Source organism: Dermacentor andersoni, chromosome 10 (genome assembly GCF_023375885.2).
Source record: "Dermacentor andersoni chromosome 10, qqDerAnde1_hic_scaffold, whole genome shotgun sequence".
In the NCBI taxonomy this organism is placed as follows: domain Eukaryota; kingdom Metazoa; phylum Arthropoda; class Arachnida; order Ixodida; family Ixodidae; genus Dermacentor; species Dermacentor andersoni.
Window position 1 is genome coordinate 101,794,143 of NC_092823.1, and position 144,179 is coordinate 101,938,321.

Consider the following 144,179-nt stretch of genomic DNA (forward strand, 5'->3'; position numbering starts at 1 on the left):
GAAGATCGTCCGCAATCAATTCTACTCAATAATAAACGATTACGTGCTTGAGCTGTAGAAGAAAAAAAAAAGCAGCGGAGCCGTCGTGACGCATACCAGCTAGTATTCAAAACGCGCGCGCACAAAACCGAAAGTGTGGTTCAGGTATTAACGCCGACGGCTTGGTGCGCTGCAGTCCATTGGGCCGCTGGGCTCTATGGGAGTGTCCGCTCTTGTTGTATTTCTCTATGGCTTTTCTTCGAAGCTCTGCCAGGGACTAGATGTCTGTGAGCTCGACTCTCTATTACTGTTTTGCAGCGCAACAGTTTCGAAAAATTTGTACGCAGTGCCTAAAGCATTCAGTACTTAAGCGAGCAGAAGGAGAACATGGTCCTAGCCTTTGGAGCGGCACGGGGCGACAAGAGGAAAGCTGCCAAGGTAAACTCTCAGTTGTATGAACGTCGGTTTATAGAATATTTCAGAATAGTAAACTTTTTAAAAATCCCCGACAGTTTTCTTATAGATTCTACGCAAAAATGTGTCACTTAAACGAATTTTGGAACAGTCAATATTTCAGAATCACGAACTCGCTCAGAGGACCAAGGCTTATTTCTGCGATCAGAACCGATGCCCGCCCTCAACAAACCGCCGCTCGAGCGGCAATGTAACGTCGCTGCCGCTACAGCGCCCCTGGGGCAAAGCAGCGGCGCGGAAAACGAACAACAACGAGGCATGGCCACGCCCGCACAAAACGAGCAAGCATGTAATCTCGGAGGCCATGAACAAAGTAACATTGCTGGCACTTACAACGCCGCAAGTGCAACGCGGCGGTCTGTTACACCATAAACCACGTCGTGTGTGTTTTTTTCCGACCGACTAGTCGTGGCGCGGTGGTCGTCTCTTTCTTTCGAAGAAGAGGCAAAGAAGAGGAAGAAGAGGCAACTGCCGAGCCAGTTTCAAGCCCTATAACTCTAGCTGAGGTTGTAGGGTACATTGGAAAGTTGAGAGCCTTTGTGTCTCAACAGCAAGCTGTGCCAGAAGTGTACAAAAACATTGACTCTTTGGACAGTTTTGCTACTTCCTGTGCTTTAAATGTACAAGTGCAGAAGAAGATTACAGATTTTTTTCTAAGTGAGAAAGGCAGCGTTCTAACTGTTGTGAACCTTGTACTTGTTGATATGTACAAATTCCATTTCACACATTTCTTACGCTATGGATGCCATGTCTTTTGCTCCATGAATTGCACTTCAAGCTTTTTACTCTGTATGCCATGTTTTATGTTGGTCTAGTGAATATTCAGTTTAGTGACCTTTCAATTAAGCGAACTATTTCCTTCGGCCCCTTGAAGTTCACTCAAGTGAGAGTTCACTGTATACCGAAATTAGCAATGTGGGGCACACCTAGCGCGAGCACAATTATGAGGAGTTACTTGACGCTAAAAGAAACGGTGGCTTCAAGAAGACGTGACACAGAAAGGGGGCCATCAGTGAACAGGCTGAAGGAGGCATTTTGGCTTTCATTACTGCTAACCCTCATTACCGCGTGCGTGATGTGAGCGGTGATGTCGGCATTTCAAAGTCTTCAGTGTAAAGAGTTCTTAAGGAGGCTCCAGCTGTATCACCTCCAACTGCATCGAAAGCTGCAAAGAAGAGACTTTGATTGGCAGCTCGATTTCTCAAATTGGATCCTTGTGAACAGTGACGAAATACCGGATTTTGTTGACAAAGCGCTTTGGACAGATGAGGCAACCTTCTCCAGAAATGCTAAAGTCTACATCCATTATGCGCATTACTGGAGCGATACGAACCCGCATGGTCATTCAGTGTGTGGTGCCGTGTCTTTGACAAAAGAACAATTGGCCCCATATTTTTTGACCACATGCTCACTGCTCAGCGCTACGTGAACGACATCTTGGAAGGCCAAGTCGAAGAATCTCGTTGGAAGGGTCTGGGTTGGGCAATTTTTGTGGACCTCCACAACTTTCCTTTTAACGCCTGAATGTTTCAAGCTATAATTAAAATGATAAATAATTTATCTCGGCTAATCACTCAAAAAAAGACGAGAAAAAATGGTACTGTAAGTTTAGATAAACGCTAACAGCATCCACGCAGTTTCTGTTCCGAATAACCCATAGGTTTTTTTTCAAAATCTTGTTCAAATTTAGCTGGGACACCCTGTATATATATATTTGTTGCGCTAGACATAACTCCGAGACAGTCGGCGCCACCAGCACCTAAGAAGCGACGGGATTCTCTAGACCACTCCAAAAACAAAGCGCGCATCACGGCTCCTGAAAGGGCCCTGTGAGCTAACGGCCCCCTTAACATACAGCATAACACTCTTTCAGAATGGATACGCAAAGTGAACAGTAGAATGGAAGCGGTCTTCTTCACAAAGCTGAAGACATTAAAGAACTCTTATGCACACTTAATCCGAATGGGTTGTGTGCTCAGGAAACAAATTTTCTCCGGCCATATGCCATTTTTCGCAATTATCATGACGAGGCCAACGCCTCATGTGGCGGTGATGCCATTGTCGTTGACAAGAGTGTTGCTTGCCAACACTTGCCGCAAGAGACGTCCGGGAAGGCAGTTGTAGTGACACCAATTATTTTTAATAAATCGGCTACCTTCTGTTCCATCTACCCATCTCCGAGCTATTGCTTGAGCAGAACAGAATTCTATGGTCTTGTGGACCGGCTTCCCAAACCATTTGTTGCCGTTTGCGACTTTAATGCTCTTAACTGTCTGTGCGGAGACTGCCTTAGTGATTCGAGCGGTTGAATGATAGAAAGCTTTTTATTACATCTGGTGTGTGCTTATTTAATAGGAAAGAGCCGATCGCTGTAACATTGCACGTAATTCATATTCATCGGTATAACTAGCGCTTGAATCTTTCTTGCTTCATGCTGCCCTAGAATGGAACGTAATAAGAAAATTCATTATAATGGAACCAGCTCCTGATGATTCTAAACTCACTTAGGGAACACGACAATCATCCGCATGCTCCTTGCTGGAAATTTGGATCGGCTAAATTGCAAGCGTTTTGAAGAATCTACTTACTTATCGCCAGATTTCATATGCGATTTGACCAAATCGCACCCCAGCACACTTTACCGCTTTTATTATTGAAGCGGCAGCAAAGTTCATCCAGAAAACAAGTGGCCAGACATGTAAGAAATGTGTTCATTGGTGGATTGAATATTATAGAGATCCACGAAAGAGAAAAAATCAGGTAGGTATGGGGCAGACTGCGCTGATATCCAACGGCGGAAAATCTACATTTAAATGTAGGAAGTCACAAGGACGTCGCACAAGACAACAGGCTACGAAAGCAAGCTTGGAGAGGTTTCTGTCAGGCATCAGCCAGGAGGCTAAAGTATGGAATGTGCTAAGAAGGCTAAAGGGGCAGCAACTCAACCCACTCCATTTAGTTGATGGCTAAGGGAATAACTTGGAAGACCAGGCTTAAGCCCTTGTGATACCACTTCGAGAGTGTATCAAGCTATATACAGTACTTGGAACCCCTCCTTAAATACAAGGAGGTATCGTAATTACGCCACTAGGCCGTAAATGCCGACCGAATCAACCGTAAAGCTATCCTTTCCTTATTACCGAGCTGCGAGTTGTCTTGAGAGCCTGTAGGAGCTCTGCACTGGGCGCTGACAAAATCATGTATGACATGATTAAACACCTATACACCGACGCACACGACACAAGATATGACATGACCTCTTCTCAAACGTTTGTGGCCAGCTTGCTGGGGGAGCGGCTGGCGGCATGGGCAAATTGTCGATGCAGTTCTTTCACTGAGTCGGCATTCCCCAAATCTCTCGGTCTAGGCCTGGCCACCGAAACAATGATCGCGCAATGGACTTCATCGGCGAAGACCGTTGGTGGGTTTCATGCAGCAGGTGCCGCAATCGTTTTCGCGCACCGGCAGGTATGTCCACTTGATTGCCCCAATAAATTAGCCCATGTGCCAGGGACAACTCAAGTTGACATTCAAAAAATACCGCCAGGCACGGCTCAAGGCCTTTCGAGCTTCTAGGCCAACCATGTGGCACGTAATGCTTGACGCGATCTAGTTTCGAGTCGACGGCTGTAAGGTCCTTCAGCACTCGTGTCGTGACTGTACCTTCCTCCAGATTTTTCAAAGAAAAAACGTACTCTTGCGGATCTTGGGGCTTCATACTGGGACCGGGTGACTGCAGCGAAAGCCTGCTGAGGGCGTCCGAGTTCAGCAGTTGGCTTCCAGGAGTGTACAAAAGTTTGTAACGATATCCTCCGAGATAGAGTGCCAACGCTGAATGGGGCCTGCAGCCATAGAGGGTGTCGAGCGGTCGGGCCTTAGCAATCCGAGGAGAGGCTGGTGGTCTGTAACCAAGGTGAATTCACGGCCCAACAGATAGTCTCGGAATCTAGTGACCCCAAAAACTAGTGCCAGCGCCTCAGGCTCCAGCTGTGAGTAATTCCGTTCGCCTTTGTGAGAGTAATTGAACGGAATCCGATCGGTCTGTGGAAGTCGCCTACTGTGTGAAACAGTACTTCACCAGTGCCGTGGGGGGAAGCGTCGCACTCCAGCTTCAGCTCCTTTAACGGGTCATAATGGGCAAGCGCTTAGGTATCCTTGAAACACTGTTTGGCCTTAACGAACGCAGTTTCATGGGGCTGGTTCCACTGCCATCGTGCATTCTTTACTAGTAACTGATACAACGGGGACAACACGGTTGACATGTTCTGCAATAACCTTGAATAAAATGTTAGTATTCCGACAAACGAACGCAACTCGCTCATGTTACGAAGGCTCGGTGATTTCATAATAGCTTCCGCGTTCTTTTCCGTCGGGTGAAGACCGAGACGATCGATACGGCTTCCCAGATAAGTAACCGAGAGCTGGCTGAAATTACATCTGTCGTATCGCAGCTTTACGCCGCGCTCTCGAAATCGCTGCAACACTGTTTTCAGACGAGCACCTTTGTCTGCCGCCTTTTTAGACACAAGCACATCATCTAAGTATGCCTGAACTCCAGGCAGGCCCGCTAGAATGGTATCCATCGTCCTTTGAAATATAGCAGGAGCAGAGGAACGGCAACCTGTTCTAACAGAAGAGCCCTTGGTGCATATTAATGGCGCACAGCTTGCGTGAAGCTTCGTCTAGTGGCACCTGGTTGTGGGCATCTTTCAGGTCGAGTCTGCTAAAAACTTCACCACCTCTTAACGACGCGAACATGTCTTCAAAAACCGGAATGGGATACTGCTCAAGTGCACAAGCATGATTCAGGGTGGCCTTGAAAAGCCCGCAAATCCGGACTGTGCCATCTTTTTTAAGCACTGGTACAACGGGTTCGCCCAGTCCAATTATTTTATGGGCGATATTATGTCCAGCGACACTAGCCGATCCAACTCGTTTGCCACTTTGTCGCGCAGCGCGTATGGAAGCAGTCTCGCCTTGCAGAAGTTGTTAACCGCATCGTCCTTCAGCACCAAGCTGGTGGGGGGTCCCTTCATTAGGCCCAATTCCTCCGAGAAGACATCCTCGTAGGTACTGCGTAAGGCATTGATGTGGCTGATGGCTTCTCCCGTCACCGGCACTTCTCTTTTACTGACTTGCAGTACCGGAAGTCCAGCCGTACCCAGCAGGGTTAACATGTCTCGCCCGCACAGGCATGGTCCGGTGCAGTCAAGTATTATGAGCGTGCATTCAATTGACACACCTTGGTGCCGAACAGCTAGCTGAAGCTCGCCAAACACAGGCAGCCTTCCAGCGTAGCACAACAGATTCAGATGTGAAGGTTTCACATTTGGCCAGTGTTTGCGATGGTTATCGAAAACCTGTCGCGCTATGACACATACTGGTGATCCTGTGTCCACATCCATTGCCAATTCTACACCGCCCCAATTGAATGTGCGGCGAATTGGCGGCTCGAGACACTTCGTTCGCGCCACAGCTAAGTCCAGATATGAGCATTTTCATAGCAATCTTCCAATGTGGTTTCTTGCACTGTTAATGTTTGACCGTGAGGCGCAAGTGCAGCAGGCCCGGGTTGCTTGTCGTGGCGATTGGGACACATTTTTGCAAGATGTCCACTTGGACCACAGTGATAACAAGCGCGCATTGGCCCAGCTGCAGCTATTAGCTTCATGTTTCAAGCTTCCACATCTACCGCGTTTCCGACACGTTGGATTTTCGGCGCTTTCTCTCCGCGTTGGCCGCCACCGCGCTTGCATTTGCAATAGTGGTGTTACTTCTGATGAAATTTTTTGCGCATCGTTTTCCGCGGCTTCGGCAGCTGTTGCTGTCACTTCGGCTTCTTCTAACGTTAGCTCTTTCTTTGCCAGGAGTTCTTTCCGTACTGCGCTTGAGCGTACACCACAGACAATCCTATTTCGGATCATTCTGCCGAGGTAACTGCCCAAGTTGCAGTTGTCGCCGATGCGGCGGACCTCGACGAGGAAAGCCTGAATAGATTCGTCTTCCAGTTGGCCATGACTGAAGAATTTCTACCTCTCCTAAATTTTGTTCCATTTAGGGTCATAGTATTCATTCAAGGCTTTGATAACATCGTCATTACCCAAAGAGCTTGGCGCGCGCGGAGCCACTCTTCCAGAAAGGATTTGAATAGTCAGCATGCTCAGTGCAGCTACAAGAAGTGCTGTCTTTCTATTTGACTCAGCGATGCTATTTGCTTCGAAATACGTCTACACTTTGATCAAGTATGGCTTCCATTTATCTGTGCGTTTGTCAAAGCTCGGGAGCATATGGAAGACCGTGGAAGTTGCTGGCATGACGGTCTTCAGGGCTGCAGTGTCTGCCTTGACGGCGTGTGCGTCGTTTTGACTCGACGTTACTAACAGAACCACAGCCTATAGGCCACAGCAGGAACGGAACGTACGTACACGCATGGGAACGAGAGAGGTAAAAAGCAGCGTTTATTGTCAACAGTAGGGTGGTTATATAGTAGTCCAACAGAAAGAGGGGATGGAAAGGGTACATAGCGAGTTAGAAAGAAAACTTCACATTTGCACAGTGTGTAGCCCACACTATGACACAGCGGCGGATACAACAGTAGTGATCCACCAAAGGGAAAAAATAAGGTAAGGGGCAGACTGCGCTGATGTTCAACGGTGGAAACTCTCATTACATTTAAATATACGAAGTCAAAAGGACGGCGCATGAGACGACAGGCTACGAGAGCAAGCTCAGAGCAGTTTCTCTCAGGCATCAGCCAGGAGGCTAAAGTTTGGAATGAGCTTAGAAGGCTGAAGGGACAGCAAATCAACCTATCGTCTTTTGTCGATCACCAAGGAAATAACTTGGAACACAAGACCGCAGCCCTTGTCATACACTTCGAGCGTGTTTCAAGCTCGATACAGTACTTGGAACCACTCCTTAAACACAAGCAGGTAACAGAAGTTACGCCACTAGACGGTAAATGCCGACCGAATCAACTGTAAGGCTATACGTTTTCATATTACCGAGCTGCCAGTTGTCTTGTGAGCCTGTAGGAGTTCTGCACTGGGCGCTGACAAAATCATGTTTCACATGATTAAACATTTATACACCGACACACACGACACCAAGGCACTTAACTGTATTTGGGCTGCCGGATACCTTCCATTCTCACGGAAAGAAGATATCGTACTCGCGCTCCTGAAACAGGGTAAAGAGCTATTCGATGTTTCAGATTGCCGTCTAATATTACTCCTAAGTTGCTTACGCCAACTGTTCAAGAGAATAATTTATCGTTGTCTTTTACTTTTCCTTGAATTGAACAAAATACTTGACCCTTATGAGTGCGGTATCAAAGAGGAGCGGTTGACTACTCACCATCTTGTGAGCATTTATGCCAACATTCGCAACGCTTTTTGCCCAAACAGTTCTTTCTTTTTGTGTTTATCGTAATGGGAAAGGCACATGACACCACTTGGCGATGTGCCATATTACAAGAGTTCCCAGAAATTGGTGTTAGAGGCAATATGCCTAATGTAATTGGAAGCCACATGTCACATTGTATATATCGTCTTAGAGTTAGCAATGCTCGATCTAGGCCATTTATACAAGCAACTGGAGTACCGCAAGGTGTGGTATTAAGCCGTACTCATTTTATTGTGGAAGTGAATTTCTTGCGCTCATCTATGCCGCAGAGTATGTTTTGTTCGGTGTACGTAGATGGCGTGAAGTTTGGATTCAAGTCATGCAACCTTGCAATCTGTGAGCACCATGTTAAGTTTCGTTTCAATAATGTGTGTAAACATGCAGAAGAAAATGGCTTTAAGCGGAATCCTCTTTGAAGCTCATGTGCGTTTGCACACAAAAAAGAGGCTTATTTACAGAGCCAACTTTAGAAATGCACAGACAGCACATAACAGTTACCACACAACACCCATTTTTGTACATATTATTCGACTTGAAACTAACCTTCATTCCGCTCATAAAGCAGCTCAAGAGAAGCGTCTAAAACGAGATGACCATAAAATTTTATCACATGCAACATCGGACACCGACAGGAAGTGCTTCATGAACCTGCACAAAAGTCCCATACCTACGCACTTAGACTATGGGGCCATAGCATATGAATCTGCCAGTGCAAGCGTCTTGAAGATGTTTAACTCTGTTCACCATTTAGGTATCCGCTTGACCACCGGTGTCTTCAGGACAAGTCCAGTACAGAGTGTGTACGTAGGATCTAATGAATGGCCACTCGGATATTCAAATGTTACATAATTTTCTGAAAGTACATGCCAACAATGCACATCCATCTTATTAAGCCATAAAGGATATGACCAGTGCCACACCGCTCCACAACCAACCTACAGTGAGAAAGCCCTTCTCTCTGCGCGTTAGGAACCTTAGTGACGAAATGAGTATCTCATTCCTCGAACATCACCTAACGGCTACAATCACATCATTGTCAACTGGCATGGGCAGCACATAGATTGTGACTTATCTTTTGTAGAAGTTACAAAGTGTGCCCCCGACACACACACATAAGAATGCAAGCGTGGTGAAATCTTTATCGCAGCTACAGAAACATAAGAATCCTGTAATTACAGAGCTTTACTCAGCTATATGCAAAGCTTATATATCTCAACGTTTCATAATTTCTTGGCTTCCTAGACATACCGGCATTGAAGGCAATATTCTGGCAGAGAAACTGGCTACATCAATAGGATCAAATGCTGATAGTCTTTCCATCTCTCTCCTTCAAAAAGATTTGAAACCATTCCTACGCAAAAACGACAGCTGTTTCTGGCAACGCTTGTGGGACACAAAACACTCAAACGAGCTTCATTGAATAAAGCCACATAAAGGAAGTTGGCAAGCTCTTGCAACAGAAACATGACGAACAGAGGTCACGTTATGTAGACTTCGAATAGGCCACATGTATATCACATACTCTCATCTCTGAACAAAAAGGGGTCCTCTTGTCTTTGTGAAACGGGGCGAGACGCTAACTGTGCTGCACGTTTTTCTTGAATGTCACAAAGCAGAAGAGCAAAAATAAAAGTACATTCTTTTAGTACCATCATCATCATCGTCTGCCTGGTTACGCCCACTGCAGGGTAAAGGCCTCTCCCATACTTCTCCAACTACCCCGGTCATTTACAGGTGGCCATGTTGTCCCTGCAAACTTTTTAATCTCACCCTCCCATCCAACTTTCTGCGGTCCCCTGCTACGCTTCCCTTCCCTTGAAATCTAGTTCGTAACCCTTAATGAGCATCGGTTATCTTCCCTCCTCATAACATGTCCCGCCCATGCCCATTTCTTTGTCTTGATTTCAACTAAGGTGTCATAAACTCGCGTTTGTTTCCTCACCCAACCTGCTCTTTTGTTATCCTTTAACGTTACACCTGTCATTCCTTCCCTACCTCGTTGCGTCGTCCTCAATTTAAGTAGAACCCTATTCGTAAGCCTCCAGCTTTCTGCCCCATACGTGAGTACTGGAAGACAGAGCTGTTATACACTTTTCTCTTGAGGGATAATGGCAACCTGCTGTTCATGATCTGAGAATGCCTGCCAACCGCACCCCCGCCCATTCTTATTCTTCTGATTATTTCAGTCTCATGATCCGGATCTGCGGTCACTAGCTGTCCTAAGTAGATGTATTCCCTTACCATTTCCAGTGCCTCGCTACCTAGCCCAAACCGCTGTTCTCTTCCGAGACTGTTAAACATTACTTTAGTTTTCTTCAGAATAATTTTGAGACCCACATTTCTACTTTGCCTCTCCAGATCAGTGAGCGTGCATTGCAATTGGTCCCCTGAGTTACTAAGCAAGGCAATATAATCAGCGAATCGGAAGTTACTAAGGTGTTCTCCATTAACTTTTATCCGCAATTCTTCCCATCCTGGTCTTTGAATACCTCCTGTAAACACGCTGTGAATACCATAGGAGAAATCATATCTCACTGCCAGACGGTGCTCTTTATTGGGATTTTGTTGCTTTCTTTATGGAGGACTACGGTGGGTGTGGAGCCGCTATAGGTATTTTTCGGTATTTTTACATACGGCTCGTCTACACCCTGATTCCGTAATGCCTCCATGACTGCTGAAGTTTCGATTGAATCAAACGCTTTCTCGTAATCAATGAAAGCTATATGTAAGGGTTGGTTAAATTCCACACATTTCTCTATCACCTGATTAATAGTGTGAGTATGGTCTATAGTTGAGTAGCCTTTAAGGAATCCTGCCTGGTATTTGGTTGACAGAAATCTAAGGTGTTCCTGCTATTTGCGATTACCTTAGTAAATACTTTGTAGGCAACGGACAGTAAGCTGATCGGTCTATAATTTTTCAAGTCTTTGGCGTCCTTCTTATGGATTAGGATTATGCTAGCGTTCTTCCAAGATTCCGGTACGCTCGATGTCATGAGGCATTGCGTACAGAGGGCGGCAAGTTTTTCTAGAACAATCTGTCCACCATCAATCAACAAATATGCTGTTACCTGATACTCTCCAGCTGCCTTGCCCCTTTGCATAGCTCCCAAGGCTTTCCTTACTTCTTCCGGCGTTTATTGTGGGATTTCAAATTCCTCTAAACTATTCCCTCTTTCATTATCGTCGTGGGTGTCACTGGTACTGTACAAATCTCTATAGAACTCCTCAGCCACTTGAACTATCTCATCAATAATAGTAATGTTATTGCCGGCATTGTCTCTTAACGCACACATCTGATTCTTGGCTATTCCTAGTTTCTTCTTCACTGCTTTTAGGCTTCCTCCGTTCGTCAGAGCATGTTCAATTCTATCCATATTGTACTTGCTTATGCCAGATACCTTACGCTTGTTGATTAACTTGGAAAGTTCTGCGAGTTCTATTCTAGCTGTAGGGTTAGAGGCTTTTATAAATTGGCGTTTCTTGATCAGACCTTTCGTCTCCAGGGATAGCTTACTGGCACCCTGTCTAACGGAGTTACCGTCGAATTCTATTGCACACTCCAATGATGCCCATAAGATTGTCGTTCATATCTTCAACAGTAAGGTCCTCTTCCTGAGTTAAGGCCGAATACCTGTTCTGTAGCTTGATCCTGAATTCCTCTATTTTCCCTATTACCGCTAACTCATTGTTCGGCTTCTTATGTACCAGTTTCTTCCGTTCCTTCCTCAAGTCTAGGCTAATTCGAGTTCTTACCATCCTATGATCACTGCAGCGCACCTTGCCTAGTACGTCCACATCTTGTATGATGCCAGGGTTAGCGCAGAGTATGAAGTCTATTTCGTTCTCTGTCTCGCCATTCGGGCTCTTCCACGTCCACTTTCGGCTATCCTGCTTGCGGAAGAAGGCATTGATTATCCGCATATTATTCTGTTCTGTATTATTTTTTAGTATATAGACAATGTATTCCATTAAACGCGGCATTTTTACTTTCTTGGCAAAGAACCTCTCTTTAACATAACATCAGTATTAGACTTTTAAATGATGCCCGTTAACTAGATATTATACACCCGAGCGTTCCGTAGCACAGCCTCTGAATAGAGGCTTATGCTTCGATATTAACGTCTACAGAACACGATTCCAGGCTCTTGCGCACGAGGTTCCTGGTGAGGCAGTAGTTCTGCTTTGAAATTATCATTCAATGTTTTAAGTTTGTTTGTCGTTTATATACACAGGACACCTAAATATGGCCATTCTCACAGTTTAATTGCGAATACATGTTTATGAATTTATGCAGCGAATATTTATAGGCCTCTATACAGCAACGATACATCTACTTAATGATATTCATCCGTCGATCACTCAACGCCATTTCTTGGGGCTCTTTCACCATACCTGGCCATTGTGCCATTAAACACTATACATCGTTAATACATATTTGTTCATATCTGACAAGCAAGAAAACATTTCCAGCTAGAGTTAAAACACATCCTAGAAAGGCAACGTGTCTCGTCATCGTATCACACTTTTTGCACGCAAAACCACACAAAGTACGCATATTGTGCAAGTGCTGGTGAAATATAGCTTCTATAATATGGGTGCTGTATTGACTAGGAATTTGGTCTAAGCGGAAGAAGCAAGTGCTCTACGATGCGTGGGCTCAAAAGATGCTTCATTAAGGACTAACGTTAAAGTTCTCACTGCACATTAGCATAAACAGTTCATGGTGACCATGGTGCCTGTGTTCACTATAAAAAGCAACAGCTCATGATTGGTTAGGTGCTTACATACATTTAACAATCCACAGCTTTAACAGCTTACATTTAACAGCACGCGAATGCAAGGGTGCAAATACAAACCACAATGATTCTGTATTTTAAATGCTGACAGGAAGCAGTCAGATATTCATGTCTTCCCTTTTATTTTTTACACCTGATTTTAGAAGTATGCCTTCCTTTTAGGTTCAAGAAAGGGGAAGCATTATGGTAAGAGGATCCCATGTTTAAGAAGTCATTATCGTTTACGTACATGCTCACGAAACCAGTTTATTAGAACCGTTCCTGCCTCCCCAAGCGATAGCAAGAAGCAATTAAGGCCTTTAGCTGTACACACCGTGGTGCACACATTGCGTCTTAGAAGCCGGAAAGTGACTTGGAAATGAAAATTATTTTTAAAAAGTAAAATTGTGGTTTCTTCTGTGAAATAGTCATATGATAGCTTCTGGCAGGTATCTGATATTTTGATTAGGGTGACTCAATCTACTTGTCAACCAAGTATGCTAGTGGAGGTAGAGATGCGTTCAATTCAAAGAACTCAGATCATCTGAGTAGAACACTTGTGCATCAATTGGTGGATGTAAACATATAGCGTTAAGCAAAAGCCCCTTAGTTTCATGGCTTCTGAAGACAGAGTTCTATAAGGCAAAATAAAATGAAAGCATTTTGGCACATGGTAAACTTATGGACTTAAGATAGAGTGCACAGTGAGGCGATGTATTAATCTTCCCAGACACATATGTACTTACTTGTTTTGAGACGAAGATTCTGTGAAGTGCGGTAATTTTTCTTACTTTAGCGCATGTGAACCACTTCAGTAGGAAAAAAGCTTTGGTTTCAGGTTGTTGGTTCATTGTGCAAGTATATGCATAGTCGCAGGCAAAATCCACTTGCATGGAAGGAATATCTGAAACAGGATGGTGCCATTGTCACTTTATGTTTTGCTTCTTACTAAATTTATGTTTCACTTCTTTATTTGTCTTTTTCATGCACTTCCCGGCCTGTACTTATGCTCATGTCACCTTTGATGCGTCATATTCATCAGATCTGAGTTTTGGTTCACATCTGAAGCCATGCTATTCTTTGTTCAATTGCATATTCAACGAGTCACAATAATTGTTCATGTAATTATGCAAGCTGCTCCTCAGAAGTATAGCATTCTTACCGTAATGGGAATGAAAAGCTACCATATATCACAAGAAATTTGATGCGCAAGATTTTAATGCCAACGCTCCTTGCAGTTTTATGCTCATTTGCTACGCACTAGATGATATTCTAAGTTTAATTTTATTTATTTGTGAGAAAGTGCAATGGCTGAATCCCAACAGCACCAGGAATCGACTTTCGTGAGGAGACTGAGCAAATAGGAAATATGATACGCCTCTGTACCGCTTTGAGACTGCGCCGGATATTGTTGCAGAACCACAAGACACAATTTGAAACAATGGGGTGCAGCCCATACATGAATAACTTTATGTGAAATATAAGCAAAGCTAGCTAGACCGCGGCCTCACATGAGAATATACAACACATTTCTAAATGCGCTGTACTCTCAGTCAGGAACATCCATACGCTGTACAGGACGTTATCAAATGAGCTGTTGTCCTAGAATACGACACACAAAAAGCTTTCTTCCATATTTTACATTACCAGCCCCGTGCTTAGCAGCTCATCTGTTACCCACCGTGGTTGCTCAGTGGCTATGGTGTTAGGCTGCTGAGCACGAGGTCGCGGGATCGAATCCCGGCCACGGCGGCCGCATTTCGATGGGGGCGAAATGCGAAAACACCCGTGTACTTAGATTTAGGTGCACGTTAAAGAACCCCAGGTGGTCGAAATTTCCGGAGTCTCCCACTACGGCGTGCCTCACAATCAGAAAGTGGTTTTGGCACGTAAAACCCCATAATTTAATTTTAGCTCATCTGTTAACGTCTTCCATACAAGTGCACACGTATTGTGCCAGAAATGCATTTGCTGGCCAATAATGTGGCGCATATTTCTCTTCGATGATAGTGTCAATACTTTTCTGAGTTCGCACACGATTGTTCTATGTTTAACTTTCCATTGTATACTTTATTTTGAAAAGAAGGAGCAAATTGAAATCGAAGGATATTTCTACACTGTAATACTGATGAAACTTTAGAGAATATACTTATGTTGCATTGCAAGATGTGTTCTAATTTTCATGGGCATCATTGTAATCTGATTTTATGTGTTTGTAAGTATGTTTGTCAAATTATTATTAAGTTTGTCTTGTGACTGATTAATGAAGATTTTCACCTTTTAAGAGTGAAAATGTTTCATTTGAGTAACTCGGCGACTACAGATTACATCCCACTCACCAAGCATAAGTGAACGAGCTGCTTATAAAAGAATCAAATATTCCCCACATGTAAGTGTTGCTAATCCCTTCTAATGTGACCATAGATCTACATCGTGCTTTCACATTATTGGGAAGAGTACTAGCACTGTTTTGAAGGAGTACAAGCACTCTGTTTGGAGGAGTAGAAACACTCAGCTTGGAGGAGTAGAAGTATTCGGTTTGGAGGAGTAGAAGCACTTGTTGTGGGGGAGTACTATTACCTCTGTGGGGAGGGCATTGGCACTCTCCCGAAAGGTACTAGTACTCCACTGCGATGGAGTAACAGAACTCTGTCAGGGGGAGTTGTCCTACTCACTTTCAAAGAGGGTCGAGCTGCTTCGAAAAGCGAGTGAAATATGGGACAAGCAGGTACTCCCTCAAAGAGAGTACCCAGAAATCTCTGTATTTAGAATGTATGAAACGCAGCGCTTCATTTTTGCTAGGGCTAAGAGGATGGCGTTTGTGACAGGGTCACTAGTGAAAAACTGAAAACTCGTATGAGGTGATTCTCTAGCAACAAGATCCAATGAATTCATTGCTTTCATATGCATTCATGTGTCTGCCAACATCTGGTGAAGCTCCTCTCGCGGCTTTCACTCGATAGCCTTCAGATGAAAAGTGCTAATTGTAACGAATGCGAGGAACTGCTCACGTTTCTTGAAAAGCTGCTCCGATCTGTATTGTAATTTAATATAATACAGGAGAATATTAACCCGTATAACTACTCTTAACGTGTTACAATAAGAAAAATCACAAGACTTGGGCCACGTAATAACAAACAAATAAATAAATGTGTTTATCTTCGAAAAACTTCTGTCTATATCAAAGAAGTTAGACTGCTCTAAGCAAAGAACACTGTACACAGAAATAGAACCACCTGGGAATTTTCAGAGGTTATGTGCCCTAAAACCTGACCATCCATAGATATCCACTTCTATGTATGGGAGCATTACCAGCGGCATTTCCTCGTTTCACTACGTTGGCTAGCTGTGGGGTGATTAAGGCGACATGACGCTATTTTACTACGCTTCAACATCTTGTTCTCCTGTGAAAACTCCGCAAAGAGGGTTTAAGAAACTGCCCAATCGAAACAGGTTGGATACGTGGCGCATACCATGAGACTGTGCGATGCGCTAGCGACCAGCCGCGTTCGGCGGGTAGGCAGTGCTCATGGCTGACGGTTTGTTTACATGTGTGAAGAGGCGTTCCGTGACGGCTTTTCATCAATTTGTTTCCGGTTGTTTCTTCCAGAAAGTGTAATGGGCGTGCCTGAAGCTCAATATACCTCAGCTTCATATACGTTAGCTGTGATCAGTTTGCTGACAATGATGAATGCAAAAGCACACATTTTCAATTGCGCAAAAAGGCTTACCTTGAAGCTGCTCGTTGACTCGTGATGTTGGCTCAGGGGCTTCTGTTGCATGACCTTACCTTATGTTCCTCAGTACGCGAAATGCGACTTTTATGCCCTTGTGAGTATATGCTGATAATGTCCGGTGTAATGTTTGAAAAGACCACGTAGCGATGGCATAAAAAGCCATTGCTCGAGCGACGACGTCCGTCCTAGGCGCAGATGAATTACATAATCAAGGTTCGATGCTGCGCGGTGTTGAGATTGGGAAAGACCGAGTCCAAGCAACTGTGTTTATCTTTATGGATATCCCCGCCCAAGAAAAATGGAAGGACATAAGTATGCGCACTGTAAATAAAACTTCTTACTGAGCGATGTGAATCGAATTGTTATCGCGCACTTCTGTTTTGATCATGTCGTTGCTTCCGATATTGCATTAACACTATGCTCTATTACAGACACTGATTTAGAAGCATGCCTGTTGGCTCCGACTATGAGGATTCGTTCTAGAAATCCGTGATGTAGCTTCTTTTCACAACCTGGAGACATTGCTTGGACGCTGAGCAAGAGTGCGGTCTAAAAAATGTAAGGCTACGCAGTTTTCGATAGTTTGGCGTCTGCAGCGTGTCATGCTCGCACGTAATAAATTCTTGCTGCGCTATAACTATTTCGCACAAAGTTAAGTTTGCCATGAAGCACACTCACATTTTTCATTCTTACGGTAACTAACGCACTAGTTTGTGCTTGCGAACGCCCGCCGTGTGCTTAGTAGCTTCAGCACTCACAAAATGGAATGCTAATTGTGAAAAATTATGCCAACAACTTTTTTTCTAACTGTTCTGAATTTTTAATTTATGTTGATTGAGGCCTCCTGTTAATTTCAATGCGGCAAATATCACATTAGCGAGAACGTTAGTCGTTATTCTAAAAACTGCACAGCTGCTCAATAGGCGCTTTCGACGCGCACAGTATCGTGGCTGTATATACTGGCAGCGTTGCTTCATGTGTGTCGAGTGTGCGCCTGGTGTCTTTCAAAGTTCCGCAGTGGACGCTTCTTACATGTTTATCTATGCCATGGTTTATGTGCTTTCATTAAATTCTTCCGTTGAATTTACGCGGTCGTGTGTTTATATTTCCAAATTTGACCAGTAGCCTCTGCATATGAAAATCCTCACGCGAACTGACGCGATACCTTCTTTTATACTGCCGTTGCACCTCGAAAAAGCTCCGTCTTGTGGAAAGTAAAAAAAAATATAACACGGAAAAAAAAACTCGCATGGTTCCACGCAAATGTTCCACTCGCACGGAGTGAAAATTGTACAACGATCATACAAATTTACAAACTGCAACCGGTGTGTCGCTAGAGGACAAGCATCATACTCCCACATGGCAGTTATTCCCGTTGATAACGAATAATTGAGCAACAGCTCTTATCACTTATGAATGCCGTTTATGAACGCTTCCAGGAGAGATGGAGGCAAACTTCTTATACGAGAAAAGCTCAGGTTTGGCATCTCGAAGAGAAGTGCACAATCTGCAAGTCTGCCTTCCTTAGGTGTTCCAGGCATAACTGCAGCATGTCGATTACGGGAAAGAGGCAACCGGTGTGCATGGTTTCATCCTTCTGGACTGCACTTCCCGCAGAATTTCACTTCTAAAAGCGGCGTTACCTGTCGGAGCTTGTTTCATCGTAAATGCAACTCGTTAGATAATTCGTTAGCTAAAATGCAAATGAATTATAGGAGGCTCTACTGAGTAAACAATGTAAGCTGTGGATTACAAAAATAACAATAACGTGATTGATTACAAGTTGTTTTCAAACTAAATACTACATTTGCTGTAAAAAATATGCCATCTTGCTTTCGACCAACAGTTCTGAGCATTAGGTTGCACAATGTTCAAGTATACTTAAACATGGTAAACCTGAGAGTGCTGAAGTTTTGCATCAAATTTTAATTCCATAACATGCACGAATAACCTATGCGCAGAGGAATCTGAGTGCATAAAGAGGTGAGATCAACGGGTGTCTGGTCTAAGCTACACTTATCTTTAGGTAATAGGAAAAATTTGCATCTATGTGATAAATAATAACATACTAGCTTCTTCTTCAGATTCCTACTTTGCAGAGTGCGTATGTTTTGTACATATCCCGCTGCAGTACAGCCCTTATTTCTTAACTATACCATGACCACTGGCTTTTTAGTCATTCTGCACGAGTACACATTGTCAGGGGAACAAGGACTTCTCAATGCACGTCTCCACAGTTAAGATACACGTTGGCAACTGTGTATTCCACCAAGTGCCTCACAAGCTGGAGAAACATTTCTCGACCTCCTGTGGCTCGGAGGGGAATGCAAAAGTGCGCATTCCTTCCTTACTGTAATTGCGACCGTCCTGCTTGCGACAACTGCAGCTACAAGAGGACTGTCAAGCGTTACTTCTCTGGAGGTCCTCGTGACGGTGAGGTAACAAAATTGCTCTAGATTGTGCTTGGCAGGCTATAGCTATTGTTCTCTGGTGGAGGAGCGAGTCCTAGGACACCATCTTGCATAGACTGTGTTCGACACATTATGCTTTGAATGCAATGCTGCAAAATAAGGGACATGGGGATCGAGCGACCGACTTTGAAAGTTGGAGCGAATTGGATCACGTTTATGTGCAGATTTTTTTATCTCTTTTATGACTTTTTCCTTCTATACTTTGTTATTTTCGTTTACCCCGTTCACCAGCACAGGGTAGCCAACCGCTACGTACACTAGCTAACCTGCCAGTCATCGTCGCTTTTTTTCTTCCTCCTATCCCATAGTTGATAAGCGCACTTATTTGAGGAAGACATATGGAAACGAACACGTGATGATTCTCTTGAATGTGAGATAATGCTGAAGACGAAGTAAATAAGTTCAGGACCGGAAAATGTGCTGTATTTTGCCGAATTTTCCTCTGGTTTCGCACATGCCAATCTCCAGCTGAAGCAACGAAAAAGGGCACTGTAGCATAAATGTGGTACGAAACGCCTCATTTTTATTATTAACATAACATGCCATCAAAGCTATTAAATCATTCCAGAAATTGCAAATAGGCCTTTCTGCATTGTGTTGGCTTACTCTTCAATTAGCCATGCAGAGGGCAACTTAGAAGCGAGACGTCCGTCATTTGCTTTCGGGCGCCATAGGTTCTTCATTCTTTGATTTGCCTGCAAATACAAAAAGATCATTCGTAAGTAGCTCTGTGACCTGACAGATTAGTGCAACGGAGAAGTCAGTAAAATGTTTTTTGACGCTCAGCCAGACAAATGCACACTTCAAATCTTGAAGCATAAGAGATCCCAAAAAGCAATACTAGATTTTTCAGCTGACGTCATAGTGACGTCAAAGTCGTCCCTATGACCTTAAAGTGACGTTAAAGTTTATGACAACAAAGTGACGTCATAAGGCGCGCAGTTCTGATCCGAATTTAGCGCGCTCGTTTGTGCGTGCGTGCCTGACCATAAGCCTAACTTTAGTACGCTTTATAATGTAGAACATTTATTTTACTCCAAGGCAGCACACTTGTTTGATCGACTACATAAGTTAGGGCAATACTAGCTAAGAAACGTGTTCTTTGCCAAACAGATTACATGGTGCATAGTGCTAAGAGTGCAAATTAATTTGTGTGTTTGTTCTAGTGCATGCGCCAGAACCCCGGTTGCTTGTAATACAAGTGCAAAGAGCGCATAGGAAAACTCGTGCCATGTCAACGTATACATATACAGATGAAAAATCAGGCCAACCCGAGCTATTGTGTATTAGCTGGCTGCGTATATGAGTGATGCGTTTAAAGTGGCCAATGGGTCATTGCGAATGCGAAACTTCGATGGCTAATCCCTCACACACTACTAGATGTCGGCTTTAACGGCGACCATGAAATAGATCCAATCTATCTACAGAAAGGATGGCATGCACGAAACATGAAGGAGGAGGAGGAGGAAAGAACTTTATTGGGTCCTGAGGAACCCCTTCCCACCCACTCTTGGTTTAGTGGTCGGCAGGGGTCGCGGGCCGCACCCACGTTGGGACGGGAAGCCCGTGAGCCTCCGCCCTTTCGTGAGCCCTCTGGACTGCCCGAAGCTGGGTCTGGTGGTCGTCGCTTCGCAGGGCGTCCATCCGGTCTTCATCTTTGCTGAACACGGTGCCGCTTAACGCGGAGCATTGCCAAAGCATGTGCGATAGCGGGCAGTACGATTCGCCGCAATCCGGACATTGCGGCTCTACGTCCGGTGAATAAAGGCTCATTCTGCCTCTCGAGGGGAACGACCTTGTTTGCAGCATTCTGAATATAGATGACTGTGGTCTAGTACGTTTAGCGTGGGGGAGCGGGAAGGTCCTCCTCGACAGCTGATAATGTGTAGTTAGTTCGTTGAAGGTGAGCAGCGGGTCTCGGTGCTCCCCTCCCTCCCCGCCACTTCGCTCGCCACGATCGTCGCGGTGCGTGAGTCCTCGCGCGCGTCCGTGTGCCAGCTCGTTGGCGTTGGGAAAGTCGGGGTGCACGTCGGCCCCCATGTGGGCTGGAAACCATTTGAGGATGTGATGACCCGCGGCTCCCTCACTGCCGAGGACGGCCGCTGCTTTCCGCGATATCGAGCCCGAGGCGAATGCTCTGGCCGCCGATCGCGAATCTGTGTATACGTATGGACGTTCGGGGTCCCTCATTGCCATGGCTATTGCCACCTGTTCGGCCACCTCGGACGTTACCCCCTTGACCGATGCTGCGTTGATGATCGTACCATCCCAGCGTATCGAGACGGCCGCGTACCGGTCGCTGCGCCCGTACTGGGCCGCGTCTACAAATGCCGCCAGTCCCGGACAGCTGGCGGTCGATTTCAGCAGTGCTCGGGCCCTCGCCTTTCGGCGCCCCTCGTTGAATTGCGGGTGGACGTTTCTCGGAAGCGGTTCTACCTTGAAAGTGCCCCTGACCGCCGCGCTGAGCGCGACGCTGCGTGCGTTGCACTCTGCCTCGGCATTTATACCTGCTTCTTCTAGGATGCGTCTGCCGGCCCTGGTGGTCGACAGCCGCACGACCTGTGCCTTGGTCTGTGCTTCGATGATTTCTGCTAGCGTATTGTGGACCCCTAGCCGATCGAGCCGCTCCGTGCTTGTACTGATCGGAAGACCTAGAACCCTCTTGATGCTCTTGCGCATCAGTGTGTCTATCTTGGCCGCGTCTCTCTTGGTCCATTTTAGCGCCGAGGCTACGTAATTTACGTGACTCATGAGGAAGGCGTGGTAAAGTCTGATGAGATTGCTCTCGCTGAGCCCTCCCCTGCGGTTGGTCACCCTGAGGATCAGCCGGAGCATGTTCTCCGTTTTGGACGTGAGTCTCATGACCGTTTGCGTGTTACCGCCTTTAGCCTCAATTAGCAGCCCCAAGATTCTTATAGTGTCCACTCTGGGGATCGGCTGGCCGTCACTCGTGCGTAATTTGATTGGTATTTGATCGATCGGCGTCAAATTCCTCATGCCTTGTTTCGAGGGCCTGTAGAGCAACAGTTCCGATTTGCTGGGTGACAGACGGAGTCCCGTTTCCTTCAGGTACTCTTCCGTTGTGTCCAGCGCCTCTTGGAGAGCCCGCTCGACTTCTGCGTCGGACCCTCCCGGGCACCACACCGTAATATCGTCTGCGTACAGGGCGTGATTGACGTTGGTCACTCTCGTCAGCCGGTCCGAGAGCCCTTTCAATGCTAGATTGAATAATAGCGGGGAGAGCACCGCCCCTTGTGGGGTGCCCTTCGCGCCCAGCGTGTAACAATCGGACGTGGCCTGTCCTATTTTGATCGTGGCTTTCCTGTCTCTGAGGAAGGAGCCTATCTAAGAGTGGAATTTCCGGCCGAGCCCCATCACCGAGATCGTTTCCATTAGAAATCTGTGTTTCACCGTGTCGAACGCTTTCGTTAGGTCCAGGGCCAGTATGCCCCTGGTGTCTCTGGTTATGCCGTCGATTATGTGCTTTTTGAGTTGTAACATTACGTCCTGTGTGGAGAGGCCCGGTCTGAAGCCCACCATGTTATGTGGGAAGAGGCCCTCTCTCTCTATGTACCGCGATACTCGGTTATGTATGGCATGTTCCGCCGTCTTGCCTACGCACGAAGTCAGCGATATTGGCCGCATGTTCTCCGCCGCAAGTGGTTTACCGGGTTTCGGTATTAGTATGACCGAAGCCTCTTTCCAGGCCTCTGGTACTTGTCCCGTTTCCCACGCTCTGTTTATTTCTTCGGTGAGCTTGTCGACCGACTTTCCGTCTAGGTTTCTTAACAGTTTATTCGAGACCCCATCAGGGCCCGTCGCGGAGCGTCCGTTGAGGCCTTGTAAGGCATCCCAAATTTCCGATTCCGTGAAGGGCGCGTCGAGTTCTTCGACCTCTGTGCCGGCGTATTGTGGATAGTCGCCATCGCCTGACGGGCCCAGTGGTAGATACGTCTCGGCCAGCTCCTTTAGGAACTCGCTCTCCGTTTTGCCCTGCTCCTTTTGTTTGTGTAAAATCCTATCAATTGCCAATCTCTGATTGCCTTTGGATTGCTTGTCGTCTAACAGTTTCTTTAGGAGGTTCCATTTGCGCCCGGTTCTCATTTGTCCGTCTACCGACGCGCACACCTCGTTCCACTGTTGCTTGGAAAGCTCGATCGAGTGCGCTTCGATTTCCCGGTTTAGTGCCGCTACTTTCTTTCGCAGTCTGCGATTTAGTCTTTGCGTTTTCCACCTGGCCGTGATGGAATTCTTTGCCTCTAATAGGTGTGCCAATCTCGCGTCCATCCTTTCCACGTTCAGTTCAGTTTGGACAACCCTCGTCGCGGTGCCAACGTCCTCTTTGAGCCTTCTAAAAAGGCTGTCTAGGTCCGCATATTCGCTTTTGTCTTCCTTCCTTATTTTGCGGAAGGCGTCCCAGTCGGTGACCTTAAATTCTCTCGGTGGTGCCGCCTTGACGGGGATCGTCACTGCCAGTATGCAGTGGTCGCTGCCGAGGTTCTCGTGCAGGTTGCGCCACTCGGCCCCTCGCACGTTCTTGACGAAGGTCAGGTCGGGCGTCGTGTCCCGCGCCACCGACGTGCCTAGTCGAGTTGGATAGCGGGGGTCGGTCACCAGCTCTAGCGAGCACATAGTGACTGCCTCCAATAGCCGTTCTCCCTTAGGCATTGGCCTTGCATAACCCCAGGCTCCGTGGGGCGCGTTAAAATCTCCTGCCACTATTAGCGGGGCCCCCCTGGCCATTGAGGCCGCCTTCATTATTATCGACGTGAACGATTGTTTGCGGTCAGACGGCGGGCTGTACACGTTCACTACGAATACGCTGTTTTTCAGCCAACTGTTCGGTATGATTTCGATCGCGGTTACCTCCGCTTTCGCGTTGCCTAATTTGAAATCTCGTTCCTGGAAAGAGCATTTGTTCGCGACAAGCGTTGCCACTCCGCGCTTACCCTGTTCGAATTTCGACGAGGCGACCCGGTAGCCGGGCAAGGTCACCTCGCTACCCAAAGTTTCTTGTAAGATTATGACGTGCGGTTTGTCCGCCTGTGAGGCAACGAACTGTAGCAGCGGAGCCTTGCGCTTTTTGATGCTAGCGCAATTCCACTGCCACACGACCAGCTCTCTAGTTGGATTGTTCGCCATGATTGATACATTGGATTTGTTTAGCACCTGCAGGCGCCATGTGTGCTTCGATGCGCGTCACTCTTGCCGCGAGCGCTACTATGCTTTCCGCTAGTTGCTGGACCATTAGCTGCAAAGAGCTAATCGACTGCTTAATTCCCAATAGGATGCTGCTGGACTCGTGTTCCGCCAGGTTTCCCTCCTCCGTCAGGGGAGGGGCCCTGCGTTTGACCGAGCGAACAGACTGCTCCCCTTGCGGGGTCGGTGTACTTTGCGCCACCTGCTGCTGCTGTTCGGCTGGCTGAGAAGTGGAACCTTGTTCCCGAAACGATTCGCAATCCGCCCTCATTTTCTTGATCTCCTCTTTGAGGCGCGCGTTTTCTTCCGCTAGCTGAGCTATTCTAGGGTCTTCCTTGTTATGCTTTGGCAATGCTACCTGCGTTACCTTTGATTGTGATTTCGGTTGCGGCTTTGGCCTGGCCCGGTCCGCCCAGGTCGGCCCCTCTTGAATGCGCACTTGGGAGCGGGAGCGCCCCCTGGAGAGGGAACGGCCTCTCGATCGGCTGCGCTGTCGTAGTGTCGGCGTTGTCGAACGTCCCCTTCTGGGGGCGCTTGTCACGCTGGAATCGCGTGATCTACCTTCCACCTGTTGCGGCTGGCTTTGCAGCCGCGATTTCTTGGCATTTCTGCGTCGGCGCCTCCTGCGCCGCACGACGTAAGGGATTTGGTATCGTTGCTTGCACTTGTTGTCCGCCGTCGGGTGTTGGCCCCCGCAAAGGGCGCACTTGGGCGAGCACTGGTGGTCTTCAGCCGGGTCGTTGACTTCGCAGCCGCGGCACCTTTTCTTGTGAGGATTTGGACACACGTCGACTCTGTGGCCCAAGTCACCGCACCCGTAGCACACGTCGTTTTGCCGCTTGTATAGCGTGCAGCGTATTAGGCTTACGCCACACATGATATAGTTCCGCACTTTCATGCCGTCGAAGAGCACTACCACCGTCGAGGTGTTTTTGATCCGCTTGGCTTCCAAGGCCTTGGGATTTCTTTGGTTGACGATCATGGCCTGAAGCTGGGCCTCGTTGATTTCGGGGTCCACTCCTCTGATGACCCCCTTGCACGTGTTGTCCGGCGCCGCAATGTATGCGGCCACATTGTATGCGCCTTCTCTTAGGTGAAGCTTGTGAATTCCGGCGTATGCGTTGGCGTTCTTCTCAGTCGGCGTGGACACGACGAGAATGTTCTGGGTTGCGTTCGGACAAACGATGTCTTCCTCGGTCTCGTTCGGCGGGAGCGAGGCCGCCATTGCTAGTGCTTGCGCCAGGCGAATCTGATTCACTTTTTTCACGTCGAGGCCGTCTCTCGGCCTCACTATGATGCGAATGTGGTCCCTCGGTAGCCGGGGGAGCCTCGATGCGGCGACGAGGCGCTTGATCGCGCTCTGCGGGCCAGCCGTGCGGCGGCCGCCCTTCGTCTCTGCTCGTCCCTCGTTGCCTCGGTCCGGAACGGTCGGTCCCGGTTTGGCCTTCTTGTTTCTACCCATGGCCGTCGCCCAGCCTGGGCGATTCGCTTCTTCTTGGGAGATGTCCTCTCCCTCTACGACGGTCTCCATAGCGGGCATCCTGCCGCGCACACGTACGAGCGAGGCCTGGGCCTGCTCGCTCCTCGACCCCGGCGATGGGCCTAGTCGGGTAGGGCTAGCTGAGCCGCAGCGTGGTTTGAACTAAAACGTCTCGGAAATTGAAAGGAGTTCACTGACCGGAAGGGCCCTGTTTTTTTTTTCTGTCAATGTCGTGAAATTCATGTACTCTATTTGTGTTCTTTTCACACCAAATACACTTGAACACAATAATGGTGTCATGAACAGACATCGCCACCTTAAGTACTTCTGGACAACGTCTCGCAATGTGAGGCTGTAGTCTACTGATATTCACATCGCACAAAGCGCAAGGGGCCCCGCCCCCACAGCTCGCGACCTCGGCACAATTGCGCTTCGTTTTTTCCAGGGCATAGTCTGCCCGGCAATTAGATGAAGCCTAAAGCTAGATGAGGTGAGCTAGCGGCTGCTATCGTCATGCAAATACTCGCCATTCATCTGGGCTTGCCTAACGATCTTATAAATTTTTTACAAATAAACAGAATTTTGAAAGCGGCTAATGATGTTGCGCGGCCATTTAGAGAAAGTTCTCTATAAACTGTTTCACTATACATCGAAAGATATTTATGCATCAATTTGTCCGCAATGGATTTATTACAGAAAGGTGAAAATTGGCTGATCAGAAAGTTCTCATTTGAGGTTCGTACAGTAAATGTTGTAGCGCTTCTTGTTTGTTTGTTTGTGCGCTTTTGTTAATGCGGCTATCGCTTTGCGGGAAAGAGGCAGTATATCTGGCCGTATTATTGCCACGTAACGGCCGTCACTGGTAACAATAAAATTTTGATTTTGCCAAAAATTATAATTTCCCAAGCTGCTTCGACAGCCTTGGCACCTAATCATGCAATTTATTAAAACGCGCTTCAAAAGCGGCTCTCAAGCTCACTAAGCTCCTCGATACTGTTCTTCCTGTTCACAAAGAAAAAAGGACACTCAGTGAGACAAGACTGGTAAAGATGCTCGCGCATCAACGTACCAAAGCCGGATTTCATCTTCTCGAGCACCTCTCGGATTAAATCAGTCAATTCAGCCGTATCTGTAAGTAAAAGGAATTTATCGGGAAATTCTGTTGATGAGTGGGAATTTATTTGTGTATTCTTTAGCGAGCAAGCGCCAAAAGCTCGCTTCCTTATATTGTAAACACATAGAGTGCATACAAAATCTCATGCCAATTCAGCGCAAAAATCTATAAAAAAAAATTCAAAGCAGTGCGAGCTTTCATTCACCACCTGACTCTCTTTACATGAGCAACACAGAGACAGCTGGCCAATCTGCGAGCCTAATCACACACACACTACTCACATTGGTTTTTACGGCGACAACGAAACGTGTACGGTTCCTGTAGAGACAGCATGGCATGCACGAAACATGAGCTATGCTCTTTGATGTTGCCAAACCTAAGAAATTAAGTTGCTCTAACCGTACGTTTTTCACACCAAACGCGCTTGAACGAAACAATTTGGTCCAGAACTCCGATAGCCGTTGTACCTACTTCTACGTCTGATATTATGAGGCTTCTTTCCTTAAATATGACACCGCACAGAGCGCACAGGGCCCGTGCTCCTCGTCACATCCGCACAAACGTGTTGCTGATTTTCTTGCCCACAATCTGTCCGCGAACGTGTTGTAGTCAAAGGCTAGACTAGCTGAGCCAATTTTGCCCTGCTCTACGATCTTAGAATTTTTTTTTTATTGCGACAGAAATTATATGGACATTCCACGAGCATTTCTACCTTCGGCGTCAGCGTCGCTGTGAGGGTCCGCAAAGGTGCGAGGGTGATAAAAATCATGTAGACTCCACGCACTGTGGGAATCGATGTGCGAAGCATTTTGTGCAGTTTGTTTTAACTGACAATAATTAGCGGTGTTGTTGACAGCAAAAGCCTAATTTATTCAACGTTTAGTCAGAGACAAGAGTGGCGAGTTGATCTTAAACTTTAACTTGCGTGCAAAACTGCTGTTTGTCTTCGCAGTACGCAGAACGTACAGGGAGAGGTGTTTGCTTGAGACATTGTTGTGCGAAATATTTCATAACACATGAGAGGGTTGACCATTGTCATTGCCTCACATGGCACATCACATCGCGGCAGAAAAATTTAACTTGAATTGAATTAAAAGGCTGAAGGTGCCAAAACCACGAACGGATTATGAGACACGCCGTAGTGATGGAATCTGCATTAATTTTGACACCGTGATTATATTTAACGTGTCCCAAATTTTAAATGCTCGTCCATTTTCTATGTCGCTCCCGTCGAATTGCGGCTGCCGCGATCGGGGTCAAATTCGCGACTTCTAGCAATGCCATAGCCGCAAAGCTACCGTGGCGGGCACAGAAGTGCTGATATGAAGGTCGACCGTTTCTGTAGCGTCGCCTGGACCCGGTGGTGCGCTTTAAATGCGACTCTGTTTCTGCGCGCCTTGCGTAATTTGTCTGCTTCACATATTCGCATGGTCTTCATGCTTTAGAAATATCAGGAACGTACTGTACCGTACCTTGAATTTACACTTGTCCAGTTTCCCCGCAACCGCTGTCGTATATAAGTAGGGCTTTTATGACTTCTCACGTCACATCCCCTCCCCTGCCCCTTGTATGGGAACTGCCTCTTCTCCTCCCCCCTTCCTGCAGTTCTATGTCCCTTCTGGACTCGCATGTAATAGAAAGCGAAGCGCTGCACTTTCTGCAATGCTTTTTTTTGGGGGGTGGGGTGTCAGGTATAATTACAGCTGTCAAGAGCCTAATGTGGAGACGCCCAGGAAGCTCCAGAAAGCATTGTGCACATTCGACGCAGTGGGGTCCCAACAAATTTCTCGCGTCGCCTTTCCTTTCTGACTCGCTTCTGTCACGTATACACATGCTCTGAAACACCACCCGACGCCGTGTGCCAGACAGCAGGAGCAGCAGCAGCAGGAGGAGGAAAGTCGAAGGAAGAGGCAAAGAAAGCTTCGCTTGAAAATCGTCGCAGCGCACCATATGCTGTATGTGCGAGTAAAAGTGTACAAAAGTGAGCCGGCCATCTCGACTCAGTCTCGCGCACGCATCGGCGGAAAGAGGGGAGGAAACATGCCGCCGGCTGTCGCGCGCTGGGTGCGGGGGGAGGGGAGGCAGGAGGAGAGGTGCGTTCTACTCCGGACGGCCCGGGCAGTCCTGCGCGCCCAGCCGGGCTGCTGTATCTTGAAAGCCATCTGCTACCGGTACTGATTCCGTGCTGAGCTGTCTTTTCGTGGTATACTCCACGTTGATGCGAGCGGCTGCACGAAGGTCAGTTTACTTGCTGCTGCTGCTGCGTTTCCTCACTGCAGCGTTCTGACAGCAAATTTTTGCGGCCATTGAGTGAGATGTTTCTTGTGACACCATGCTTGGCAATTTATTTAGTATGCCTATGTTTACATGCTTGTATACGGCCGATAAAACTACTGTACTTACTTCGTATAGCTGTCCAGTAATTTGCTCTCGCAACTGACGCTTCGCCTATTGGGTATAACTGGTACTTTTTAAATATCGATAGAATGTTAAAAGCGGCTAATGATGTTGCGCGGCTATTAAGATGAAGTTCTGTATAGACTGTTTCACTATACATTGAAACATATTTACGCACCAATTTGTCCGCAAATTATTTATTATAGAAAGGTGAAGATCGGCTGATCAAGAAGTTCTGAATTGACGTTCGTACAGTCAATTTTGTTGCGCTTCTTGTTTGTTTGTTTGTTCGTTTGTTTGTGGATACTCTTTTGTGAATGCGGCTGTGGCTTAGCCAGAAAGAGGTAGTATATCTGGATCTACAATTGTCGCGAAACAGTAGTAACTGGTGAGAAGTAAATTTTGATTTCGGAAGAAATAGTAGCTAGCTGCTGCGACTGCCTTCACACGGAATAGTACAATGTATTAAATTTGCGCCTCAAAAGCGGACCTCATGCACAATCAACTCCTCTCTACTGAACTTTCTGTGCACGAAAAAAATTACACTCAATGAGACATGACCACTAAAGATGCCGGTGCATAAACCTACCAAGACCGTGATCCGTGGTGCCGTGCTGCTCTGTAATTATGTTAGTCAGTGTCATTATCAATAGTGGTCCCACGATTTCTGCTGGTAAAAATGCCGAAACCATTGTCGGCAGAAGCACGGAAGCAATGGATACTATTAGGTTCTTGATTTTCACTTTATCCTTGGCATGTTTCAGTTGCTCTGTCAAATCTGCAAGCTCCTTTTCTTGCTGCTCCCTCTGCATTTGCTGCTTGTATATCTTGTCAAAGGTATCGTTGATTTCCTGGAAGTAGAAGCGAAGTGTTACATTCTCAACGGCTTGCTATGAAAGACCGCAATGAATTGAGGTTTCTTTTATGAATGGTATTCTCACCAAAATATGTATTCATATCAACGCATTAGCAACATTCCGATTGGTATTACTTCTCTCCACCTTGCGGGTTTTGACAGAACTATTAGTCAAACTGCTGCCTTTACTTCGAGTTGTTGACAAATTCGACTTCGCCCTACCATCTGCTTGCCGCCTCGTTAGCACAGATGGCAGAGCGGCTGCCCCGGAAAGACGGTGGTCCCGGGTTCGACTTCCGGACCAGGACGAATTTTTCTTCAACTTCGAGGCCTTTTATATCAGGAATCCGTATGGGTTTCCTTTGTAGCAATTGCTACGATTGGGTGGATGTCTGACTTTCACTTTATTAATTACTTCTCTCCACCCTGTGGGTTTCCGCAGAACTATTACGTCAAATTTCTAAGGAACGTCGGCAAAATTATTTTTTATTGCAGATAAGTGCTCGATGTTCCTAAAGCTGACGAATGCTCAATAGAGGCAGCTTTTCCCTCTTGAAACTTCCAGATTGCGTAGCAAAGAAAAATATTCAGTGATCGTTAGGAATGCACGTAACTCTTTTAAGGGCTGGTCATAGGCGAAAAGATTTCGTTTTTCTGGGGGGAAGAGGTTGACTGGGGCACGAACGGCTTTACCCCTCCCCCCCCGACACCCACACACACACACATATAAGTATATAGATTCTACTCAAGCCACTGGGCAATGGTCATGGTGCTGGGGAAAAGAAGACGACGAGAAGCGCTTGCTTGCTCGTTTCGCTATAGCTCTTTTATTTGACTGACGTGGCAAACCTACCGTTCCGCAATCATGAATCCGATCTTACCACCTAGTCGGCTTTCCCGACAACTTTGACAGAGGTCTTCGGCGGTCTCGCCGTTCGTCGGCTTTGTACTGAGCAGTTCCTGCCTGGTTGAGCTGCCTGGTGAGTGGGCACGGCGGACCAACTGCGGGCATGTGGCCTCACAAGCCTTTCCTCTGCTTCATGCAGGTGCTCGTTCTTGGTTTGACCGGAGCGACGTGTCACCGAAACAGTTATTCTACCGGATCTTCAGGCTACCAAAATGCGCCTGTTCCTTCCACGTGTTTTCTTAACACGTCAGCAACGATGGAGAATTATCACGAAACACCTTCCTTCCACGTCACGCCAGCTCTGGTCCCGCGCAATCCAACCATAGCGCCACCTACACATCATGTGACATCAGTGGGCTGCTGTACAAAAGGACGACTGCAGCTGCACAATTTCAGTGGGCACGGCGGACCAACTGCGGGCATGTGGCCTCACAAGCCTTTCCTCTGCTTCATGCAGGTTAGTTACTACTCTGCCTCATTTAAGAGTGATTGCCGCTGTCTTTTGGTCTTGCCGTGCCCCCGGCGTTGTGCTAGTATTGCTTACGAAATGTACTGTATGTGTTTACTTTTGCTGTGCGGTGACGTTGAGACAAATCCAGGCCCCGATATTGAAAACGTGCTGCAAGAAATACTGGCAGGACAAACTAAGTTAGTTGAAGATATGGCGATGCTTAGAACGCAGCAGAATAATATGGAAAAACGTTTTACTGATTGGGGCAATCGTTTCACTGTTTTAGAAAAACGTATCGCTCGTGTTGATGAACTCGAACAAACAGTTATATCTCTAGAAATCAAGATAGTAGAATTGGAAGATAGAAGTAGGTGTTCCAATTTCATACTATTTGGCCTTCGGGAGGAAGCCGCTGAAACAGAAACCGAGCTTAAGCAAAAAATTGTGACTGACATATTTTCCCATATGCTAAACGTAAATTGCAGCTCGATTGGAAGAATCCACCGTTTAGGGACGACTGGTAAAAAAAGACCCGTTATTATGTTCTTTCAGGACTTCAATGAAAAACGTGCAATCTTACAAAACGCCCACAAGTTAAAAGGGACCAGAATTTCTGTACGAAATGATTATTCGTATGCAACCCTCAGAAAACGTAAATTGCTTTGGGACAGCGCGAAGGCTGAAAAGAAAGAGGGCAAAAAAGTTACTTTGATAGACGCGAAACTGCGGGTCAACAATGAATTCTTTATATGAAATGATGCCACGAACACCAGGATTAAAATCCACGACTATCGCAGTTCTTCAAAAAAGGACTGACTTGCTCCCCCTCAAGAATTCCGAATCTTGAATATCAATGAACGCAGTGTTACGAACAAGAGTGATCAGCTTGACGCGATAATTCTTGCGCGTAATCCACACATTCTCGTCATCACAGAAACATAGCTGCATGACGAAATAGAAGATACGGATGTCTTTCCCTCTAACTACCGTGCTTTCCGTCGTGATAGACCTACTAGAGGTGCCGGTGTTGCTATTTTGGTGAGACAGGATATTTCGGCAGTTCTCCTACGTCAAGCTGATAATCTTGAAGTGATCTCTTTAAAAATTTTATGCCATAATGCTTCTGTTTTGATTTTTGCTGTTTACCGCGCTCCCGATTCCGCTCCGCAATTTCTCAATGATCTGCGTGATCACATGGCGTCTTCTGTGCACGAAAAATTTTTTCTCATAGGTGATTTCAATCTTCCGGGAGTTGACTGGATTCACCGAACTCCTAGCGCTGATCTTAATATAAATAATGAGCAGTAGCGTAACATAATCTTGATGCACAACTTGCAGCAAGTGGTTACTGAGCCAACACGAATCAGCACTACTTCTGCCTCAATACTTGACCTTGTGTTTATTAGCCGGACTTTAGATAATTATTCTGTCTCTGTAACTCACCGCAGATCCATACATAACCAAAACGTGGGAGGCCAAGCTTTCCTCCGATGACCTGGACGACCAACGCAGTCTCGTCGCCCGGGCCAAGGAGGCAGCCCAAGCCAGAGGGTTCTTGGAATGAGGAATCCTCCCACCTAGGGTGAACCGGGTTCTGACTCGGTTTACCGTTTCGGAAAATAAAAGTTTAGTTCTCTCTCTCCCTCTGTTGAACATGGCATTTCTGAACATGAACTTGTGGCTTTTTCTTGCTACCTTGATCCTCTCAGATCTACTCATTGTAAAACCATTACTGTAAAAGATTTTTCACGCGCCAGGGATGAGAGCATACTGGATTATCTTGACTTGTTTTGGGGGACATGACACCGTTCAACTTTGGGATGAATTTAAGAATATTTGTACGCACTGTATTGACAACTTTGTTCCAAATAAAACCAAGAAAACCTATAGAGCTACTCCCTGGATGACGCGTGACATAGTGCACATAAAGAGAAAGGTCAAGCGACTAAGACGACAGGGTATTTCTCGTGACATAGTAGAACCCTGCCAAGCAAAATTAAATGAGGCTATCAGTGTTGCTAAACTTCGCTATTACCAGTTCACCTTTCCTAACTTCATCAGAACTGCTCCTTCCAAGTTTTGGGGTTATCTTAGTAACAAAAGTAAATCAGTTGACCGTATTATGCATGAGGGCAATCCTGTCGTCGCTAAACAAGATATCGCTGCTCACTTCAATGCTTATTTTAACAGTGTCTTTACGAACTCGCCCGTTTCCCCTCGTGTGAATGGCGAAGCACACAACAATGATTTTAGTTTTATTTCTTTGTCTGGCGTCTTTTCTATGCTTCTGAATATTAAAACAAAATCATCTCCTGGGCCTGATAACCTACCAAACGTGTTTCTTCACAGGTACGCTGAAATGCTATCTCGCTTCTCGTAATTATCTTTCGTGCATCCCTTTCATCGGCGGTGCTTCCTAACGACTGGCTTTCTGCTCGTATTGTTCCGATACTAAAAACAGGCGATCCAACACTTGTGGCAAACTATCGTCCCATTTCACTAACCTCATCTTGTTGCAAACTTTTAGAACATATTATTTCTTCTGAAATCAATAAATTTCTCGATGATAGAGCAATTCTATCTGCTATGCAGCATGGTTTTCGAAAGGGCTTCTCCACTGTAACCCAATTAACTACTGTAGTTCAGTCTCGCTAGCACTATCGACAAATCAGGGCAAACTGACATCATATTCTTGGACTTCAGGAAAGCATTTGATCTCGTATCGCACGGAAAGCTAATAGAAAAACTTGAACCTTTCAACATTCCTTCACATCTCGTAAATTGGATTCGCGCTTATATTTCTAACCGTACGCAATTCGTAGTAGTCGATAATTGCTCTTCCAGCACCCTTCCTGTCACTTCTCGTGTTCCCCAGTGTAGTGTTCTTGGACCATTATTATTTAATATATATATTAATGACATTGTAGACACTGTTACTCAACCCGTACAAATAAAACTGTTTGCTGATGACTGCCTCCTCTTTAATGAGATCACTTGCCGACAAGATCAAGTTATTCTAAACTCTAACCTTCAAGACATACTACCTTGGTGTGCGCGCTGGGATATGCAGCTTAACATTTATGAAGATCACTAGAAAAATTAATAAATTGTCGTTTGCCTATAGCCTAGCATCCAAACCACTTACGGAGGTGAATGAATATAAGTACCTCGGTGTTACCATAGCCAGTAACCTTAGTTGGAACTCGCACATCTCCCATCTTTGCAACTCGGCTTCTTTTAAGAAACTTTGCTACCTCAGGCATAAATTAAAACACGCTCCTTCTGAAACCCGTCTTATCGCCTACACCTTTCTTGTCCGTCGTAAACTCGAGTATGCAGCTATTGTATGGGATCCCTATACCAAAACCAACATCGATGCGCTAGAAATGATACAACGTAAAGCAGTAAGGTTCATCTTCTCTAAATATCGCTCAAGTGATTCTCCAACTCAGTTAATGGCTGAACACAATATTCAGTCTTTGCAACTAAGAAGAAAAGTTCACAGGGTTAAATTTCTCTTCTTGCTGAGTAACAATAAGCTATCTCTTTCTCCCGAACCTTACATAACACCCCTTACTGCCCGCCGAACAAGACATCGCCACGCTGCATCTTAACGCCTTATAATGGTAGAACCAATGGCTTTATGTCTTCCTTTTTCCCTCGAACAGTAACGGAATGGAACAGCCTACCCTATAACAAACTTCTCAGCACTGACTCTACTTCTCAGCACTGACACTCTATTACTACCTAGTATTAGTGCTTGTTCTTACGAAATCTCGTTTCAATTTGTATCGTCGTCCAATATTTATTGATTTGCGCGTTGTAGTAATGTTGAATTATGCACTCCTCCTTTTTTCTATTACGTTTCCTGTGCTTTGAAATTGTACTTGTGAAACAGTGTTTCAATTTGTATCTGCCACTCTCTATTCATTATTTGGAGGTGCTTTAGTCATTATGCAATTGTACTTTCTATGACATTTTTTACGGAGCTCTTTTTTTCGTCAATCAATTGTATTTCTTTTTTTGTATGTACCTTTTCCATCCTGCCTGGGCCTTCTAAGGCCTGCAGTATTTCTAAATAAATAAATAAATAAATAAATAAATAAACGCCAGTACAAGAACTTCACCAGTTCTATTGAAGACGTCGTCTTGCTCTGCAAGCGCGTCAATTGATTTATGGACGAAGCTGACAAGATCAAGCACGTCATGAAAGGCATCGATGGCCATGCCTTTCTGATGCTCGTCATGAAGAGTCCCCGGAAAATTGCAGAGGTCATGCAGCTCTGTCAGCAGTACGACGAGCTGCGCAAGCATCGTGCCTTAACACGCGCTGCTGAGCATAACACCGCAGAACTATCTCCCTTGGATTTGGGCTGCGACGCTGCCGACATTTCTGCTTTAATGCCGGAGATGAAACAGTTCATCCGCCAGGAAGTCGCACGCCAACTCTCTCTAGCGACTAGCACACCCTAGCCATCAACAACCTTGGCTCCTTCGCTTCGTCACGTAATTCAGACGCAAGTTGCCGCGGTACTGCCACCTGGCCTTTATCCGCAGCCTATTGTTGGTCCGCTAACCTACGCTAATGCTGTCGTCCGGTGATACGCTTCTACGGCTCCTGACGCCTACCGGGCGACCGGGGCCTTCCAACTGCCGCCGCCACCTTCACGTCAGATTCTCGTCACTTACGCGGCCACTGGAGCCCCTTTCGTCAATCCATGGCGAACGCCTGATAACGAGCCAATGTGCTATTCATGCCATTTTCCGGACCACGTAGCACGATTCCGCCGCCGTCGCTTACCTGACAGCGGGAGCGCCTCAAGCTACATGCCTGCTCGATTTCCGCTTAATGACTCATCTAATCTTCCTCCGGACTCGTCTTACAGTCGCCACCCTTTCGGTTCACGCCATCACCTTGCCCACGTCGCCGATCCATTTTCCCAATGGTTCGCCGACCCAGCCCAGCCCAGGAGGAAAACTAACACTCGCAGTTCCAGAGGCAAGAACTGCGTTTACATCGAACATTTCAAGGCCCTATTATTGCCCGACGAATGAAATTTAACTGTCCGTAGACAGCGTCACCCTACACGCACTTATTGACACTGGAGCCACCGTTTCTATTGTAGTGAGGAGCGTTGCCGCAATATAATCAAAGTGACCACTCCGCTTACCTCTCTCTGCGTACGGCAACCGCGCATCGCATTCTGCCTTCAGCACGGTGCACTGCCCGGGTCGTCATACAAAGCGTTATGTATGTCGTCGAATGTGTCGTCATATCTTGTTCCTCGCACGACGGTATCCTTGGATGGAGCTTCCTTTCAGTCAATCAAGCTCTTGTCGACTGAGCTCGTGCCGAACTTACGTTATCAGTGCCATGCTTTGACCCTGACGATCACTATTCTCCTAAAGTTGCTGCCGCCTCTGACATCGATATCACACCTCTCTCCGGCCCTCTGATCCCTGCGTCATGTAACTGCTGCGAACTCATCTGTTCTGTTTACGCCATCGGCCACTTGTGCGCGCCGCCGGAACTTTCTGCTTCCGTTTGCTTTCGTCACTTTTTGCGGCGGTTCTGCTGCCATTTACGTGTGCAATCCGTCCGCCTGCCCATCATCCCTACTCCACTGCGAGTGCCTGGGCTACTCTGAAGCTTTCGATTGCGTATCCCGGCTGCCATGTTTGGCGATAACGAATCACTTCCGATCTGTGCCGTCACTGCTCCCGCCGCGACCGATGCACCTGTAGACGTCTTCGCTCGCTCCGTCGACACGGAACTCACACCTGAGCGGCACACAGAAATTATCAATCTCCTCCCGTGTTTTTTCACCACATTTGGTTTTGACCAACCATCCTAGGGCCGAGCATCCGCAGTTGTTTGCCGTATCGAGTCCGGTCAACAAACACCATTTCAGCAGCGTTCGTATCACGTGTCGGCCGCTGAAAGCTGGATCATCGACCAGCAGGTTGTCGACATGCTGGAGTGTGGAATCATCCAGCCCTCCGACAGTCCCTGGGGCTCTCCGATTGCCCTCGTTATAAAAAAAGATGGCTCCATAAGGTTCTGCGCCGACTATCGCCGCCTTAACCAAATAACGCGCAAAGATGTCTATCCTCTGCCACGCATCGACGATGCCTTAGACAGTCTACAGGGCACGGAATTGTTTTCCTCGATAGATTTGCGCTCCGGCTTCTGGCAAGTGCCAGTGGCAGAGGATGATCGCCAAAAGATAGCCTTTGTAGCACCTGATGGGATATATGAACTTACCGTCATGCCGTTCGGCGTCTGCAAAGCGCCTGCCACTTTCGAAAGAATGAGGGACACAATTCTTCGAGGGCTGAAGTCTAAAATATGCCTCTGTTATTTATTTATTTACTTTATTTACTTACATACCTACAGCGCCCAATGTTGGGCATTAGAGTAGGGGGAAGGAGTATACAAATTATGGAAATACAGATGATTGATGTTACAAAAGGATAGATCTCATACACAATACAACAAAAAAATTGATATTGAAAACACAGTACTTAACACAACATTACACTAGAGGTTATTATGAAATACAATATAAATACACTTTAGTACATAATACGACGCAAGATATTATTAATAATTATAATAAAAAAAAAAACAGCGAGTAAAAAAAAGAGAGAAAGCCGCGGACAGGAAAGGTTAATCTCCTATTCTGTCCGAAGCGAAACACATTTTAGAACTAAAGATATAAATGTTTCGACAACAAAGTTTCGAACACAGATGGCGTTGCTGTAACAATTTCGAGCGGCAGTTTGTTCCAATCATGTACAGTTTTTGGAAAGAAGGAATGCTTATATAGGTTGATACGGCATTTGTATTCTTGCACCTTTAGCAGATGATCTGTTCTAGGCGATATGTAGCTTGGGTTCTTTATGTATGTGTCACTGCACAAACCAGTCTTGCCTGTGTAAATATTGAAGAAACGTTTAAGCCGCAAATATTTCCGTCGGTTCTCGAGAAGTGGCCATCCCAAGTTAACACGTATTTGTGATGAGCTCTGAGTGAAATCATAGTTGGCAGTAACGAACCGGGCGGCGCGTTTTTGTATTCGTTCCAGTTGGTTAATGGCTGTGTTTGTCTCTGGGTCCCAGGCAGAGCTGCCGTACTCTAACATCGGACGAACGTTTGTTAAATAAAGCGTTTCCTTTACCTTATGGGGGGCTCTCCAGAAATTACGTTTTAGAAAATGTAACATACGACTAGCCTTTAACGCCACGCTCTCTATATGGTCATTCCAAGAAAGATTATTTGTAAAGACAACGCCTAAGTACTTGTAACTAGTTACCTCGATCAATGGTTCACTGTTTAGAAAGTAATTTTTAACAAGTGGTACCCTCTTGTTAGTGAAGCGAATGACATTGCACTTGGCAGAGTTTAGTTTCATGCTCCAGCTGTCGCACCACGTGGACACTGTTAGAAGGTCATTTTGTAAGATACTTGAATCGGCAGGGGACGTAATGGTGCGATATATACAACAATCATCAGCATACAGGCGTATGTGACTGGAAAGATGCGTTCCTATGTCATTTATGAATATTAGAAATAACAGTGGGCCCAAGACGGACCCCTGTGGAACGCCCGATAAGACTTCAGTCTCTGATGAGGTCAGTCCTTCAAGGACAACACGCTGCTTTCTACCAGTAAGATACGCCTCAAGCCATTTCATCAGTGATGCTGGAATTTTGATGGCAGACAGTTTTGTGAGTAGAAGGTTATGTGCAACAGAATCAAAAGCTTTCTGAAAATCCAGAAATACGCAGTCAACCTGGTGTCCGTTATTTATTGATGACGCGATATCATGGGTGAATTCGATTAGCTGAGTGTCACATGAGAATCCCCGGCGAAACCCATGTTGCGTGGGGCAAAAGAATCTACATGCTCTAGTAGCTTACATGAGACGCTAATTAGTGAAATAGGTCTGTAATTTTTTGTCTTTGTCTTGTCGCCGCCTTTGAATACAGGTACTACGTTACCACTTTTCCAATCTTTAGGCAGGGACCCCTCTTCGATAGATGCCTGAAAAAGAATTACTAGAAATGGGGCGACGGATGCAGCACAGTTCTTTAAGACATAGTTTGGAATGTGGTCGGGACCAGATGCGGAGCTAACTTTAACGTTCTTGAGCAGTGAAGCAACTCCCTGTTCTGTTATGTCTATGTTTTCCATTTGTTGGTAGTCGGTAGGAATTGGTAAGTCTTTCACAGTAGCAGCAGTGCCGGAAAATATTGATTGGAAGTAGTGATTGAAGTGCTCAGTTTTGCCGGTTACGTCATCACCGTAATTTACGTCATCTATAGTATCAGGCACAGTTACTTTGTTGTTCCCTTTACTTTTGACATACTTCCAGAGATCTTTCGGATTGGATTTTATTTTATCACCTAATGTGCGCAGGTATGTAGCCTCAGCGTTCCTCATTTCTTTGTTGATAGTCTTGCTTAGGTCTTTCATCTTAAGATACGTGTTGGAATCCGGGCATGCGCAATATTTGCGATATAATCGGTGCCTTCTGTTAATAATTGATCGAAGGTTGTGGTTCATCCATGGCTTATCAGTTTGCCGTCGGGACGATACGATGCGTGATGGGACGTAAACTTGAACTAATGACAATAGCTTAGCTTTAAACAAACACCAGGCAGAATTAACGTCGATGTTTGAGGTGTGTCGACGAAATTCAGGTAGAAAGCTGTCAAGTTCCAGAGATAGCGATGAGTAATCTGCTTTATTATAAAAGAACACCTTCCGTGGCGGTGGGATTTTTCGGCGCATAGGAGTACACGTTAGTTTTGCAGCAACGACTTCGTGGTCGCTTATACCGGGAATTACGGTGACGCTGGATACAAGATCTCGATCGTTACAGAGGAACAGATCAATAATGCTTTCATTAGCTGATCCTAACCTTGTTGAGCGCTCAACAAACTGGAACAGAGAGTTGGCTTTTATCAGCTCGCAAAATGCTGTGGAAATAAGAGACGAGGAATTGTTTTGCGGTTGAAAGTTTTCCCATTTAATATGGGGAAAGTTAAAGTCGCCACCAAGAATAATATATGTCGTGTTTAATGAGAGCATGATGTCATTCATTTGAAACAAAGGCTTCGGTGACCTGCAGTTTGGGGGCCTGTAGAATGATCCGATTGCTACAGAGTGGCCGTTTGCGAGCATCACCCTACACCAGACCGTTTCGCAAAAGCAGCTTTCTACGTTGTGGTTGTTTTCCACCGAATTTGTGTCGCACCTCAGCAGCCTCGAGCAAGCCCTTGCGTGCCATTCCATTGCAGGACTGCAACTAAATTTGAAGTAATGCCACTTCTGTGCTCACGCGCTTGCTATTCCCGGCCATGTAGTTTCAAAAGATGGCATCCTTCCGGACCGTGTGAAACTTAGCGCCGTATCTGTGCTCACTAAACCAGCCACCATGAAAGAGCTTCGCAGCTTCATCGCCCTATTCTCATATTTCCGACGTATTCTTCATGGAGCTACGATAGTTGGTGATGCATTCTATGAAACTGAAGGTAGCGCTAAAAAGTACGAACACAAAGTTAAAAGACGACACGACGACAAGGAACGCTTCTTTTTTTTTTTAAAGGTTCATATTTTAGACAAGCAGAACACATGCGCACAACCGAACTGCGCGAGCCTTCTTTTACCGGAAATGATATCGCAATATCGAAAGCAATCAGGGGTAGCCAAATGATAAAAACTAAGAAGCAAGGAGTGAAACAAAAGACCAATAAAAAGAAAGCAACGGTCGAATAGCCGTATGTTACCCTTTTTATACATCTCTCCACAAGAGTGCGCTCAGCCGAGTACAAATTTATCGAAATATCGCTAATGCACAGACCCGCCTTTTTTGTATGCGGAAAGCCTCCAGCAAAACTGTAGCTTTAGAGTTTGCACATCTGCCCAGAATCTTTGCTTCCTTGAACCGTGGAACGCACTCGCAAGCCATTCCAAGCGAAACTAAAGTCGCAAGCTTATCTTGGTTTGTTAACTTTTGAGAATGTTCCCTTAAACAGTCATATAGGCAACGCCTCGTCTACCCAATACAGAACTTGCCGCATAGCAGGGGAATAAAAACCACTCCTAGGGTACACCTGACGAAGGCATATTTATGCTGCTTTTGCAACTGCGCTGACGATCACCGCAGACGCGGGGCACAGCTTCGCCAACTTGTTTGGCGCAGAAAAAACAAGCGGCACGTTGTGCCTGCTGGCCACTTTTTTGAGAGTGTGTGAAACCTTATGAATGTAAGGCATCACCCCAGGTTTGGTCTTCACGCGTTCAGGTGCAGCCTTCATTCGTCGGGGACCAAATTTTCCGAGGAGGGTTTCAGCGACTACTAAAATGACCGACCAAGGGAAGCCTGCAGCCATAAGCCATCGGACCTGATTGTCAAAGCTAAAAAGATTTTCGTGCGGGCGCGACTTTTGAAGCGCCAATTCCATGCATAGCAATGCAGTTGCTCTTTTTACGGTCATTGAATGATACAATTTCTAGGGCAAAATATCTTTTTTGCAGGTCGAAAATACGCCCAACAGGTGTGTCCCTTAGTTGTCCTCAGCCAGATGTCTAAAAAACGTATCTCGTCATTTTGCGTTAGCTCATGGGTAAAAGCCAGGCCTTTACAATGGTCGTTAAAAGTGCTTGAGAGATGTCAAACAGAATCTTCAAAAGAGGTCTCATTACGAGCTTTTCCTTGTCGTCGTGTCGTCTTTTCACAGCGTGTTCGTCCTTTTTAGCGCTACCTTCAGTTTCAAAGAATATTTACGACGCTTCGTCCGTAACTTTGCCTCTGTCATTGTCCCCTCAACGCAACTTCTCACTGGCAGCTCTGACCTATCGGCCTGCTCCCTGGCGTGCTACTCGGATTTGACATCGTGACCGATCATCATGCTCTATGCTGGTTTTCTTCACTAAACGATGTAACTGGAGGGCTCGATCATTGGGCATTGCGCCTGCAAGAACACGACATACACGTTGCTTATCGCTCAGGCCGAAAGCATTCAGACGCAGACGCTTTATCCCGGTATCATCTGCGTTCTGGTCCTGTCTACTCGTCTATTTCCACCTGGTGGCCTTCGTCCTCAACATTTCCGACATGTTGCACAAGGACCCATAGATGTCTTCGCTTATAGACTTCCTGTCCAGCCGGCCGCCAGCGCCAATCTCTCGGACGCTCCACCGACAAGCTGCACACTTCATTATTCAGGATAACCTGATGCAACGCCGCAATTACAACTCCAGCGGCCGCAAGTGTTTGCTTGTTATACACCGACACCTCCGCTCCGACACTTGCGCCACGTTCCACGACAACGCGCAATGCGCCCATGGCGGTGTATCGAAGACGTACTCTCGCCTCCAGCTTCGGCACTACTGGCGCAGTATGTACCGTTTCGTTCGCCAGTACGTCCGGTAATGCCCCATGTGCTAGCGACGAAAGACATCACCTCAACATGTCGCCGGCCTTTTTCAACCTTTACCATGTCCCGCGCGAGCGTTCAACCACGTCGACATTGATCTTTACGGTCCGCTTCCCAACATTCCAAGCGGCAACTGCTGCTTTATTGTTGCTATCGACCACCTCATGCGGTGCGCTGAAACTTCAGCCCTAGCATCGGCCACAGCAAAACACGTACCAGTTTGTCATATGTAAGAGACATGCGGTGAAAAAGGAAAGGAAGAGGACGATGTGTGCGGATCCGTCCGAATGGCATGAGCCCTCGAGGCATGTGACCTGAGCTGTGATCGGGAGAAGCGGTGCTGGGCTGGCATCATCGACGTGGCTCTGGGCCACTAAGGTTGGAGCGCCAGCATCGCACTGGCTACACGAGCCATGGAGGTTTGGTCAAGCCCATGACCCTGGCTATTCAGGGTGTGGCCGTCGACCTCGGCGACGTTCGAGCGAAGTTCCTTGGACTAGCTGCAGCCTCTCACGGCGGTGCAGGGCACTCCAGGAAGGATCCCCCCTCAGAGGCAGACCAGCACGTACGATAGACCCCGGGATGTTTCGTCGGCACTCGAAGAAGTAGCGACGGAACCCGGCATTAGACTTAGCCAGTGAGGCCGGAGTATTGCGTCACCGACGGAATTCTCGACAGCGGCATCAAAAGACGGACAGAAGGACTGGCTGACATTGACTGGCTCGTTGTCGTTGAAGCGAGAGGCAGCACGCAGCTGAATTCGCTCGCTGCTACGGGCGCTATATTGAAAGCGACTGTCTTACAAGGCGGACGGAGGGCGGATTTTTCCGTTGGCGAATGATAGAGTTGCTTACGCATCTAAAGCTATTGGATTTAAGCGTGCCGTTATTGTTTATGAGTTCTCAGGCGCCGTTGAACACCAGCTGCTGCCTAGGGGACATGTTCGGATAGGTCCCCTTCTGCTGCTACGCAGTACTGAGCCCACTTTATCACACCTTCTGTGGCTTTCTTGATGACCGACGCTAAAATTGTACGGCATACATTGTTATCCTTGCCTTGAGCACATCAGGCGTCCATATTGGTCATGTGAACAGTATCTTCCACATAACCCCAAAGAAAGAAATCGAGTGGGGAGAGGTCATGTGACCTAGCCGGTTAAATTACAGATCCGTGCCTTCAAATCTATTGCGCATGAGAAGTCACAAACAGCCAGTTTCATGCTCGACTGTTGCTTTTGTACGAGTGCACCATGCTGTTGATACCACAGATGTGCAAGACGTGACAGTGGGACTTCGCTGAGAAACTTATCCAGCACTCCTCCCAGGATTTCGTCAACGTGACGGTGTCTACTCAGTGTGTGATCGAAGAAGGTGGGACCGAATATAGCACCGGCATAAATTCCGAATCACATATTGAACGATCACTAGTAATGGTGGCCAGTGCACTTTGCTCAGTGTGGATTGGAGTCACTCCAATAGTGCGCATTATGCAAATTTTCCTGACTGTTTCGGCAAAATTTGCCTTCATCTCTACACATGATGCTGGTCAAATAGTCCACTGACTCATCGCTTTCTCTGAGGACCTAACTCCAGAAATTTAGTATATTCTGCAGGTCCCTATTTTCCAAGCACTCGGACAGGTATAGGTTGTAAGGGTGAAAGGCCAAATCATTTAGAATCCTCCCTACTGATGACTTCGCAATTGGTACCTGGGCGGCGACGTCCCGCACGCTAGGATGAGTGTTTCAGGTCTTAAGTTTTAGAGCATCCGTGCGTATGTTAGGACTCCTACATGGAGTCCTCCGCCGCTGCTCTGGGAGCTGCCGGTTCGTCTTAGGTTTTCGCAATTTCTGACTATAGACGATGCGTTTGGTATACCACCCCCCTTTTATGACTCATATATGTTTGTTGCCTTCCTGTTGTTGCCGTTTGCAGTCGATGATGATTTTTCCTTCTGCTCCTTAGGGAAAGACATGGCGACTACAACGAACCAAAACGATACTCTAAACCTTTGCACTGACGCTGTCACTTCGCTTTTGTTATAATAGGTTTCGTGGCAAAAAAAAAAACGATCCCTGCACTTTATCTACGCTTAGACAACAGTTATCACAGCATGTTTCCAACTAACACCTAATGCGACATGTGACTTGAACATGATGATCACGAGGTACTGGTTTGATCACGATGATTTTTTTCATTCATTCATTTTTCATTCATTCATTATTTCATTCTCGCTACCTCAGAGGGAGAGAGAGAGTAAAACTTTATTCAATCTAAACAAAATAAGGCACGATGGTTGGAGCCCCTATTCCAGGGCCCCACTGGCACGAGCGGCTCGTTGGGCTTGGTCCAGAAGAGCCAACTGGCTCTCCCGACCCTCGTCCGCAAGCCATGCCTCCCACTGCCTATTCCTCATTAGTGGATGTTGGTGTAATATGGGAATGTCTATGTGCGGCGGCCTCCTGGGGCACTCCCATGTGATTTGTGTTAGTGTGGGTGTGTCTGTGCACCACGGGCACTCGTCAGTGAACCTCGTGGGGTGTATTCTGTGTAGGTGGTGCAGGTTGGGGTATGTATTCGTCTGAATACGACGCCAGTCCCTCTCCTGTTCGCTGTTTAAATCGGAGTGAGGATGTCCAAAACGTCTCCGCTCCTGCCTTTGCTGTAGGAGGATGTCACGAGAATTCGGTGGAAGGACGTCGCTAGGCCATGCCGTTGCTCGGACGTTCAAACCTCGAGCAATACGGTCTGCCCTAGCATTTCCTGCCAGTCGCTCGTGTGCCGGACACCAGACGATAGTGTGGTGCCCCTCTAGTTGAGTGCCTAAAACTTTGATTATTGATTTGGGCGCCGTTCCTTGTAAAAACAGGCGGCAGGCCGCTTGTGAATCGGTTAATATGACAGCCGAATTGGTTTGGCGCTCGGCGTCCTGAATGGCCAAGGCGATGGCTGCAGCCTCTGCCACGCATGCCGAGGAGGTTTTGAAGGATGCCGTTGTGATGTTGTTGTTGCATGTAGAGACTATGCTGAAAGTGTCTGAGCTGGCTCGACTGGCATCCGTATAATACACCCCCGGTCCCATGCCGAAACGTTTGTGAAGGGTCTTTGCCCTTGCTCTGCGTCGTCCGGGATGGTACTTGGGGTGCATGTTTTTGGGAATTGGGGCCACCGCGATGTGCGATCGAGCATTGCGGTCGGTACCCCCATATATATCGGTACCCCCATATTTAAAGTCCACCGCAAGAAGACCAACACGTAACACTCACAAACACTCCCTACAACCAATTTTTGCCAAAACAGAGGCTTTTAAGCAGAGTTTTTTCCCACGCACAGTTTCGGATTGGAACAGTCTACCTGAGTTTGTTTGTCAGGCTGAAAATTTTGACGAAGCCCTTGAACTCCACTTGTCTTAAATATCAACGTAGCCAAACTGTTATTTCTGGTGCAAGTACTGTTGTAAATTATTGATGTGCTGTTCTTTTACGTGTGTGTATGATAAATACCGTCCCAGTGAAACCGATGTATTATATTGTCGTGCAAATGTTGTTGGAAATTATTTCTGTGCTGTCCTTTTCGCATTTCATTGTAATTACACTCCTGCTTGGGCCACATTGGCCTGCAGTATTGTGAAATAAATAAATCTGTGCCGTTTCCTCTCCGCAATACTGGGGTCTCAGGGGAAAGCCTAACCTCGCCAATACTTCCCTGCCCTGAGTTGAAGAACAAAGTCTTTCTTTCTGGGCATATAACGTCGCGACTGCGTACTCGTCAAAAGTATTGTGCAGGCCCAGTCCCTCGAATCTCTCTGTGCTAGCGCATTCGGGAAGACCAAAGGCGGCTTTGAAGGCTTTTCTTATTATTGCGTTTGCCTGTTTAATCTCTTGGTTTGTCAAGGCCTGATACGGAAGGGCGTATGTGAGTCGGCTAATTACGAATGCGTGAACCAGGCTGATGGTCTCTCCCTCAGTTAGGCCATCTCTTCTTCTTGCCACTCTCCTTATCATTCTGGCCACGTTTCCTGTGACCGCCTTTAGTTTTTGTAGGGTGTGAGATGTTCCAGCATTCTGCTGTATACACATCCCCAATATTCTGAGTGTCTCCACTTCACGAATTGGCACCCCGTCGAGAGTCAAAGTGAGCGGCACCCAGTCCTTCTTTCTTGCGTACTTCGCACGCACCCGAATGAATTCCGATTTTTCTGGTGCGCATGCCATGTCCGCCGCCCTCGCGTATTCCACGACTGCGTCTATGGCCTTTTGAAGGGTTTCTTGCTTGTCCCCGTAGGACCCCTGGTGAGCCCAGAACGTGATATCATCGGCATATATCGCACAACCGAGATTCGGGTGCTTATCTAGCTCCAGGGCTAGCTTTCTCATCCCTACATTGAATAGCAGTGGAGAGAGTATAGCTCCCTGAGGGGTACCTCTGTCGGGACAGTTGAAGGTGTCGCACCTCGTGGAGCCTAATCCGATTGTGGCCGTGCGGTGGCTGAGGAACGAGCGCACGTAGTTATAAATTCGCGATCCGCAGTTCACCGCTTCCAGTCCCTCCAGAATAGCGTGGTGGGAGATGCTGTCGAAGGCCTTTTTGATGTCGAATGCCAGTACAAATTTATCTTCGGACCCTCTGTTGGGGTGCAGGACCTCGTGCTTTAGTAGTAGAAAAATGTCCTGCGCTGACACGTGGGGTCGGAAACCGAACATGTTGGAGGGCAACATGTTGTTTAGCTCTATGTGGTTCGAGAGCCGGACCTGCACAACCTTTTCAAAGAGTTTCCCCGCGCACGACGTTAGGGAGATGGGTCGAAGGTTGTTAATGTTACGAGGCTTACCTGGTTTTGGAATAAGAATAATTTTTGCTTCCTTCCATTCTTTTGGAAGGACGCCGTCCTCTGTCCAGACCGTGTCGTTAAAGAATTTGGTCAAGCTCTTTAGCGTGTCGTCACTTAGATTGCGAATCATTGCGTTCGTGACCTGATCTACCCCTGGGGTCGTGTTTTTCTTGAAGGAGTGTGCCGCTGCGTAAAGCTCTTCAAAGGTTACGGGGGCGTCCAGTTCCGGTTGGTCCTGTCCTTCGTAAACGGGTTTGGTGGATTGCCCGGTCGGTACAGTACCTACGTATATCTCTTTAATTTTGTCTATGATGTCAGCTTCCCGACCTTCAAACTCGTTTTCAAGCAGCTTAAGTGTGCGATTCGCGACTGTTTTTGTTCCTCCCGGGTCAATCATACTTCGAAGAATGCGCCATGTTTTTTTTTTGTAGTCAACGTGCCCCGAAGCGAGTCGCTGAACTGACGCCAATTGCTGTCGCTTAGCTTTTGTGCGTATTCGTTAGCTTCCTGCGCTAGCTGAGCTATCCGTATCCTAAGTTTACGATTAAGCTTCTGCCTTTTCCACCTTTTTGTGAGGCCTCTCCGGGCTTCCCAGAGATGCAACAGGTGACGATCCACGGCTGGAGCCTCCGTTGTCATTTCAATTGTTTTGGTGACCCTAGAGTGAATAACTCGGATCTCCTCAGCCCATTCTCCTACGTCTGTTATGCTGCCGATTGTTTTCTGTTTTTCACGAAATTTGGTCCAGTCGGATAGCCTTGCCTTGCCAATAGCTCTTCGAATCCTGGCTGCATTAACCGATATGCTTAAGATATAGTGATCACTTCCTAGGTTTTCACCTAGGTTCGTCCATCGCGTCTCACTTTCGTTGTTGGTGAACGTGAGGTCGGGGGAAGTGTCCTGGGACACGCTGTTCCCGATTCGCGTTGGGAGATCCGGTTGAGTTAGCTGGAAAAGTCCGTAGCGCTCGACAACGTCTGCTAACAATATGCCCTTGGGATTGACTCTACTGTAGCCCCAGTTTGAGTGTTGAGCGTTAAAGTCGCCTAACAATATTAATTTGTCCCTACCTTGAGCGAGTCGCACCGCGGTGGCCACCACGTTTTCAAAATCCGGCTGTTTTTCTCTGGGAGAACAATAAACGTTGACAATAATTGTTTTAGGTTTGCCCCTTTTCTGCGGCCAAATCGTGATTATCTGGTGCTAAATAGGTTCCCGGAAAAAATAATTTACGCTAATCGCGACATCCTTCTTGGCAAAGGTGGCTACTTGAGGGTAGTCAGGGTGAGCATAAAGCTCGTAACCTTTGAGTTTTTGATTTTGTTTCCCTATTTCCTGAATACAGATAACGTCGGGAGGGATTGGCGCCGATTCTATGTAGTGCGTGAAATTAGCCAATTTAGTGCATAGCGTGCAGCAATTCCATTGCCAGATTTCAATGTGTCCGCTCTTTGTGTTGTTTGCCATATTATCCATGAATATTACTGTCGCTATCAGTGTGCTCTATAGCTTTCGGTGTCCTGGTAGGAGCTCCCGGACTTTGACTGACCCTCTTTCGGGGGACGGCTGCGGCTTTTGTTTGCACATCCTCTACCATTCGTTTGAGTTTGTGTAGCTCTGCGAACATTAGTTGCATGTTTGTGCTAACTGTTGCAGCGTTTATTCGAGGGCACTGCATTATGATGCCGATAGGAGCACAGTCACCTAATATTTTTCATATTCTGCGGGGTTCGTATATCGGTCAGAAAAATTTGTACTCAATTAATACGTCGCTGAAGGTGCCTACAAATGCCTCACTGACACTTCGATAATTACGATAGTACGACTCAAGTTAGATAAACAAATACAATTACCTAAATAAACTCAGTTCTGACAAAAAAAGTGGTCGGTACTCCACTGGTACCAGAAACAATATGCACTAGGTTTTCTTCGAGTAACGAAATTGCTCTTTTTTTAAATCTGGGTACATGATAGTTAATTGGACGCCCTTGTATATATTTATGACCACTGCGTGCAAGTGACCATGTTTCAACCCGTAATAAATGTTGGAAATTATGAGAAGAGAATTTTTTTCATGAGTTTTTAGCACTGCTATACTGTATAGCGAAGCAATATTGAGACGCATATCATTCACCTGCATTTCACACGCTGTTGATGAAAGACTCTGCCGAAGGAATCACTTTTTTTCTCAGAGACAAAAAGGGACACTAAGCAATCTGAAGCGAGGTGAACATACAGCAACCATTTATTCTCTATGCATTGGCTATCCATACCTTCAGGAACAATGTTTACCAGACTACCTCCTTCTCTTTCAACAATTTATTAAACTTTGTCCTCTGTGTATATTTAAGTATATTTTGTATGTGCATGGTGTTTACAGTAGAAATCTTAAAACATGTTGAGTGAGAAAATACAAATGAGGCAGCTTCCGCTACTACATTTAATGCGCTTGTCTTAATATGGTCACGATTTGCAGAAACAAAGCGAAAGTACTTATTAAAAGCCGTGCACGTCCGCACCAATAATGATGGAGTAAGCTATTAGCCACAATGAAATTTCAAATTAAAACGTCGAGGCAAGTCGAAAGAAACCTCAAATGATTTTGGTGACAGCACTCTGGTAACGACATTTTAGCTGTGTTTGTGGAAGGTGGGTTAGGCTTCGGCAGTGCCGGAGAGGTCTCCTGCCCCACGCCTCCCCTCTCGCCCCCCTCCCATAGTCGGCATATATGGGGCCAATCATTGTTGAAGTCTGACTTCTTTTTGTTTCTAACAAGCTAGTAAGGACGGGTAACCTGAAAGCAAATTACGACAATCGTACTCCATCATTGCGGCAGTAAGAAAAAGGAAGAGCCATTGTGAATAAATAAGATCCCTAATTCACTTGATAAGAATGACAGTTTCTTTGCAATAGCCGTGTGTGTATGTTGTGGCGAAGTTTGAGGAGAATAGACTGCATTCTAAGTGTTTTTTGGAGTCTTGCTACGTAAGCTGGTTAGATCCTACAAGCACCCGCGATCTATGTAAGCATTTCGTGCATATGCTTTACTATGTCTAATTTCCACAAGCTGTTTTCTTGGCACAAACTCAAGATGAGCGCAACTAGTGTCAGCACGCGAGAAAGAAATATGGCATAATATTACTCAACTTAGCAAAGAATAAGAATTTATGCAATATTATTTCTATCCAGTAAGCCCTTTATTAAAACAGAACATGCAACGCTTGCTTCTTTTCTGATGCGTGCAATGGGTTCAGCTCATGCAGCTTTGGACAATTTAATTAATGTAATTGGACCTTTCAATTTCAAAGTAATAGCGTCATTTTCTCGTGCTTTCTTAGACATGATTGCCTTTACCAGATACACTAGCTCAATGGAAATAAAGCAAAATGTGGTCTCTCAGATGCTGTGTCTTTCAGGTGCGAACGCGTGGTGGCGGGTGTGGTAGCATACGACCGCATTGCAATATCTGCGGAACGCGAGAACGCTTGAATGCTTACATTTGGTGCACGCTAAAAAAGCGGCGGAACTCTTCTCACGATGACTGTCGGCGGTAATGCGTTTAGCGTTGAGTGAGTATAGCGAAACAGTTTGTTGCCACCGTCGAAACGAGTGACGTATGACGCGTGTACTGCAGTGGTAATCCTCGTTCGTGCTTCCCCCTAAGAACGCTCGGCGCCGTCTAGAACTGCCACAGCGAAGCCTGCGCTTGGCCTCCGAAATGCGTGTCGCACTGGAGCGTGCGAACGCTGAGAAACGGGTTATGCGTCAACCGCACTTCTCTCTCGCACTTCTTCATGGACACGCTGCTGCACTTTATGGCACAACCGAGATGTGCCCGCGTGGCTTCTGAGAAGAGAAGCACGGCGCACCGATGCCTGCGTAAGCTGAGAATTGTTCCCTCGCTTGTCACCCACTCAATGAAACATTCTCAGTGACTCTCTATGATTGCGAGAGGTTCATTGAAGAGGGGCACATACACAGTGTATTCATAGCACAGCTCACTGAAGCGCTGGCGTGAAAGGCGTTCCTTCAAAGCGGCACGCAAACAGATAATTAGTTCACTTTCGGTGCAGCCTGCTAACGCGCCGGGTTTCTGTCCTCGGGGAACCCCTCTGGCGTGGAATCTATTCCGCCCAGCATTGTAAAAACTTAAGGGATATTTTTACGTCGCTGTAGAGCGGCAAATTCCTAGTGGCACATACCTAGTTATCCAAGTTGGCGTCAAAGGCGTTTATCGAAGAGCGGAACGCACCTAATGGCACATACCCAGGGGCCCAAGTTGGCATCAATGAAGTTCATTGAAGACAAGCGTGGGTCGAGTAGGGCGTGCCCACGGCTCCGACTCAGCGTCAAGGTGTTTCTTCGAACAGAGTTACCTAGCCAGGCCCGCATCTACCGTGACTCATGCAGGCGTGAAAGAGGTTTATTGAAAAGTGGCATGTAAGTACACATTGCCTCATACTCAGGGACCAATGTTGGTCCGGCGGGTGGTTTCGAACGCTGTTCTCCTAGCACAGCAGACCGATGCGTTACCGATTCGACCGTGGACGATGAATGAGGTGGGCAGCAAAACGGTTAAGTATCTTCCCGATTCTAATTATTTGTTGCCATTAGCTCTGCACTTATTTCTCATCAGTAAAGATTACTCGTAGCGGCATTTTTAACGCCCCGTGGCACGCCGGCACGATGGTCGACAAGCCGCCGTAAGCCCCCTACTCTCCACATATAGCTGAAACAACGGAAGTTCCAGAACGACAACTACGTGTGTTAAATGAACTTCAATTCAGAAATACAGAGTGACGCTACATTGCTCGAATGCTACTCGCATTACCATCGACAGTGGTCGTGAAATGAGTACTGCCACACTTTTACGGTTTGGCCACGATCACCCGTCCTTTGACCAATTTCATAAAGAGGGACGTCACATTCTGTTAGGGCCCCGAAAAAGCTGACGCATTTTCAGCGCTTGCTTCTTGAATATAAAACACACCCATTTTGGGCCAATTGGATCCATCTGCCTATATAGAAGTTTGGACTGACCCGAGCAGCCATAGCATTACCGTTATTTCTTACCAAATTTAGTGAGACATAAATCACGCAATTGCTTATGTTAATCACTTTCAGCCTTAAAGCGGAGCTAGTCTATAGCCCATTGCGAGTGCCTTGGGCTAGTTTGGGTAATCGCCAATTCTTGTCTGCTAGCTGAGCCAGTTCGTCAACCTTATCACAGATCACCATGCGCTATGTTGGCTCTCTTCACTCAAAGACCCAATTGGCCGCCTTGCACGCACGGCTTGACGCGTGGAGGAGTATAGGCACCGGGAGCTGGCCAGCTGGCGTTGCGGCTGTTTTAGATTCATACAAAGTCTGACGAATCCAGCCGCTTCAATGCGCGCTAAGTGGCGAGAACACAGGGCACACAAAGCTGTGAGCGCTCACCACAGTGAGCTTCCATCGCAGACCGCTTTCAAGGTAGGGTCCCGCGTGTCTGTCTTCAACGCGAAATCAGCGTTGAAGCACATACCAAGTTGCACACGCGCAACGAATCAAGTTGGTGTGAAAGGGCTTTGTCAGAGCTAATGCAAGGAAGACCCAGCTCCGGCAACGTTGTGTTTTTAACTGTTCTTTTTTACATCACACTGCGCACCCTGCGCGGCAGGGAGCTAACTTCCTCCTCATTGACGGGCGTTGCACGCGGAGCGAGTTGTGGCCTGCGGCCTGGGCCTGAGGCAAGCGTCGCTACAGGTTCATTGAAGAAGGGCGCATACAAATTGTCACATGCCCAATGACACAAGTTAGTGTAAAAGTTCCTTGAAAAGCAAGACATATCAATTATCACTCACGCAGTCACCCAAATTGGCGTAAAAGATATCAGATTACAGACTCACAAACAGACCACAAACAGCGTGAACTTCTGACGGACCACTCGTCGAATCATAAATAAATAGCGTTTTGTACGCTGTCCTTGATTTCATTATCTGTTAGCTTTATAAGATTGCCTCCAACAAAACTTGAGCCCCTTGGTTTGCGTCTCGCCATTCATTAATCGAAATCTGCAGCATATTATAATTGGACATGGACAATACGGAACGTTTTAGAATTGTGTCGCTACGCGAACATGCCACTGCTTCAAAAATACATCGTGTTCTCACCTGTCGATTTGAATTGTCGAGTGCAATTCGACACTACCTTTTACATCGACAGTTATTACGAAGTATTAGATGAAGCGTTTGCGTGGTATAGCTAAAGCAATTCACGTTGCAACACATCAATGCACATTCAAGGTCCAGACCCAGCTAAAGCCCTCAAATGATTGATCCTTTATAAAGTAACTCTGGATTTTTTTTTCTGTATATGAGATTACAAGTTTATGTATTGTTCCAGGATTGACGATTAAATATCAGCACCATTTATTTATAAACATATACGTGATAAGAATCGCTCCTGCTGCGCGTTCAATGATTCGTTCTCGGACATTTGCTCTCCGCTTAGTCTATATTAGTTATCTCCGAAAGAAAAAAAATTTAAGCTCACCTTTTCCAAGCTAATTGAGTACTCTCTTGAGGTTTCTTTGTCTCCAAACTTCACAGTTCGATTGAATTGTGCCATCGCTTTTTTGAGGAGCCGAGTGTGGTTTCGCTTGAGCACATCAATGCTTTCATATGTTTCCTGCGTCAAGCATCAGTATGATTTTCGGTGGTAAAAAAATAAAATCGTTTGACCGTTAGCCACTTACCTTGCCAAGTTCAGTTTTATAGAATTCCTTCGCTTTTTCCTTGGCTGATCGGTTTATTTCACGCGTCGTCGCCTAGAAAGACAAACGAAAAGGGACGGTGTTGGTATATCCTCGACGGAAAATATTCATGGCCTCACCTCCAATAGTGTTTTCGCCGAAAACCGTCCAGGCGACTTAAAGACATCTGTATACACCTGCCGAAAAACGCGCGCATACAATATGGAAGATAATCACTGAAAACAATACCTTGAAATAGTTCATCAGCTCTTGGCAGGTGATTTTTTGCCCACTAATTCTTTTGGTATGAAGTTTCTCTGGTGCAAGAAGCCATGGCGCAAACACCCCCAGCATCTCCTTGAACTCTTCGTCAAGTTGGCACAGACTACCGTCAAACGTCTTCCTTAGTGATTTCTGTGCAAAAAAAGAAAAAGAATTAGTAAACAAAGTTTGGCGATTTGTGAGCCAGAAGGGCAAGCTGGAGGTTGGACAAGCTTGGTAGTTTGAGCGAGCATTTGGCAACAGTATAGTGGAGGCCGTGCCTCGGCCTCTGCAGGTACGGTTCGCGGGCTTCGCAGGCACACACAACAGCAACTCCAGCGACGACCTCATTCTTGTTTTCACCATGACAACACGCCTCAACTTTTACTGAAAAGCTTTAGAGGCTTGATGGAAAGATCAGTATTATAAAAAAACTTAAGGCGCTATAAACACACAGGACGTAGAAAAACACACACACGCACCAGACGCGCTCACGCGCTGTGTGTTTATAGAGGTCTAAGTTTTTATAATTATGCATTACCAACTAGCGCACCCATCCGTTCTTTTGAAAGGTCAGTCTGGTCCTGCCGCATCAAACTGAATGGTGTGCGCGCTTTTAGAGCCAGACACATCGGAAGAACCCAACGGCACCGGCAAAGCACTTGTAAACATATTAGGACATATTACTCGTTGTTTTTTAATAATTTGGTTGCACATTTTCGGCCTAGTGCAGCTGGGGAGAGGGGTACATTACTCTTGCATCGTGTTCCTTTCTATGTCCCGTCCGCTATAATCTACGACAATGATACAAAGGAGTTCACTAGTGTTGAGGATTGGGAGGGTTGGCATGGCTTTCCAAAACTGGTACTGCCCATCATGGAGAGGAAGAAGCAAGCCGAGCCGACCAGAAGAAGGAACGGAGCGCTCTGTTGTTTCTTCTGGCGGGCACGGCTGGTTTCTTCCACTCCACGTTGCGTTGTACCAGTGTACCAGTGTTAGGATACAAAGGAGGTTTTGCAGGTAGAATAAGCTTTACAGCACAGTTGGAAGTTACACGCTTTCCCAAGGCAACATGTCTACACGCTGTGGTGCCATGCATAGTTGAAACCTATTATGTTAGACATTCACATAGCTTTCGCCTATTGCTCCATCGTGCCTGTCTACAGTACTTTCCACCTCAAACGCTCATTAAAAGTGCCCCAAAGGTTCTTTGGCATGTGATGGCATGTGTTCCCTGCGCACTGACAGACGCAAAGTATGTGACCTAGGGCCATCTGAACTCATGCTTTAAGTTTAACCTGTTTTTTGCCGGCCATCATCATCCTCACCATCATTAATCGTATTGCATTCATAGCCGGAATAAGTTCCCTCCAGATATAGGCAGTGAACCGGGGCACCTCTCAGTTGATTTCAAGATAGGTGTTGAAATAGAAGTATACCACAACAAGAGCTATTCCTTCACCTGCATACCCACAGCGTTCGTATTCCTTTGATTCTATTGTTTTACCACAACAGGCCTTCGGTTTGGTACTCAACGCCTTCGCATGACCTAATGAGCTTCAGTCCTTTCTTTTTATCTCAGTTTCCCCATTCTAGAGCCGGTTTTCTTTCTACAATCTGCTACCAGGTGGGGAAAAGTGTTTTTGTAAGGTCAACATTGCGGGTCGATCAATTTTGTGTCCTATGTAAGTGCCTGTCATGACAAAACAACAAGGTGACGCACAACAAATGGGATGGCTTGAAAACGACGATTTAATTTAGTCCGTCAGAAATACACTAAACCTTTCTGGGTTATCGTGTGAGACGTTCCCGAAAGGGCTAGAATGTCACTGCCTCTTAGTTCGCTAGAAGCCACAGGCAAGCACATGGTAGCAGTGCGCTTTACCAGTGGGTCTGGTTATGGTTAACGTTACGCTATGTTTTAACTCAGCGTAACATTGCGGTGCGGTTTAACCATAGGCAGCTTCACAGAGGAAAACAAAATTCCCACAAGGTCGCCTTTATTGATTTGTTGCTATGCGACGTTACACGCGGTAAAAGATGCAATAAGGTTGAAAATTAGACACTCATGCGATTCATCTGCATGTGGCTTCATGGAAACTGATATACTTGTATGTTATTTGTTTTCAAAGTAAATTCTTCCTACGCCACGAGACACACGCGGCAGTCGTCTCAAGCGGCTAATTGACTCTCTAGAAGCAACCACGCAGCTTTTGAATATAATCCTACCAAAGAAGTAAAATGAGCATGTGGTCTACAAGGCTTCCGGGCTTGAAGGCTTGGGTCATATCCCGCCATTGGTCACGCTGTTGTTTTATTTATGTGTTTTTTTTACGGAGGCCTTCAAAAACACACTGCCTACCTACTACTATGTTACAGGTATGAGGGAAATAATGCTTTATTCGCAAGTTTAAAGCCAAGTTGTTCTCAGAAAGTCATTAGACAATTAGAGTAAAACATGTAAAAGAAGGCCGCAGCTTTCACATAAACATGTTATAAATCTGACATTCCAACAACTCCAGGCTTCACTGTCCAAATAAATTCTTGTGTGTCTACCATCGCCGTCATTCGTCTATGTGCACCAATAAGCCCTGCCAAATTTGTTCAGTGCAGCGATATCTATTCACAGTTTCTCAGAAAATTCTTTCCTAATCTAAGAAGAAACGATGTACGTCATTTCGGTTCTCTTATTTTCGAATAATAATTAAAGTTTCAGCATGTTACACCCGCGTCAAAGGTTTCAATTACATTTGAATTGTTGGGCTGTTTTCCATAAGAAGTTCTGATTAGGAAACTAGTTATACGTTGAATCTTTACCTGCTTTAAAATGCACTTCAATATTGCTTCAATATTGAATAATTATCTGCCAGCCTAGAACAGAGTATGTAGAACTATAATTATGTCAGATGAAGCTTACGCAACAGCCTGGAGGGCTTTTTAGTTCTTGCTTCATTGTGGCTAACCAAGAGACCACTCAAAAATAAACTGAACTTTCTGGTAATCCAAAATCGCAATTTAACACGCAGCTTAAATTATAATTGCTCTTTAGTCTCTGAAGTGCCGTAAGAGTTATCTTGAACGTTCTTTATGGCTTATAAACGGCAAATTCAATGGTCACCTTGAACATATGAGCGTTTGCCGAAAGCAATACTCGCCTCGTCATGCAGTGCTAAATAGCATCACGGTGAGTGATTAAGACCTCTCCTAAAAACAATTTTTGGAGCATATTCGAAGTTATTGTGCGAAGTTATCAGTACGATATATCACAAGTGTTCTTTTAACGTGATTGACATAGTGATACATAGGCCTTTCAAGCACAGCTTACTTTAGTTCAACGTATTTCTTCTTTATTGGAAATGTCAAACTCAAGAAACAGTTGACTCGGAATGGCCAGCAATAGGTAACATCGAAAACAATTGTGTACTCGTTAGACCAAACATAAGCTACGGAACACCACGTGTCGAAGCTGTACTTTTTAACCAAGAAATGAAAAAATTACTTACGGCGCAAGAACAGTGTGCTCCTCTTTCTCATATATATTTGTATAAATGTTGGAGCACACTTCACCCTGAATCGCGCACCACGACGAATTGCGCTTTAATTGCAAATGCCTTTTTTAAAGGAACCCGCATAGATTTTCTTTGAAGCATGTTGCTTCAGTATAGGTAGACGACAATTCTTTTGTTTTCATCAACTGGTCACGCATTATTCTGGATTGAACTCAAGAAATACTTTCCTTTGAAGTTTGTTGTGCTGAACAGCAGTAGATAAATTGTGAAATGTAGTGATACATTATTACCCACCAAATTATCGAGCCTCTCAATCATGTCTTAAAGTCAGACGCACTACAATGAATACAGCGAGCGTGACTTTCAATGTAGTACGGCGCTTTATGTTCACTGGATACGGAAAAATTTAATCTGTTTGTCTCTGTTGCACTGTTAATAGTATGTAGTATTATTAGCATAATAAAGCTCGAACTTGATGACTTCAGTCATATAAGACAAAATGGTAGCAGCCTGAGTTTGCGTTATTTACTTATCCGTTTTGACCTCTCTGTATTCTAATCTTATGAAATCTTTAACAATTGAATGCTTCACGTGTTTACCTATTATATGAGAATATAAAACTGTGAAGAAGTGTTCAAAACGTGACGCCAAAATTTATAAAATTCAAGTAGCAATCCCTGATACATGGGAGACGGAAAAGGCAACACAACCACCGTTCATGAAATGCTACACTGCAAAGTGGCGAAAAACAAACAAACACGAAAACGATGTGTCCATGCTCTAGAGGAGCAAAAACCAATCCATGAATAACGGACGTATACCTTCACTTCAGTGAGTTATCGTTTTTTCTGCGGTTGCTGAGCATCGCCTATTTGGCATGGAAAAGAGGCGTAATTTTAGCTGTAGACTTGAACAAGAAATTAGTTTACCTTTCCTGGATCGGGAAGAAGAAAGCCTTCAATACTTGAGAAGGAAGAGTAGAGACTCTGCCGTAAACTTTGCAATTCATGGTGTTGTTCTTTTTTAATCGCCATGACCTCTTCCACCACATGAGAGCCGCCATCCGCACCGTATGGTTGGTCATCAGGGAATTTCCATCCTCGGACCAGGAAGACTAGCCTCTGAAACGGCTTCGGATTTGCGTCCTGCAGTGGTAATATGAGGAAAATGCTATTATCTTTTCTTCATTATTTCTGAAGAAGCAGCCCTACTGTTCAAGTCGAGGAAGAGAACGAATACGCGCATAAGCAGTGTATGTGCAAAGTTTAAAAAAAAACTGCAAAGGGCAAGGAAAAAACCACCCTCGCAGATCTCACAACCACAATCACTCGCAGTACGAAGTGCCCCGGCAAACAAAAAACCTCAGTGTCCTTCCACTGTGCGAAAATGGATGACCAGCCAAGCTGTGTATGTGGGCCCCTTAATGGCGAAGTGCGCCTCCGCCACGGGTCGGCCTGGCATTGCACTGTCTTCCCGATCAGGTCACGTATGGGGTTTTTTGTGCCTACACACGGACACGATCCTGGGGGAACTAGCCCTTAACACATTCGCTGTAAAACGCTAAAGCACCGTGGCCTGGTACCTGCTCAACTTGTAATACTTACGAAGTTATTAATAATTATTATTTCATAGTTCTTATTAGGCAAAAGAAATAACATTAACATTATGCTTCTGTAAAACATGAGGTGCTAGTATCCTCCAGCGGCAGAAGTGGGCAATAAGAACACCTATAGGCTTTAGCAAAGAAAAAAATCTAATTTCCAATTCAAGATTGCTGTTTAAAACATTCTTCGCTCGTCTTACCTGATACATGTCATCTTTGGCCTTTCACCCCATTTATAATAGCCATTTTAAGAATGTGAAAAGATTAGCCAAATTATTATACACGTTTCAAGAACAAATAGTTACATCTCATCAAAGCGCTAAACTCTCACAGCCCATTGCACTCTTGGGTTACGGATATTTCTAATCACTGGTACACATGGCACACCTCGAACAAGTGCGTGAGCAATCACCTCACCAAGCCTTCAACCTCTTTAAATGAGTAGTTTTCTTTGGCACATTTGCATGTTTTCGCGGTGGTCGGCGGTCGAACTTCCATCGCCACTAGACAGACGCCAATACAAATGGCATGTGGTTGGCATGGCATGTGATGGCATGTGATTGGCATGTGAATGGCATCTGAATGGCATGGTACCCCCTCCATTAGAGCTCCTCGGGAGGCACGTGTTGTGACGTAAGAGCTTTGGGTCATCTGAAAGCATAGTAGCGGCTGTTCAGCGCGCAGGAAGGAAAAGCCCCCCGCTGCGGCCGCTGCCCTTTTCTGCTGGCACGACTGCAGTAGAAAGCTTCGGAGGCTGCAAAGGCTGATGATGATGATAATGATATTGCTTCTTCAGAACAGGGATGGCTCATCAGCTTAGGAAAAGTAATGCAGTTGGGGAATTGGGAGATGACGACAGGGCCAGCTTCGAAGGAATATTTCCCCCACGTTACGCCGTGAGGATAATTCCGAATCTCGTAGCAAAGGTGAACAACGTCGGTAGACACTGTCGACCTCCACTAGATCCAGGGACGGAATCTACTCCTTAATGTGGCCTCTTGCCTCCTGTACTTTCGTTAGAGGGCTGCATATTTGGGCGGCCCCACCGAAGGCGTCTAATGGTTGGTACAGCTGCCGCATTGTGCACTGGGGAACCGATTTTGTGAATGTTAGCTCTTGCACCGAGTTTTCAGGAAGGCGTCTTCCTTTCTTCTGTACACTAGTGTGAAATATTTTACCAGTACGCTTCTATATAGAATAGCTTTATTTCCATCTACTTGCTCTAATCTGACTCTAATCTTGATCTGATTGTCTTCCTTACGTCTAAGACGGCTTATAAGCGTGTGGTGTGCCTCCGATTAAAGCAGTTATAAGTGGCGCGCTGTCCCGTCTCCTTTCTTGTTTATGTGTGTGTTCGCGCCTAGTACCCAAGATATAACGCATATGTAACGCATACAACGTCTATTGAGGGAACGGGGTTTGTGAACCTTCAACAACGTCTGCCTGGAGCTCGAACCAGGTTAACCATCGGAGCTGGTTCGACAGGAAAATGAGGTGATGTAAAAACAAATAACAGAAGTTTAATACATCGTTGCGGGTTAGAAGTGAGCTCTAACAAAAAACATAAAAATGTTCAGCGTGCGTGCACCTTCACGTGAAGGCAGAGAAGATGCGACCAAATGTGGCGGCTCGCTTGCTTTCTTCTACCCTCCACCATCCGGGCATCTTCACTCTACGGCCTCCTAGTAGGGGGCCTTGTCGGGACACGTAAGGGCAACTCATATGGAGGGGCTCGGGAGTAAGGCCTCTCCTTGACGTAGAGGGGTTCAACATTGTAAAGAGGCGAGTAGGCTTTGCGCATTCTGCGCATAATCTCGTCGCACACACCAGGTGGACAAGTCTGTTCATGTTGACGAGCGTGACGATTAGGCACGCCGTGTTCCATGCATTTGTCATTCGTTCCATTCATTGCGGCACGAAGCGAACCGTGACGCGCCATATAAGGCAAGGATGCATGCGTTTCAGAAGCCTTTCTTTCGTAATAATAACAGTAATTTGATGAAATTGATGTCTGTAATGGATAATATCCTACTTTCAAAAGTGATTATAGTTTCTCAAGATCTTGTATGGTTATTCTCTTGTGGTTGCTTGAAGTGGGAAAAGTAGGGCCGCTTTTAGAATATTTGAGCTTTATAGGAGTTCAATAAGAATGTTACAAAGTAATCTATATTGCTCCTCGCAAGGAAATAATTGCAAATGAGTTAAAAACTATTGTTATCTAGCTTTATTATTGTAAGAAAAAGATAACCTAGGCAACAGTAATTCAGAAGTTTCATGATTGGTTTCCTAAAATAGATATACCTTAAATGGCAGCAAATTCCGATAAAAAGTAAGTGCGATGAAACAAAATTAGGTATAAAAATATTACTTTTATAACCGAGTTAGACCGAAAAGGAAAGAAAAGCGAAGTTGAACGTTTTTTTAACATGCTATTACTATCGCAGGAGGTCAAGTTGCATGAAATTTAGCAGGAATGCCGACCAGATTGTTTCAGAAGAGCTTCCAAACTGACCAGTAGTGTAAGAGATACCCAAACGAACCACGTGAGCTTTTCCCATCAGGTGAGCTTTGCTGCGCTGCAATAACTGTGTTCCGTAAATTTTCGGAACTTCTCTCTGGTGTTGTGTGGTCTTTCGTGTGTCTCGGAACGAGCGAATTCTGAGAACACCAAACTCATGTGGGACCGCATCACAAATTCCGTAGTCTTTGTTGAACCAAAGGCTCTCTATTGAAGTGGCTAGGTCTACGGCCACGCATGACTCAAATATTATTTTGTGGTGCAGCAATAAATTGTTTTCGACAGGGACAGCCGCATTTTGTGGTTTCCTCTGAGCACAAGAAAAGTGCCATTTTTTGCCTGTTATCCTCCTAGTAATACTAGCGTAGCCTTCGCCTGAACATAAGTGGCAACTGGATAATGCGGTGTCAACTAGGGCTAATGTCCACTCGTGGTTTAGCCAAATAATTTCACAATCCTGGAAAATCGTGTGATTGTGAGCCTCATCAGTTGAAGATAAGTTGAAAATAGACACGATTTCTGCTACCACAACACAATTATAACCATGTATGAGTTTGCTGGTTTGACAATGACTTGATCTAGCTGAACAAAACTGCGTTCACGAGTGCTTCAGTGCCTCATTTACTGCAAATGTGCTAATTAAATCACATACTTTAAAACTTGCCTACACATTAGCAATGAGTGCCCCTATTCTTTTTACAAGCATAATCGATGTGTCTTGTATATTTCATCAAGGACACTGGAAAACTCAACTGCAAACATTGTATAACTAATAAAAGGCGAATGCTAAGTAATCACTTGAGACAATTATAATTATGCCAGAAGCGTTAGAGCACAGAGAAGTATTAAACTGAAACTTCCTTCATTTGCACTAAATGTACATCTGACATGACAAAACTCTCACGCGGCACTGGGAGAAATGATACATAACGGACGTGGGACATTTTCGAATACCAGAAAAAATTACTTCGTGCCAAAAGAAAGCACTGGAACTTTTTACACGACACATTTGAATACCTTTTGTGTGGTCTTGCCATACTCAGCAGCAAATTGTAGGTGCTGGAGATCGTCCTCCTGAATGCTTTCTGAAACGTTGTAGATTTGCAGTGAGCTTGTCAGGATGCTTAGGGCGAAGAGGCTAGCAGTTTCATCGGCTGTAGACTCGCTGTCAAAAGCCCCCTGTGTGTCCATTAGGAACACGGCCATCTCGTTACCGTCAGACGTTGGCACCTGCAAACGCATAATTGCAGATACACATATTTCTACAAACATGTTTATCTTACCAGAAAGGCCTCGTCCCATAGGAATATGCCTTTGGTCATTGGATTCATACTCGTGCTCCAGTCGAATCCTTCTAGCCGAGTGTCGTTGTCACCCATCCAGTTTGATTCTTTGCCACGGCACAGATATCGTATCAGGAAGTTCATTAAAAAAGATTTTCCTTTGCGTGCAGCGCCATTTATGGAGACCACAGCAACGGCCTTGTCCTTCACTTTGGGATCAAGTAAAATCTTTTCTAGCTTTTCTTTATGCAGCTGGATAATGTGGTTCTGATCGACGGATACTATCTGCACCGGTTGTCCCATGTTGCTCAGGTTTTGGTAGACCTGCTGCGCAGGTTAACCTGCAAAGATAGGTATTCAAGCGCTTTTCTCAATCGCTCATAAAGACAGCGTTGAGAAAAGTCTCCTTGAGTGTAAGTCGTTGTCAACATATTTATTGGATTGGCTGAGATGATAAAACGATTCCGTGAAAATCAAGTTAGTGTCGACGCTAATATGGAGTGATATGTACAAGAGCAAAAAAACTTTTTTCTAGATGGTCCTGAAATGAGACTAGTTTAAGAAAGCAGCCAATAAAGCAGTTTACTAAAGGGTGGTCGTATGAGAGAACACGTTTTTTTTATGAAGAAACACACAATCCCTATGATTGGCAAAGGTCATCTTATGACTTTCAGATTACAAACACAATTTGCTCACTACTACACGAGCGTAGCCTATTTTTGTTTTTGTTTTTCTTGCAAATTTTCATCTCTAGGACACTTAAATCACGAGCATGGTAGAAATAGCACATATAGTGGGAGAGTCAGCCCAACACAATATAACCTTTCATTTTTTTCAGGGTCTGAGCAGCTAGTGATCGAAGTTATATGAACGATGAAGGCAGGCTCATTTTCGCCATCGTCATGAGGTTCCGAATAAAGTCCAGATGCGATCAGATCCGTTTGCGCCCCATGCGCCGTATCTTGTGAATGCGAAGGAAAGCATGCGAGGGGGAGCTTAGCGGGATTTGGTTTGATGGGGGCCTTAATTCCGCGTGCCCAATAGGCGCATCCTAGGGGGAGAGGGGTGAGCAGTTGTTATCGCGGTAAAAGTACCAAGTGCAGGCTAGGGGAGTAGCTTATCTTGTATATCCTGTTCTAGCCCCGCCGTGGCAGCGCATGGGTGCCTGCGTTGTTGAACGCTTACGGTCCCGTGTGCCCTATCCTGCACCAAATCCGAGGCTGGTAAAGAAGCTGGGCGAGCTTAGGTGGCCGATCGTTTCATGAGCCCTGCTTTCTCATGCGCCTACTGTTGAGATAAAACGACGACACAGCGCCGTGTCGTCGTTTTATTCCTTCTGTTGTCCTTGTCTTGGGTGCGCTGTTATAGTGTTGGGATCACGCACTCTCAAGTTTAGGAGAGGCGTTATAGCGACGGGCAGTAAGTACAAGAGTTCGTTCTTATTGGCCGGCGCTTTTCATCGAGCCATCGTTGTGACAGCGATATCTGTTCCCGTTTACCTTTCGGGCATGACGCCACCCTTGCTAATTTAGTTTTGATATAGTCATATTATGCAATTTATACAGCTGATTAGCCTACGAAATTTAATTCATGTTATTGTCTAATATTTTGCCATCACTGTGAATGTTACGCCTTTCAGGCAAAACGGCCCGTTTTTTCTTCTAAAATTGGTACAGATGGCTCATTTACAGAAACCCACGCACGGTTCTCCATATCTGAGATAAGCGCTGACGTGGATCCAACGACTCAGAAAATGATTTCCGTCTTTGAGACTGTAGTACATCAACGCGGCGCTGAATCTTCTTTTGCATCCGCCTTGCCTATGTGAAGACGTGGATGGATTTAGTTCTGTTGCATGTTCTTTCAGCCCGTCGGCGAATATATTTTAGTCCTTATAGTTCGGCTTCCATATTCTTCATATTTCGGGAAAGGCTGAAAACCGCACGTGCCTCTTGCATGACTTCCTTTTTTAATTGCGTGCCATTGACTAGAGTGGTCCCCTTTCTGACGCACTTCCTCCATGTGTGACCGAAATGCCGACTGGTCAATTCCTCGAAGAGTTGTGGAGGAGTTTTCAATAGTCCCTTGAGCTTCAGATAAGTGGGAATACAGTACCTTCCATGTGATCCGATGTCTGGGAACCATTACACGTTTCTTTCTAGACGCCGAGAGGCCTGTGTAAAATCTAGGCAGCTGCTGTATCTAAGCCCTCGTAAATATGTCGGACTGCCATCGTTGAGACAATAAAGGCCATGCTTTCTGAAAAGGGATGCTATTCTCCTTCCCTAGAGTCCATTTTCAAACTCTCCGACAGCGGATAGTGAGCATTAAAATCTCCGGTGACAATTGTAGGGCCGGGTGTCGTCAATAACACGAGTCAAAGCGATTTGAAGGAACAATGTAGACAACGACAAGAGTGAACGTAAGCTCCTTCGTTTTTACCGTTAAACACACAAACTGGTTGTCGTCGTGAGGCGAGACTGAGTGCATCACGTATGTTATTTCACATGTAATATATAAAATGACCTCGCTCACAACACTACAGACAGAGGACGTGAATGCCTCATGGCCGAAAAGGCGGATGATATTCTGGACGTTCAGTTCGCAAATTACGAGGACAGGAAAACGGTTTTCGAAGAAAAGTGCACAAAATTTGAAACTCTTGATTTGAGGCCCCGGGCATTCTACTGCAGTAGAGACGCTTTCTTGACTACCCTGTGGAAGGCGAAAGAGGGATGGGCTATGGTGCTACGCAATGCTTTTAAGCACTGGACTCAATGTGTCCATTACTTGCAGTGTGCCAGGAGCAGGTGGAGTGTCCATGTTTGTGAGTAGTAGACGCATGACATTCGTGAGCGACTTTAGCATAACAGTTATTTGCGAATCCTTGTCTCGCATGTGGTCAGCTGCAGCGACATTCGACTTCAAGTGGCGAGTCATGTGCTGTGGCTCTGGTGTGTGTCATGTTTTCGGCAGACTGAAATAACGCGCGTGTTCACAACGGGAAAAGTGCGCCCAGCCCGGGTGTCTACAAAGCTCCTTCTCCTCTGGAGGCAGTCTCCAAACTTGTTTATCAAGTAGATGGTCGGCTTAAAAGAAGGAGAGAAGTGAGCGCAAGCGAAGACGAGTGTGGCGGGGAGAACATGGAGCGGCAGTCTTGCAATGACGTGTGTCCCCTAGACGAGCAAAACGGGCCTTTGCATATCGAGTGCATATTAAGTGCCTCCTTTATATGTTACCGTAACTACTGTAAAAAAAAAAAATTGCGGAACCCAGGCACTGTGGGAACCGATGTAAGCGAAACTCTCTCTACTCTTTGCTTTACCTGACATAAATAGCGGTGATGTTGAAGGCAAATGTTTACTTTCTTCAGTCTTTAGCGCAATACTAGAGCGGTGAATTGATGGTGAACGCTACTTTGCATGCGCCACTGCTGTTTGTCTGCGTAATAGACAAAAAGCACAGTGAGATGCGTTTGCTTGAGGCGTTGTCGTGCGCCGTTTATGATAAGCTTCAATAAGGTTATCAAGGTCACTGCTTCGCACAACACATAGCTTCATGGCAAAAGTGCTAAACTTTAAGTAAATTATGGCGATGTACATGCCAGCACTACGATCCAATTACGAGGCGCGCCATAGTGGTAGACTGCGCATCAATCTTAACACCCCGGTGCTCGTTGACGTGCACCTGTTCTAAGTGCACTGGCGTTTTTGTATTTCGATCTCGTCAAAATGCGGCTGCAGCAGTCGAGGTGGAATCCGTGACCTCGAGCAATGTCGTCACTGCGGAGCTACCGCGTAGGGAACAGAAGTGCTGATTTTTCGTGCGATCATAGTGTCAGCTATGTGTATGGTGCTTTAATGAGGCTTTGAATCTGCACGCTGTGCGTCAATTGTTCGTTTAAACAATTTACATGGCATTTATTTTCCAGAAATAGCAGAAGCATACCCTACGGTAGCTTCAACTGAAATTTATCCAGTTTGTCTGCAACCGCTGTCGTGTGTAGTCGCAACGTTGCCTTTTCCCTTTCCTATGCAACGCTATGTATGGAAACTGCGAGCGAAGAGTAGCAAGGCTGCCATTCACTCGTTTCATGGCTGCGTCAGTTATTCTACCCATTCACTGCCTGCTGTCCCTACCTCCTCTGCGCAATTCTATCTACTCTGCGAAAGTTAGTACTTTAGTTGAAGGTAAGCGCTGCAACTGTGTAACACTTTGTCGGGAACTCACTGATAATTACAGCCGTTAAGAAGCTATTGTGGCGACGCCCAGGCAGCTCTGAAGGGCATTGTGCACATGCGAGGCTATGCAAAGGTCCAAGCGAGTTTCTCGCGTCGCCGTTCCTTTCTGGAACGGCGAAGTGGGAAAGTCGAAGGTTGATGCAAAAAGGTCAAGTTGACGACCGTTATTTTCCGCGGTGACCAAGCTTCGCTACCGGCAGCCAGGAAAATGGTGGAGCTGACCTCTCTGGATTTTACTCTGGTTCGTCATTTCTTCGAGCTGTCAGATACACCGGTCATCACCACGATCGCTTTTGCAAATAAATCTTCTAAATAGTCTTCAGCATAATTACGCTTTACTTCCCGTAACAATGGATCTAGAATGTCAAACAGCCATTCTAGATCTCCAGGCCCAGGGGTCTGTAGATCACTGCCACAGACATCAACCGCCGTAAGAGGACACAACACCCTCAATTCCTACAATAAAATATACCATTTTACATGAGACTAATGACCAGGTTCTTGTGGAAGTGCTATTTGAACAACTGAGAAACAACCGCTTCAGGTTACGTGAATTTGGCCGTAATAATCTGGGACACACAAAAAAAAATAACGCGATGCGTTAGGTCCTGTCTATTGTGTTAAAGTGCTGAAGCAGAGGCCGCGGATTCTGTTCACAGCCGGGGCGGCAACGTTTCAATGATGGTGGGGTGGAAAAAAAATATCGCGTACAGTGGTTTATAATAATGCCACACGGTCGAAATTACCTGTAGCGCGCCAACAACGTCTTTAGTAGCCCTTTGAGTTGTATTGGTCGTTAAAATCCTTTACTTGAGCTAATGCACACAGAACAAAGTGATAATTTTATTGCATTCATATTTCTTGGAATTATGATGTAGACTAGTAGTCCTAAGTATAATAAATTAAGACAAAATATATCACTCAGGAGGGAACGGAAGAAACTGGTACATAAGAAGCCGATCAATGAGTTAGCGGTAAGAGGGAAAATATAGGAATTCCAGATCAAGCTGCAGAACAGGTATTCCGCTTTAACTCAGGAAGAGGACCTTAGTGTTGAACCATTGAAGGACAATCTTGTGGGCATCATTAAGGAGTGTGCAATGGAAGTAGGTGGTAACTCCGTTAGGCAGGATACGAGTAAACTATCGCAGGAGACGAAAGATCTGATCAAGAAACGCCAATGTATGAAAGCCTCTAACCCTACAGCTAGAACAGAACTGGCCGAACTTTCGAAGTTAATCAACAAGCGTAAGACAGCTGACACAAGGAAGTATAATATGGATAGAATTGAACATGCTCTCAGGAACGGAGGAAGCCTAAAAGCAGTGAAGAAGAAACTAGTAATTGGCAAGAATCAGAAGTATGCGTTAAGAGACAAAGCCGGCAATATCATTACTAATATAGATGAGATAGTTCAAGTGGCTGAGGAGTTCTATAGAGATTTATACAACACCAGTGGCACCGACGACGATAATGGAAGAGAAAGTAGTCTAGAGGAATTCGAAATCCCACAGGTAACGCCTGAAGAAGTAAAGAAAGCCTTGGGAGATATGCAAAGGAGGAAGGCAGCTGGGGAGGATCAGGTAACAGCAGATTTGTTGAAGGATGGTGGGCAGATTGTTCTAGAGAAACTGGCCACCCTGTATACGCAACGCCTCATGACCTCGGGCGTACCGGAATCTTGGAAGAACGCTAACATAATCCTAATCCACAAGAAAGGGGACGCCAAAGACGATAAATAATAGGCAGATCAGCTTACTGTCAGTTGCCTACAAACTATTTACTAAGGTAATCGCAAATAGAATCAGGAAAACCTTAGACTTCTGTCAAGCAAAGGACCAGGCAGGATTCCGTAAAGGTTACTCAACAATAGACCATATTCACACTATCAATCAGGTGATAGAAAAATGTGCAGAATATAACCAACCCTTATATATAGCTTTCATTGATTACGAGAAAGCGTTTGACTCTGTCGAAACCTCAGCAGTCATGGAGGCATTACGGAATCAGGGTGTAGACGAGCCATATATAAACAAAGTGAAAGATATCTATAGCGGCTCCACTGCCACCGTAGTCCTCTATAAAGAAAGCAATAAAATCCCAATAAAGAAAGGCGTCAGGTAGGGAGATACGATCTCTCCAATGCTATTCATAGCATGTTTACAGGAGGTATTCAGAGACCTGGATTGGGAAGAATTGGGGATAAAAGTTAATGGAGGGTACCTTAGTAAGTTGCGATTCGCTGATGATATTGCCTTGCTTAATAACTCAGGGGACCAATTGCAATGCATGCTCACTGACCAGGAAAGGCAAAGCAGAAGAGTGGGTCTCTAGATTAATCTGCAGAAAACTAAAGTAATGTTTAACAGTCTAGGAAGAGAACAGCAATTTACAATAGGTAGCGAGGCACTGGAAGTCGTAAGGGAATACATCTACTTAGGGCAGGTAGTGACGGAGGATCCGGATCATGAGACGGAAATAATCAGAAAAATAAGAATGGGCTGGGGTGCGTTTGGCAGGCATTCTCAGATTATGAACAGCACGTTGCCATTATCCCTCAAGAGAAAAGTGTATAATAGCTGTGTCTTACCAGTACTCACCTACGGGGCAGAAACCTGGTGGCTTACGAAAAGCGCTCTACTTAAATTGAGGGCGACGCGCCGAGCTATGGAAAGAAGAATGATGGGTGTAACGCTAAGGGATAAGAAAAGAGCAGATTGGGTGAGGGAACAAATGTGAGTTAATGACATCTTAGTTGAAATCAAGAAAAAGAAATGGGGCATGGGCAAGATATGTAATGAGGAAGGAAGATCACCGATGGTTATTAAGGGTTGCGGACTGGATTCCAAGGGAAGGGAAGCGTAGCAGGAGGCGGTGGAAAGTTAGGTGTGCGGATGAGATAAAGAAGTTTGCAGGGACAACATGGCCACAATTAGCACATGACCGGGGTAGGTGGAGAAGTATGGGAGAGGCCTTTGCCTTGCAGGAGGCGTAGCCAGGCTGATGATGATGATCCTGTTAAAAGGGTATTTGTAGCTGTTACTGTGCAAAATGAAAGCGCTGACCCAAAGCGCTCAGCTGTCTGAGGCAGTGTAAGACACAGCGGAAGGCATCCCGTAAATTGATATTTGTAGCTATTACTATGCAAACCCAGAGTTCACTCAAAGCCTTGAGCAGACCCTGACAAAGGTACTGAAATTGCGTGCCGTACCCTTAGTTTTACGTGCGTCATCATGCAGTCTTCAAGCCTGACATCGTTTTGATCAATGTTAGAGCCGTACTTGACGCATCGTCTCACGATGCAGATTTATATCTATAAACCAAACCCTTGTACAGCGACCGACATTGAATCTAGACTTGCTTAAGGGGTTGCTAAACTTCAATATTCATCGCATTGGATAAGTGCCGACACTGAAAAGGCATTTCTGCATATTTTGGTGAAACCGGCGGAGCGCGAAGCCCTCCACTTCTTCTGGTGTGGGCACCTTCCAACAAATCAAGTCCCAGAGCATCATAGCAGTATGAAGGATGACAAGGGTCCTCCTTAGCGTAACACGTAGTCCATTCTTCCCAGGAGGCACCATGTGCCATCATCTCTGCACGACAAGAGATTATCCGAAAATAAGAAATACCATCAGCCAGAGCCCTTACGTGAGTGATACCATAACAGGAGTGAACGCAGTGGCGGATGCTGCAGATTTCTATCGAGAGGAACTAGATGCCATAAATCGAGCAAGCATGACACTGCGCAAGTGTAATTCAATTTCCAAGTTACTCCAACCACTGTTTAACAAAGAAGGAACCGAAAGTGCCCTTGGCTACATGGAATGCGCAGCAGCAGGTATCTCACAATTCTTCGGACTTGTATAGGATGAGGAGAGAGATCATTTGTCTTGCATGGAGGCCACCTTAGATTTCCTAGAACGAAACATCATCACGAAGCAATTCATCCTTTCGGCATCGGCTCTTATATATTACCCACTTAGTCTTATTTTTCCTAAAGCGGTGATAACCAAGATGATATTCCAGACAGTGTGATAATTGGGCACTGAGTAACACGCTCCTCTGCCTGAAGTAGTCAAAGCAGCTTGGACGCAGTGGCACACCGAGCTACACCTTTTAACGGATGTAACAGTTCCAAAACAATACAGTAGCTCGCCCAACTATAGCTGGAAGGAAGTAAACACCTTCACAGATGCCAGCCTCAAAGCTGACGGCGCAGTTGTATATTTGAGCATCTCCGAAATCAAAGAACCAAAGGTGACTCTGGTCGTCTCAAAGTCCCGAATAGCACCGATTAGGAGAATTTCTCTACCAAGAATAGAATTGATAGGCCAGGTGATAGGTACTCGACTGAGCGAATATTTGGAACAGTAACTGAACCTTTTAATAGCCGAATCGTATCTGTGCACACATGTATCTATTACGCTACGTTAGGTGCAAGGTTCCGCACAACAATGGAAGCCATTTGTGGCCAACAGTGGAAAGCAAATTGTAAAAAAGGAGCTTAAGAAATGTGACTTGCAACTTAGCTGCTACTGAGCTACTTGATCCTCTGCCTCGAGAGAGAGGGCGGCACCCCATATCATGTTCCCGGTGTAGACTTTGCTAGACCACTGAACACAAAGAACCCAGGAAATCACAGCACCTATAAATCGTTATTTTCACATATGCAGTGACCCGCACACTACACCATGAACTGGTGATCGGGATATCCAACTCAAACTTCCTAATGGCGTTCCGAAGATTTACCTCGAGAAGAGGAGTCTGTCAAGTCTCTGTCAAGTCATCTTTTCTAACAACGCCAGGACAACCCAGTGCGCTTGTAAGGATTTAAGGTGATTATGGACAACCATAAGCAGAGAAGAAATTCAGAATTTCTTCAAAAACCACCAGATCCGCTCGAAATTTATAGCTGAGAGAGCTGTTTGGTAGGGTAGCTTCTGGGAAAGAACGGTGTGGTCCATGAAAACATTATTGAGGAAAGTCCTGTGAAACAACTATTGCAATTTCGAGGAGCTCACAAAAAAACTAACTGAAATGGAAACTTTCATGAACTTGAGGAGGCGAACGAACATCAACAAGGAGGCGAACGAACTCGAACCTCTAGAATCATTTCACTTTCTGTTACGAAAGCGACTGACCTCCTTTCCTGACAGCGGTTCTGATACACAGTTGGCTTAGCCCCCTGGTCAACTCATTCGTCGCTGGCGCTACCGTCAAAGAATGGTCGACGAATTCTGGCACCGTTGGGAAAAGTGGTATCTGACGAGTCTCCAATCAGCACATTACGCTTTGCCGAATTTGTCAAGCGCACTGAAGAAAGGAAATCTCGTTTTAATCCATGGACACTATATACTGAGGCAACTTTGGGAAACTAGACAAGTGCGAGAAGTTCTCGGACGAGACGGAATAATCAGAGTCTCTATAAAGCGCATGCCTGGCGGAGCCACATCGAAAAGACCGATTCAACTGACCCGATGGGTCAGTTGAATTGGTGGGTCATTCAACCCGATGGAATACCCGAGCGAATGACCGGAAGCTCATTCCGGGGGTAGTTCGAAGAAACTGCCAATTTTAGCCTCATTATTTCCGTCAACGGGCTATCTTGCGCTCCTCCGATATCGCTTGTCGACGGTCAGCAGAATCGAAATAAATTTAGTTGTTTTTTTTTACCTCAAACAAAACAGTCGGTTCACTTTTTTTACCTCTCATAATTTCATCAATGAACTAAATCTGAGTAAGAACGCATAGAGTACTGTAGATCGGCTATTACGATGATCATTAGCCAGTGTGATTCCGCGCACGGGGTACAGACCTTGGATATCATCCATGCTCACGCTCACACTCTAATGTCCTTAACTGAATTTCTCGATGTGCATTTTTGTATGGCCCCAGATATATAAAGGCGAAAGTGTGCGAATGTGGCTTAGAAACTAGTATTTTAGCAGCACCGAGGAGAGCCATGAGGAGAGCGAACGGCAACAATATACCCTGGCGGCATCTTAGGACGGCAGCGGGTGTAAACAATACCGTCGCGTCGGCAAGTGATGCGCGCGAAAGGGCGACAACGGCAGCATTGTGAGGAGGAAGGTCATTATCCGAAGCTGCAATGATCCAGCCAGCATCATGAACGTGCAAGCCGTGAGATGCCAAGTCACACAGAACGGAAAACTGAATCTCAGCACGTGCACGGTCAATGACGGCATGATGACGCGATAGAATGTCCCAAGAGAGAATCCCATTGCGGAAGCAACAAGTTAGCACAAAGAATTCAGCTAATTTCAATATGTCTTGAATCCGCAACCTGGCAGCGCACATAGCGACTGGCTGAACTTGTGCACTGGCTGCGATAGTATCGAAGGCATCATGGTTCACGAGCGACAAGATTTTTCACTAACCACAGATACAGAAGAACCCGTGCCGACAAACGCAAAGCACTTGATATCATCGACGAACGCTTCAATAACGTTAGCGTGGGAAAAGCGAGGACAACAACGCACTTCGTGCTTCAGGAACTGCGGAAATCGGTTTTCCGCCGCAGTAGTGCTTGCGCTTAGCCTACGACGCACGGGTGAAAAAAGGGCGACGAGGAAAAAGCAAGGACGAATATCAAACGGCTGTGAAACCGAAGCGGGTCTGTGGTCACTAGCGTAGGCTTCGGTGGCGACTGTTGCGGCATACGAAACGGTCGGAAGCCGCATCCAGGGACTTGCGCAATGCACATGAAAGCCGAGATGCGCCGGTGGCAGAAGCGCGCTACATCTCCCGGGGTGCCGCAGGCGTCGCGTGTTTGGTGGTTGTTAGCAGTGCGCAAAGAATTTGTACCCTGTTTCTGTGCACCGAAAAAAGGAGCCGCTGGCTGTCGGGACAAATACGCAGGAGAGAAAACCGGCAGACGAGGTGCAGAAGGCGAAGGAAACATTCAGCGTTTTTGAATTTCTAATATCGCCTGTTTAATATTTGACTTTCCTTAACCAGAGGTCTCAGCACGCGCTAAACAATCACGGTAAGTCACACCAGAAGTGCAGTCAGCGTCATTCTGCGTCATACTCGAGTATAAGCCACGAAATATCAGGCTTCTTTGGACCAAGCCGAAGGAAATACTAACTAAATCTAAATAACCTAACTAATATTCTAAATAACCGTAACTAACACCGGCCGGCTCGACATCTGCCCCAATTCGCTTCATTCGCAACGGAGCGCGAAACTGCCCAGAAGCCAAATGAAGGTAGCGGCTAGCTCACCGTCCCACAGCAGCCGTGGAAAAGTTTTAACCCTAACGACCACCCTGCAGCTGTTGTCCACCATGAAGCCAGCGCATCTTCAATGCCCACCAACGCATTGAAGAATGATCAAGAATGATCACAAGTTGAATAGAAACAACACACATTTCTACACTTCTAAAGTTGCTCGTTAATTCAGAAATTAAGTCGGGCAAGCTCCAGATCTAATCCCCAACGGTCGCCACTCTGTTTTTCGCATAATAAATGAGACAACTTATTTTACTGCTGTATAGATTATTGAGAACTTTCACCAGTCCTTTATCTGTGTTTGGTAGCTTCTAATCAATCGACACAAGTTCTATCAGATCGCTAACCGTACTGTCGTCTATTTTAAGTACTGAAATGAGGGTTGAGGGTTTTTTGTTATCGGCAGTCATAGTACAGAGCAGTGAACAATGCACGATTTAAAAAAAAAAATGCAGAGCGTGCGTTATTGAGGGCGGAGGTAGTACTGAAGTAAGGTCAATGAAAAAGAAAAGCCACTAACCTGTAAAATACTGATGCGCTCCCGTATCAACCGTACGTCCGCCCCGACTGCCGCTATCAATATACTTGGTGCAGCCTGGAGAAGAGCCCTCTCGGCCGGTGCAGCGCCCACGCCTCTGGGTGGAAATAACGTAGACGTTACCGCGCCTGCGCCTATCGCGTACTGAAACCTCCCACACAAGCGGACGCCGAGCCCATTGTTGGGTGTTGCTATACGGTTTTGCCGATGAGTCTTATCACTGAATTCAGTCGGAAAGAGAGGGAGCGACTCACTAACTGGCGACAGTCCTCCTTACCCTGACTCCTGACCGCTAGCTCTTTCCCTTATCGCGCGCCATCTCCGCGCCTTGAGTCACGCGACGTGTTATGTTCGCGTGGATTTTTGCTACACTTTAGGCATTTTAGACTACAGGGGCCAAGGAGCTGCGGAGTCGCCATCTGTCGGAAGCGCCTCGCTTGGGTAGTATGAGTGTACTAGAATACGGTTGAGTCGGACGAGCGGCAGGGAAGGCGCATGCTTTGCAATGAGGCGCGCCACGACGAGAAATACTGTGGCGGCGCTGCAAGCGAAGTCAATCGGACCGCATTGAGGTCGCACCATGGGAAACTGCTGGCGATAATTCTCAGTAGGGTAATTCGTACTACTTAGCGCGTTGGTATGTGCATTCATACCACTCAAACGGTATCTATAATTCGATATGACATGTATTTATGCCTTAGGAATAGGTGCATTTCTTTTTCTTCTTTATGTTATTTTATGTTATTTTTTTATATGGCGCTCGGTGACTGCGGGTGCACTCTGGTCGCAGTGTGGGCTTTCATTTGACTACGTTTTTGTACGGTTCCCTTTGGAGAACAAATATTTTTCTAGATCTTCAAGCAGCATGTATCTCTCGTGTGTTTGCGCAGACAGTTTTCCATCGGTAGGTCTTGCGAAAGGCAGACGGAAAAACCTGTGAAACTTCATACTTACCACTTCAAACAAAAAAAACATATCTACCCCATCCGGTGCCCTGCACTCAGATTTCCGCAAAGTATTCTTATAGAAAAAAAAAAACGCTGCAGTGCGACATTTCATTCATGCCTGCGTTTTTCTCGCGCAACAGAATGCGGAGTAATTGATTGGTACGGGTAATTTTACTGAGGTCTGATCTCGGGCGCCGAAGACACTTGTAGGTAGCCGTTATATATGTGCTAACCTATATGTGCTAACCGTTATATATGTGCACCATAAAGCCAGCGCATCTTCGACGCCCACCAATTCATTAAAGAATGATCAAGAATGATCACAAGTTGAATAGAAACAACACGCATTTCTATATTTCTAAAATTCGTCGTTCATTAAGAAATTAAGTCGCATTAACTTGAGATCATAGCACATGTTACAGCTTTCTAATCCCCAACGCTCACAAATGTTTTTCGCATAATAAATGTAACACAACATATTTTACTGCTATGTAGGTTATTGGGCACTTTCACCAGAATTTTAACTGTGTTTGGTATATAGCTTCCATCAATGCATGCAACTTCTATCAAATCGCTAACGGTCCTGTCCTCTATTCTAAGGGCTAAAATGATGGTGCCTTATCGGCAATCATAGCACAGAGCAGTGTCATTGAACGATGAAAGATTTGGGGAAAAAAAGAATGCAGAGCGTGCACGTTACAGGGGGCGGTGGTTGTACTGAAATAAGGTCAACGAGAAAAAAAAAGGTCACTAACCTGTAAAATACTGATGCACTCCCGTATCAACCGTGCGTCCGCTCCCACTGCTACTATTAAAATATTTGGTGCTGCCTTCAGCAGAGCCTTTCATAGGCGTCCTTCTGCAGCACCTACGCGTCTTAGTGGAAACCACGTAGAAGTTAGCGCCCGCACGCCTCAAGCCTATGCGACGGTCGCGTGATGAACCTCCACAACCAGCTAGCGCCGCCCCACGAGCGTACTCCTGGGTCGTTATGCGGCTCTGCCGACGCCGCCTTGACACTGAATGCTGTCGGAAAGAGAGGGAGTGACTGAAACTGGCGACATCCCTTCGCGTCTGCACTCTCCCTACCCTTGAGACCTCGACGCTAGAGCTTTCCCATGTCGCGCGCCCTCTCCGCCCCTTCAGTTACGCGACGCGTTAATTGCGCGTGGATTTTTACTATATCTTAGGCCTGTTTTAGACTACATGGGGCAAGGACTTACGGAGTCGCCATCTGTCGGAATCGGCTCGCTTGTGTAGTATGAGTAGGGTGCAGTAGAATACGGTTGAGAGGGACGAGCGGCAGGCGCGGCGCATGCTTTGCAATGAGGCGTGCGGCGACGACAAACACTGTGGCGGCGCAGCGAGCTTCTCGGAAGGATCATTTGTCCTACTTCGCACGCTGGTGCATGCATTGATACCACACGATCAGTATTTATAATGAGGTATGACATGTATTTATGCCTTAAGAATACATGCCTTTCTTTCTCATCTTTATTTAATTTTTTAACGACGCTCGGTGAATGCGCGTGCTTTGTGGTCGCAGGGTCGGCTTTCATTCCACTACGCCATTATACGGTACCCGTTGGAGAACAAATATTTTTCTTGATCTCTCGTGTGTACTTCTGCGCATATAGTTTTCCGTCGGTAGGTCTTGCGAAAGGCGGACGGAAAGACCTGACACTTCCTACTTGCCCTTTCAAACAAAGAAAACATATCTGCGCCATACGGTGCCCTGTACAGTAATTTCCGCAAAGTATTCTCATATATAAAAAAAGCTGCAGTGCGACATTTCATTCATGTCTGCCTTTTCCTTGCGTAACAAAATGCGAAGTAATTGATTGGTATGGGCTATTTTATTGCGGTCGGACCTCGGGCGCCGAGAACAGTTGTAGGTAGCCGTTATATATGTGCTAATATTTTGCCCGCAAGCCTTGTGAAATTTTTGTCCAGTCCATGCTTAACAACAACAACGAAAAGGAAAGATGGCACAGTAGCCTAATTAGTTGCCGCATGGTGGATGGGGCATAGTACTGCCGAACTCAAGCTCACGGGTTGAAGCCAGGTCACGGAATTCGATGGTAACGAAATAAAAAAAAAAAATACACTCGTGTAGTTTTGTTTAGGTTTACGTTAAAGAGCCCTACGTAATGAGAACTGAACAGGGCACTTCAATCATTACGCCAGACGTAAAACGCCAGAACTTTTTAATTAAAGAGAGAGAGAGAGAGAAGGTAAGACGGAAAGGCAGGGAGGTTAACCAGACTGAGTCCAGTTTGCTACACTACACGTGGGGAGGGGAATGGGGAGTGAAAGAGAGAGAGAGAAAGCTTATGTGTAGGATGTCTATAGTCGGGCACTCAAGTCTGTTGCCCTCAGGTAGCGAAAAAGCGCTCGAACTGCTGCGGCCGTCGGCTTTTTATAGGGATGTAAACGAAAGAAATTATTCTCGAGTTGGATTTCTGAGAAAAACGTGTGGCGAAAATCTTATAATCCATACCTAAATTTAATGCCTTTCCCATGTGTACGTCCGCTCAACTAAGCATCTTCTATATTATAAACGACTACTTTCTGTTTCCCGGTGCACTTTCATAAGGACAATAATGAAGCTATTAAGAACGGCATGCCTCGCACACACGTGGATATATTTGTAGAGCTGCTGTGTTCGTTGAAGCAGGTAAGTGCGACACCACATTGAGCACCAAGTGTTAATGAGTTGCACAGAAGCTAATATATGCTGTCAAAAACTTTTTTTTTCGTTGCCTGAATCAAGTCAGGATATTTTAATGCTGCCCCGAAACGGGGCATTTATATTCAATGACAGCTGGGAACTTGTTCACCATAACTGATTAGCACCCGGGCGTTAATTCTCGATGGGATTGATCCTCCTCTGCGCAACAGCCAGCAATCTCCAGCAGCACAATAATTCGGAATAAGGCTCCTCACTTTCATCGGCCCCTCGCCTTCGAGACTTCAAATGTATTTTTATGCATTACATTCACATGGAAACGGCTATTCGATAATTTTTAATAGTGAATTCTGTAGTCGAATACGATCTTCTGAATATGTTTTTACTTCATTACGCCTGCTGGCACGTTGAAGGATACCGCCAGACAAGACACGGAGATTACTGTGGTAAAGACTTCCCGGTCTCCCCGATTGGCTCAACTGGTGCTGGTGCAGCTTTTAAACAAAACACGCTTATCCGGTCGGGAGTTTTCACGTTTTGAATCAGTGCATTTAGAATATCTGACAATTTTTCTCCTGCATGTATACCTCTGATATCTATTTATTTATTTATTTATTTATTTATTTATTTATTTATAAGAAGGACATCTGCATCTCTTCGCGCCACCGCAGTCAATAAACCTGGTGCATTCCTTTATAATATTCTTTTCTTTGATCACTCTCCCCGATCGATATGCCACTAACAAGAAGAGTCCATAAAATGACGCGACATCAATAAATTTTTTTTGTAGCTTCATGTTGCAGATTCGCAGCTTCTGCGGCAAAAAATTGCGTGTTAATTTTAGGAAACAGTGTTAGAGATAGCACTTGGCTAAAACTGCAATTAGAATCGGCCAACGAGAGTCGGGGCCGCACCCAAGCAAGTAAAACTATAAAAAAGTTTACTGCACAGACTTTCTGCGAGAGAAACTGGGTGTCCGCCAGCGTGCGCGCAACGGATGTGCGCTCGCTAGCAGACGACGCACTTGACAACGACAGCAGAATTGAAGACGTCATGTTGTATAACCCATGCGTCAAATATGTACACGTAGCAGAAGGGTGTCAATATAAATTTGCAGCTGAAATAAAGCACCATTATCAGAGAGTACGCGTGCAGTCGGCCTCCACGTCCACAGTGAAAGCGCGTTGAATATGCTGTGGAGCGCGTCTCCGCCCCAATCCATTTCGCTCGCAGCGCCGTAATACACATTTTCCACACGCGGCGCATCCGCGGGAGAGCGCCGTGCGGTCCACTCAACCTCATTCAAGTATCGTGCTAGGAGCGTTGACGCAACGTGGTGAAACTGGCCGAAGCAGACTATTTTTATGCTTTTGCGGCAGCGTAAGCGCGCACTTGCCGCTTCGCGTTCTGTGCCTGGTTCCGGGTTTAGCTATCTGAAGACGTTTGCCCGGCGTAGCATGTTGCAAATTTTCTCGAAGACGCGCTGGGCAGTTTTGAGACAGATTGGTCAACAGGTGCTTGAAACATCCGGCGGCTGCAATAAACGACACAGTGGGGCGACGGAAAACCAAAGCGCTTTACACTCCTGTTGCCGTGCGAAATACCAACATTTGTAAGCTGCTTATTGATGGACACCATTTCTTTGTGTAACCTCCTTCCTTGCGAACACTTTGTTTACAAATGTACGTCTGTATATATATATATATATATATATATATATATTGTAACGAAGATTGAAGACAGAGCCTTACAAAACAGACACTTCGCTTTAATGGCGGGGTAGAAAAAGAGCGTGTAGGTTACGCGCTTCGTCGTCTTTCATGGCGCCGGCCTTTGCCCGCGCCGTCCCGCGTTGCGGGAGCCCCACAACATGGTGTCAATTGCTTCCTATGCGAAAAACGACCGTCTCGGTCGCATGAAAAAGTTATTTCAACGACGACAAGAAATGGCGCTCCTCAGGTGCGTCTCGGCGTTCACGTACGCGCATAGTATGGTTTAATGTGCGTTACATGAACGCATTCAGCGCGAGTACGACGACGGGGCGAACCAGCGTCAGAACTGCAGGGGACGACTTCGTAAGTCACGTCACTGAGGCGGCGCGTAACCTTGTAGGGACCAAAATACCGGTGGAGCAAGTTTTCCGAGAGTCCACGGCGACGGATGGGCGTCCAGACCCACACGAAGGCGCCGGTATTGTAATGGGCGTCGCGTCGACCGTGATTGTATCGAAGGGTGTCGGTATGCTGTTGGTTCCGGATACGATGCCGAGCAAGCTGGCCTGCTTCTTCGGCTCTTTGCACGAACTCTTCCGCGTGTTCGCTGGTCGGGCTATTATCAGCCAGAGGTAGCATGGCGTCAAGTGTGGACGTGCCGTGGCGCCCAAGAAGCAGGGGGATGTTTGCCTCAGCAATTCCTTCGGCGTCGGCTTCCATGTCGCATCGGACAAGGGTAAGCACGCTGCTCTTGGGTGGCAACGTGACGTGATCGTGAGCTACGCGAAGCGCGATGTCACTGTCGTTGTCATTACTGTTCGCTATGGCTTGCGTAGTAGCGAAGCTGACTCTGGACTCTTGCAAGTCGATGATGGCACAGTTCGCCTGAAGGAAATCCATGCCGAGTATAAGGTCCTTTGAACATTCAGGAATAATGACGAAGTCGCCGATGTACGTGAAGCCCCGAATGTGCACTCGTGCTGTGCACCGGCCCATTGGAGTTATGAGGTGCCCTCCTGCACTACAAATCTGACGTCCGGTCCATTGCGTCAAAACTTTATTCAGTATACGCGCGAGATTCTGGTTCATAACAGACGTGTCCGCACCCGTGTAGACTAAAGCCGTGACTTCGTGGTCATCTATGGTAACTGGTACGTCGCAAGATACTGGCACCGAACTACACTGTTTTCTCTGAGTCTCAATTAGGTCATTTCGCGGTGGTCGTAGTGGAGGATCTTCAGCGTTCGCAACGTCAGCGACCTCACTTCCGCAGGTCGCTGGACTCAGTTTTTCCGGGAGGCGGGGCTGGGTGAGCGACGCCTTGTTGCGCTCGGCGTGAAGACGGGGCTGGAAGACTTGTATCGGGCAGGTGACGGTGACCGGGGGTCACGGAATCGTGGGCCAAACTAGCTCCTGGCGTCCGCGAGGTAGGCTTCAATCTCTAGGGGGCGTTCACCATAATCCACGGAGCCCAGCTCGCCGGTAAGGACACACCCTGTAGAGGTGATCCGCTTCACCGCAATGAAAACACAAGGGCCTCCGGTCTGCAGTGCGCCATACGTAGCTCTTGCGGGTGGTCGTGTTTCAGTCATGAGTGCCGTGCGGCGAGTCCTGAAGTCGCCAGTTGCTTGTTCAACGGCGCGCACATCATGATAGTCCGGGATGTCGCGTGCATCGTGAAAAGTCGGAGACAACGAACTTCGCGCAGCTCCCGCATACGACATGCGAGGCTTTGGCTGCCGTACCTCGTACTATGGTGTTTCGCCGCGCTCCGGGACTTGTACTGCCTGCCTTATTTCTTCCCGGACGACCTCAGCCAGAGCGAGTCGCGGTACCGATGCCGGAGCCACCTGAAGCTTTTGGGGCTCTTCTCGAGCAACAAGCCTAATGAGCTCCCGCAGGGCGTCGGTACTGTCCAAGGGTACAGCGAGAGGGTTACGCGATAGGGTCGACACGTCGCGGTTGTACTGTCTTGTTTGTTGCTGCAGTGCCTTTTCCATTGATATGGCTTCCGCGAGAAACTCTTCAACGGTCTTTGGTGGGTTGCGTATTAGGTCACTGAATAACTATTGCTTGACAGCGCGCATCAAGCTCCTGACCTTTTTTTATTCCAGCATGGATGGATCCGCGCGTCGGAAAAGTCGGCACATATCTTCGACAAACATTGCGACGCTTTCGTTCGGCCGCTGTACTCTCACCTGAATTGCGGATTCAGCTCACTCCTTGCGATCGAGGCTGGCGTATGTGCTGATTAGCTGGCGTCGGAATTCGTCCCATGTCGATAAGGCCGCCTCACGGTTCTCAAACCATGTGCGCGCATAGTCCTCCAGGGCAAAGTAGGCGTTGCGTAGCTTGCGCTCTGGAATTCAGCCGTTGAATTCTGCGACACACTCAAAGTGATCGAGCCAGTCGTCAACATCCTCGAAGGTGTCCCCATGGAAGGATGTGGGGATTCGTGGCTGGTTAAGGACGACATCGGTCGGTGCCGTTGAGGAAGAAGACGGAACTGATGTACTCTTCCTTCCGACTCGACTGGGTAGAGGCTCGTGCTCAGGTGGCAGTCCTTGAAGTCGACGGCTTGTCCGTACGTGAACAGGAGTCAGCTCGACCGGACTTCGTACTGGCCTTGTAGGTGACGTTCGGTCTGGTAGTGGTAGGATGTACCCAGCACCTCCACCAGAAAATTGTAACGTAGATTGAAGACGGAGTCTTACAAAATGGACACTTCGCTTTGGTTTGGTTTGGTTTGGAGCCTGTAGTTATAGCACAACCTACTACGGGGGATTGGCCATGAATCGGGCGGCAGTGAGTCGAAAAAAAATAAATACCTAAATAGATTTTTTTTTTACTGTAGATGAGATATTAAATGAATTCTAATCGTTAATAATAATTTTCATGCTATATTTTCTTAAAATTAGAAATTATTATTTTTAATGGCGGTCCAGAAGAAGAGCATGTAGCTTGCGCTTAGTCGTCTTTCGTGGCGCCGGCCTTTGCCCCCGCCGTCCCGCGATGCGGGAGCCCCACGTCACTGTGTCAATATATAAATATATACATACATACAAACAGAGGTTACACAAATGTTTCTGATATCTCACAGCATTCAAACTTTGGACCAGTATCATTGCAACCTATCAGATGTCTAAAGCGCTTCGTGAATGCGACACGAAGGCGAATATGTTGCATTTTCCCCTCGTACGCGCTTGAACGACAGCAACTGGTTCCTTCCATTGCAAACGTCGATCGGACGTGTTTCCGTTAGGCCGTTGGCATAACGCAAACTGCGCCACCCTGATAAGAATTGGCGCTATGACCTCTCCTCAAGCCGCTGGACCGGACGCGCGTCCAACGTTGTCACAACGTTGTCACAACGTTGTGAGTTGCTACATACGCCCCTCCTCTTGATATAATCATCACTTATTAGCCCGTTTCCATCATCATCGTCATCATCATCATCATCATCATCCTGGTCACACCCACTGCAGGGCAAAGGCCTCTCCCATACTTCTCCAACTACCCTGGTCATGTACTAATTGTGGCCATGTTGTCCCGCCAAACTTCCTAATCTCATCGGCCCACCTAACTTTTGGTCGCCCCCTGTTACGCTTCCCTTCCCTTGGAATCCAGTCTGTAACCCCTGATGACCATCGGTTATCTTCCCTCCTCATTACATGTCCTGCCCATGCCCATTTCTTTTTCTTGATTTCAATTAAGATATTAACGCGCGTTTGTTCCCTCACCCAATCTGCTCTTTTCTTATCCCTTAACGTTACACCTATCATTCTTCTTTCCATAGCTCGTTGCGTCGTCCTCAATTTAAGTAGAACCCTTTTCGTAAACCTCCAGGTTTCTGCCCCGTATGTGAGTACTGGTAGGACACAGCTGTTACACACTTTTCTCTTTAGGGATAAGTTACTAAGGTATTCTCCATTTACTCTTATCCCCAATTCATCCCAATCCAGGTCTCTGAATACCTCCTGTAAACACGCTGTGAATAGCATTGGAGAGATCGTATCTCCCGGCCTGACGCCTTTCTTTATTGCGATCATCACTTATTAGCCCGTTTTCTCACCGTGCCTTTTCCCCAGTGCAGAGTAGCGAGCCAGAGCAAGTTGTAGCTCAGGCAGACCTCTGTGCCTTTCCGTGAATAAATAGATCTCTCTCGGGGTACAAAAATGCGGAAACTTGACTTCGCTACTCAAAAAGAGTAATTCAGAATAATGAATAATGTTCTACTCGTCACAGCTTAGTTTTTTGGCGATGCAAGTCATTATATATATATTGTTAAGATGCGTTATAGTTCGGTTGATTAGACGCTCAGATAGCAGAGCACGTAGCGAGAGGACACAGAGCTTCGGCAACACAGACACAAGGCTTTCAACCGAAACGTTGTCGTCGTCTTTCTCGAAGCAGTGCCTGCCGCGCGTTCTTCTCCAGTACAATTGCCTCCCCGGAGAAGAGGAGCCGTCTCGGCGACCTACGGGCAAGATAGCACAGGTGGGTCAAAGTACGGCTTGAGCCGCTGAACGTGCACGATTTCGCGCCCTCGGCGGCGCTTATCGGAAGGCGGCTCAAGGGGTTCTACCAAGTAGTTCACAGGAGACGTTTGACTGACGACACGGTAGGGACCTTGGTACTTGGAAACAAGCTTTGGTGAAAGTCCAGGGCTGGTAGCGGGAACCCAAAGCCAGACTAGTGAGTCAGGGGCATAGGGTGCCAGAGAGGAGGGAATATCCCGAAGGTGCTTCTGTCGCTGCTGATCAGCCGAAGTAAATGTGCGGGCGAGCTTTCGGCACTCTTCCGCGTGTGCAGCAGCTTCGGACAGGGTAGTAGCCTCCGTTGGGTCAGGGCGATACGGAAGGATGGTGTCCATTGTGCAGGAAGGCTCGCGTCCGTAAAGAAGAAAGAACGGGGAAAATCCTGTAGTGGTCTGTGTGGCGGTATTATAAGCGTACGTCACGAAGGGGAGAATTCGGTCCCAATTGGTTTGGTCAGATGCGACGTACATGGCTAACATATCGCCAAGAGTGCGGTTAAAGCGCTCAGTCATGCCATTAGTTTGCGGGTGGTATGCAGTAGTAGTACGGTGAATTACGTTGCATTCCTTGAGCAGGGCTTCTATAACATCAGACAGAAAGACGCGGCCTCTGTCGCTCAGCAACTCTCTGGGGGCTCCATGGCGAAGTATGACGTTACGCAGAAGGAACCCGGCAACATCCCGCGCAGATGCGTTGGGCAGAGGCGAAGTTTCCGCGTAACGCGTGAGATGGTCTATCGCCACTATCACCCAGCGGTTGCCATCTGAAGTACCCGGAAGGGGTCCATAAAGATCAACTCCGACCCGGTCAAAGGCCCGTCCTGGGCAAGGCAAGGGTTGCAGTGGAGCAGCTAAGGCATGAGGGGTATTCTTGCGGCGTTGGCATGCGAGGCAGGAGCGGACATATTGGCGGACGAATCGGTACATCCCGCGCCAGTAATAACGAATTCGCAGGCGCGCGTATGTTTTGAGTACTCCTGCATGTGCGCATTGCGGGTCATCGTGAAACGCTGCACATATGTCCGAACGTAGATGCCGAGGAACCACGAGTAACCATTTGCGCCCGTCCGAGAGGTAGTTACGGCGGTACAGGAGCCCGTCACGAACAGCGAAGTGGTGTGCTTGGCGACGCAACGCACGTCCAGTAGAAGGCGCTGATGGGTCTGACAGAAAAGCCAGCATAGCAACAATCCATGGATCCTTGTGCTGCTCCGAAAGCATATCCGTGGCGGTGAGGGAGGACTCGCATATTCGTACTTTCTGATAATTGGGCTGGCCTGACACTGGGGAGCGAGACAAGGCATCCGCGTCCGAATGTTTACGGCCTGAGCGGTACAGCACTCGAATATCATACTCTTGGAGGCGAAGCGCCCATCGAGCGAGGCGACCTGAAGGATCTTTCAAGGACGACAGCCAGCAGAGTGCATGATGGTCCGTGATGACGTCGAACGGGCGACCATAGAGGTAAGGACGGAACTTATTTATGGCCCAAACGATAGCCAGGCATTCTTTTTCTGTAACGGAATAGTTTGCTTCCGCTTTCGTGAGCGCGCGGCTAGCGAAGGCAACAACGTATTCATCGAAGCCAGTCTTTCGTTGTGCAAGAACAGCGCCAATGCCGACGCCACTGGCATCCGTGTGTATTTCTGTCGGTGCGCTTGGGTCAAAATGTCGAAGTAGGGGGGGTGAGGTTAGAAGACGTCGCAGCGTCGTGAATGCGGCATCGCAAGCTGGCGGCCAAGCCACGAGGTCGTGGTTACCCGCGAGAAGCTGCGTCAAAGGCGCTATTATGGTGGCGAAGTTGCGGATGAAACGACGAAAATAGGAGCATAATCCGATGAAGCTGCGGAGTTCTTTTGTGGTCTTTGGTCTTGGAAATTCGGCAACGGCTTGGAGTTTGGTTGGATCTGGGAGCACACCATCTTTCGAAACAACGTGGCCAAGGATGACTAGCTGCCGGGCGGCGAAGCGACACTTCTTCAAGTTGAGCTGGAGTCCAGCATCGGCAAGGCAAGTGAGCACGCGTTTGAGTCGGAACAGGTGAGAAGAAAAGTCCGGGGAAAAGATGACAATGTCATCGAGATAACAAAGGCATGTCTGTCATTTGAGTCCCCGGAGTATGTTATCCATCATTCTTTCAAAAGTTGCAGGCGCATTACAGAGGCCAAAGGGCATCACGGTAAATTCGTATAAGCCATCAGGCGTAACAAATGCCGTTTTCGGACGGTCTGCATCAGCCACCGGGACCTGCCAATAACCAGATCGTAAGTCTAAGGACGAAAAGAATTCAGCGCCTTGGAGGCAGTCCAGTGCGTCGTCGATACGGGGAAGAGGATATACATCTTTCCGGGTTATCTTGTTGAGTCGTCGATAGTCCACACAAAAACGAATTGTCCCATCTTTCTTTTTGACCAGCACTACCGGAGAAGCCCAAGGACTGTGTGATGGCTGTATCACGCCGCGTCGGAGCATGTCTCCTACGTGCTCGTCGATGACACGACGCTCCGTCGCGGACACACGGTATGGACGTTGGCGTAGCGGCGCGTGGCTGCCGGTGTCGATGCGATGAACGACTGTGGAGGTACGGCCTAAACATTGTTTCTGTAGGTCGAAAGAAGCTCGAAATCGGTTAAGAAGGTCGACGATCTGCGTGCGCTGACTCGGAGTGAGGTTGGCGTCAATAGACGGAGCAAACTCTCGCTCACATGCAGGCGGAGGCGCAGAAACAGGGAGAGTCATGGCGTCAACGTGAAGAGGAGTCGAGTCATCAGGTACATCGTAGACAGAGCTCGTGTCGAATTCATCAGCAAAACCAAGGCACTCGCCATGATGTAAGCTTGATGGACACGAAAACGGATTCGAAACGTAAAGTGCACTGGAGCCCTGGCGAAAGGGAAGGAGGGCAAAGGGAAGCAAGAAGGGATGACGGCGTACAGCAAGTTGAGATGGCGTGAAAAGAACTGTGGAATCGTAGAAAGCAGCACAGGAAACGGGTACAAGGGCGGAAGAGAAAGGAGGAATATCAGTGGCGGTGGCAACGAACACTCGAGCAGAAGGTGGAGGCAAATCTTCAGAAAGACTGCCGCAGAATGGAGTCAGCGCAAGTTCTGCACGGGCACAATCAATAATAGCGTGATGAGATGAGAGGAAGTCCCATCCTAAGATGATGTCGTGAGAGCAGCGGGGAAGAACAACAAATTCAATGTGGTATAAACTGTCTTGTATGGCGACACGAACGGTACATGTTCCTAAGGGCTCAATAGGATCAGCGCTTGCTGTGCGTAGCGAAATGGCAGAAAACGGCATGGCGACTTTTCGGAGCGTACGGCGAAGCTGGTCGGCAATGACGGATACTGCGGCACCCGTGTCGACAAGCGCGTGAACGGCGATACCTTCGGCTAAAACTTCAATGACGTTCGTTGGGAATAAACGAGGGCTTGAGCAGTTCGAAGAGATCGCAGTTCTTGCCTCCGGAACTGCGCCATTTAGTTTTCCTCCGCAGCCGGAGGGCGGCGGACGATGGGGGACAGGGAACGTCGACGGGGAGATGGAGACCGACGAGTGTTGAAGCTTTGGGGAACATGAGAGGAAGGAGTGAAGTGCGGAACTGGTGGTGAATAGCGGGACTGAGAGTCAGGAGCATTCCCTTGAAGTCTCGCAGTATCGGGAGGATACCAACCTCGCCGGCGGCAGAACCGTGCCACGTGTCCAGCAAAGCCACACGCGAAGCAGATCGGCCGATTGTCTTGGGTACGCCAGGGATTATCAACAGGGGGTCTAGGTAGCGGAGCACAGTTTGGAGCTGGGCGTAGGGGCTGCGGAGGCGCGCAGAAGCCGCTTCTGGGCACGTAGTTCGCTGCTGCAGAAGGCGAGGCGTAGAAGCCGCTTGTGGGCGTGTAATGCGCAACTTCAGGCGGAGGTCTTGGCCTGGCAACGACGACAGCGTAAGTGAGCGGGACTGTCGCTGAAGGTGGCTGATTAGCAAGAGGTAGTGCGTCGCTGACTTGTTCATGGATGACGCGTCGCAGTTCCGGGGACAAAGAGGACTCAGACGACTGGGTAGCAGGCAGCAGTGACAGTTGGCGCGCGACTTCTTCGCGAACAAATTGCTTGATTTGGTCGAGGAACGAAGAGTGGGCGGAAGCAGCACTAGAACTGTCAGTTAAAGCCGAAACCGTGTCGTCCGGCGCGACAGCGCGGCGCGTGGTAAGGCATTGTTTGCGGAGCTCATCGTAGCTCTGGCACAGTGTAATGACCTCGTCGATCGTTTGAGGATTTTTCGCCAAGAGCATTTGAAAGGCGTCATCTTCTATGCCCTTCATTACATTCTTGATCTTTTCAGAGTCGGGCATGGTGGGATTAATGCGCCGGCAAAGGTCAACTACGTCTTCAATGTAGCTGGTGAAGTTTTCACCCTTTTGCTGAGCGCGACCACGCAAACGTTGTTCTGCGCGGAGCTTGCGCACAGCAGGGCGACCGAAGACTTCTTTGAAACAATGGGTAAATGCTGTCCAGGTGGAAAGGTTGGATTCATGATTCCGGAACCAAAGATTCGCGACTCCAGAAAGATAGAAGATGACGTTAGTCAATTTAGCTTTGTCATCCCACTTGTTGTGAGCACTCACGCGATCGTATGACGAGAGCCAATCCTCCACGTCATGGTCGTCGTCGCCGCTGAAGACCGGAGGATCGCGTTGGCGGAGAGCACCGGAGCAGACGACAGGCGATGCCATGGGAGGATCGGGCTGCGCAGCGTCCTGGGGCATAGCAGAAACGGTAGGGAGCGTCCGGCTGCGGAGTTCCAGGTTTGGGAAGGGCCCCGCACGTCCACCAAATGTTAAGATGCGTTATAGTTCGGTTGATTAGACGCTCAGATAGCAGAGCACGTAGCGAGAGGACACAGAGCTTCGGCAACACAGACACAAGGCTTTCAACCGAAACGTTGTCGTCGTCTTTCTCGAAGCAGTGCCTGCCGCGCGTTCTTCTCCAGTACAATATATATATATATATATATATATATATATATATATATATATATATACTCACACCTTCCACAGCATGTCGCATAATTTGAAGAAGATTGCCGAGCGAGCTAATGTAAAGGTGGTGTTTTCTTTCGAGGATCTGCAGAATGATCAACCCCTTCTTTTTTTCGCCTTGCCCAGCCTGTGTCACAAATGAAATAAATACGCCAATTGTCGGGTAGGAGCCGTTTATGAAATTCCTTTGTCATGTCATAGAAAGCAAGCGGGACAAACCAAGCAATGCGTGAATGATAGGCCGAGGCAACATAAAAACAACGTTAGAAATGGCAGAGAAGGCCACCTGGCAATTCATTGCAGAGATTGCGAATCTAAGCCACATTTTCGCGCCTGCCAGGAGCCGTGACAAAGGGGTTAGATTAATGATGGAGGCCAAAAGGATCATTGAGGCAGGTGATAGGTGCATGAGTGATGGATCAACCTAATTATCGCAAAATGAACTGCTTTACCTGAATGCGATTGTGCACAAATGAACTTTGATTAGTGCTCCTTGTATGAAATAGTAGCGTGTTTTTCTAATGGAACTTTGTTGGAATAAGGCTCCCTGTGTGCCTTTATCTTTTTGTTTGCTATCGTTGCGCCTTTCACATCCGATTATGCCTAACCAACACGCCAAGTTTCCACCTTAACATTATAAAGCTAGTTGGCGATGATATATTACAGAAATCAGAGCATTGTGTATCGCACACTTCACATGTACATAACTCATAAGAAAAGATTGTGAACGACATGCGAATGAGCCCGACCTTTTAAGTTACAGCGCTGTGTTTGAAATTTCACTGGCATTTTTGTTGGCATTGTCGCTGGCTGATCAAACTCTATTCCTACTTAATATGAATACCACGAGTACATGCGTAGTGTAAACAAAGTACTCAAGCCATGGCAATAGACGAACCAACGTAAGGCTCTAAGCAAGCAACAACAGCGAAAAAAATGCCCTCAGTTGCGTTCTTCACATTCTACAGAAAAGCATTTCACATGTACTTGTCCTCGTCGAAATCACGGCAGTGTGCTTGGGATTATGATTTATTTCACAGTCATATTTCTTCACCCTTGCAGGTAATAACTGACTGGCCCACACTGTCTGCCGACGCTCAGCGGCACTCATTTCTGCACTTTACACTTACTGGCATTCAGGCGCCCTTGCGTTCATTTACACTCGCCTAAAATCACTGACTTCCCACTCTTGTGAAATCAGCAGAAATGAGCGAGACATCGCTTGAACGTGCGTAGGAATAGTACAGCGCATGCAAGTGCTTCAATGTCATCCGCATGCGAGCAATATTGATAATTGTCCCTTTTTGCACTCCATGACACTTCTCTGCTGGCAAAATTTCAGGTTTTTCTTCGTGTGCTTCAACATAAGCATATTATCTTTTCGCGGTGCAGTAAACAGCCATTCCGGGCAAGGTTTTTGCTTACAGATACTGTGGGCTACTGTATAGTTGCACTGGAGAGCCGGGGGTTCTGCTTTCTTTGGTGGCATTGTTACTAGCGTCGACCTCTCCGCGCTTTAATCCTGTACAGAAAGAAAATCTGTTAATCTAGAATAAAAATAAATTGCAGAAATTTGATAATCTGAGAAAGAAAAGCTCATAAGTCTGATTAAGGTGTATTTTGCTGCTAGTAGGTACCTCATAGCAGCAGGTCATCACTACATAGCAATCACTAGACATAAGCAAAATCTACAACTTGATAACTTTTCTTGGTTCTTTTATAGCTTTAGCAATGCAGCGCTGCTTTCCATCATTAAGAAACGACGAAAGTACAGAAATCCACCGATTTTTCAGTCTCTAATACAATTTGATAGTGCTAGCTCGACGTGAAATACCTTCGCCCCTTCTACAAGTAACGAGTGTACTGTTCCTCTACAAGAGATATTGTGGCAAATTCTACTTTTAGCGTAAGCCGACACTTTTCCTCGCTTAATAAATCTGCGCATCTGCATTTTTTCAATGGGTGGCTGGTGGCTACAGATACTTCTCAAGTATTTTTTTGCAACGGAACCAATATTTGTATTGCAGCCGAGGCGATGCTTGTATTATTTTTTAGATGAGCAGCAACTGCGGTTTTGACGAGACGTATATCGTATCTATTGTTTGTAGTCTTTCAGGTTGGTCTTCCTTTCGCTCTTCGCACCGCCTTCGCATATCTGGAGGCCTACTGCCGCTGCTTTCCTGGTTATCTGCTGTTGACCTGAACTGCCGTTATCCTAAGGTTAAGTGCTTTTTACGCGCGCGCGCGCGTGTGTTTGTGTGTGTGTGTGTGTGTGTGTGTCTGTGTGTTTGTGTGTGTTTGTGTGTGTGTATGTGTGTGTGTCCATTCTACCACTGCAGAGCTTATTTTGAACAGGTGGCCGTGGCTTCATCTATAATGTATATTAGGAACCTAACGGATTTTTTTAGGTTCTGCTGGTAACACTGCGAAATCACAGACGCCCTGAATCGAGACTTGGCTGGTCGTGCGAGCGGCACCGGCGGAGGTGACGGGACGTCCATCTTATCCATTGTTTTTCGCCTTGTCAAGTTGGTGAAGCATTTTCTAAGCTTTTATGGGTGGTTTTCGGGTCTTCCCGCCGCTGCTGTTGTGTTACGTTAGGTGCTACCATGCTACATATTTCTTTGTTATGTGATTCATTTATAAACCCTACAATTTCCTTCGTGTTAATATTTGCTTAACGATAGCTGTGTTACTAATAGCACCGCTGGTAGCGACGTCGGACCGGTGCAAAGCGTGGGGCCAGACTGATCCAGAGGATGGCTATGCCATGACATGTACAGTGCTCACGGATTGAAATAGGACACGGAGCATTTAGTACAACCCTACATATGTGCAGAGTACGCGAGAGCACAATGTCGTGTCGCTAGGAATTTGGTCACCAAAGGTGACGAGGGCTCCGATGTAAGTGTACGCGCCAGAATTACGCCGATGTGACACGAACTGCAGCCGGTTGAAGCGAAAGTATGCCCATTACTTAGCCCTAAATTGACGCGTTTCATTCCGTGAGCACTGTACGGAATGCAAATATGCTCACCACTTCGGCGACTGCTCTGGCCTGCTCAGAGACTCGGTTCAAAGATGAAGGCGAGACGGTTGTATGACATGCCGATGCGTACGGTGCAGGACGGGAAAAACGGACACTGATGGCAACATAAACACTTGTGACAATGCTGCCTGCTTCGCAAAGGTAATTCTACGACTAGATGAACGTCTCAGCTTGCCGTCGCAAGTAGAAGAAATTACAGTTTATATCGATCTAATGTCGACGAAGGGTGACAGAATACCTGGCCTGCAGGTAAAACAAAATAAAGAAATCAGTAGCGTGAGAAAGCTTGCTACTGATCTTGAGAAAAATCGCGGCGTATTTGACACTGAAGTTCTTGAGGCGGCAGTACTTGACCTTGAATGGCGCAACAAAAGATTGAACTTAGAAGTGCACGCCATACCAGTGATGGAAAACGAGTGTTAAGCAAATTTACTAATGCAGCCAATGCTTTGAACGTGCCGGTCCTTACATGCAATGATGTTCAGTATGTTCATCGTCTTCCAGCAAATCATAAAAATTTACTAGGAATCATGGCGCAATTTACGCAACAGTCAACACGTGACCCGTGGTTCCGTAAACACAAAGCGCGGAAAGCTTCTCACCTGCATGTTTCGAGAGTTAAAAATATATCTCCACAAAACCGAGACTTATCGCTCACTGCCAGGGAGCGGATATCGCACAACGGCTGTCGGTTCACTTGACAAGCGAAAGGAAATGTTTTGGAGAGGAAAAAGAAGGGTTACCGTGCAATACATCTGAGAAGTGGGGCAGACCTTAAAACGCTGTGCGAGTACTCAAGCACGTAATGTATTTTTCATGCAAGTTCTTTTCCTTTTTTTCCCTGTATCATAGAATCTCCTCTCACCCAACCAGTAGGTTCAGTACAGTTAGAAATGTTCATTAATAAAGATATTTCGCAATGTTGTAAGCGCATTCATATGAATTGGCGATGAGGTCGTAATAAAAGTAGAGCACCTGATTGTGTATTTATTGAAACTCAGATACGATTTGATGTCGTGATCTACGAAATGCGTTTTCTTTCGAAGGAAGATGTTTACCGACCCCTGTTGTACGCGAGTTACTATCTGAACTGTTCTGATAAACGAGGTGGTGGTACATTTATGATGGGGTCGACGGCACCTAATTCTGAAATGCTTTCAGATTTTGCTTTATTTTCTCCAAATCACGAAGTTGTTACTATTAAGTCTTGGGCGCTAATTTCTGTGTGTTATCGGCGCCGTAGAAGTAGAAGGTCAAGGTTCCTTTTTATTTCCTTGAAGCATTTTCACACTATGTGAACAGAAACCAATAGCAAAAGATTTTTGGTGAGGACAATAATATGTTCGACAATAACACCGGAATTCACATTTCAATCAATTTTAAATGTACACCTGTGTAAAAATGTTATGAACCCACCCACGAGACTCCCAACAAGGACAGGAATTCTTTTGAATATTTTCATCATAGCTTTTACTTAATAAGTATAATATTACTTAATACTTATAACTTTTACTTAATATTACTTACTTAATAATAATACTTTTACTTAATAATACTTTTACTTAATAAGTATCAGGCGCTATTCCTTAACATATTAGTGACCATCTGCCCATATTTATCTCTGTAAACTTCAAGTTAAGGTGTCTTAAAACACAACCGCCGTTTTCGTATTGACTCATGAACTCATATTGACTCATGTCTTAGATTGATTTGGGGATAGCTTGTACAGAATTAGTTTGAACGCTGCGTTTGAGAAAAGTAACCCCAACGCTTCTTACGATGGCTTCATATAATTTTTCTGAAGAATATTCTGCTTAGCTTTCTGTCAAAACCTCAACGCATTCAAAAAAGAGTCGGTAAGCCATGGTTAAGCCACGATATAAGGAAACGAGGACGACCATTTAAATTCTTTATTATCAGCAACTCTCCTCAAGATTGTAAGACAAACAATGCAGAAATTTTAAAACCAAGAAATTTCGCTTGGCTATGCATCAGTACATCTTCAATCTCGCTAACTCATCCGACAGACGTTCTGAAAGTGTTTAGAAAACACCTCACCTAATGCTTCAATTCGCCAGAACCAGTGAGAAAACTTTTAGAGGAAGGTGTTGTGCAAGGTAAATTGTCGCGCTCCAGCAGATAGATTTAATATTCTTTTCTTTGTTTTAGTCGAGCTCCAAACATTAACGTATACTTAAGATTAAGACGTAAGACTTAAGGCTGGGTAAGGTTAGGAGGACGAATGAAGCATATACAGTGCCAAAAAGGGAGCACGCCCTGTGCTACCAGGGTTTAGCTGAGAGACGATAACTAGGAGTCGGATTCCTGATTAATAAGACTATACCTGGTAACATACAGGAATTCTATAGCATTAACGAGAGGGTGGCAGGTCTTGTTGTGAAACTTAATAAGCTCGCACAGGTGTATGCGTCTGCATACACTCATGATGACCAGCAAATTGAAACCTTCTATGAAGATGTGGAATCGGCGATAGGTAAAGTCAAACCAAAACACACTATACTGATGGGCGACTTCAATGCCAGGGTTGGCAAGAAGCAGGCTGGAGACAAGTCAGTGGGGTAATATTGCATAGTGTATAGGAATAGCAGGGAAGAGTTATAATTTGGGTTTGCAGAACGGAATAATTTGCGGATAATGAATACCTTTTTCGGCAATTGGGATAACCGAAAGTGGACGTGGAGGGGCCCGAATGGCGAGACTAGAAATGAAATATGCTTCATACTCTGCGCTAACCCTGGCATCATACAACATGTGGACGTGCCCGGCAAGGTGCGCTGCAGTAACCGTAGCATGATAAGGTCTCGAATTACTCTATACTTGTGGAGGGAACGGAAGAAACTAGTACATAAGCCGATCAGTGAGTTAGTGGTAGGACTGAAAATAAAGTAATTCCGGATCAAGCTACAGAACCAGTATTCGCCTTAACCTAGGAAGAGGACCTTAGTGTTGAAGCAATGAAAGACAATCTTATGGGCATCATTAAGGAGTGTGCAATAGAAATCGGTGGTAGCCTCGTTAGACAGGACACCGATAAGCTATCGCAGGAAAGAAATAATCTGATTGAGAAACGCCAATGTATGAAAACCTCTAACCATACAGCTAGAATAGAACTGGCCGAACTTTCCAAGGTAATCAACAAGCGTAAGATAGCTGACATAAGGAAGTATAAAATGGATAGAATTGAGCATACTCTCAGGTACGGAAGAAGCCTAAAGGAGAGAAGAAGAAACTAGGAATAGGCAAGAATCGGATGTATGCACTAGGAGACAAAGCCGGCAATACCATTACTAATATGGATAAGATAGTTCAAGTGGCTGATGAGTTCTATAGAGACTTGTACAGTACCAGTGGCACCCACGACGATAATGGAAGATGGAATAGTCTAGAGGAGTTTGACATCCCACAAGTAACGCCGGAACAAGTAAAGAAAGCCTTGGGAGCTATGCAAAGGGGGAAGGCAGCTGGGGAGAATCAGGTAACAGCAGATTTGTTGAAGGAATGTGGGCAGATTGTTCTAGAAAAACTGGCCACCCTGTATACGCAATGCCTCATGACTTCCAGCGTACCGGAATCTTGGAAGACCGTTAAGATAATCCTAGTCCATAAGAAAAGGGACGCCAAAGAGTTGAAAACTTGTAGACCGAGCAGCTTACTGGCCGTTGCCTACAATGTACTTACTAAGTTTATCGCAAATAGAATCAGGAACGCCTTAGACTTCTGTCAACCAAAGGACCAGGCATGGTTTCGTAAAGGCTACTCAACAATAGACCACACTCACACTATCAATGAAGTGATAGTGAAATGTGCGGAATAGAACCAACCCATATATAAAGCTTTCATTTATTACGAGAAAGCGTTTCATTCAGTCGAAACCTCAGCAGTGATTCAGGCCTTAATGGATCAGGTTGTAGACAAGCCGTATGTAAAAATACTGAAAGATATCTATAACGGCTCCACAACCACTTTAGTCCTCCATAAAGAAAGCAACAAAATCCCAATAAAGAGGGGCGTCAGGCAGGGAGATACAATCTCTCCAATGCTATTCACAGCGTGTTTCCAGGAGGTATTCAGAGACCTGGAGTGGAAAAAATTGGAGATAAGAGTTAATGGAGAATACCTTAGTAACTTGCGATTCGCTGATAATATTGTCTTGCTTAGTAACTCAGGGGACCAATTGCAATACATTCTCACTGACCTGGACAGGCAAAGCAGAAGGGTGAAATAACAAATCCTCCACGGTAGGTGAAGTCTGACTTAGGTACACTATGTATATGACATGCTATCGCCAGCAGTCATCGCGGCGCTTAGGCGACGCGATTGAGAATGGTCTAGGCACGCGCGCTGTGTATCTCGATGTCGATCGAAAAAGCCAGTCGTCGCGATAACTGCACGTGATATTATGATTTGCCGCTATCGGTAAGAGCTTTGAAAATCGCAAAGGTTGCCAGAACCATGGTGTGTTCGATAAGACGTAAGGCGAGAGGACGCTTAAAATGGTTTGTTCACCAGCCCATGATTCCGAGCCTATGCGGAGCATGCTTAGCGTGCGTTTTGTTTGTTTGAATTTATTCAGTTTGGCAGTCTACTGTGTAAAGAAAGCTGTTGAAATAAGGAGTCACAGAACAGAAGGCGCCATTTTGCTGGCGCCATGCTTTCGTTATAAATAAATCGCGCGCGTGACGGTGTGTCGCCCATGGATAATCTGCGACCACTGAAGTTGCGTGCAGCACCAATGCTAGTTAGAAACTTTGCCGCAGACAAGCCGCAGCTGCATGCTGCAAGAGGTCAATTGAGCGCGTTATCTTGAACTTAGTGAAAACTCACGAGGAATCCGTGTTTTATGCTGAATAAAGTATGAACCCCATGTAAGCGATCTTGCGCGTGACAGCTACAAGCGATGGAATGGAGATGGCTGTAGCGTTCGCTCGTTGCCTACAAGTCGTACTCCGTGCGAGCAACGATTTTGAGCGACGTCTCCACGATGTAGCCGGTGTGAGGGCTGCAAATACGCGTCGAAACTAGCGCGACGTGTGCTTTAGTAATTCAAGTTTATGTATTTTACTGTAAAATGTAGCGTAAAATATTTCTGAAGGTATTGCAGTAGGTTCTTATTTTTACACGTATGAAAATTCAATCGTTTGCTCGTTCCGTCCGACAATCGATAGTATTTGAGCGATGTACATCGAGTTCCGGCTTTGCGCTATTGGCTAGTCGCTCATAGCACATCCGTGAAAAGGAGCGACGATTTATAGATTTCCAGAACCGAGCGATCTGTTCAAGCGACGGCCCGTTTGGTTGCTCGAAGCCGTCCCTCGTCGCCGTCTCGCACTACATCGCTCTCATGTTGTTTAGCCATAAGACTGAACTGTTTTGGCTCATGTATTGAAATGGTGTGATTATATGTCTGATCTTATGTATCCTGTTGCCGTTTTCAAGCACGGTGCAAATCTGAAAATGTGCTTATGTCTACGAACTCGGTGAATTGTCAAGCATCGAGTTATGCACAGGCATCGAATATAACGGCTGCTGTGTGGAATTACAATTGCAGGCCCGCTTTGCATACGCTTATTGTTTTGGACATGCCTGTGCGTTTGCTAGTATGAGTTGGTGTTTCAGAGTTATGCCATATGAACAGCTGAATCACCCTTCCTCTGGGGGGTTACAAGCGTAATGTGTGCATCTTGCTACTGCATGGCAGATCAAAAATGTGTTTATCGCTGTACAATTTTTAGTGGAGAAAATAAAGTATCAATATAAAAACGTTGCTTTAATTCCGTGTTACCATTCATCTGTCGTACACATAACAAAGAGTTAGTCTCATAAACTAATAACTGCAGTCTATTTGCAACATTTACATGCCTTCAAAAATGCTAGATTTCAAACTGGAGCAGTCGTCGAGTCTGTCAAAAGTGAACTCCAATGCGCACTCCATAAATGAAAATAGGTTGATGCCTTTTAGTAAGCTTAGATGCAGGCCGCAGTGAATTTTCTTGTTATTATTGAAAATGTGGGTAGGCTTGCCATAACAAGCCTTGTTGCCCTTTCTTATACGCTCATATAATATCCAGTCATATCCATAGAACTGGAGAACCATATTTTCCATCCCTACTGAGCATCATGTTTGCAGATATGATCCTCAAATTATGGCTTGAGCAGTGGCACAACTGCAGTTAGTGTGGGGGGCACACTGGGCACGTGCTTTGGATGTGTCACAAGTGGTGTTTGCGACACACCAGACTAATGACAGACTTATGACATCTGACAATGACCAATATTCTATTTATTAGCAGAGTATTTTGACATTTGTGCTGAACGAGGATGAACCGTCGGTCATTTCTTTTTTGTTTAAATCTAAAAATTGAAATAGCTTTAGCAGTTGACTGTTGCAGTCATTTGGATGTTTCGCATGGATTTCAGTAGGAAGACTAAGAACTAAGACATTTTTTAGTGCTATGATCTTGACTGTCCTCATGTTTTACAATCCTCGTGTTGACTTTCGCACGCGATATTTTTCAGTCACCCGCTTTATATAACGCAAGAAGGCAGCTGCAATCACACAAGGATGTCAAAGAGTCAGCACAGGGCGACTTCACGTAGTGCAGAGGAGTAAACGCCAAAGAATCAAAATACATTGCCATGCAATATGGACAAGAAAACTAGAATATGGGTATATTGGATGTACCATTTGACTAATTGTCAACAAAATAGAATTTCAGTATGTCACACCAAGATGAAAATTTTCAAGTGCTCTGGCAGTCATCTTAACATGATATATTTATGTGATGTCTCTGATGGGAAAGTCAAAATCAAGTATGCCCCTGGAGACAAACACATAGGAGCAAGTGTCATTGAAAAGTTAGAAATGTATTTTAAGGAAAGTTGATCAGTTTTGTGGGAAGTGACTACTTTCTATCTTGCCTCAACAGATGTATCCATGTTACAAAAACTAGTGGTACAATGAAATTTCATATTTGATTAGTGACATGATACATACTTCCAATGATCATGGTGCATGTGTTCACTATAAAAAGCAACAGCTCATGCTTGGTTAGGTGCTGACATATATTTAACAATTCACAGCTTTAATAGCTTACATTTAACAGCACTGGAATGCAAGAGGGGAAATACAAACCACAATGATTCTGTATTTTAAATACTGGCAAGAAGCAGGCAGGTATTCATGTCTTCCCTTTTATCTATTTTTTACACCTGATTTTAGAAGTATGCCTTCCTTTTAGGTTATACAAAGGGGAAACATTAGGAGAAAAGGATCCCATGTTTAAGAAGTCATTATCGTTTATGTCCATGCTCACGAAACCAGTTCAATAGAATCGCTCGTGCCTCCCCAAGCGAAAGCAAGGAGCAATTAAGGCCTTTAAATGTGTACACCGTGGTGCACACCTTACGTCTTAGAAGGCGGAGAGTCACTTGGAATTGGAAATTATTTTAAAAATGTAAAATTGTGGTTTCTCCGGTGAAATTGTTATATGATAGCTTCTGGCAGGTATTTGATATTTTGACTAGGGTGACTCAATCTACTTGCCAACCAAGTATGCTAGCGAAGGTAGTGATGCGTTCAGTGCAATGAACTAAGAGCATCTGAGTAAAACACTTCTTCACAAATTGGTGGATGTAAACATGTAGTGTTAAGCAAAAGGCGCTTAGTTTCGTGGCTTCTGAAGAAATGGTTCTATAAGGCAAAATAAAATGAAAGCATTTTTGCACATGGCAAATTTGTGGACTTAAGATAGAGTGCACAGTGAGGTGATGTATTAATCTTCCCAGATACATATATACTTGTTTTGAGACGAAGATTCTGTGTAGTGCGATAATTTTTCTTATTTTAGCGCATCTTAACCACTTCAGTAGGAAAAAAGCTTTGGTTTCTGATGGTTCGTTCATTGTGCAAGTATATGCATAGTCGCAGGTAAAATCCACTTGCATGGGAGGAACATGTGAAACAAGGTAGTGCCACTCTAACTTTATGTTTTACTTTGTTTGTCTTTCTCATGCACTCCCCTGCCGGTACTTATGCTCATCTCGCATTTGATGCATTATATCCATCACATCTGATTTTTGGTTCACACCTGAAGCCATGCTATGCCTTGTTAGATTGAATATTCAACGAGTCGCTATAATTCATCATGTAATTATGCATGCTGTTCCTCAGAAGAACAGCATTCTTACCGTAATGGGAATGAAAAGCTACCATATATCACAAGAAATTTGATGAGCAAGATTTTAATGCCAATGCTTCTTGCAGTTTTATACTCCTTTGCTACACACTAGATAATATTGTAAGTGTTATTTTATTTATTTGTGAGAAAGTGCAATAGACGAATCCCAACAGCACCAGGAATCTACTTTCGTGAGGAGGCCGAGCAAACAGGAAATATGATACGCATCTGTACCGCTTTGAGATCGGGCCGGATATTGCTGCAGAACCACAAGACATAATTAGAAACAATGGGGTGCAGCCCATACATGAATAACTTTATGTGAAATATAAGCAAAGCTAGCTAGACCTGCCGCCTCACATGTGAATGTACAACATTTCTAAATGCACTGTACTCTCAATCAGGAACATACATACGCTGTACAGGACGTTATCAAATGAGCTGCTGTCTTAGAATAAGGCACACAAACAAGTTTCTTGCACAATTTAAATTACCAGCCCCGTGCTTAGCAGCTCATCTGTTAACCTCTGCCATACAAGTGCACACGATTTGTACAAGAAATGCGTTTGCTGGCCAATAATGTGGCGCATATTTCCCTTCGATGGTAATGTCAATACATTGCGAGTTTGCACACGATTGTTCTATGTTTAACTGTCTATTGTATACTTTATATTGAAAAGAAGGAGCCAATTGAAATCGAAGGATATTTCTACACTATAATACTGATGAAACTTTAGAGAATATACTGGTGTTTCAGTGCAAGATGTGTTCTAATATTCATGGGCATCGTTGTAATCTTATTTTATGTGTTTGTCAGTATGTTTGTCAAATTATTATTCAGTTTGTCTTGTGACTGATCAATGAAGATTTTGACCTTTTAATAGAGAAAATGTTTTATTGGAGTAACTCGGCGACTACAGATAACATCCCACTCACCAAGCATAAGTACAGGAGTTTGATTCCCCACATGTAAGCATTGCTAATCACTTCTAACGTGATCATGGATCTACATTGTACCCGCCGTGGTTGCTCAGTGGCTATAGTGTTAGGCTGCTGAGCATGAGGTCGCGGGATCGAGTCCCAGCCACGGCGGCCGCATTTCGATGGCGGCGAAATGCGAAAACACCCGTGTACTTAGATTTAGGTGCACGTTAAAGAAACCCAGCTGGTCAAAATTTCCGGAGTCCTCCTCTACGGCGGGCCTCATAATCAGAAAGTGGTTTTGGTACGTAAAACTCAAAAATTTATTTTAATTTTTGATCTACATCGTGCTTTCACACAATTGGGAAGAGTACTAGCACTGTTCTAAAGGAGTACAAGCACTCTGTTTGGGGGAGTAGAAACACTCGGTTTGGAGGACTAGAAGTACTCGGTTTGTAGGAGTAGAAGCGCTCGTTGTGGAGGAGTACTATTACCTTTGTTGTGAGGGCATTGGCACTCTCCGGAAGAGTACTAGCACTCCATTGCGGTTGAGTAACAGAACTCTGTCAGGGGGAGTAGTCCTACTCTCTTTAAGGAGGGTCGAGCTACTCCCGAGAAGCGAGTGAAATATGGGACAAGCAGATACTCCCTCAAAGAGAGTGCCCAGCACTCTCTTTGTTTTTGGAATGTTTAAATCGCAGCGCTTCATTTTTGCGGTGGCTAAGGCGATGGCGTTTGTGACAGGGTCACTTGTGTAAAACTGAAAACTCGTATGAGGTGATTTTCTAGCAAGAAGATCAATGGATTCGTTGCTATCGAGCCATTTCAATATGTCTGCCAACATCTGGTGAACCTCCTCTCGCAGCTTACACTCGATAGGCATTCAGATGAAAACTGCTAATTGTAACGAATGCGAGCGAATGCTCACGTTCCTTGAAAAGTTGCTCAAATCTGTATTGTAATTTAATATATTACTGGAAAATATAACCCGTATACATTCTCTAAACATGTTACAATAAGAAAACTGGCATGACTTGGGCCACGTAATAACAAACAAATAAATAAATGTGTTTACCTTGCAAAACCTTCTGTCTATATCAAAAAAGTTATACTGCTCTAAGCAAAGAACACTGTGAACAAAAATAAAACCACCTGAGAATTTTCACAGTTTATGTATACTGCTCTAAGCAAAGAACACTGTGAACAAAAATAAAACCACCTGAGAATTTTCACAGTTTATGTGCACTAATATCTCACCATCCATGGATATTTAATCCTATATATGGCAGCATTACCCAGCGGCATTTCCTCGTTTCACTACGTTGGCAAGATGTGGGAGGATTAAGGTGACATGAGGCTATTTTACTGCGCTTCAAAATCTTCTTCTCGTGTGAAAACTCCGCAAAGAGGGTTTAAGAAACTGCCCCACCGAAACAAGTTGGTCACGTGGCGCATACCATGAGGCTGTGCGCTGCGCTAGTGACCGGCCGCGTTCGGTGGGGTCGGCAGTGCTGATGGTTGATGGTTTGTTTGCATCTGTGAAGAGGCGTTCCGTGACAGCTTTTCGTCGATTTGTACGCGGTTGTTCCTTCCAGAAATGTTAATAGGCGGGCCTGAAGCTCAGTGTACCACAGCTTCATATAGGTTAGCTGTGATCACTTTGCTGACAATGATGAATGCAAAAGCAAACATATTCAAGTGTGCGAAAAGGCTTGCCTGGAAGATACTCGTTGACTCGTGATATTGCCTCAGGTTTCTGACTGTGCTTTCGTTTTGCATGACCTTACCTTGTCTTCTTCAGAAACGCGAAATGCAACTTTTATGTCCTTGGGAGTATATGCTGATAATGTCCGGTGTAATGTATGAAAGGACCACGTAGTGACGGCATCAGAAGCCATTGCTCCAGGTACGACGTCCGTGCTAGGCGCAGATGAATGGCATATTCCAGCTTCGTTCCTGTGCGGTGTTGCATTGAGAAAAACCGAGTCCAAGCAACGGTGTTTATCTCTACGGATATCCCCGCCCAAGAAATACGGCAGGACATAAGTATGCGCACTGTAAATAAAGCTTCTTATTGAGCGATGTGAATAGAATTCTTATCGCGCACTTCTGTTTTGATCATGTCGTTGCTTCCGATATTGCATTAACATTATGCTATATCACAGACACTGATTTAGAAGCATGCCTGGTGGCTCCGACTGTGAGAATTCGTTCTCGAGATCAGTGATGTAGCTCCTTTTCACAACCTGGAGACATTGCTTTTACGCTGAGCAAGAGTGCGGTCTAAGAAATGTATGGCTACGCAGTTTTCGATATTTCGGCGGCTCCAGCGTGTCATGCTCGCACGTAATAAATTCTTGCTGCGCTATAACTATTTCGCACAAAGTTAAGTTTGCCACGAAGCACACTCACATTTTTCATTCTTACGGTAACTAACGCACTAGTTTGTGCCTGCAAACGCCCACCGTGTGCTTAGTAGCTTCAGCACTCACAGAATGGAATGCTAATTGTGAAAAATTATGCCAACAACTTTTTTCTCACTGTTCTGAATTAATTGTTTTATGTTGATTGAGGCCTCCTGTTAATTTCAATGCGGCAAATATCACATTAGCGAGAACGTTAGTCGTTATTCTAAAGACAGCACAGGTGCTCAATAGGCGGTTTTGACGCACACAGTATCGTGGCCGTATATATTGGCAGCGTTGCTTCTTGTGTGTCGCGTGAACGTTGGATGTCTTTCAAAGTTCCATATTGGACGCTTCTCACGTGTTTATGTATGTCTATGGTTAATGTGCTTTCATTAAACTCTTCCGTTGAATTTTTTGGCATGGCCTAGCGACGACCTTCCACCGAATTGTCGTGACATCCTCCTACAGCAGAGGCAGGAGCGGAGACGTTTTGGACATCCTCACTCCGATTTAAACAGCCAACAGGAGAGGGACTGGCGTCGTATTCAGATGAATACATACCCCTACCTGCACCACCTACACAGAATACACCCCACGAGGTTCACTGACGAGTGCCCGTGGTGCACAGACACACCCACACTAAAACACATCACATGGGAGTGCCCCAGGAGGCCTCCGCACATAGACAGTCCCATATTACACGAACATCCACTAATGAGGAATAGGCAGTGGGAGGCATGGCTTGCGGACGAGGGTCGGGAGAGCCAGTTGGCTCTTCTGGACCAAGCCCAGCGAGCCGCTCGTGCCAGTGGGGCCCTGGAATAGGGGCTCCAACCATCGTGCCTTATTTTATTTACATCGAATAAAGTTTTACTCTCTCTGTCTGTCCGTTGAATTTGACGCGGTCTTGTGTTTATATTTCGAAATTTGACCAGTAGCCTCTGCATATAAAGATCCTCACGTTAACTGACGCGATACCTCCTTTTATACTGTCGTTGCGCCTCAAGAAACCTCCGTCTCGTGGAAAGTAAAAAATATTAGACAGAAAAAAAAGAACTCGCATGGTTCCACACAAAAGTTCCGCTCGCACGGAGTAAAAATTGTATAAAAAAATGAGGCACGCCGTAGTGGAGGACTCCGGAAATTTCGACCACCTGGGGTTCCTTAACGTGCACCTAAATCTAAGCACACGGGTGTTTTCGCATTTCGCCCCCATCGAAATCCGGCCGCCGTGGCCGGGATTCGATCCCGTGACCTCGTACTCAGCAGCCCAACACCATAGCCACTGAGCAACCACGGCGGGTTGTATAACGATCGTACGAAGTTATAATAAACTGCCAACGGGGGGGTCGCAGAGGACAAGCATCGTACTCCCACATGGCAGTTATTTCCGTTGATAACGGTTAATTGAGCAACAGCTCTGATCGCCTATGAATGCCGTTTATGTACTCTTCTAGAAGAGATGGAGGCAAAATTCTTATACGAGAAAAGCTCAGGCTTCGCATCTCGAAGGGAAGTGCACAATCTGGATGTCTGCCACGCTCAGGTGTTCCAGGCATAAGTGCAGCTTGTCGATTATGGGAAAGAGCTAAGCGGTGTGCATGGTTTCATCCTTTTGGACTGCAGTTCCCGCAGAATTTCACTTGCAAAAGCAGCGTTACCTGTCGGAGCTTGTTTCATCGTAAATGCAACTCGTTTGATAATTCGTTAGCTACAATGCAACCGAATCATAGCCGGCTTTACTGAGTAAATACTGCAATTCGTGAATTACGAAATTACCAATAACGTGATTGATTCCAAGTACCTAGGTATGTACAAGTAATCCATAAGTTAACGTAATACTGCCCAAGAGAGCCCTAAATAAATGTTTTACAATTAAATATTACATTTGCTGTAAAAAATATGCCATGATGCTTTCGGCGAACATCTACGAACATTAGGTTGCAGCATGTTCGAGTATGCTTAAATATGGTAAACCTAAAAGACCTGCAGTTTTGGACAAATCTTGAATTGCATAATATGCACGAAGAACTTATGCGCAGAGGTATGCGACTGCAAAAAAAGGTAAGATAAACGAGTGTCTGGTCTAAGCTACACTTTTATTTAGGCAATACGAAAAACAAAATAATAATCGTAATAATAATAAGTAAATAAGTAACATACTAGTTTTTTCTTCATATTCCTACTTTGCATAGTGCGTATGTTTTGTACGTATTCCGCTGCAGCACAGCCTTATTTCTTAACTATACCATGACCGCGGGCTTTTTAGCCACTCTGCATGAACTTACATTGTCAGGGGAACAAATACTTCACAATGGACAGTTCAGATACACTTCGGCAACTGTGCATTCCACTAAGTACCGCACAAGCTGGAAAAACGTTTCTCTAACACCTGCGGCTCGGCGTGGAATTCACAATTGCGCATCCCTTCCGTACTCTAATTGCGACCGTGCTGCTTGCGACAACTGCGGCTACAAGATGACTGTCAAGCGGTTACTTCTCTGGAGGTCCTCGTGACAGGTAAAAAAAAAATGCTCTAGATGGTGCTTGGCAAGCTATAGGTATTGTTCTCTGGCGGAGGAGGGAGTCCTAGGACATCATCTGGTCTGGAACGTGCTCGACACATTAGGCTTTGAGCGCATTGCTGCAAGATTAAAGGATATGTGGCTTGAGCGATCGACTCTGAAAGTTGTAGCATGTATGATTACGTTTATGTGAAATTTTTTTGTCTTTTTTATGCCTTTTATCGTTCTATCTGTTCTTTATTTCGTTTACCCCATTCACCACAGGGTAGCCAGCCGCTCATTACACTCGCTAACCTGCCTGTCGTCCTCGCTGTTTTTTCTTCCACCTACCCCGTAGCTGATATGCGCGCTTATTTAGGAAGAAATATGGAAAGGAACATATGACGATTCTCTTGAGTGTGAGATAATGCTGAAGACGTAGTAAATAAGTTCAGGACCAGGAAATGAGCAAAAGTCCCACGCATTTTTTTCCGATTTGGCACATGCTAATCTCCAGATAAAGTAACAAAAATAAATGGACAGTGTAGCATAAATGTGGTACAAAAAGTCTCATTTTTATTAATGACATGAAATGCCATCAAAGCTTTTAGATCATTTCAGAAATTTCAAATAGGCCTTTCTACACTGCAAGGGTTTGCTCTGCAATTACCCATGCAGACGGCCCCTTAGAAGCGAGGCGCCCGTCATTTGCCTTCGGGCGCCTCCGGCTTTTCATTTTGTGATGTGCCTGAAAAAAAACAAAGATTCTTCGTAAGTACCTCTGTGACTTGACAGAGTAGTGCAACGGAGAACGCAGTAAAATGCTTTTTTAAGCTCAACCCGACAAATGCACACTGCAAATCTTCAAGCACAAGGGATCTAAAAAGCAATAGTCGTTTTTTCAACCGAGAAAGTGACGTCATAAAGGGAGCAGTTGTGGTCAGGAATTAGCGCGCGTGTTTGTGGTTGCGTGCATGACCACATGCCTAATTTTTGTATTATATTATGTAGAGCATTTTTTTACGCAAGTACATCAAGCGTGTTTGATTGATTAGATAAATTAGGGCAATACTGGCCATGAAAAGTTTTTTTTTTCAATGAGATTACATGGTGCATTTGCTAAGAGCGCGAATTTATTTCTATGAATTTGCTCGAGTGCTGCGCCAGAACCGCAGTTGCTTGAAGTTTAAAAGTTTAAGGGTGTTCAGAACGTTCACCACCTCTTGCGGCGCACTACAACTCTTCAATTGGCGGAAATAGTCGTGTACTCCCCTGCAACATCTATTTTGATCTTAGTACGCTCCTTTCATTAGTTTTCGGCCTCCGGTAATCTTCGTCCTTCGCACGCCCTCCTGCGCTGCTCTCTCTTGAAAGCCATCGGCGACGGGAACAAAGCATGCCGTGCTCTGTTCAAGCACGAAGGTCAATTCGCTCACTGCTGCTGCCGCGCTTCCTCACTGCGGCATTTTGACAGCGAGTTTCCGTGGTCATCAACTGAGATACGTTCATGTTTGCTTGTACGCGCGTGGCACCACGCTTGCTAATTTAGTTGGTATGCCAATGTTTACAAGCTTCCACGGCCTGTGAAACTGCTATCCTTACTTCGTATAGCTGTCCACTAATTAGGTATCGCAATGGATGCTTCGCCTGCGGGCCAAACTGCGGCTTTTTCCTACTACCAGTGTCTAACATCACACATTACGTACTCGTTAACATGTTGGGGAAATACATATAATACTCACCTCAGTTCACTTCAAACTTTGCAAAACCAAGCAATTAGAATAGTCACCTCTAGTACCTTTAGTGCTAGCGCTCTCCTATTGCTACATTATAATAACATTCTGTCTCTCAAAGGAACTGTGTTGTATAATTTGGGTATACTTATTCTTAGGTTATTGAATAGTCAAGTTCCTGCATGTATAATTTCTAAAGCGTGCTTGATGGACGCTAATGTCACTACATTTGCTTTATACAATAATCTCATTTTACCTCAGGTGCGCACCAACTATGGCAAAATATGAGTTAATTTTTCAGCCTTTGCATTCTGGAATTCCATACCACTTTGCATCAAAAATTCGCGTTCAACATATATATATTAAAAATGACCCCCCATCTGAAGAATTTTCTTCTGACAGAAAATAGTTAACTTTTTTTCTTTGTTTTTCTTCTTTCAGCCTCATTACGTGAAATATTCCGCTGTTCTGATACCTTTCTTATTTATTAATGGTCATGTATATTTCTGTTTGTGTTTTTTTTGCATTTATGGTCATATATATATTGAAATTGTTATTTTTGTTGTTGTTTGTATTGCATGTTTGGGTAAAAATTTTTTTTGCTTTACTGTCAATTTCGTGTTTTTCATTTAGTTTCGCTACATTTCTCCTTGCAATTGTATAATTCCCTTCGTGAGGTGTATTGTAAATGCCAATCTTGTTTTCTATTCTCCAGTACTTACTTTCTTCCATGCTTCCTTATATATGATTTTAATGTAGTTCTCCTCGTTGCTTTAGAAAACGCATATTTATATAGTACAGGAGGCCCCTATACAGTCTTTGACTATGGGACCTCGATCTGTATATTATTCTTCTTTATAAACTGTAATCTATATTGAATAAAACAATTTCAAACAGTAATGTACGGGAATGTAGAGATGAAATGAGTTAGGCAGGAACCCGGGCTTTAGCTAGTGGGCGTTCAAACATGACAAACATGCAAAGACAAGTATGATGCTGTAAAATGCCGTAAAAGAAGCTCACATTTTCTATTCAGATGTTTGAGAATGCATGAATTTAAAAGCCTACGGCATTATCAGGTTCTTTTATTCTTTCCGAAGAAGCTTCATTAGCTGTGAAAATCGCGTGACTGCTATGTGTTCGAAAGTAAACTCCTTATTTTTTATGTGTGAACTCAACTATATGCTGCAGGTAAAACGCCATAATTTAGTGAATGATTAAAGATTACCCTATTTATTATATAAATTAACGTGCCTGTCGTGTTTGGTGACGAACATATAGAATATTTTATCACAGAATCCGCCAAAATGGAGACAAGCGCAGACACTAACCTGTTCCGTTTTCTTCATCGCCTGGTAATGAAAGAACAGTAAAGAGTCCTGCAGTGCATCCGGCAGCAGCCAGTCCTAGTCCGATTGTTAGCACCAGCGGTGCAAGGGGACCAGAAACCGCAGCTGCTGGAAGCAGTACTCCGGCCGATATGCCCGTCCCGAGCGCAGCATCATGTCTGTCCTTGCTACTAATGGTTCCCATCTTGCTGGCGCCGACTCGCTCTGTGTCGCTCCTCTTACAGATAACCTCTTCCGCACCCTACAAAAGGAATCAAAATAGACTGTTCAGTCATGCAAGTGTCGGAAGGCACTTATTGGACCTTTGCGTGCTATAAGCAAACGCCGAAATTGCATATGAACGAAAAATTCTTGGTTACCTAAAATATGTGTGCGAAGGCAGCAGAACAATGGCGCTTGTTCTTTTTGACGAGGATACTTTCACCGAGGCAGCAATATTGTAATTCCAGATAGTTGGCTAGTGGTCTGCGGTCCAACGCTACCGCGGTGTGAGGTCGTACACTAAGGCAGGGCATTGTATGCCCACCGTACAAACTTTCTGGGCACGAAGTCTTATTTTAAATGTAGCTATACAATGGTGGCTATCAGGTGGCGCGGGAAATCCATCAAGCAAATTGACACGTGTACTTATCTTTATCGGGCGACCACGTTTCGCCGCCTAACAAATGTAATCGCACAGCGCAGGACGCGCCTGCATGTATCCGAAGTTTCTGGAAAGTTATCGGTGCTTCTATCCGCTGTCTGTTGTCGCCGAACCTTATGTTATCTGATTTCATCGCCTGACGCGAATGGTGTAGAACTTTGTGGAAGGCACGCGGGTCCCAACGATTAATCTGGAACATTCGACGATTGATGTACAAAAGCCGACGCGCTTGACCCGCTGATCAGATTTTTCGACGATCGCCGACTGTGTTCGCCGCTCTCGTTGTGCTATGAGTGTAGCCTGTTTTGTGGGCACATGTTGGCTTAATAAAATCTAGTTTTGCCTTTCACAGTATTGCTGCTGTGTTCTTAACGTCACCACCACGTGACAAAATACACGCCACACAAACCCCAGCTTCTGTTGTGTCCGTGTATGTTGCAGGGCTAAAGTATGCGCAGCGCCCATTTTTCTGGTTGGTGGGGCAGCCACCGAGAGACATGTACTAGTAACGAGCAACAGATCAGCATCAGCGGTACATCGCGCTTCTCAGCTAAATCGGTAAACAAATAGCGCAGCAGGTGCGGTAAGGACAGGTCTTTGAAACACCCGAACAGGCGATCAGGCGCCGCAAGTAGAGCGAGAAGGCTACACCTGGTGCCGAGCGTAGCACCGCGGCTGGCACTCTGGCTAAGAAGGCTAAAAGCTAAAAAAGTCCGGTCTAAAATACCGATTAACAATTTAGCCAAAGTAAAATTAGCTGCAGTCGGCCTTTATCATGAAGCTTCAGCTCCGGAGATGGAAGTTGTATACAAGGCGATGGAGAAATTCTTTTCCAGCGAAGCTTTCCTGGCCTCTTCCTGTGGCTTTGCGTTAATTAAATTGTGGGCTGTTACGTGCCAAAACCACTGTCCGATTATGAGGCACGCCGTAGTGGAGGGCTCCGGAAATTTCGACCACCTGGGGTTCCTTAACGTGCACGTAAATCTAAGTACACGGGTGTTTTCGCATTTCGCCCCCATCGAAATGCGGCCGCCGTGGCCGGGATTCGATACCGCGACCTCATGCTCAGCAGCCCAACACCATAGCCACTGAGCAACCACGGCGGGTTACAACCATTTTAAGCATTCTAACAAGTTTACGTCAGCTACAGACCTATCCAGGGTGTTTCGCGCAGCTTGAACCAAGTATCTTAAAAGAGTGGGTAACCGCAACTGACAAACCAACAACGTCTGGTTTTCATTCATGGGGCGCTCTTTAGAGTATGTTTTATAGTCCGCTTAATTAGTTAATGAAGTGAGATCAACTATGCAAATTAGTTATTATTCACTTTACCGCCAAGGGCATTTCGTTGCGTTGTAGAAGGAATTCAGAAACGACCGATGCAATTTTTGGGGGGCAATGTACAGGCTGCGTGGCGATTTCTTTCGGCGCCTAAAGAAAGCCCGCCAAATATGAAATAAAACCGAATTACTGCGCCCGTGCGCTATCGTATTGCAGCACACTCAACCATGCGTCGAGGCCATCGCTTATCAAGGACGACGGCATTGCTTTTCCGTGTGCCACCGCCACATATTATCGCGCACAGTGAAGCCGATGCCTAGAGCCACGGGCACACGCACGGTTCTTCCGCACGATCGAGAGCGCTGTTATACCGTAGCGCATGTGCGCAGTCACGTGGTTTCATTGCATAGTTCGCAGGCTTTCTTTAAATACCAAAAAAATACACCACGAAAGATGTACGTAGCAACAAAAAAAAATTGGATCGGTCGTTTCTGGATATCCTCTAAAACGCAACGAAACGCACTTGTCCCTAAAGTGAATAATAAAAATTTCGCATAATTCATCTTTGTAAACTAATTAAGCGGAATATAAAAAAACATTCTAAGGGGCGTCAGATGCCGCTTAACCATATGCCTTGGTTTCGTTCAGCGGCGGCTAACCAAGTTTTTTAAAATTTCTTCGTTACGTGAAACACCCTGTATATCACACTATTATGCTTTATTAAACGCTCCTGCTCCTTTTCTGCTCTGGATGCCCGGATAGATGTGGTGCACAGATCTCCGATATCTATATCTTGTGCAGAAGTACGGCTCTTGCAAAGATCATGCGTCAACTTTTCGATGCTTGCGGATATGAGACAATTGTTCTAAAGTAAGACCTAAATAAAAATTCACCTTCTCGCAGTTGCTTGCATTCACTTTTTTTCTAAAGAGCAACACATGTATTTAAATCGGTGCAAGGATGGTCCCTAAAAAGTATTTTATCACTTTTAGGTGCATTTTATTAGGGACATTGAACTTCGCTGCGAGCGAAACCTGTCTCCTGCACACTGCTTGTTTCTTCACTCAATAAGACTACCTCTTTACGACCGCAGCTGAAAGAAGTATAACAACGGCCATAAGAAGTATAAGAACATTATCCCTTCAAAGGAGCATGTTTGAATAGTCGGATCAGAGCACCTTCTTCAGCATAGAGTAAATGCCTGGTCAATACAGCATCTATAATTTAGAAACTATACTTCACCAGCACAAATACAAAACGCGTATTTTACTTTCATATGAAAAAAAACCTAAATTGTATTTTGTGGATCGACGTGACAAAACCAAGCGATACGATGACGAGGCACGCCAGTTTTCTATCCAGGGACTTGCGCAGTGCACATGAAGGCCGGGATGCGCCGGCGGCAGAAGATCGCTACGTGTCCCGGGGTGACGCAGGCGTCGCATGCTTGCTGGTTGTTAGCGGTGCGCACATGAATTTGTACCCCGCTGCCGTGCACCAAAAAAGGGAGCCTATGGCTGTCGGGACAAATGCGTAGGAGAGAACACCGGCAAACAATGCGCCGAAGGTGAAGCAATATTTAGCATTTTAAATTTCTAATATTCCCTGTGTAATATTTACCTCACATTAACCAGAGGTCTACGCACGCGCTAAACCACCACGGTAGGTCACGCCACAAGTGCAGCGATCGTCATTTCACGCCGTACTCGAGGTTAAGCCGCGAGAGATCAGGCTTCTTTGGACAACGCCCAAGTAGCTTCTAAATATCCGTCACTAACCCCGACCGACTCGGTATCTACCCCTATCCCCTTCATTCGCCATGGAGCGCGAAATTGCCCAGAAGCCATATTAAGGCAGCGCCTAGCTCACCGTCCAACAGCAGCCGTGGAAAAGTCTTAACCCTAACGACCACCCTGCAGCTGTTGTTCGCCATGAAGTCAGCGCATCTTCGACGCACATCAACGCATTGAAGAATGACCAAGAATGATCACAAGTTGAATAGAAAGAACACACATTTCTATACTTCTAAGATAACTCGGTAATTCAGAAATGAAGTCGAGCAAGCTTGACATCTAATCCCCCACGCTCACCACTCTGTTTTTCGCATAATAAATGAGAATTTATTTTACTGCTATGTAGATCATTGACCACTTTCGCCTGTCCTTTATCTGTGTTTGGTAGCTTCTAATCAATCGATACAACAACTTCTATCAGATCGCTAACGGTACTGTCCTCTATTTTAAGTACTGAAATGAGGGTGCGTTATCGGCAATCATGTACAGAGCCGTGAACAAAGCACGATTCGAAAAAAAGAAAGAATTCACAGCGGTCGTTACTCAGAACTGTGGTTTTACTAAAATAAGGTCAATAAAAAAAAGCCACTTACCTGTAAAATACCGTTGCGCTCCCGTATCAACCGTACGTGCGCCCCGACTGCCGCAGCAGGGCGTTCTGTCCTGTGCAGCGCTCACGCCTCTGGGTGGAAATGACGTAACATCACCGCGCCTCCTCCTTACTCTAACTCCTGGCCGTTGGCTCTTTCTCTTGTCGCGCACTCTCTCCCGCACCAGAGTCACGCGACGTGTATTGGCGCATGGATATTTTGTATATTTTAGGCCTGTTTCTTTAGACTACACGGTGCAAGCATTAGGCAAGGACCTACGGAGTCGCCGTCGGTCGGAAGCGCATCGCATGCGTAGTCTGACTGTACTACGGTTTAGTGGGGCGACCGGCTGCTTTCCAATGAGGCGCGCGACGACGACAAATACTGTGGGGGCGCTGCAAGCGAAGTGGATTGGACGGCATGAAGTTCGCGCCATTGGAAACTGCTGGCGATAGCTCTCGGAAGGGTAATACGTACTACTTCGCGCGCTGGTATATCCATCCATACCAATCAAATGGTATTTATATTTGGATATGACATGTATTTATGCCTTAGGAAAAGGTTCATTTCTTTCTCTTTTTTATTTCGTTTTACTTTATTTTGTTTAAATGACGCTCGGTGATTGCGCGTGCATTTTGGTCGCAGTGTCGGCTTTTATGCAACTACGTTATTGTACGATTTCCTTTGGAGAACAAATATTTTTCTTGATCTTCAAGCGGCATGTATCTCTCGTGTGTTTGCGCACATAGTTTTCCATCGGTAGGTCTTGCGAAAGGCAGACGGAAAAGCTTATGAAACTTCATACTATCCAATTCAAACAAAGAAAATATATCTGCCCCATCCGGTCCCCTGTACCCAGACTTCCGCAAAGCATACTTATAGAAAAAAAAAAAGCTGCAATGCGACATTTCATTCATGTCTGCGTTTTTCTCGCGTAACAGAATGTGGAGTAATTGATTGGTACGGGTTCTTTTATGGCGGTCTGACCTCGGGTGCCAAAAACAGTTGTACGTAGCTGTTATATAAGTGCTAACCTTTTGCCCGCAAGCCTTGCGAAATTCTTGTTCAGTCCATGCTTAACAACAACGAAAAAAAAAAAAAGGGTGGCCCGGTAGCCTAATCTGTGGCCGCATAGTGGACGTGGCGTTGTGCTACCGAACTCGAGCACACGGGTTGAAACCATGTCGCGGGATTCGTTGGTAACCAAATGAAAAAAAAAGCAGTCCTGTAGTTTTGTGTAGGTGTACGTTAAAGAACCCTAGTTGATGAGAACTGAACAAGGTGCTTCTTTCATCACGCCAGACGTAAAACGCCGGAATTTCATTTTATTAAAGAAATAAGAAAGGAGCTGGCTGTGTCATTGGGCTTCTTTCAGGGGTGTAAACGAAAGAAATTATTCTCGAGTCTGATTTCTGAGAAACACATGTTGGGCTAATGTTATATTTCATACCTAAATTTATTGCCGTCCCCGACTGTACGTCCACTCACCTAAGCATATTCGATATTATAAACGACTGCGTTCAGTTTCCCGGTGCACCACCATAATGACAATAATGAAGCAATTAAAGGAACGGCATGCCTCACACACATGTGGGATATGTGTAGATCTGCTGCGTTCATTGAAGAAGGTAAGTGTGCTACCACATTGGGCACCCAAATTTATTGGGTTGCAGTCAAGGTGATACTGTCAAAAAATCTTTTCCTTTAATTCAATCAAGTTAGCAGGTTTACAGGCCGCCCCATAACGAGGCCTCTATAATGAATGAGCACTGGGAACTTGTCCTGCAGAACGGATTAGCACACGTGCGTTAATTCTCTTAAGAACAGGTGCGCCTCTGTGCAGTTAACAGCTATGACTCTCCAGAAGCACAATCGTTCGGAATAAGAGTCCTGCACTCGCATCGGCCCCCTCACCTTCGAGACTTGAAAAGTTATGTAATGCATTACTTTCAAACGTACGGAAACGGCTATTTCGTAAACTTTAATAGTGAATTCTCAATTCGAATGCGATCTGGATGGCAAATACCATTCGATGAAACTGTGTGTTTCTTCTTCATTTCGCTTGCTGGCACGTAGAAGGTTACCGCCAGACAAGCCACGGATATTACATTGGTACTGACCTCCGGGTTGCCCGGATTCAGTCTCAGCACATAGGCTATATCTTTGCCCTAACACTCTTGTTCATATTAACTTCCAATAATTGCCTTGATTCCTTTTCTCGGAGAGTCGCTTTGTTGACCTGGGGCTGGTGCCGCTTTTAAACAAAACACGCTTCTTCCTGTCCGGAGTTTGCACTTGCACTTTTTCGATCAGGGCATTTCGAATATCTTATAAACTTTATCTTCCATGTATGTCTTGCACACACACAGACACACATGGATATATATATATATATATAGCCTTACATTTAACTAGAAGAAGTACATTGGGCATCTGCATCACTTCGCGCCACCGCGGTCAATAAACCTGGTGTATTACACTATAATATTGTTTTCATTGATCACTGTCCCCGATCGCTATTCCACTAACAAGAAGAGCCCATAAAATGACACGATATCAATAAATTCTGTTTCATAGCTCCATGTTGCAGAGTGGCAGCTTCTGCGGACAACAATTACTTGTTACTTTTAGGAAACAGTATTCAATATAACAGTTCACTTCGGCAAAACTGCAATTGGAATCGGCCAACGAGAGTCGGGGGCGCACGAAAGCAAGCAAAACCATAAAAACGTTTACTGCACAGATTTTCTGCGAGAGAAACTGGGTGTCCGCCGGCGTGCGCGCAACGGACGTGCGCTCGCCAGCAGACGACGCACTTAACAACAGCAGAATTGAAGACGTCATGTTGTATAACCTATGCATCAAAAGTGTATACGTAGCAAAAACTTGTCAATATAAATTTGTAGTTGAAGTAGAGCGTCATTACAAGAGCGTACGCGTGCAATCGGCCTCGACGTCCTCAGCGAAAGTGCGTTGGATATGCTGTGGGGAGCATCCTCGCCCAATCCATTTCGCTCGCAGCGCCTTCACACATCTTTTCCACACGCGGTGGATAAGCGAGAGAGCGCCGTCCGGTCCACTCAACCTCGTTCAAGTACCGTGCTTGGAGCGTTGCACAACGTCGTGAAACTGACAGAAGCAGAATATTTTTTATGCTTTTACGGCAGAGTAAGCGCACTCTGCTCTTGCCGCTTCGCGTTCTGTGCTTGCTTCCGGGTTTAGCTATCTATAGGCGTTTGCCCGGCGTGAAAGTGCTTCTATGTAGTCTAGATTTCGCCGGTACACGCGAAAGACGATGCATTTGCGTGTGTGGAGCACTGTGTAGCACCTAGTGATTCAACAACTCGATGAGCTTGCGCTGCTCGAAAGTGCGTACCTGCACACCAGCGTGTACCCAATCGAACTGCCGTGCGTCGAGATTGTGCAGCATCATAATTTAATCATCCTCGTGCCGCGGCTACCGGATGTAAGGCGCGTGACATATTTGGCTGAATAACGCAAGCGTCGTGCAGAAATGTGCGCCACGAACGTGGAGCATCTAAAGCTAATTCTCGTCGTTTTGTCGTGACGCTGGCGTTCTCGGCACGCAGAGAAAATGCTCCTGCACCTCTACGACAAACTCGTGCCGCCGGCTCGCAAGCGCAAACGTCACAACGAACCTGTACATTTGTAAAGAAAGTGTTCGCAACAAAGAAAGTTTCACAGAGAAATGGTTTGCATCAATGAGCAGCTTTCAAATGTTTTGCGTTTCGCACTGCAACACGAGTGTAAAGCGCCGTGGTTCTCCCTCGTTCGAATGTGCAGTTTATTGCGGCCGCCGGATGTTTTAATCACCTGTTCACCAATCTGTCTTCGAGAAAATTTGCAATGTGTTCCTTACACGAGTATATACACATACACGAGGAGCGCAGACTACCAACAACTATACGAACTTGTGTATATATATATATATATATATATATATATATATATATATATATATATATATATATATATATATATATACATATATATATATACAGATGGTGTACACATGTTTCCGGTACGTGACAGTATTGACAATTTGGGCTAGCATCATTGCAAACTATCAGATGTCGATAACGCTTGCTCAATGCGATACGAAGGCTAATATTTTGCATTTAACCCCTCGTACACTGTTGAAAGGAAGCAACTGACCCCATTATTGCAAACGTCGTCAAGAGGCCGATATCAGACGAGTTTCCTTAAGGCCTTTGGCCTAGTGCAAACTGCGCCGCCCTGATAACAATTGGAGCTTTAACCTCTCCGCAAGCCACTGGGCTAAACGCACGGCTTGAGGGTTGTCGCACCGTTGTGAGGTGCTACATACGCACCTCCACCTGATATCATCACCACTTAATAGCCCCTTTTCTCCCCGCGCCTTTTCCCCAGTCTAGAGTAGCCAGCCAGGGCAAGTTATAGCTCAGGAAGACCTTTCTGCATTTCCATAAATAAATATATCTCTCTCAGGGTGCACAAAAGCGGAACTTCGTGACTCAATAAGAGTAATTCAAAATAATTAATTTTCCGTTCATCCGAACATGTGCTACGCGTCTCAGCTTAGTTTCTTGCGATGCGTCATTATATCTATCTATCTATCTATCTATCTATCTATCTATCTATCTATCTATCTATCTATCTATCTATCTATCTATCTATCTATCTATCTATCTATCTATCTATCTATCTATCTATCTATCTATCTATCTATCTATCTATCTATCTATCTATCTATCTATCTATCTATCTATCTATCTATCTATCTATCTATCTATCTATCTATCTATCTATCTATCTATCTATCTATCTATCCACACACACACTGGACTGTCGTTAAGACGAACTCGGTTAAGCCAAATTCTCACATGTAACGATCAACATAGGAACGCTTGTTTGGTTTCCCATAGACTCGAAAAAAACAAAAAACTCCGCTTAAGACGAACCGCCTCAGACATGCTGTTCGGTTAAGACGAACATTCGGACAGACCGCCACCACTACCGATCCTGGAGGTTAGGGTACCTCGAAGCACCACGCCCGGGGCAGCTTTCAGTCGCACACACAGAACGGCGCGCGAGGACAATGTTATCACAAGACGTACCCAGTGCTTCCGTATCGCAAACGAAACCTGTAACAATTGCCACCGGGTCACCACGGCGACTGTTGTCAAAATAACGACTCAGCTGTTTGAAAATATAACGAAGCGCGATTTTGCCTTCCTATTGAAGCTGACAACTGCTCCATTTCTAGCCTTTCAAGTTGATGACTCGGGCGCAGAATGAACATGCAATAAACGCGAGTTGCACATGGTCTTGTGCTACATGTGTACGATCAGCACCACCGCAATGAGCACTTTCTGCTGTCTGATATGCAAGAAATTATCCGGGCGGAAAACGTGCCGTATTCATGCACAAACTGCTTTTATTTATAATATATATATATATATATATATATATATATATATATATATATATATATATATATATATACAACAAATGTGAGCTGTAATAGAGTGGACGCGCTTTATTAAGCGAGCACGACGCCAATGTGCAGTGTCTCATGCAAAGTAAGGTATGCGAGGCAGGGGTTACAAGCAGGTGAGATGGACTGTATGCTTGTATGCCCAATTATCTCGAGGGAAAGATTTAATCAAGATTTCGGTATCGTGTACAAGAGTTGAATACTTCTACCTTCGTTATATTTGTTATACCAGTTGCACCCCTATACACAGTTATTGAAAGCAAACACTTTTTTTCTCTTACCACCTGAACTGTGCATTAGCAAGAATGTGCACTTCATCTGTGTACACAATCTAAAAGTATGCTGCACATTCACGCCGACATGTTCATGCAGACATGTTCATGCAGGCTCAGACGCAGAACGTATTTTTCAAAGTAGAATTATTTATTTGCAATACAACAACGGGAGCAGTATAGTTTCACTGTAGGTTCTTAACACAGAATGAGGACTTATATACCAAGCTCACCCAGTAAAAAAGTAAAACAGAAACTGCAACAGGAAATACAGAAGGAGATTGGCAGTGTTCGTGCCTGCAGCCTTTAAAAGGTGAAACAAGCATAACACATGGACTTGCATGAACTTCATGCCGTTGTGACCAACAAAAGATGGGCCTCTCAGTTCGTTGCTTTCTCGTTCATTGAAAAAGTTTTATGTCGAACGAAAATTATGTAAATTAGCAGACAAGTACAATATCAGGAACAAGACACACATACATCCCATACTTAGTTTAAGGTCACATTTTTATGATACGTTATCTAATGAGGAACGCGAACCTAATGAAAAGGTAGGTATCTAAGGCTAGCATGAAAATAGAAAAATATAGTGCTGCAAGAAAATGTCCGCATTTGAATTGAGGAAATATTGTGGGAGCCAAACAACATAACTTTTCTTGTCCTGCGGAGCCCACTCCGTATTTAGTTCTTTATGTATGCCTTGTCAATAAGAGAAATAAGAAGCCTTTCCAAATATGCATTTCATATAGACATAATTGCTTGGTCATTATAAGTAGGTCAGATACCCTTCCTATATGTTCAGAATTGGTTGTCCTGATGACTCCTGGACCTCTAGTCGAACGTCGTACGTGGAAGAAAACGAAGTTCCACTCAATGTTAGACACTTCCGGAAACTGTTTACTTTGGCCCTGTTATGGCTATGTTTGGTTCAGTGGTTGTTCAAGATCTCGAATATGACTGCCCTCATTGTGGTGTGACTAGAAAACTAAACTCAACTGCACTTATTCGGATGTTGTTCGGGAAGAGAACCAGTGTCGGGACTGTGCTCAACACCCTTTCGTTGCCCTGCTACGTGACATGCGGCTGTTGCTAGAGTGCGCTGCATCGCACTGATGTGCACACATTCTTTTCCTTTTATTTTAAGTCTCGGCTATCCTGTTCCCTTTCATTCAATATATACCCTTTCTCAATCAGAGAGTAGTTCGCTTGTATTTACGCTGGCTAACCAGCCTATCTTCCTGTCTTTCTTGCCGCTTCCTCCAAGAGCATGTGGCAGTAAAAGGGCTCTGATGCGAAAGGAGCGAAGACGACGACGGTCAATCTGCTTAGCCAGCGTAGTCAATCTAGTCAAACGTAACATGGTTGCTAACATCTGTTTGCAGAACGTTTTCAAGTCTTGCCCGCATCAAGCTACGCAGAGTTGTCTTACGCAGATTGAACGACTAATAGAGGCAGGCTACCCACAAATTGGGCCAGTTCCCGTAGCACAAAAAATCCCGAAGAAGTTGCGAACTCGCCTACTGGCCCAGGAGCCACCTCGCGGAATAGAAAAGGTAGCCCTCACACCTTACACACACAGCATGTCGCATAATTAGAAGAAGCTTGCCGAGCGAGCTAATGTAAAGGTGGTGCTTTCTTTCAAGGATCTGGAGAGTGATCAACTCTTTTTTTTGCAAAGCACCTGCCTGTATCACTAATAAAATTAAATACATCAATTGTCGGGCAGCAGTCGTTTATGAAATTCCTTTGTCATGTCAAAGAAAGCAAGCGGGACAAACCGAGCAATGCGTGAATGATAAGCCGAGGCAACACCAGAACATCGTTAGAAATGGGAAAGAGGTCCACATGGCAATTCAGTGTAGAGATTGCAAATGTAAGCCAAATCTTCACGCCTACCAGGAGCCGTGACAAAGGGGTTAGATTAGTAATTGAGGCGAAAAGGATCCTTGAGGCAGGTGATAGGTGCATGAGTAATGCATCAACCTAATTATCGCAAAAGGAACTGCTTTACCTGAATGCGGATGTGCATAGATTAACTGTGATTAGTGGTCCTTGTATAAAGAGAGCGTAAATTTTTATTTTCAAATCAACAAGATTTGAGTCCGGCGTCTCTTTTAGTGGGCCTGGTCACCCGCCGCGGACGCGGTTCCGACACCTTGTCTCGAAGCGGCTTCCTCGGCTCGCTGGACGGCCCAGAGTTGTGCTGTCAGGTTCGAGCTGAGCAGTGCGGTCTTCCAGCGCGAGCGGAGGCTGGCAGCGGAAGAGACGGAGGGGTCGGCACTGCCCGACTTGTTAGTTAAATCCCGACACTCCCATAACATGTGATTTAGTTAGTGTGGCAACCTCGCCACACGATGTGCATCTGTTTGTAGTGTACATGTCTTGATACATGGCGTGCATGAGTTTGGGGTTTCTGTAAGAGTTCGTTTGTAATTGTCTGAAGTGTACTGCTTGCGTCCTGTCTAACCTAGCGTGAAGGAATGGGTATATGCGTCTTTGTAAATATAGTGTTGTTTTTTCCTCATTGAACATTGTTGGAATAAAGAGCCCGGTGTGTGCGCTTATCTGTTTTTCGCTATATTTGCGCCTTTCACGTCAGATCATGCCTAAGCAATACGCCAAGTTTTCCACCTTAACATCATGAAGCTAGTTGGCGATAATTTATTACAGAAAGCAGAGCATTCTGTATCACACACTTCACATGTACTATCGGCCAAAAAAGTAAACGGACCACGGCTTATGTGGCCGGAGCGTCTGCGGGGCCACACCGGGGCGCTGATATCTCGCTCAGCTCGCTGACGGCGAGAGTGCCCCGTGTGACGCCAGACGTCACCCTCACTCTTACGCCGGGTCTTGTCATGCTTTATAAATTTCTAGTGCACCGTTCGGTGGCTCTGCTGCTGACGGTCGCGGCAAAGGGGACCGTGCATCGGCGGTAGTCTAGCACATGGCGCTGTTGCAGAGTTGCGGATGGCAGCGGGGCATCAAACCGCGGCACCGCGAAGGAACGAAGACCCGTTCTGATTGTTGTTTTGCTTATATTCACCTTATCTTTCATATTAGTGCACGTCACCGGCGTCCACCACTGCTCGATTTTTGGCAACATAACGCGAGTAGCCGCAACGGCGGCTACGGTGATGCGCGCTCTTTCACGTCGGCGGCACTGGCCAGCTGTGTCGGCAAGGTAATGGAGAGAATCATCCTTACGCGGTTGTAATGGTACTTACAATTTTATAACGCCTATCCAGAGGTAATGGCTGGTTTTAGACGCGGTCGCTCGTCAGTAGATAGCGTTATCGACCTTGTAACATACGTACGACACCACGAACATCTGAAACAAATTACTGTGGCCTTATTCGTTGATGTTAAAGGTGCGTACGACAATGTAGATCATCATTCAGTTCTGGACGCCTTCGAAGCTGTAGCGATTGGTGGACTCACCTTTCGCTGGATACGCATCTATTTGAATGGACTATCTTTCTTTCTTTTGACTGCAGACGGACCAACGCCATCTAGCTATACCAGTCGTGATGCACCTCAAGGTGGAGTACTCAGGCCTACCCTTTTCAACCTGGTGCTCGTTGGTCTCGCTGATACGTTACCGCAAACCATTCAGCTCTCCGTATATGCAGACGATATTTGCACATGGACTTCAGGAATGACACGTGTACAAGTCCGCGCGCGGCTTCAGAAAGCTTCAACGGCTGTGTCAACATACCTAAGAAGCCAAGGCCTGGAGCTTTCAGCTGAGAAATGTGCACTCGTTGCTTTTACTCGCAAAGCGATGGCCCCTTATGCTTTGTGCATTAATGACCAGATTATACGATATAGACGAACGCATCGATTGTCTTGGAGCAAGGCGTTTGGACGCCAAGGCGTTTGGTCGCCATTGTGGCCCTTCTTGCGTTCCTCGGCTGGAAGTCCTGGGGCTCAACAGTACCATACATATTGCAACTGTATAAAGCACTGTTTTTGGGCTTCCTGCGGTGCAGCTTACCTGTACTAGGAAATACTTGCATTACAAATATCCGCAAACTCCAGAGTGTGCAAAAACAAGCAGTCAGAATTGTCCCAGTCTCCCCAAAACTACATCATCGATTGCGACATTGGCCATTGCCAGAGACGTTCCTTTGACAGTCTACATCGATGAAGATGTCCTGAAAGCACACATCCGACACCTGACTTGGATTCTCTCCCACCATCTTTCTCGCGTGCCAGCAAAAAGGCCACATTCAACTTTTGCCAATAGTATTGTAAGACATCAGTGCTACTTGCCATCACAATTTACGCTTGCTACACGATTAGCCGACCCGTTGTAGTCTCTGCACCGGCCGCAAGTGCAGTTGACAATTATAGGCAACAGAAACAAAGCCAGAGCGCCTTTGCAATCTTTGAAACAAGCAACTTTGGAACACAGTCACAACGTGCACAGATTCCGCTAACATGTCTACACGGATGGTTTGGTGAAACTCAACAGCTCTGCTGCTGCAGTTTCCATCCCCCCAAAATCTGGTTGGGCGACGCTCGCAATTCCAGGGTACTTTTGTCCGCAATAGTACATCTCCTTTAATGCAAATGTCATGAAGGCAGCTCATAGCCGAAGCAGCAGGTTACCACTGAAAAAATTCTCTTGCCAAGACACTGACATGGTTGCAGAGATAAAACACTTTGCACTTTATGATATGAATGCATTGCATGGTAAATATACAAAAAAGGTGCCGAATTTCAGTCCTCAAGTTCTTAAATCACAGAAGCAACTTTTTCTTCAATCACTCGTTTTGCGATTTTTCCTCGTGAAAGTTTTTCTTGACCCCAAATGCCCTGAAAAGATAAACTTGCTGCTCTTAGGAGAAAGAAATAATATTCGTGAATTTCCATCCTAGAGAAAGCGGCAAAAAAGAATAACCACAGAACACAACAAAGCAGTAAGTTCTATGTTAGAAAAACATGTACGTAGACGAACTTTGTTGGAACAAGGCATGTTGCTGTAGCCGACATTTCGACATTGCTGATTGTCATCAGGGTAGCAAATGTTTTCCTTGCCAGGGTTTGTTTTGCATAGCTCACTGGCCCCTACACTCATTGGGGTGAAGCAGCTGGTGCATATAATAGGTCAAGAGAAGTCAAAGTGTTAAAATAAATGCAGGAAGGGCGTGCTTAGTAGTGGTGATTGGGATGGAGCGGGTATGAGCACTGCTGTCAGTTCTTGCAAAGAGTAGGGGTGACCGAAACAGAAAACGATGTACACATATAAGGAACAATTAATCCAATAGACCTAGTTTTCCCATAAGTCAAAATGGGAATTAGGATAAACTGTTTGCACAATTGAAAAAGAAAGGCAAGGAAGAATTAAGGAAAACAAATTTTGTATCAAGATTCATCTGGTTAAGATCAGTGTAAATGGTAAATGAAGGTACATTATGAAATCACATTTTGTTGAAAGCCAATGAAGAAAATATATTGACCAAATATTAAAAATAGGCACATTAAAATAAACTGGGTATGAGCATAAAACAGTAAAAAACAGCGAGTGGAAAAGTTGGATGGGCAATAAGATAACCAGGTGCAAGATTGCGAAACGGTGAGCGCTGTTGATATTCATGCTGCTCTTGATGACTTCAAGTTTCTGTCTTCCTGTGTAACCTTCGTCTAACTTAACAAGGAAATGGGTCATTTTTGAAGCAAGTCTTAGTTCAAATGCTGCTCAAGGCTTCAGCATTATTATAATAAAATAAAACATTATGGGCAGTTCTCCTGGGTGGACTTTCATTTATCAGTAATTTCCTCAGGTGTAAGCTCCAAATTTAATGGTCTTAATGGAACTTAGCTCCTGGCAAACCATTAGTTGCTCTTTTTTTAACACAGACGCCTACACATTATATATGTTGGCCGGAGCGCTAGCCAACTGCATTATACTTGTTGCCACAGCCAAAGTGAAGCTTGGTAACAATGAGTGAAAGAAACAAACACCACGCCGCAATACTGATTCAAGTCATCCATAAATGTTGCTGCAGATATTGTACACCCCCCACCCCACCATACAAACAATTATACACCACACTGACGCTCATGCTGTCAACCATGCTAATGTAGCACTCGGCTTTAAGTGAGGAGAATCAGGGGATAAGAGGGCACAGTTCTTTTTGTTAGCACATCAAATGTGCTTTACAATAATGCTACATTCTAACTAACAAAGGAGCGGCCGGTTTGTGAGATAATGACTAATGCATACGAAAGCTCATGACATTCTGTGCAGCAGAACGTTGCCGATGAGGTGTTATGCACACAACCTCACTCTTTCACACAAGATGACATCCTGCTGTGAAACCTAGTGCCAAGATTAGAGTATTAAAAACACCACAGTGGAAGGCAAAGGGTGCTAAATTTGTTGAAAATTACTAAAAATTATTCGATTATTTATTATGCTTACTGTTCGTTAAAGATTCACAGATTGTTCTCTACGGGTGCTGTAAACAGGCACCCTGCTTTTACAGTCGTAGCAACAATGATCTGTGGCGCAGACAAGGAGAAATGCTTATGAAGTTTATGCGAGGGTATACCCAACAAATTAGACCCCATTTCACATTCTAATCTGGTAGAAGAGGGAGAGGAAAGAGGAAAAAAAACTATTTTCTGGCGGAGGATGCATACTCCAGAGTAGGAGGAACTAGTGTCCCCTAACCATTGCTGATGCCGATGCCTGTGCACTAGCAGTTACATATAATATGGCAATTACGATTGTTTTTCCACAAGCACTGCAAGCTGCTGAAAGCAGTACACAGCTGTAATGCATTTAGGGCAAGTTGAAGCTCTCTAATGAATTTATCTCATATGACACATTTGGAATGCGATATTCTACAAATAAGTGAAGCGCTATGTGCCATCCCATACAATGAAACACCTTTGAAGAACCGGAATCTCCACCTGGGCCGTGACGAGGTAAAAAGTGTGTTCTGTGTAAAGTAGTGCACCTGCATAGCCTAAAGCTGTGGAGAATGCATTTAGTATCAGTTATGAAGGTTTCTAATTTATATTGCGCGCAGTAAAAACCTCCATGCAGTTTTAGAAAATGCAAACCCCCCACATTTTTGTTGTTTAAGGGTAACGATACGTAGGGCCATAACATGCACATTATGGGCTTCATTCCCAAACAATCAAAGCGATTAGCACCACCTTAAGCATTATGTGCCTTCTGTCTCACATTTGCTGTTAAAAATTGTTAGTGTCGGATGCTGCGATTGGCGGAGAACCTTATTTGTGGAGCAATATAAAGTATTAAGTCCTGTGATCTCAGATCTTTCACTGCTGTTTAAGCATCATCGGGATTTAAAGCAAAAAAATGAGGAATCAATACAACTAGTATATTTCATGTCGCAACCCTAATGAGGCATTTAGTGGTCTGAATTATATAAGATTGAATGGCATCATATATAAAGATTTAAAGAATGGCATCATACCAATGATTCTTGCATTTGGTGGTATATTTATTTGTATTTATTTCAGTTGGAATATGGGTGCATTGTCAGTGATATCGCTTGACATGTTTAAGATTGACTGTTCTCTCAATTTAGGCAAATTCATATTCGCAAATAACCTTGTGGATGACACCAAGAACTTGCTTAGCAGGAGTATTTCTAACATTTGCAAGATACAATGCTCTTGAATGAGTATCTAAGCCAGGAATGCATGCCACCCTCTAATCTCATCAGCAAGTTTCTGGAAATGATTTACAACGTTTCTTATGATGAACGTAAATTTTCTGGTATGGGAGAAACAGGGAAGTTAAACAGGTGAATTATGCAGCATAAGAATGGTGTCAGAGAGAAGCATGCATCAAGAAGCACTGTCGCTCGATGCGCATAGACTATCAAACACAAGAATTATTTGGGATGATTTAAAATTCTGGCAGTAAAACTAAATAAGTATTTTAATCTATATCTCAACTCTTTGATTATTCCCTCTACTACCATCACCAGAAACGTGCATAATCATTATCTTATGTATGCCAGATCATTCTGGCGAATATTGAAGCGTTCATAAGCTGTTTTTTTTACTGCTAATTCCCTGCGAGAAAAAGGTGTCACATGAAGACCATACCACATACTTATTTCCAGTTTTTTTATAAATGATAAGGGAAAAGGTTCACGCTTAGAATTCATCGAGCTTCAGAAAGTTCAATGTTTGAAGTTGCTGATTTTTTTTCCGTTTGCCATCTTTGACCCACCTGGTTAGTTAAGTAGACAGAAAAGCTGCAGGAGAAAGATGGTGGTGCCTAATTAGACTTGTGCCCCAGGGGACCGTTTTGCGGTCACTGGAGGAACTGTCTGGGATTTTGGTTTTGCAGTCAGCTGCTGGCCTCAGCATCTTTCTTGAGGGTCATGGCCATGTCTAAGACACATTGTCTCCTCAGGCCGCATAAAGAAGGATAATTTTCTTTGCTAGGTATTTTCCCTAAAACAACCTATTTAAGTTGTATTCGCGGCTTTCCAACACAAAATTGCCACATGACTGGCCCATCAAGGCACTTTACGTGTATTCTCAAGCTTCTTTCTTGGAAAAATTATTATGTAGCACAAAATCAGTAACAGAAATGTGTATCAGGAGGCTTTCATTTTGCTGTACAATTTTTTCATTGAAACTTTTCATTTAATTATTAGAGAAATTTCTTAAGTAAGAATTGTTATGTGATTAGGCATAATACAAGAAATAATCTGAGTATCTCCAAGCGACGGTGTACAAAATTACCTTGATTCTGTTTAGTTACATCGCATTTACATATTTCTAAATCTTGGTGCATGATAATTAGGACACCCTGTAGATCAAAAAACAATATTACAACTTTCCGAATTATCTCTTTCGTGTTATAGGTCGATTTCGCTGCTTCAAGTGATTCTTTGAGTAAGGTAGAAGCACTTTTGAAGTTAAATTGTTTAGCAGCAAGGTGCGTGTAATCTATAAAATAAAGCAAAAGGTCAAGTTGTGTTCACAGTTCAAATATTTACCTAAGAAGCTGTAGGAAAAGCAAACAGGACACAACACCTAATAAACAATGCAAAATTTGAAAATCTCAACAGAACAAGTTTTTGAAAATTCAGAAAAAAAAAACACCAGCTTACGAGGAGTACACACTTACTATGTAGTCCAAGTGAAGTTGTTACCGCAATGATTGGGCACCATATGAACGTAACAATGAACAACTTTCAGCAGAATATTAACGCCACTGAATGAACTAGGCTTTGAAGATTCTCGATCTGAAATCCTCCACGACTTATTCTGGCGTTTAATCTGTTGAGCTCATTCTGTATTCTCAAAAGCTGGCTCTCGGCCATAATTCCTATAAGTGCAACATCAGCTTAAGTCTCTAGATGGGGTTGGCATGTAGATAAAGAGGATAATGCATGGCAAACATCTTGAACACTCTTACGTGTTAACCAGAGGGTTGACTCATGCAGCCATGAAATTATGTGATGTAGACACATGATATATTGAAGCTGATTTTGTGAAGTGTTTCATCCTTTGAAGGCTTCTTCTCCACTTGTGAGAGCTTTCTCCACTAGCTAAATAAGCAATGAGAATAAAAAAACTTCAACATGCTAACAATACGTTGGCCATTTGCAAGCAACCAGCAGTCCTTTTGGTTCCTAGGTTGTCTGGTGCAAATCTACCATGCCACAGTAGTTGCTTTACCCAGTACCAGCCACTTTAAAATGCAATGTGTTCCGAGCCCTTTCCCTCTGTTTTCCCGTTTTGCGAACAGTTTACCATGTGTTCAGTTGGCGTCGAGAAGGGGGACAGAAAACACTGCGCACTACTGATTTCGACTGTTTTGCTAGATGCACCAGGCCACACCGGATGCAGGTGAAGCCAATGGAAATGCGGTGTCGTGCAGTGGCTTGTCCTGGAAGCATGGCAAGCTCCATGGGTGGACTAACTAGTGTGCGCGATCAGATAATATTGCTGCCGTAAACATTTTCCTTTGTGGTTTTTCACATTTTAAGATATGTCTCGACATGTCTGGTAAGCGCTTTTATGACAATCTGAACCCGTATACAATAGAGTTTTCTTACGTCAAGTGTTTTCTCATTTACCAGTGTTTCCATTGCCCGCCACTTATGTTAGCGACACTGTGAACGCTGCAATGGAAAAATTCTGGACACGTCGAAACACTGCTCTGGCTTGCTTGGGTAGTTCATGGCACATCAGGCAGGCATTTTAGGGGAAGAAATGCCACACACCCGTGCAGACGAAGTGTTGCTGCAAAGTTATGAAGCACCAACTTCCGGGACAAGGTTGGCTTCAGTCGAGGGCGCTCGATCTGCTGTCCATCCCCTGTAGTATAGATCAGTGGTGTGGACCCTTTTATGCTGGCTTTGCTTTCTGGTCGGAGCCTTGGCAAGAGCTTATGTCTTACTTTTTTGAACCTGCAAGATGTGCAGAGAAAGTCACATAACTGTGCGTTGATTATATGGCTTTATTTTTCTACACAATCTGTCAAATCATTAAAAAAAGTTCGCACATTCTTACTGCTTTATATAGACAGTCTCGTTGCTATACATGTGAAACATTACCATCCCTCTGACAGAGTGCAACAATAGAAACATACACAGGAAAGCTACGCTACAATTTAAGTTTTTGTGACACCATATGAGCATACAGTATGCCTACTGTATGCTCTAGCGTCTGTCAAGTAAAAGTTAATTGTCAATTGTTTATGATGTATTTATACTTATTCTGAAGCATCAAACTGTACAAGCAATATTCCAAGTTTATACATTGTTGGCTTTTGATTGCCTATGTGATCCGTTTTCTACTTACACATGCAGGAATCGCTTTGAAATAAGGAAAAAGAGTTAGAAAGAGAAATGCCGTGATAATTTCCTACATTTTCTGAGGACAAGAGCAATGGCCAATAGCATGTGGTTGATGCTACATAAACATTCCGTTTTCACACATCTTAAGTGTTCATCAAGTAATAAAGAGGTGCGCTGTGCACCTCTGCTTGACCAATGCAATCTGTTGACTAGAGACTGCACTAAGGCTGCTGCTTGGTAAAGTTCGGCAGTTCGGCTTTGGTATTATGCTATATAGATCTGCTGAGGTACCAGTAGTTTACTCTGCAATAAAATGGAACTTGGAGCACTGGTCATTTGCACATAAATAATGCCTTAGCAAATATACCACAAGGACCGTTATATGGTCTCTTAGAAAAAGCACATATTCATTACAATTATAATGTGATGTGATGCCACAACGAAACATAAAGCAAAGCATAGAAGTGGATGGCGCTTCCGTGCCACCAAGATTATTGGACAGGCAGTACTTTAGAAGCGCCTCCAGGCAAGGCAAAGCCACGCTTCCTTGTGCGTGCTTGTAGAAAGCTCCACAAGAGGAAGCGATTCCAGTATCGCTGCCCAGTGGTTTAGCTCACCGCGGTTTGAAGTGCCACAAAATATAATCAAAGAAAACTGCATTATAGTCTTGTTGCAAACAAGAACATAACGTGAAGTGCATTCCAAGGCCAGAAACTATCGAAAAATATCTTGCATTATATTTATGCAAATTGGTAAGCTGCATGACATGTTTAATATGATAAATATTCGTGATGCACCGGTGAGCAGGGTTTTATTGACAAAGTCAAATACATTTAATGCACATACGACACTATGATGGTACACAATGATGGTAATCTCTAATAATATAAAAAGGTGTTACAGGAAAAGTTGACATTATTTATTAATAGCCCTGTAAATTTTAGCACGCAGGGGCACCACTTGTTTAAACATTAGTGATCTACTCTCTATGTGTATGAGTATTACCCATGCATTTCTGCCATTGTCCAAATGGCAGAAATGCATGGGTAATACTTGTATGCATAAACATTACATCACTATTGTTTAACCAAGTGGTTAAACTAAGTCTGCCTCATAGAAGGTTAGAACTAAAGCATAAATTATATATAGTCACCCTAACAGTAACACCTCATTTGAACTTCACAGTAAGTAGACGTCTGATGATGCCAGCCTCCCACAATGCTAAACCGAGCTGCATGTTTTACAGAGAAATTATAGTGGTATCACTTAGCTCTGAAGCTATTCAGGAGTGTAGCATTGTAGAAGACATCTACAAATATCCCATTTCATGTGTAACAGCTTCACTTGATTGCAAATTTTACCAAGTGCAAATTAAAATTACTTCTGCTTCTTTAGCATTTCCGCCTGCTAGACCACAATCGAATGACATCAATTTATTGACATATTAACTCAGAGAACCTAATTTGGCTTACATATTAACACCTTCGCATACTGCAACAGCTACACGCTGCCATATGTGTTGCAATAATGGAGTGCTTGTCCAACAGCACTCCAACGTCGCTAACAGTGATCACCTATGCAGCTAAGTAGTGTCATGATTCGGGTAGCAAATAGCAAAGATAAAGAAAGCCACTCACTTTGACAGCTGGAATACTGCGATAACTTGAGAGAGATGGACCCATTGCAGGCAGCAGACTTCTCAGCTCCAGCAGGACAACAGTAACTTGCCTTTCAGGAAAAGAAAAGGATTAATTAGCAATGATAAGTTATCTTGTTCTTGCTGAGTATCAATACAATCTGATCTAATGCACATCCACTCTCCGCTTTAGTAATACAACTGAGCTATTCATAAAATAGAGCCCATGATGATACCATTCACTTCTCTCGTAGTCAGTCAGTCAGTCAAGAACTTCAGTGAGGTCCTGAGGAGTTTAAGCCGTTAGAGATCCCATACGGGGAGCTCCTCGGGCCGAAACCGTAGGCGACGCCCAAGTCGGGACGGGAACGTGGTGACGCTCCGCCAGTTCTTGGGCCCTCTCTCGTATGTACAATTTTTTTTTCAGACACAACCTTTACTGCTTGCTTACTGACACGAATGCCTTGACTGCCCAGACATCATTCGAAGCAAAACGTCTTGCGGCGCCGCAAGAAGTTGCACCAAGGAAACGCACAACGGAGCAGCCAGAGCAAGGAACTTTCTTTTGGTCACTACAATTAAAACGTGCATCCAAGCAAGAAAGTAACGTTCACACGTAGTGAGCCACTGCTATTACCTCGAACGTTTGTTTCCGTATTCTAACAGAAGTTCTTGTTTCATATACAGTATGCTCTCAAGCCGGTACAAGCATTAATACAAGTGCGCACTGAATACTGTTTTATTCTACGCTTTTAAAGCAAGTGAGCAAGAGGTTAGAAATGTCACACGGAAATTGCGATCGAGCCGATCGCGCTACCACTGAAATCGGTCTGAAAAGACAGGGTAATCCTTTGCCTCACTCATGCGTCATTTTTGCCCTAGTTAGACACTGCATAGTGGCCTTTAGAAACAATATTTCTGTTGACGATGCCGGCTTACCACACATCATTTTAACACCTAAGTTATGCAAACCAAATAAAATTAAAATGGGCTTACCTCATGTGCAAATTACGAGTGCGCGTAGACTGTTGAACATCCGTTGAGAACAGGCTATCGCGTGTCCAAGCGCATACGTGCACCAGAACACAGGACAACTTCTTCGATGCCGCAGCGTGCAGAGTTTTGTACCCGAAGTGAAAGACATTCAGCGCAAATATCCCCGTGCGATGAAGGCACATAACGAGCGCACAAGTGTACACCACATGGCGACAAATTCGAAACTTTGCAAATTCGAACGTGCCGAGACCCAAGCAGAGTAACCATCCATCGCTTCTGTTCTTCGCTCCCGATGCGTCAATCTCTCTTGTTTGGGGCCTTGCTCCACTCTTGAGTACAATTCAAGATATATTTACGGTAACTTAAAAATTTTTACAACACGACACGACAAATACCGGCTGGCTACATACATGCAGCTTCGTCTACCACTCCTTAGATCGGAAGCGCAGCGCGCGCTGCCCCCTGGTGCCGCACTCTGTGAGCGCGGAGAAGAGAACAGAATCGGTTTTGTTTGCGCATTTGTGCTTTATTTACTGAAACAGCAATATAATTGCTTGACAAATAATTGAATTCTGAAAGAGGAGAACGCGTTCTCTCCAACAAGGTAGTGCATGTTATACGAAGAGAGAGAATGCAAGAAGCAGAAAGGCAGGGAAGTCAACCAAACCAGTTGCTGCTGGGGATAGCAAACCCATGTGTTGCAATGCAGTGCACAACAGTGCTCTGCGATGCGTCAATAAGCTCTAGTATAGTGTTAATTTGGGCTGCTTAGTGCATATAATGAACGGGTAGATCATGAGTTTTGTCATAACATCTGCCCGTGGATAAAGCACATGGAACAAGTAGTGCTGCATTGTGGGTCAAAAAGAAATAAAGCTTGAATCGTTACAACTCGGCACTGGGCGTACTTTTTTTCAGTCTTTTTTTTTTTTTTTTGACGGTACACACAGTACTATCACAGTACAAGGTCCTTCATCTTCAGTAACCTTCCCATAGTTTCCACACATGTCGGTGTATGTTCGCGATGTTTTTTCTGCCGTACAAGAATGTGCGCCCTCACCGGTCTTCTTTCAAGATGAAGCGCCAAATGTTTGCGATTGCATCTTACCGCAAGAATTAACACATGAACAGTGAAGATTATGCGTAATCCATGCGTCTCAATGAATGACCAGTGATTGACAGAGACGAGATACTTTGGAAATATTATGGGAATGAGTTAAACCAACTACATTGCAATTCAGCAAATCCCTTTTACACTTGGGGTAATTGCTTCCCGCATTCCAAAATTTCATCCGACCTTTGTACTTGGATCTATGGACCGCCAGTTCCTTTGAGACCAATTGTTGCTAAATGTAAACGCAATTACGGTCATTATGCCACTCTTTGCGTTTCGGTACTGATTTATAGTGCGCACAAATTTTGGCGTAGAGCACCAATGTTATTCCCAGTGCACCAGACCTGAGTGCCGCAAGTTTATTTACATAGGCACCTATGCACACGGCTCTTCATTCACCTAAAGATATATGTTGTATTATTAACTACAAAGCGCTTAATTTCAGAACATTGGAAAAACACGCATATATTTCCGCATATGATCAGCGTTACAAGGCCCGTATGCGCAGCAAACTGCGACCGGAATACAGGATGCGTATATATAGTTATACGATCTGCTATTGCAGCTTTTGGTAGAAGGCTAGCTCTCATATTGTGTACGTATCTTCACAATGCGTACAGTTGGCGTGTTCAATAAAATATTGTTAGATAAAACTTTGTGAGCACAAACACTCATTCAGACAGCGTGTATGGTGTTCCTCGCAAAAATACGGATGTTCGCGAAACAAAAATACTGAATTCTGTCTGTTTCGTGCAAAACAGTGTAGCCACTGTATTATTATTGTGAAAATGTCCGTAAAAATTAGAACGGGGAGAATTTCCGTATATTAAAAGAAGTTTTCGTCATACTTTTTGAAATACTACATACTTTCCGTATTTTTATCTACGTTTCCTCCATGTAATGACAGAAATCCTCCGTATAATGACGGAAATGTTTTACAGTGTACGGAAGTACGGGCATTCGCTGGCATTTTTGTTTTACTTCATCTCGCTTCTGAGGGCGCAGAAAAGCCATTGATTCTGTACATGCCGGTGGCTTACCGACCATACTTGAATCCCTTCTTTCATTTCTATTGACCAGTTGGTTTTCCCTTTGAGAAATAGGCCACAAATACACCGATGCTCATTGCGATGCACAGCATGCGAAAGGCTTTCACCATTCCGGATGCGCTTTCAGATGTTTCGCATCGTTTGTTGCCCCCGCGGCACCTTTCCCGATCCGATGCGCGCGCGACCTCTCGTGTGTCACCATGGAAGACTCCCCGCCGTTTTATGGTCCTCACGCGCGTGTCCAGCGGGTGGGCAGTTCGGTCGCCGACCGACAGAGGTCGTTGGCTATGTCTGGCGCTCGCGGCGCCGTTGGCAATGAATTGCGACAGGTTGCGATATATCGGAGACTAGTAGAGCGAAAACAAAAGTGGACGATACGTATGGGCTACGCCGGTTGCCTCTTGTTAAGGATGGTGAATATAGGTACCGTCTTCAACGCTTGTTTTACCATCACGGTTCGTTGAACTTGACGGACGTGTGATCACTGCGGCGCACGGACGAGAGCATTGCTTTTCAGTCAGATTACAATGCTTTCGTTTATATTACTGTTTGAGCCGTCTGTTTTATTTTCATAAAGTGGCATTATTTACTTGATCTCCAGGTTAGTGTGAAACTAGTTTAACAACACTTATAATCGGGCGAGTTCGTTTAGCTTTAGCGTTGGTAAACAGCACTACACAGAGAAGTATAAGAGATGAGAAATTTACGGGAGAAACGCTGAACTCGCATCTCAGGAGTTCCTTGAAATGAAACACACTATATATTATCTAGAGGAACATATCACGCGAATTCTCCGAACGCGCAGCAACAAACATGGAACCATTTTTGGGTGCATATGCGTACAACCCCGACGTCAACACTGGGCGCGCAAAGATCGGGCCTGATCCGACAAAGCCTTGTCCAGGAAATTGAATTAATTGCACGATAACGACACCGAAGGATGAATTATGCACAGATATATTTAGTCTTCTATATGGTAAGCATAGGTGATTTGCCTCGCGTGATGAGTGCTATGATCTCTACCATCGTCCACCGTCATAGTAATCAACACATGCGGCAAATAGACGAGGTTTATTACATCTAAATCTTAAATATGGGGTTTTACGTGCCAACACCACTTTCTGATTATGAGACACGCTGTAGTGGGGAACTCCGGAAATTTCGACCACCCGGGGTTCTTTAACGGGCACCTAAATCTAAGTACACGGGTGTTTTCGCATTTCGCCCCCATCTAAGTGCGGCCGCGGTGGCCGGGATTCGATCCCGCGACCTCGTGCTCAGCAGCCTAACACCATAGCCACTGAGCAACCACGGCGGGCACATCTAAATCTTGAAACTGTAAAAGCGCACAAAGACAAGAAACGAAGGGAGTGGACTGGACGAGGTACTTTCTCACAACTCAAAAATTTTATTCAGATGAAACGAATATATGCGCGCAGCTTCTAATTATCAACAAACTTGAATTCTCTATCATGCAGCGAGACCGTTTCTTGATAATGTCTTGATAGAACAATTCTTGTTTTTAACGTTGCCTTTCAAATGATCTAACGCATGCTTGGACGTCCTAATGCGTTTTCGTGCGCAAATTATTCGTTTCCATTCAATTAAATCTTTCACTTTTGAGAAAGTGCTTCGTCCTGTCCACTCTCTTCGTTTCTGATCTTCGTTTGCTTTTACAATTTCTAGATGCAAGTAAACCAACTAGCGCAGTTATCCATTCTGTTATCATATTTAGAACGAATACGATTTGTGCATCAGTTATCCTACGATGTCACTATCACGCAATGAACTGAATTTTCTCGAAAACGCTTTGTAGGCTCCCGTCTGATATTTGTGCGCCCAACCTTGATGTCCGGATTGCACGCTCATGCACCCGGAAATGGTTACACTCATGCTATATCGCGTTCAGAGAGTTCGCGCGTCTTGTTTGTGATCATAAATTTGTTTATCTTTCGACAATCTTCCTAGTGGCGAGTTCAGTGCCTGTCCCGTCATTTTCTGAGCCCTTGTCTATGCCTGCGTAGCACTGCTTGCCAAAGATGACGCGTAAAACTAAAACTCGTCCCCTTCACTTTATTTCGGTCACTTTAGAAAATTTCCTAGTTCGCTTCTCTATTGACATGCCATCCGTGCTTTAGACACTTCTAAGGTGAGGCCTTAGATCCACGCGAACTGTCCGAGCCCGTAGGCTCGACCATCTATAATTCCATAAATACTAGCATAATTTGTATAATAGGTAAAAACGTCTGTCGAGATGCTTCAGCCAAGAAATTTACTTTCGTATATTTGAGGGCCTTGTCAATTTTATAAAACTGTAAAGTTAGGTGGGCGAAACAAATTTTTGAAATATTGGATGTTTGCTTGCAAGTAGTACGACATGGATAAGTACGTGGACATAGTTTATTAGTGAAACCCAATTTGGGAACCCATTGTTTATTTTAGAGTATGTATGTGCTCTTAAAAATGTCAAAAAGATCTCGTTTTTCTAGAAGGTATTTGCCAAAAGTGGTTAGACAAGAAAGACAAAAAAAGTTGCTGGGAACAAACGGTAAGTAAACATGTTATCCAGCAAAATTTTCTTTGTGCCTCAGTATTGCGCAACAGGCCCGCCAAACTGCGTTAAACTTGAACAATACAGCAATTTTGCGCATTTTTACGCCTCAACAGAGTATTGAAGCACTCTCCTTCTAAGTGAACATACGACAATAGCGGTCATAATACAGAAGGCCGTTGTTTGTGGAAAAAGGTTTAACACAGTGGTTTTCGTTTTAAGAAGAAGAAAGTTTTTCAAAACCCAACGCGCGAAATTCGGTTCAACGTTGGCCTTCACTGTGCAACTTTTTGGCCGAATTTTAAAACCGCATTGACGTACACAGTGCAGAATTGCGTTATTTCTCAATTACAAGGGCCGAAAGACGAGCTTATTCAGCGCATAACTTTTGCTTTGCTTAGAATTCCCATTTCCAGCAATATGTTCAATTACGAGGTGTTTAAGAAAATACTTTCGAAAGTATTTAAACATGCTGAAGATGTGGTTAGTAAGCGTTTCCTCAGCGCTGTTTTCACCACAAAAGCTTTCACTGTGAAATAACTCGAGGTAGTAATTATAATGGTAAAGCTGTAAGTTAGAATGACATTTTAACATAGCAAGATCACGGCATCATAAAGTCACTCGATTTATGCTCGCCCGACGTTGAGAAGGCATAGCCCCGTCTTCTATGGCCGTCTGCTAAGAGTCTGGCAGTTGCGTTTTGTGCAAGTTTAGTTTCTGTGTTCTGCGTGCTATCGGCCGAAATTCATTAGGTTTTAAAAATTGAGAGTGTCGGGTTTTCAATGCCTGAAAGCGGTTATGAGCTCCGTGGATCACGTGTTCCGTCGTATGGCTCTGTTAAAGATTTCGTCTAGCTCGCATATTTAGTTGGAAAATTACTAGCACAGGTCATATTATAACGCAAGCCTGTGTTATAATATAATAACAAGATTGCCGCCCAAGCAATCCGTACAGGTGGTTGCGAAGCTGAGGCGCGTGGCGCCGGTGTTTATCAATGGGTTAATCCCGACGTGTCATAAAACGCCGGCGTGGCCGGCTGCCGGATGCTCGGTTCGCAGTTGCTGCTTGTGCTTGGTTGAGTGAGAGTGTTCTTGTGCCGGGACTGCAGCATCGGCACGGCGTAGACGAGCTAGTGCCCGGTACTGCTCGCGGCGTTGCTGATCGAAAGTTCCCTGCTCCTCAGGAGTACTTATGACGCGTGGTCTACCCATTTCAGAGCCGGAGGGAAGCTGCTGTGCGCGCTCGGTTGCGACGGAAAGGAACGACGTCACTGCTGGTGCAGCCAACCGTGCGCCTCTCTTTCGGTGTATTTTTCACAGATGCGCATGGGGACGGGCCGGAGGAGTTTTCGGCGTACATGCGACAGACGGACGGACAAATCAGCTAGCAATATACAGCATTGCTCTGAAAAATGTCGAGGGAATGGCGTACCTGTTGCACCATCCAGATATTTAAGGAATTTCAAAGGCATTTTGCGAAATCCCAATGCAGAAAAGAAGACCTGGTAGAAACGGTAACTCAAAACCAACTCGAATGACGTACTGCTAACCTGCACATTTCTGTGCTATTTTTCCTACAATTCGCTACCGAGTGCATCAATCCGATTTCAAAATTCGGCTGTAATGTTGTCCAATAAAGCCGAAGTCATAACCAAATTTGGCGATAACGGGTATCGATTGTACAACAGTATTTATTCCCTAATGCAAAAATCACTTTCTTCAATCTTGTTATATCAAAATAGTTATGTCCTTCTTTGTGATGACCACTATTCGCCATATATTAGAAATAGCACAACCGTGCTTCTTTGAAGCGTGAACACACAAAATTGCTGTATTATTCTTGTTTAGCCTGTTTTTTCAGCCATCAAGTGTATTCTACTTCGCTGATGGTGCACAGTTTCGGCAACAACGTAATCATATTCTGGCTTACGCCGCTGCCAAACAATTTATGCCATCAGCGAAGTAGAATGCACTTGGTAACTTCAGTAACTGATCCGTATTTGTGTAGTTGAGCCCTGCAGCACCAGGTGGCTGCGCTGTGCAGACCGTTCACGTTTGCGCCCCCACTGGCCGGCTATTCCACCTGATCTTCCGGCATTTAGGAGAATACCAGACACGGTAAAGCTCCCTATTATTGCCTATATTAAGCGTTCAATTTCGATAAAAATATCTTAAATTAGGAGCAATTGTCGAGATCTAGAATTAGGCGATGGGTTAAAATACCGCTGTCTTTAAATTTTCTGTATGAACAAGGGCCCCTAAGGCTCTAATATAAATGTTTACAAATAATATTTTAATAATGAATTTGGCAAATGTGCTAATCGGGGAAAACGATAGCCGCCCCGCCCTGGAACTCCCTTCTAAAAAACGCCACGTTTCCTACGCTCATATCAGAGATTTTAGCGAAAATTATGTACACTCTAACAAACACCTTGTATAGAAAAATAAAACAAGGGAAAAACAGAAGGAAAGGAAACGCAGCATAAAATTAGGTGCCATCAAATCACATACAGGGATTCGTTTTTTTTTGCTGTCTGTTTTCCTAAATACTTACTGTGCACTCTGTTACTGCGTTATTTTATGCGTTTCTTGTCCCGCTTGTTCTTTTTTGCGGCATTCAGTAGTTGCGATATTTATTGCATCCGGCACAACTGGAACGCGCACCTTCTTGGAGAGAGTCACTGTGGTGGTTTCGTACTCAGGCGTCGATTGCATTTAAAGAAACCAGGCTGACGTATAGCACGAAGAAATAAAATACTTCGAAAGTATAGCGTATAACTGAAGTCACCATATAGATTCCATGCGCTACTTTTCTTTAATAATGATTTCCTGCTCTTCATTAAATGGACTGTACCCTCGTCATCATTACAAAGACGTGATCATTGATATCTAAGATTGCCCAAGTCTTTCACAGCTTCATGCCATTTTCTCGCTTATCTGGCTTGGTTTAGAAGTTATTGTGGTAGTGGTTGTTCAAACAGCTGCAATGTATTGGTAGTTTTACTGATCCCGGCATGCACTGGGTCGTACGGCGCACACGCTGAACTCATATAAAGAACGTTTCATTGCAGAATTGTTTACACGCCTACGGACACAAGCACTATAATCAAACAAACAAGCGAGTAGAGGCAATTCAATCCGAAGTATACAACTGAATAGGAGCAATGCTGTTTCAGCCAGACTGCATTGCTGCATTGATTTATAGGAGTTGTCGCATAGAGATATTCGACCTGTTTTTATCGGCGAAGCGAGTACATTAAGTAGTACTTGTTTCATTTTTTTTCGGTTGATGATTCGTGTATAAGAGTCATGAATATAGGTACAAAGCAGCAACACTAGAATGACCACAGCAGTAAAACAGTGCTTTGTGCTTCTAGACCCCTCCGGCTCGAGTTCCTAGGCTTCACATTTAGTCAAAAAGCACCACCAAGCTTAAATTTATACTTTTCTGCTATAATGAAGATTCTATACTCCATAGAACAATTCCCTAGTGCTTTCTAGCGATGTTTCTTCGAGGGTTTCTTCTTCACCATTCCTGGCTAAATTTTCGGCTCCGATTTCAATGCATAGAAAAAGAGTTGTGCAGAATTTCGCAAACTGAAGTATTTCTTTTTCTTCTTCATCCTCTGAGGCGCCCTGCCTTAGTTCCTCTTCAACGTTGATGCTATTCTAGAGTGAAGGTCAATTTCTCTCTTATACGATATTTCGTTATCAACTACACGATGGCTGAATGATTCAAAACCGCTTAAACATGATATATACACCACGAAACATCAACAATACGACCAATCGCTCACGCGCTGCTATTTAGGTGTGCGACAGTACAAGAAGCTAATTTATGAATCCCTATTCCAAAACGAATTCGTGATAACATGAAAGCGGCACCTTTATTCATAGAACAAGTGGAAGATTCGATGAACATTCACAAATGCAAGACCATATATTGGCAGTCGTTTATTAGTTGCGGTTTGGCTCGAACGTGAAGCAATGATAGTGATAGTAAGCACGCGCAGCCTGTCGTACTGCCCAGCTTTAAAAGAAAGCACCGCGGGGGCTACCAGGCGTCATTGGTGTGTACCACGTGATGGTCTGTCCATACGTTGCGAGAGTGCGTCGTTTAAACTCCGCTGGGATCACGTGATCACCCGCGCAGATGTTCAACGTTGAGGTGCCACGGCGTCACCCTGCGGTGACGGTTGTCGCGTACGGGGGAGTGCGACTCAATTATACAGCAAGACGCTTCCAAGAACTGATAGCCTTACTACTCTTCAGGTTTCCGCGGTGCAGGGCCCATTGTACACGATAGTGCGCAGTGATCAAATAAAATGTGCCTAAATATCCCCATTGCGAAAAATATTTGTCATCAAGATGAACAATTCCTTTAACAAAGCAATCCTTTCTAAAGTTTCTATGCTTACTTTCCTAACTCTTAGTTAGCCACAAAAAGACAAAATATGACCGCAAAGACACTTTTAGGCCCTACATCTAAACAACCTTTGTAGTAGTTGAATCGGGCTAGTGGGTAAAGTTTGTTAAACTTAGTAGGGCTTTTAGGTGTCCAAGTTTGTCTACGAAATTGTCGATGATTGTCTAAAACATTGTCTACAAAATTACTCAGTGATAAAATAAACGATTGCTAAATATCCTCTTTAATATGCCTACACGTCTTCAAGAGCCCAATTACTTTAAAAAAGCAGACCTTTCTATTTTTTTGTGCCTACTATGCAGAACATCAGGTTGACGAATTCCCGTCATCTCGCAGAATTGCGCGATGGTGAATGTGTCCGGTGGTTACACAGGAGAAATTTTCGGTGGGCACCACATGAAGGAACTTGGTGTTAACACGTAACTACATGCTAAAGATGTTCGTATATCCCATGATAGAAGCAGTTAGATTACCAACAAAGGGCTTGCAATCACCTGCCCCAACAGGAGCAGCTGCTTGTTGTATGCCACTGCCGATTACGTTACCGCAGCTTGCATGGATGAACGGATGAATGGTCTTAGCGTCCCCTTTGAAACTGGGTGGTGCGCGGCGCCACCAAGCTCTTGTTCTTATTTTTTCCGAATGTCCCACTATTGTTCTAATTAAAAAAAAGCACGCGAAGGATTCGCAGTAACAAACTTCCTGAACCACCATTGGGAACATTGGTTTTCTACGCCTCCGTGGTTTGCGGTCTCCCTACTTTTCTGCCTCGAACCTCCAATCGATCTCTACTGTGGACGTGTTTACTTTCCGCTTGATAACTCTGAACTCAAGCGCTTCAAGGATCCCAGAGGAGCCTGTGCCGACAGCTGTGTAGATATCTTCACATTGCAATAAAACATGTTGCATTGTTTCCACAGCGTTACAGCAGCAAGCATATGCTTCTCCTTCCTTAATTGATGTACCTCGCTT

General features: G+C 45.3%; 1 protein-coding gene and 1 long non-coding RNA gene across 4 annotated transcripts; both read right to left on the bottom strand.

Moving 5' to 3' along the window:
- Positions 1 to 19,343: 19,343 nt before the first annotated feature.
- LOC126543586 (atlastin-1-like) lies at positions 19,344 to 77,412 on the bottom strand. Of its 3 annotated transcripts, XM_055077689.2 has the most exons (12): positions 77,166 to 77,412; positions 75,446 to 75,560; positions 63,432 to 63,772; positions 63,166 to 63,378; positions 58,957 to 59,172; positions 54,507 to 54,671; positions 54,398 to 54,454; positions 54,261 to 54,332; positions 54,059 to 54,193; positions 29,622 to 29,883; positions 26,591 to 26,650; positions 19,344 to 19,537 (listed from the first exon to the last, which is right to left on the bottom strand). In XM_055077689.2, the coding sequence occupies exons 3-12, from the start codon at positions 63,732 to 63,734 to the stop codon at positions 19,494 to 19,496; spliced, it is 1,527 nt and encodes a 508-aa protein (XP_054933664.1). In that variant the 5' UTR covers positions 63,735 to 63,772; positions 75,446 to 75,560; positions 77,166 to 77,412; the 3' UTR covers positions 19,344 to 19,493. The 3 variants fall into 3 exon arrangements, with proteins under 3 accessions (XP_054933664.1, XP_054933665.1, XP_050046652.2); XM_055077690.2 differs by lacking the exon at positions 75,446 to 75,560; XM_050190695.2 differs by lacking the exon at positions 77,166 to 77,412 and having other exon boundaries at positions 75,446 to 75,639.
- A 30,609-nt stretch (positions 77,413 to 108,021) lies between these two features.
- LOC129380294 (uncharacterized) lies at positions 108,022 to 114,969 on the bottom strand. Its single transcript, XR_008608304.2, has 3 exons — positions 114,860 to 114,969; positions 110,532 to 110,790; positions 108,022 to 108,215 (listed from the first exon to the last, which is right to left on the bottom strand). It is a non-coding gene; the product is annotated as an uncharacterized lncRNA (long non-coding RNA).
- Positions 114,970 to 144,179: the final 29,210 nt, after the last annotated feature.

What these genes read in the sequence shown, in the direction of transcription:
- LOC126543586 (XM_055077690.2), bottom strand. Translation starts at nt 63,734, where the DNA reads ATGGGACAACCGGTGCAGATAGTATCCGTCGATCAGAACCACATTATC. An exon ending in CGGCGAAAACACTATTGGAG is followed by an intron (nt 54,333 to 54,397) that starts GTGAGGCCATGA and finishes TTGTCTTTCTAG; the next exon opens with GCGACGACGCGTGAAATAAA. An exon ending in ATAAAACTGAACTTGGCAAG is followed by an intron (nt 54,194 to 54,260) that starts GTAAGTGGCTAA and finishes TGCTTGACGCAG; the next exon opens with GAAACATATGAAAGCATTGA.